The following is a 121,896-nucleotide window of genomic DNA, read 5'->3' as shown; positions in this document are numbered from 1 at the left end:
ATACTTAAGACCTTCACAGCATGAGACAGCTACAGGACTCTACTGCTCTGATTCATGTAAAATAATAAAAGCTTATGATTCAGGTTACTAGCATGGCTTTTGCAGAGCTAGTTTAGAAATCTTTGGATGGCCATTTTTCAGTGTTGAGGGCACCTGGCAGGGTATTTCTTTCTGCTCTTAAAGTATGGTTAAATTTTGCTCCAAGCAGTTCATTGTCTGAAGCACAGTTGCATCACAGCAGCAGGTCGGAGTCAAAACAACATTCATTTCCAGTGTTTACTTTTCCAGATACTATTTCTATATTTTTATATCTATCTAGCATATATTTTTTAAATGTACAACGGAAAAGGTTAGCCTATTATTAGGCTGAGTGGGGCTACTACTCAGCTCTGGTTAATAATGCTTATTATGTAAAGGATACGTAATAATGTAAATCATCAAAATTATTTACAAGTTTTTGTATACTTTTTAGGAGATAAAAAGAAATAAATACAAATGTAAATGTATACACACTTCCGTATGTATCAGTGGCAAAACTTCCAGCAATATTTTCTCCAGGCAGGCTGGACAGTGCATTGAAGCTAATCATTTGCATTCATAAATGAGGAGAAACAATAAATGACATGGTAACAGGACAGTAAGGTTAGTTTAGGTGCCTCGTTTTGTGATGCAATGTTTGCACAGTTACTTCTATCACTTTAAGGTTTATAATTATGCAAATCCAACTCTATAAATGTTTTTGCTAAGAATTGGAGAATGTTACTTGCATTTTGCTACACTACATACAAGCTTCTTTTATGACTATTGGTATTCAGGGACTGTCAGGATTTGTTGACTGCACGTCAGATCTACTGATGACTCCAGTAGAAGAGCTTTGGCAAAAGGTCAAAAATCAAAGATCTTGCTCACCCCAAATTCGACATTTGCAGCCTTGTAACCCAAAGTAATAAAGACACAATGAACCTGATCCGTTAGCATGCTTCAAGCCTTTCTAATCCCTTTGGGAATACCATTTTGATGCAAAGACAGTATCTGCCATTTCTGTAAAATGACTACACTGGTGCTGAAAGCATGGTTGTGTAATATCTGTAAGCGCACTTCAGAGATACCCCTGGCCAGGGAAGCCCTGTCCTACCAGGGTGGCGTCACGGACATCACTGGGGGCTCCTTTCAAACAGGCTCCTCTGGAGGATTCTTATTAACAACTGCTATATGCAGATGTGGAAGACAGATCTCAAAACACCTCTAATTTCAAAACAGATTATTTCTGAGTCCTAGTTAGTTCCTCCAAAGAAAACACTTGAGGCAACAGGGGCTGCTACACCAGTTAAAGGAAGTACCCAAGAGTTTTCTCTCCTGAAATTCCCCCGAGCCAGGGAAACAGCAGATTCCTCAAAAACCTTCTTCTGAAGAAAGGTCTTTTCTCAATGCACAGTAGGTGCAAATAGGGCCCCCGCTTCAGAAACATCTTTCCCTGGGCATCATACCTGTTAGCCCATGCTATTTAACTGAAACACGGCTGGATATTGCTTTTCTGGTTCAGCCAGTGGTTACAGCCCAGCCCAGGAAATGTGGGGGCACCCACAGCATGAGATGTCCTCGTCGCAGGCTGCTCAGATCCATGCTCTCAGCATTACAGGACAGCATCGTCTCCAGTTCAGATTCACAACCACCAGACTATACGCATGAGGGAAAGGGTGTTCATTTTCAAAAAGTCAGTGATTGACAGTCAGACAAGAGATTTTACTTAAACTATATATTTTTACATAAAACAACTTTATGTTACAATAAAATCAGATAAAAATCACAAAGTTATATAATAAGTTCATAAAGAAAAAAATCAAATCTTTCTTTTATACATATATATAAAACCCCAGCATTTACTGCTACTAAGAGTCTAAATGTTAACATTTACTGTCTATGGTCATTAAAAAAAAGAAGAAAGTACTTTTTCACAGCAGACAATGACGAGGTAAGAGATGTTTTTACAATGATTCAACTGTAGTAAACACTTCAGTTTTGATTAACTATATACTAAATATAATAAAACCAAACAAAAATATACATTTAGAGCTCTGTAGTGTTTTCCCACAGTTGTATATCAACAAATTGTCAGTCATCCACTAAACTTTACTTGAAACAGTAAAAACAGGGTGTATGTTTATTTTTAGTACTAAAATTTCATAATAATCTAAATATTTTGGTATAGCAGACCACACTAAAACATTCCCATAATTTTCAACTACAAGGGATATATTTATGTTAAAAACAATATGTGCTCTGTCATTCATGATGAGTTTTGTAGAATATTATGTTTATGATTACTATTAGGCAATTAAATGAAAACATCTAAATGCTGCAAAATACTCTTTAATTGAGCATAACTCCCTTTTGCACACCGAGTCAACGTACTGCAAACTTATAAGCTTTGTTCACAATTCTTACATTATTAGTCTTTTTTAGCTAGTATATGGCTAAAATAATTATTGCTGACCAGTGTTAAAAAAACCCAACCAACCAAAAATACAACAGCAGATAGATTTTTCTCAAGTGCCTTGCTTGTATGTGCCATTTTTATTAGATAACTAAATGACTAGAAAGGAAAATGCAATCTATTTCAAAATGTGCATATAAAAAATTTGGAGGTATAGGCACCTTCATCTGAAGACTGTATGTTTAGGCTACCTGTTAAAAAAAAAATAAAAGTGCTAACACAAAACAGTCAAACTGGTTAGACATTCCAAAATATCCCAAAAGTGAGAGCAAACCGCTCAGCCTGCCAGGACCAGCTCTGTCCCTCAGCCTGCAGGAGAACAGGTTTTTGGGAAGCACATTCATCGCATTTATCAATAGTTTCCTTAAACTTAATGTATCTTATTATTTAACATAGAGAACATATTTAAGACATGCAAACTTCACATTAACTGTCAAATCTGTATTCTAAAAACAAGTATAAAATATTGACAAGATCCTCAAACTGTGAGACGCTACACGAATTCTTCTAGACAGCCTGTGGCTTAGGTGGGACTTTCCTTTTGAAGATGTTTCTGGATTAAGCGTCCTGTGACTAGGTATTGCTTTGCCTCACGCCCAGTTGTTTGTTTAACATAATTCATGGAAAGAAAAATTACTTTCGGGGAGCTCTGTGTCTCGTCTCTGCACCATTCCCATAGCAAGATTCCGTAAGATCAGCAGGAGAGTCCTAACTACCGGGAGCGGAAAGACGAAGTCGCAAAGCGCTCGCCTCTGCAAAACCAAAACCCTGCATTTCTGCAGGACCTCTGGTACTGCAAGATGCAAACAGACAACAACGTTTTCTGGTTTTGGCTGAATACTTCTAACAGCAAAGTAGTATTGCTGCTTGGTATTGTAACGGTCTTCCTCACTAATCAGCTTTGTGTGTGGACAGTAGTATTTCATCCCTCACATTTTCAAGTGTTTGATATGCTGAAGACTTTGATATTTACAGGTCATAGCTTTGCAAGTCAAGAACTGTCGGGACAAAGACAGATGATTCAATAGCTTAGTGGTGGCTGTCGTAGGCTTTTGGCACAGACAAAACAACTGTTACAGACAGTTTGGGATTGTGGACAGATGATATTTTTCACTGAAGCTTCTGCTAGAATGACCATCAAAATTAGCTACTAGTATTCAATTCTCAATTAAACCACTTCCCCTGGGATTCAGCATCAATAACGCACTAAGCTGAACGGGGTGGTTCACCCTGACCGTGGTTTTACTTCTGTTAATCCATGCACTCTGGAAGACGATGCTAGATTCGTTACCAGCTGCTCACACTTGCAAGGATTTTGCCAAAGTTACTGCTAGGAAGAGCCTAATGAAGAGCCTAACGAAGAGCGCTCAATCACAGCCTTGTAGGCACGAAACTCCCACTGCTACGAGCCCACGGCATTAACAGGGAACTTTCCCTTCAGCGGTTTACGAAGCAGCCAAAGGTGACAAGAAATTAACAGGCAGGGTTGTGAAGACGATGAACGCTCCTCAGAGGAGGGAAGAAAGATAAAAACAGGGGTGACCGAGGAGCTGCGCACAGAGTAGGAGCGGGCGGGCACGTCCTCCCTCGCCGCGGGGAGCGCCGCGGGAGGCGGCCGGCGGGAGCGAGCGAAGGCGGCTCGAGCGCGCGGCCGGCTGAGCGCTGCCGAGCAGCAGCGGCTCGTGCTTTGCGGCGCTCCGCTCACAGGCCGCGTGGCGAGGGACTGCGGAAACCCTTCGCCTCGTCCCTAATTCGCGGAGCAGCTTGGAAAAAATTCGCCCTCTCTTACATAAAAATAAAAATAGGTGTTTGTCTATAAAAAGGCCTTATCTAAACAGCATTTGTTTTCTGGGCACAGAGGCACCTAGCGTAAAGCTGTTTTTAAAAAAGAGAATTCCTAAAAAAGAGATTCTTTTCCATCACTGAACATTTGCTAACGCAAAGTGAACCTGCTTATTTTATTTCTCAGGATGGTCACTGAACAAAAAGGGGGGTGGGAAGGGGAGGAAAAAAGCATTATTCAGCAGCTCTAACACCAGCTCACAGGCCTATCTCACCGGAAAACGCCAAGGAAAGCCGGACGCTCTTGCCAGGTTTCTGAGGCCAGCACTGACTTTTGCCCACCGAGCCGCCATCTTACAGACGCTTTTTGTCCGCCATCTTACACACGCCAGCGGGGAAGGGGGCGATTCCCAGGCCTCCCCGCTGGATCCCAGGAAGTGCGAACGGCAGGTGTGTGCACCAGAGGTGCCGAGCACAGGGCCTTTATTAGCAAAAGGCCGTGCAGCTGAGGTAGGACATATCCTGCCATTAAACACTTCGAGGGAGAAACCCGTGTCCACCCCATGATGGCCCAAGATGAACCACTGCTGTGTCTAAACAGAGCCCGTGAGGCTCAGTGGAAATGGCGGGGTAACCTGCTCTGAACGCGGGCAGGGCGGCACCGAGCAGCGACAACCGAGGCAACGAGCCCGGCTGGCTCTGGGCAAGGGGTGGCAAGCAGCTCCTGGCCATGCCACCGCGAGGATGTCCCAGAGAGGCTGCTCCCCCTCAGGGATGTCCCGGAGAGGCTGCTCCTGCTCAGGTGCCTGCCTCAGGTCAGCCTCCATGACCCAGGGGCTGCCCAGGGGCCAGCCGCCAGCCCTGTGTCAGGCAACACAGCCCTGATGCAGCATCCTGGGGATGTTCAAGGGTAGGGGAACACTTTCTGTGGAGCTGAAGCCCATTCAGGGCAATGGAGAAAAATGCATGCAAAAATCTCTTGGAGAGGGGGCGGTCCCCACCTGGGGCATCCTTCTCTCTAAAGGAGAAAAACCTGCCCTGTGGCAGGGGAGGAAGAGGCCTGGTGCCAGGACAACTCCTGAGGAGCTGTGTGGGGCTCGCAGGCTGGCACAACAAGGCAGCTGTGGGGCCACCCCAGAGCTTCGGAATACAAGTAACGTCTCACACTTACAATCCTCTGCCCAGTGGACTCTGTGCTCTGGAGCCTGGTGGCAGGCACGAAGGGGAGCCACCACTGTGAGGGCCAAGACTGAGGAGAAGAGCTGGAGCTGGTGTCCGGAGTTTCCTGTGTGGCATTTCCTCCTAGAGTACTCTCTGATTTTGAACAGGAAAAAAATACAATGAAACAGTGGGGAAGGTTATAAAAGATGGAGTTTGGGGGGATGTTTTGAGTGATTATATAGGGAGGTTCTCAGATTTAAGACCCTCATACTCACTTCTGTTTGGAAGGAAATAGAAAGAAAGGGGGTCATTCCAGCAAGGACCTAGAAGGATGGAAACAGCCAGTTTCCCGAAAACTGAACCTTAGATGCAATATTGGATGAGGAAAACTATCTGGGACAAAGCCAGAGGACACAGAACAGGAACCCCTTGAAGGACATCGCTGTTGTATCTCTGGTGCACGAGGCACCCACAAATAACCACTGTGGCAGAAGAACAAAGTGGTTTAACTCAGCAGCTTTAAACTTCATCTGTTAGATCGATGCAATCATGTGGAAACACTTTTCCTGCATCTTAAGAGTGGCTTAAAATATTCTTAGCAAACTGGATCTGAAATAAGCTGACTAAACCTCAAAAGAATTGGATTCACACCAATAAAAGAATTTGTTTGTGGAGTCTTTTGCAATCCCCTAACCAGAATTACATTAAAATCACATTTGCATATTAAAACCAGTGAAACAAGCCCTAAGGTTGCTCTACAGGAAAATAAAAAAAAAAAGGCAGCAGAAGTTGGAGCAAGGTCCTCAGAGTGAAAGCCATAAAACATTGTGATGAGGGCCCTGACTGCCTGTATTGCTTGCAACTCTGAATTACGTTGTCCCCTGATGCCCAGCAGATGCAGTTAACAGGCCTGCAGTCTCAGGGAGCTCTAAAGCGTCATGGGAGTAGAGGAGAAGCAGAGCAAGCTGCCTGTTAAATGACTGTATCTATCAGACTTGCTATCAAATAAAGATACTAAAAATGGAGATCACTTATTCACAACCACACATGGCTTCTGACGTCATTTTCAGTTTTGAGGAGTCTGATCTAACCCCACATTATGCAACTATTGAATATCCCACACTGGCAAAATCTAATTTTCACACGCCTACATGCTATGTACCTGATTTTTATTTTTATTTTTAAATATCAACAGCCTACAGCAATCTTTTGTTGAGATTTAAATGGTCATAATGGTTATAAAAGGTCTCAACTTCAAAACAGCAGTTGTTCAAAAGGAGGAAAAGCAAAAGTACAAAAAGTCAAGTCTAAACAGATAATGCACAGTAACAGATGAAATCAAAACTCAAGGGACAACTGCAGATAGAACCTATCTCCACAGAGTTCCAGCATGTGGATCATATATACATGTGCAAAAAGTATTTAATGCATTTTTTAAATCTATAAACCACAGTTCTTTTAAAGGTCACTTTTATAATAGAGATGTGCCAAAAAAAAAAAAAAAATCTTTAGTTGTAATAAGTGAACATCATGACATGGCCCTTTTTTGTCTGTCACTGCTGGAATGCGTTAACTCATTGCCTAAGCAGGCCTGATCTAAGCAAGTAATCCTATCACATAAAAAAGTTTTTTCCTGAATTAACTTAGATCCTGTGTAAATAGAATCACAAACCAGCTTACAAAGAAAGAAATTGAAGGCAGTCTTAGAGATAAAACAAGACTTGGGCTGAAATCTTCTCTCTTTTCCTTTTAATGTCATTGCCTGTAATGGATCAAGCTTCCTTCTTGCTGGAATCCAATGTATGACCTTGCATCACTCAAAATGTATTTAGAGCTGCTGAATAACCAGGTATAGAACACAACAGCATTTTTGCCTTTAGGTTTTTTTCCTTGTAAGTGTGATTTGGTATTTAATTCCCATCCACTATTCCACAAGGTGAGAACATACAAATCATGTGAAAAGAATTTGATTTCATGCAGTCATTACCATGCAAGGCTCCTCAAAAACCTGAGCTGAGCAACACACTTCCTAGTAGCTTTATAATATGCTTTTCAGATCAGTGTCTCCCAAGTCACTACAGTGGCAGTGAAACAACAGTGATCAAGTTACACAGAGGTGCATGTGCTCTGCCTACAAAATAGTAACCCAACTTAAAAAAAAATGGTCCCAAGAATCAGGTGTGCATTTTTCAGAGATATACGTACCAACTAAACAATATGGGTTCAAAATTGCGAGCCAAAGAAAGATAATCTAGTTAAGCAAGGGAAGCTGTCATAACCTACTGAGTAAGATGCACGACTGACTTGAAATATAAGAGACAAAATTAATTTCAACACCACTGAATTTGTGCTCTATGAGCACAAGCAAGCACATGCAGCCTGTATCAGAGATTATATGAAAACCACTGGATTTTTTTCTGTGAATCAGGCCTGACTGACATGGTCCCTAAGGATACTGGCATCTGTGTAAAGTGATTCACTTGACTGCAGCTCATCACAGGCACATTTTACTAGGTTGATTTACAAACTGCAGGAGCTCCATCTCATCTTCTCTCTGCTCCACCAAGGAATAAAAGCATATGTTGCTAGGAGTCCTGATAGTCCAGACTAGAAAAAGACTTGTTTTCTGTTTCTATGGTTGCAACAGCCCTTAAGAAAGATATAAATTTCCCTGCAACAACTAACTGCATATTCATTTTAAGGTAGATCTAGTTCCAGATTCCTGAGACAGAACCCTCTACCTGTTCTCCACCCCACACAGTCAGAGCAGCAATATAGAAAGTTTCTATTCTCAACAGAATTCAGTGAGCAGCACAATTGGTTTGGAAAACAAACAAACAAACAAACAAAAAACCCAAATCCACAGCAAGTTTTCAGCCTCTATGTACAAAAACAATGCAAACAAGTGGAACATTCTAATTATATTTTGTAAAACACACATTTGGGATCAAGAAAACATCAAACATCCAGACTCTAGATTACAAAAATCTATTGCCATCTAGTTGTCAACCCCAAGTTTAGACAGTCCTTGTCGGAAATCATGTAATTCATCTATCTTCCCATCTAGTACATCTAAAAAATTCTTTAATTCAGTTTTAAGGTTGGTCTGCCTATGTTTGCTCTCTTCAACTTCTGTCCTTAGTGTTACGACTTTCTCTTCAAGATCTTTGTTCTTTTTCTCAGCAGCCTTTAAGACAAAAAAGACAATAACATGAATCATAGAGGAGACTGATGAGTAACGTTTAATAGAGTAAAGCAACAAATGCCAGTCAGATTGTCAAAGTTTGCTTTGACTTCTGCAATCTGATAATACAAGCACCTCTGAAAGTAACCGATACGTGGTTTTTTTTTTTTTTTCCTTTTTAATCAGACTAGCACAAGAAAAGGGCACAGATTAACTGGAAAAGATGCTTTGCATCAGATTTTGTCATTTGGTTGATACCTTAAAATTCAGCTGGATTTAAATCATGCATTGTGCATATATTTCTGTCATTGCTACAGTTTCGAATGAGACACTATGCCACCAACTATACATAAAATTATCTATGGTGGTTTAGCCTTGAAAGACAAGCTTAACAAAATATTGCCTTAGAAATAATGTCACTTTATTCAGTACTTCTGGATTTTTTTAATATTGTTATTATGTCTAATTTGACTCTATGCATGAACATTCAGACAAAGTATGGGTCAGCAATGTAAAACTTTGTTCGCTGCAGTTTGCCCTATTATTTTCTCCTCTCATCATCTCTTCTGCCTATTTTTCTCCATTTCATGAGCGCAAGCATGCATGTACTCTCACCAAAAAAAAAAAAGAGATAACATATTTTACCATGCTGAATCAAGCCAAACTTGTATGTTAACCATTTGCAGTAGCTGCCACTCCTCAGCAGCCTTCCATCTGTTTTAGAGCATGCAGATTATGAGACCGATGGCTGGTTTGATTGATCGGATGTGATTTCATTGATTAGATTGCTTACATTGTTCTCCTTTCATGTATTAATTTACTGCATTTAAACAAGCCCTGACTTTAACAAGCTATTGATCTGAGAAGTCCAAAGATCAACCCCAAGCTGGGCAGGGCTCTTGGCACATCAGCTGCCTGAGGGATCCCAGAGCCGCGTGCTCATTTCCCAGCTGAGGAGCTGTAGGTGAAAAATCAAGTTACACTAAGCAATACTGTGCTGAAAAGGAATGAGGCAGCACATAAACAAGGCAGCAAGGGAGCTGTTTGAGGGCCACACAGAGAGGGGCTGCCAGCTCCAGCACACAGAGCGGCTGTGATGGTACAGCTACACGAGCCCACAGCACCAGAAGGACGGGATACAGAATATCCTCGAATCTGTCGGGGGGAGAGGCAACATGGTCCCAGGCGAGTCATTTTTTTGTGAATAGCAAGACAAAGAAGCAGAGCTATTTAATTACTCCTATGTTGGGAAGGGCACAGCGCATTTTGCATGCAATTAGCATTTCTTGTTTTTACAAACAGGAGCTCTTTTGCCTTCAAACCCTGAAGACTGAACAGATAGAAGTATATAGTTAGGAGAAAGAAAATAAGCGTATCAACTATTTTTAAATTAATTTGATAAAGTGTACCTGTAATTTTTGAGATACAGATTCACATTCTGACATTAGCTGTGGTATAATTTCACCCTGTTTTCGGAGCTCCTCCAGTTCCTTTGAAAACAAAATAAAACAAAACAAAAAATTACAGTAAACTTCAATTTAAAACATAAGGAAAATTTGAGAATCTGAAATGACTTTGCATATTTTATTGCAATCTGCACAGTATTTGGATTTAAAATAATCAAAATAGCATGTTAGCATTCCAAAACACATGCTATTTTATATTAGAATAGACTATGTATTTTCAAAAAAGACAGTGTAATCCAATATCTAGTATGACTGCTGTTAATTATATTAATGAACTCTTAATCCAAAACATACCTATGCAAAAAGATATATTCAATAAGAAAGAAATCTGAAGTGCTGTAATGCTACTAGCAATTTATAGATGGTAGCAAAGAGCAAATTGGATGTGAATTTGCAATGATATACAGCAGCAAAAAAGACTGATGGAATTATGAGCTGAATATACAGAAGCATCATTACAGAGTTCAGTAGTAATAGCCTCTCCTCTACCATACAGCCCTGAACATCACCTCCCAAAATTTGCATTCAGTTCTGACATCGCTATAAAAATTCAGAGAAACTAGTTGAAAGGAGTTCACAAAAAGAGCTACATGACTTCACAGCAGACTGTATTTCTGATGGAAATTTAAGAGCATTAAATGTATTAAAACTGCAAACACACACCACCAATAAGGGTGGTATGTAAAGACTCTAAGATGGCTGGTATATTTTAAAGAAGTATTGTCAGAGGATCTAAAATGAATGTTTGTAGATCCAAGAGAAATTCTGTCTCTTGAAGAGAGTGCAAGATCCTCCTTCAGAGACTACCCATGTAGCCCACATTCTCAAGAATAAACATGGTTAAATCCTCTCTGACCCGTATTGACACAGGACAGCAAAACCACTCCATTTTGAAAAGTAGACTTCCTAGCTAGGAAAACGTGACTCCTTCCCTAACAAGTGATCTTACAGCACAGCAGGTCTGTAATAGAATATATGTCAAGCTCTTCCACAGAACCAGACAACAAATTATTTTTTTTCCTCAGAACTTCCAGATTCTTTTGCTCTAAGTGGACCAATATTCAGCAACTCCAGACTTGCTCAAATTTCACAAGAATCTAGTGTACTGTGAAGTGCACTTATTCCTCCTTCTGAGGTTTGCCAAAGTACCATTTCATCAATAAATTATATTTTTTGAGAAATTCCATAATTCCTAGACAATTCTGTTTCTGTTGCTTCCTTCCAGTTTTTCGGCATTTGTCTACACTAACGTAAGAGGACAAATCATGTATTAATATAGCTTTTTTTTCTGAACTGCACTGTAGAATCTGTTTAATTGATAAAAGAGCAACTATGTCCAGGCAATGTCCTAGCTACTGAAGGGGTTAAAAGGTACATGAGATATACCCATGTACCAAGGTATACGTACATGGGAGCTCACATCTCAAAATACGTATTTTACTCCAGTGCGCTTGGTATGGTTCTGTGATTCATATTGCTTTTCCCAAATAGCTCTGTCCTGACTTCTATGTTTTAAACTTTTCTCTCCTTGTTTCCCATGTGAACAGAATATCAACCTTTCTTCACACATGGCAACATTCATGAGCAGGCTCCATGCTGGTTTGAATTGCAAACCATGAAAAGGTTACTTACAGGTGGTTTAGACCTAATCAAGAACTTGCTAATTTAAGTATGCAGTTTGAAAACAAGTTAGTATATTGTCAATGTAAGTGGAAGTTAGGCCTGTAATATTCACAAGTAAATCAATTTTCCATTTGATTTGGTAACCGTAAAAATGTGAATCTCAAGGAAAATGCTAGTAGAGAATAAGGGTTATTATACATGTTATTACCAAAGAGAGGCTGGGAAGAAAGCATGACATTTTCCTTTGAAATACGGTGCTGAACACCATATTATATTTATAACACTGCATCAAAATCCATCTCCTTAAACTATTTCCTTGTGCCATCTTAAAACCCCTTAACAGCACTGCTTTTAAGAGCACCAACTGAGACGCTGTAATGACACCAGGCAAACTCTACTGCCCTGCTGACAGCTTTTGCTCTCCAGCCAGCGTAGAGCATTGGTCACTGTAATGAAGGAAAAATATCCAAGGATTCCATTATTTTCCCCATTGTTCAGGGACTTTAAGCCAACAACATCATTCTCCTTGGAAATAATAAACACCCTGTCTGTCAAAAATGACAGCCTGAGGTACTCTAAATGAACGTGAATTTCTTGCTCTTGGCATTACTCTCAAGATCAGAGGGAGAGCAGTAAAATGACAAAGCTGAAGACTGTGAAACATCTGGAAAAAAAAAGGCATTGCTTCACAAATACCAAGTTATTTCGTAAATGATGTCTTTTTAATGACAAGTCTTCTTGCTCCCGACGGCTAAAGGAATACAAGATAGATATAATTCTGCTCTCAGGACGCATCTGTCTCACTTTGGGCAACTTGTTTAACCTCTCCAATCCCTCTATTAGGAGGAAGGTGCTAAGTACGTAAAACTATCATGTTTGCTAACTCCTGCAAAAGTACAGTGTGTGGTCACACAACACAGCACATCATGAAATTGAGACATGAAGAACTCCATCAGACTACTGATAAAGAATTTTACACAGACAATCTAGAAAAGGGCAATGCCTGAGACACTGGTCTTTGACTGTAGGTGAGCCATTCCATAAATGGAATACACACAAAATTAGAAGCGGAGAGACCAAACCAAACTTGAAAATGCATGCGACTTCCGTATTTATTTCACTTACCAGCTCTTTGTCTTGAAGTTCTGTTTCCAGTTCCTGGAGACGTCTGCTCAGCTGTGCATTTCTTTCCTTCTCTTTATTTATTTCATTGCACTGTTCCTCCAGTTCTTCAATCTTTAAGAAATGTCAGACACCAGTTGAAAATTACAATTTTCTGAAAACTTTGGGGCAGACCACATGTGATATAAATGAGCATTGTTCCACTGAACACAGGGAAGCAAGGACAATTTTAATTTGTTAAGCATCTGTTTCCTAGAATGCATTGCTCTGTTCAGTGCATGAAGATTATCACTTCTGTACTTAAAAAGAATCAATTTACACATCCACTAGGAAGCCAGTGTTTACTATCTATCTTTCACATAGTATCTCATATAATTACCTGAGAATGTGCAAAACACCAAGGTGCTAAAACGAGTAACAAACAGAGGCTGGAGATAAAATCTGCACTTCATTTCTATGAAACCGACACAAGATTATAATGGATGGGTTTTCTTCACGCAAGGAGAAGAAGTCCCTCTAGCATTCCCAGCTTTGCCTCCTCAGGGTTTGCTTATTATTTTAGCTGGAATAAGAGGGACACAGCATCAAAACTTTGCTAGAAGAACCAGCTCAGAGTAACAGATGTTGCTTTGTTCTCTGGCCCAGGGAATTGTTTTGCTGATCCCATACCTCCTCTAGCCATCTCCAGACTTAGCCCCCATGAGCTGCACTTTCCATAGGCCAATAGGCCAGCTCATTAAAGTATGTATTTTAAATCTCAGCTTCTTGTTGCTTTGGGATTATAACTTCACTCATTTGAAGGTAGAGCAATATGCAAAAAAAAACCTGACTCAATTAATAAAGGAGAAGGAGCTTCCCAGAGCACTGCAGTGGTGCATTGCAAGTGCCTAGCAGCAACTTGCTTGGGGAAAAGGCTCACAAAAATCTCTACATATGAAAAAGCACATTATGCAGACAGTTTTGCTGCTTGGCTCCAAACAGCCCAAGTTTGGCTAGTCACTGCCACAGTAACCTTGCAGGCAGTTCTAGTAAGGCCATGTTTTGACAATCTCTTCATCTCTAGGCCACAGACTTTGAGAAGTGACATATTTCATCAGTTAACGTCAATGAGAACAACTTCTCTGTAAAAACACAGAAAAGGAAACAAATACACAGCAAAACATGTTATTTTCTTATTCGGTTCTTGGCTTTCCCTTCTCCCCCATCCAAAAACAAGACTGGATACAGAAGCCCACATAATCTAACAACTAATATTAATTTGTTAATGTCAAAGTAATATCAGTTAGGCAGTGATCTATATTAACCTGTATTACAGCTCTGATTTGATCTCTGAATTATCATCACACCTAAAATACATGTAAATAGATAGAGAATTATCTGTTTAAGGAAAGGTTGTTCCATTTGGCATTTGAGTAAATAGACAAATTGGATCACTTCCAACACTGAAACACCTCATTTGCAGCCTACTGACATACAAAAGGTATGAAATTCTTTCCTGTCTTTGAAAGCAAAATAAGCATTAAATAAACAAAAAACTCCACCAGACTCAGACAATTTGATCTCTATATCGAATGTCTCAGTGATCCATATAAATGAACAGGGAAAGGATCCAGCTTCTTCAAAGAAATTTAAGATGAGACTGAGATTATCACTGCTAGCTGTGCTCATGGAAACCACATTCCACTGTATTCAGGTTGGTGCTAACACTGTGTGGGGTGGTTACCAGCTTTGATAGCACTGTATTATTTTAGTGGCAGTACCAGTGAATATTCTGAACTGAGATTTTGAAAATCTAAAATTGTACTTCTTGGTTGTTCTCTCTCGTGGCCCATGCTCATTCCTGATATTACATTACTGAAAAGCATCATGCTCAGCAACAGAGGGGGAAAGGCTTTCGACAATGATCTTTTGCAGATTTCGGGACATGACACTCCCTGCGTGAGAGCTGGAGGACTGGGTTCTCAGCCCAGCCCTTTGGTCCCTCCTGCTGTTTGTGCTTGCAGGGTTGAGAACATAACTCACATTCTCATTCATTCTACCTATGGAATTTATTCCTGCTACTGAGTGGCTCCCAGCTTTATTTTATATGAGTAACCATGCCATAACCATTCCTTCTGCTCATTCATCAACTGGCAATATTTTAATAGGCTTTGAATGGAGTATGTAAAAGTATTTTTTCTTTTAAAACTCCTCTGTTTTATCAGCCTTGCCAGCAGCCCCTACAGACAGACAACAAGAGTCCCAGATCAAGAGGCTAGGAGCTTCACGTGATAGCGCAGCACCAGTCCTCCTGCTAATCTCCAGCCCTTTGAACTTCCCCGCATGCTGGGAGCACAGGGAAACAACTCTCCCTGTCGACTTCCCTTTCAAAGACAAAGTCTCCTAACATAGAAAAAAAGATAAAGAAGCAGAAATCCAAGAGAAAGAATAATGGAAGGAATAAGGAACTTAAAATAGATGCCTTTCCTGTGTGTACACTCTGCCTCATATGAGACGGTGAGCACATAACAGGAGTGTTCAAAGTGCTCTGGGGACAATTTTTCCAAGTTCATTTAACACTCTCACTACAGACACATTATTTCAAGTACATACATTTATATCTATATGTCAAAAAAACATGGAAAATGGAACTTTGTGGCTGCATCTCAGGATTGGTGCTATCTTTGACTACCATCCTAAAATCACTGTGTTTTGACTTTTTAGTGCTTATTAAGAGGAGAACAGGCCCCTGGCATGAGGGTCCTCTTGGCATTCATCCGATTATAGCCAGCACGTCGGGGCTACCTTGTTCCTGAGTTGATCATTTTCCTCCTTGCACGCCAAGAACTGTTTCTTCCAGTGCTCGATGCTGGCAGCGGAATCCTGGAGGGCCGAGGTCAGCCTGGCGTTGCTCTCCCTCAGCGTCTGCAGCTCCGTCTCCCACTTCTTTACATTGGATGAGCTGAGAACAACAGGATGCCATTAGGTGGCTTAACCTTTAATCCTATGTATTATTATTCTTTACTTGGCTACAAACTCAACCACCTGTGGTCTACGTCCCAATAATCTGCATACTCAGAAGTATATAATTGTCTCTAGGCCCTAGCCACTTAAGGAGAACATAAGCCTTACTTCGACTGTCTCTGGCAAGACAAAGGGATCTGTCAACTCCAGCAACACAGACCTGTGCTCTGGAACAAAAAGTCCAGCTGTCTAAGCAGGGTGTAGAGTTAACCTGGTAAGTGGGACCTCCACCTTTTGCAGACCTGTGTTTTACTCCAGCATTCCTCACTTCTCCCCTCCAGAGCTGCATTGTGCCTTGTTAGACACCACCTTGTTAGACACTTACCAGCTAAGTAGTGCCCATACAAAAATGCCTCTCTGTACATTTGTAGATGATGCTGAGACCAATCAGAATGAAAGATGCCAGAGTGCTTGACATGACATCTATTTTTTTCATATAATACATGTATTTTTTTCTATAGTTTATTTTTTATTTCTTTATGTTCATTTTTAAACTATGAAAGTGTTACGCAGTTCTAAAGAACTGATCAGCTCAATCTACAAATCCTCAAGCTACAGTATAAAGAAAGAGATTAGAAAGTGAACGAGAGGCTTTGAAACTCCTAACTGGTTTCTACTTGCCCGTGGAGGTGTCTTCAGCAGTAAGAATGAGCAAAAATGATTTGAAATAGGTTATGCTATTGAAATTTCAGTGAAGATGATGTACTTCAAACATAACATATACAACCTTAGAATTGCTCACTGTATAATGCTACTTATGTTGCTGCTGCCTTAATTTTTAAATAGCTTTTTAAGAGTAGCTTAATGCTGATACTTTTTTTTTTCTTTTTTTTTCTATTCACAGATATATTCACACACAAGAGGCAGACAAGGTAAGTAAGGTCCTGGGAATGGAATTATGGTATTTTAATATAATGACTTCACACATTCCAATTGTTGTATTTTCACTATGGCTACAAATTATTCCTCTCAGCATTTTCAAATAATTTATTAAAGCAAATAGAACAAAACACAACTTCAAGGGACACTGTCTGCAGCTTTAGAAATAACCCCCAAAGACTTAAAATAGATAGTAAAGATATATTTTTCACTTCGATTTTTAACAGTTGAGTACATTCTCTTCTATAATTTTAAATCTCCCTATCTCTTTTCATAGAAGAAGTAAACCTAGCAAGCTCAAAGAGGGAGAGAAGATTGATTTCACACATTATCAGAAGCAATTGCTCCCCCATGGCCTGGATGTTATTTCCGTAGCTCTACGCCCTCCCATATGAAGGAGGCTATATGAGCTGGTGCCACCAGAGTAAAAGAGATCTTATCTCATCATGGACTAAATCAGGAAAAACTAATTGGTAAATATCTCCCAACTGGATACCAAGAGGTACTTACTAAAATTGCTCATTCACTCATTCTGCTGCATCGTTTTAAATTTATGCAATTACATTTGAATAATTTCTGTTAATACCATTAGCCATCAGGTAATTACAGCAAACTTTTTTAATGCAATTTCGGTATTAAAAGAACTTCACCTTTGGGCTAGAGCAATTTTTAATTTATCATTCTCAGACTTCAGATGTGCATCAGCAGGACCGCCATGTGACGCTTTCTCATCATCTGTCCCGTTCACACTGGATGCACGAGTGGAAGATGGTGTTTCTCGCCCAGATTCCTGTTGCATAACACACAAGTCAACGCAAGCCTTCTTTCAGCCTCCCACATCTCCCTCAAAACAGCCTGGATTGCTTTGAACCAAATGCAACACAACTGCTAGGAAAATTATGTAACTTGTAATGGCTACATAAAACAGGATCAAAGTAGGCTTTTCTTCTTTTCAGCCAAAATGTGCTTCTATTTGTACCTTCAGATCAATTTGCTGGTGAAAATACGTACAAACCTGCAGGGTAGATAGAACTTAGTTGGACACTCATACTTTATAAGAACATGATGATTATGCACCTTGTGATAGCTTCACAAAGCCCAGGGTCATCGCTTGACTTTTTGTGGCTACAATCCCACATAGACCCCCAAAGCTAATTCCTTTCAGAAAATAAAGGCCATATGGCCATGTGCTCTCTTGGATACAGTAGTGGTTACAAATACACAACCTTTATGTCTTGAGCGCAAAGCCAGTCTCTTTAAAAAGAATGACAAAAATAGCAATGACATGCAGAACAGAAGTTTAAAATGTTCAAGACATTAAAAAATATTTTTAATTGAAAAGGCTCGTGTTTCTAAAGGGTTTTTTTGTTTGTCTGTTTTTTAAGATAATGAAACAATAAAGCACACCTGGAAGCATACAAATTCCAAACAAATAAAAACAAAAGATACCACTACTCCAAGGTGTTATATTCATGCATTGCCTAGTGCTGAATACTAACACAAAACAAAGAAAATCATAAAAGCCACCAAAGGAAAAAAAAGGATCCAAAGTCAGCCTCTCAGACCTATATTTGTGGACCTCCTGAAGCAGGTTATTTGCAAGGCTAAGCATTCAGCAACTTTTATTGCATTCTTCTGATCATGTAACTGCCTTTCTCCTGAACAAAATCTAACTTTCCTCTAAATACTAGCAGAAGCCAAGAACTACCACTAAACAAGGTTCGTTCTTAGCTAATGCAGTGCTTATGAAATCACAGTAAAACCATTATAGAGGGACTGTGACAACACTAAAGTTTCCTCAATTTGTAACAAAACAGTTCTCACTGGACACAGAGGCACATCGCTATACTATGATGTGCTGTCTAGAAAGGTGTATTACACAAATATGCAACATAAGCTTCTTCTAACCGTTCACTAAAGCACTGCCTCTGTTTCTACATCACAACTTTCATTTCATCACACTTAGGCAATGAACAACACTATGACCACGAAATAAGACTATGTATTCGCAAACTGAACTCCTACAAAAATAGTTTAGACAAGTGAAAAAATGAAATACTTCAATATATCTTATTGATTGTCTGCTGAAGCACTGTACTGTGACTTACTTTGTGATCTGGACTACATGTAACAGTACAAATCAAAGGATATATAGCTTTCCTTGTTATTAAAAAAGTTATAATAGCTCAGTAAGTGTTTAAAAAATTATGTTGAAATGAAGGCAAAGAGCATGGTTGGATAAAAAAATATTCCTTTGACAATGTTAATGCCCAGCAGCTGACAATTACCTTTGGTAATCTTCATCTTATACCTTTTAAGTTTGCTGCCAGAAGCTGGTACGGTCCATTAGAAAATTTTGCTTTAAATTTCTCCTTTACTTTAAATTTCTCCTTTATGCATATAGGTACTAAGATCAATTACAAACCTGGGAATGATTGCTTGAGGTTTCAATTTTCTCTTGAGATCTGTCTCTTGCTAGTTTCGCAGCTTCTTTTACTTCTTGGAATTTCTCCGCAAACTGCAAAATGCATGAAAGATATTTATTAAAATGATATATGACCTATTAATTCTATTCAGATTACTATCTTTGTATGGCACATAGAAGTCTAAAAGTGCACAACTGATTTTGATCATTTTAAATTGTTGGCAAGAAAAAGTATTTTAATTTTTTCTTCAATTTTGCATTAAATGTAGGGCAGGTGCCTCCAAAAGGAACGGCAGTACTGCTTCCCGAAGAGGGATGGCATCTCCATAGTTCTAGGTGATCTTAGTAAAAAGGAGCTATTAGTGCATCTTGGCTTGATTTCTTCTTGTTTATTTTCTCCTCCTTCTCTCTTTCACTTAGTATTGATAGTCTATTAAAATTCAAAGTATAAAAGAAGTAGGTTTAGATAAAAAATGATCAAATGGCTCTTGTTCTTAAGAATAAGTCAAATTAAAGAACGCAAATGAATTCATGAGATACCTGCAGGACTGCAAGCAAGGCATTGCTGAGAAGAAAAAAGCTAGGCCTGAACAAGCCAAGGGCCCATATGTAAATCTGGCACTTTTGGGTCTAATTTTCTAATCACTGTCAAAAATAAAGGCAGAAGACTTCATGAAGAGAGAAGGCTTGAATGCTTCCTGCAAGGCAGGGGAAAGTAAAGATAAAGCTGAAAATTAATTATCTGATTTGTACAAATCACTGTAGGACATCTGCTCCTGAGCCAGTTTGGCACTTTTGAAACGCCAGTATTATTTAAGCCATTGGGTGTTGCAGGGCTTGCACCGTAAGCGAAGTTTTAAAAGGAGGATTGCAAAGATGAAAGAAAAGTCTGAAAAAAAAATAAAATAAAAGTAAGAAGTGTCCAGTATAAGAATGGGTAACTACTTCTTCCTGCCAAAGCAGCTTAGACTTACTTGCCTATATTTTGAGAAACTTGAAACACTAGAAAGGAAAGACACATCAGAATTTCATATAAATAGATCTTTTTCATTGCACACTTCCTGAATAAAAAGGATTTCCATTATATGCTCCAATAATTCAGAACACTTATAAGAAAGTTGTAAATAAGAGTAGGGAGAAGGCCAGGGGAAGGGATGCAGGGCGGGGGGTTGGGGGGGAATAAAATCACACTTTATAGTTACAGAAAGGGAAGAGTCATTATCCAGTTGCTGATCTTACTTTCTATCTTTTAGATTTATGGCTAAAATGCAGCGTGCTTACTCTCAGTAAAATACTAGGACTATAAAGACTGGTAAAACTTAACATTCTGCACAGTTCTAAGAGAACTTTGCATACGTATGTGGAGGTACCTGTATTCTTTACAAACACACAGAACAGAGATCACCAACAAATATCTATATATCATTCTTAAATTCCATGGGGCACACACACACATTCACAAAGCCAAGTGAAATTTCAAGTGTTCCTTAAGGACAGCTGTGGATTCCAGGCTGTTGCAATGCTTAAGAACAAGGATTGCGCTCTTGAATCCAGCTGCCTTCTACACAACCACTGAAATTGCATATGCAAAGTATTTGCTATCTATCTGGATGCGCAGTCAGCACACCAGTGATTTGCTTATCTTTGTAGCACCATAAAGATCATTAGGAACAACTTCATTACCTTCTGGCCTTGAGTGACTTAACTCAACTTTTATGTAAAATACATCTCCTGCTGTATCACAATATCTATAATAAACTGATCATTTCTAAAATAATGTGTCAACAGCAAGTTCTACACTTGGATTTTTTGGAAATGGTTAAAGGGCTATTTTGAGTCATTCTTTTACAATAAATCTTTATGGGCAAGCATGAAAAATTTATGAGGGTTCTTCATGGGCTATATGAAATATGAAAAGACAAAAAGAATTGGAAGTCATCTATCAAATTTTATTTTTGCAACTATGTTCATAAAACACACAGGACTGTTCTGAAAAATAACGTGAGTTCAGAAGAAAAGGACATTTTTCATCATAAAAATGGTATACAACTAAACAAATCTTATCTTTAATACAAAAATGATAATTTCATTTCGCATCAGATTTTATTCATGCCTACAGTTTACCAATACATTCATTTAATACATTTGCTTTTAGAAATAAGTACCAGTAAGTGATTTTTTCACCAACTTAGAGACAGATAAGATATTCTGCTTTAAAAGACAGAATTAATTCTTACTATGGTTACAAATGTAAAGACTCCTGTAATAAAAACTGCAGTGAAAGATTGTCTCTATTTGTTGTTTACTCCATACATTTGGAAATACTCAGTTCATAAAGAGTTCTGCTGTTTCTTCTCTTATTATTAGCTAATTAATACCTGCTAGCTTTTACCAACAGTCTATTTCTCAAAGTTACAGAGGTTAACTTGGCTTGTTATGAAATTAAAGCCTTTCACTTGATTATTTTTCTGAGTGCAGAAGCCTGATGGTGACAGCCTAAACTTCATAGCGTCACCCATGCTAATTGCTACAGCAACAGGCGAGGCGTTTCCGACGGCACTGAGATCCTACTGCGGCCAGTGGCGGAGACGGCACAGCCACAGTGTCTAACCACCAGCAGAAAGCAGAGAGGCACTTTCTTGCCACTAACTGACTCTATTATGCCCTGAACACAAGCGAACTACAAATAATTAATATGGAAAAAAATCAGGTGCCATCTTCAAGATCTGAGCTGGGCTGTGCACTATCAAACCATTACAACAATAGTGAGTGCTTTTTAAATGTGAAATTCCTAGTTAGAAGTGAAGCAGTCTTCATTTAGCAAAGGAAAACATGGTAAATGTGATTTCAAGGGGTGTGAGTGTGTGTAAACGTCTGAAACCAACTAAAAAAACCCATCATGTTCTTTCTGCTTATCTGTTTTACTCCCTTCATCTTCCCTTTCCTCACCCTTGTCCTTGGGCAGACAAGGATGCCCAAAATTAGCAGACTAAACACTGCTGCCACATGAGCCCCAGCTTCAACAGCCAGTCATGGACTATGTAGTGCACTCTCCAGCGCTCTGGGAAGCAAGAGACCAAGTGTCAATATGGAAAAAAATGTGTTGCTCCCAAGGCTTGTGAAGCTCTTTCAGTCTGAGGATGCTGTGGCACATGAACACTGCATTTAGTTATGAATTTTAGTCAGTGAAATTTAATGGGGACTCAAAGACGCTACTGTATATTGCACAAATTATTTAAAGGCTGTTCAGATCTGAAGACAGCTTGTCACCCAGATAAATATATACATTTAAGCAGACCTTCTGAACACTTTATACATTAAGAAGTATTATTTTCTATGTGTAAGTTTTAAGCCCCTGATCTGGCATTATACATTATTTCTCCTACTGACAAATCGTGCCAGCGTCAGACACATGAAGCAGCTGCTCCCACCGAAAGCAGGCTCATAAATATTTCATCGCCCTCTCCCTTTGCAGGAAGGCCAAAGCCAGGCGACACACCAGTCACAGCCTGTGAGTGCCGCAGTCCCCTGGCTCACGGCTCACGTGTGGCTGCTGCAGGGTCCCCTCAGGCCTGCAGTCCTGGGCAGGCGGGGCTGGACAAGTCTACCGACTCCGAAAAGCGGCTGGTAATTTGCATTAGCATAACCACACTGCTGACAGAGAAGTCCATCAGACAGATGGGCCAGGCTTCTTATGTTTAATTCTGGGCAGGTAGTGCACACGTAATATGCACATGCACAAATCAAAATTAAAGGTCCAGCACTTCCCAGATGTAGGATGCAGTTTAGGATGTGCAAAGCCTGTTGAAAGAAGCTGAGAAACCTGCAGGAAGCTACATTTCCTGAGTTTCTCACTTGTATAAATCGACATCCCTATGCCCTCGCCTACCTGCTGCTCCTGAGATTGCCCTGTCTGTGTCAAAGCATCCTGAATGACAACAGAAATTTTAGTTAATGGCTTCCTGTGCAAAACACATCACTACTTTCACAGCATCAGCCCAGACACACCAGTAACTCTGTTTTGATTTGCCTGCAGCAGTGCGTGAATAATGTCTGGAGACCTTTCTGACATAAGGGTGGGAAGGAGGGAACAGCAAGTCCTGGGAAAAGGAAAAGGGACCCTGATGAGGACATCATTTTAAACACTGGGATATTCCCAATAAATGTGAATGGTAATTAGGTTACTAGGTCACTGCATGCAGATTTCATTAATGGCTCATGTTTAATTTGAACTGCTTGTCCCTATAGGTATGGATTAATGCCTAAATATCTCGAGAGAAGCAAAGTATTAGAAAGAGATAATATATTTTACTAGGCCAACCAATATTCCTAAAAACACACAGGTTTTTAGGCATGCTAACCTCTTCTCATGTCTCATTATTATCTATTGTTTCCCACAGACATTTTTCAGATTTTTTTCTAAGCCAAGACCGTTGATCTCTGCTTTAGAGGAGTTTTAGTGTGTCCTCCCAATTCCAGATTAAAAGCTTCCATTATTTCCAGTAAATCTGGCAAGTTTTTATTTATATCTCTTATAAAAGCATAATGACTTCAGCATAAATTGAAACTTGATTTTACTATTCCCAGTAGACTCATACTTCTGTAATCTCTTCATCATCCCTGATCTTTTGTATTAATGGTTAAATAATTAAACTAAGAAGCATGGATGATAAGGGATATCTTTGTCCCATCCCTTTGAATACCCAGGTTTTCTAAGATTTTCTAGATAGACAACTGTTAGATTTTTTTATTATTATTATCTCGATCTATTTCTCCAAAGTATCCCTTAAATCACATTTCTCTAGCATTTGGACTAGAACATTTGGACTAGAAACAGGCTTTCTGCTGACTTTGAAAGCTTTTTTGCATTCACAGGTAAGAAGTCTGTATGAGGCAATAGGCTCCATCCACATTTGGCAGATAGTGCAGTGCAAACATATCTGCAAACAGGTCTGGTGGAGGACCCTGCACCCACACGATGTGGGTTTCACTATGGATTTACCTCAGACTGGCACCGATATGACCACATGAACATTAAAGAGCTGCTGCAGGGCTTCCCCAAACCAACATTAAGTTTATTTTAAGTATGCGTTTGGACAGTTTTGGAGACAATGGTAAAATCTCTCTGATTAGGAGGCAAGGAGCTCCAAATGGACATTGTGCCTGGCTGCCCTGTGCTTGGCTTAGCACCACACGACTCTGCACAGTGCACATTTAGTCCCCTCCAGGACCCAGATACATGGAGTCACCTCTCATACTGAAGAGGAGTGATTTCTGTGATTTTAAAAAAATACTATTCTAAGCTGCTAATTCTTTCATTTGGTGTCCAAATGTTACATTGTAGCATTCTTATCTATTACTCAGAACAAACTATATACCCTGTAGGTCCCATATTCCCACAGAAAATATTTAGTTGTTATAAACACCTCTCTCTCATGGGAGTGAAGAATGTGCACACGCGAAATGAGCAGTCCTCTAAGTTTGATTAAGTCTAAGTATCATAAAGTGCTACCATCACCAAGACCTCATTTTTAAAATAACAATTTTGCATGTGTTTGATTGGGTGACCTTAACATCCCAGGATACCAGATTATTGCCATGGCACCCCTAAGGATGTTCCAAGTCCAAAAATAACCCTACATGAAAAGTGAAATATGCTTTGCATTAAGAAATATCTGTAAAAATGCAGCTTTTCAGAAAACGCAGTTCATAAAACGTGTAATTCAATTGATGGAAAGGTCTTCCTTTAATTGCAATGGTCTGCCTTTGCTAAATTAGACACTACAAGAAACTTCTTGTTCTCTTGATTCCTTTCAAATCAAAGCATGCAAGAAGAGAGCAACACAAGAGATTGTGTACCATGTCCAAGGACACAATGTTTAGTTACTGATAAAACCTGGTGCCAAGTAGCCATGCTTAAAGTGTCAACTATGTGTTAGAGAAGCAGTAATTTTTACTGCATGAACAAACATCTCAGCTGCTTGATGAGCATTTGGCAAGACTACTACTCTAACGACAGTGAATGTATTTTGAACTGCTGGTTATTCATTATGTGAGTTAGCTCTAGACTTCACAAGCCTGACACCATAGCAAGTCCCTGCTGAAAGGGAAGAGTTGCATTAATACCAAAAGCATATTTGGGGTGTAGTTCAAAAGGATGCTGGCTTTGAGAGTCAACTTGGCTTTTCCTGGTTCCTCTTTCCCACTTCCCTGTCATGAATCATCATCATCTGTTCAGTTCAGTGACAAAACAGCTTTGGTCTGCGCTGCAAATGAGGTTACTGAACTGAAGTGCCAAAGTAGTAGTAGTAGTATTTTAACCCTGATCAGTTTATTGATGCTACGGAGGGACTGGCCCTATGAACAGTTTTATTGGCAGCTGAGGAAGACAGCAAACTGCAAAATGAAGGCAAAAACTAAGCAACTAGGGCTGAATACTCATTACCAGGTTTAGCCATCAATAGCAGCAGCTCATCAAAATACAAATTTTTGAAGCTGGGACAGCAATGCTCTTCTAATCTCAAAATGGCAGGTCTATGTTCCTTGAGCTTTTACGATTCTTTAGAGCGGACACCACCTTAATACTTGAATACTGGAAACTATGGGTTCAGTCCATACTAACCCCACACTCTCACACATGACACTAAGTCAAAGCCTTGTGTAATCCACAATAATTCGATTCTATTTGATGGCAGAACTCTATTCAATACAAATTACTACCCAAACAAAGATATTGCATAGAACTTAAGCTAGGCCCAGGCAGCCTTAACGCTGACAGCTCCTGGCATATTAGGGATTCACTCTGCTTTGCTTTTAGTGCCACCTTCATCTGAAATTACCACATAGGCTAGGGGGAATAGTGAAAAATACTATAAAGTTGAGATTTTTTCTGGAAACATTTGAAAATACAAACGCTTTCATCCAGCCTGGGTAAGATACTATCAAGATCATTTCACATCATCACTGATCAAATTTGATTTATAGTTTTGATCATAAAGTTTGCAATATTGTCTGCTTCTATATGTAAAGACACTAGATGATAGTTATAGAAAGTGGTCAATTTGCACTGACTAAAATGAAAAAGACTTGCATAAATATTTAATTTACAAGAGATTCCTATCAGATGGGTATGTACAGTTCCTAATTCTTAAGAAACAAGACAGCCTTTTCAGAGGTAAAGTGAGCTCAGTTACCTTTGTCAGCTGCTGTTCAGAAGAAAAGCCCAAACCAAATACAGTGTTTGCTCTGCTGTCCGCCCACTGGCCAAATTTCTGCGATGTTTTAGTAAAGGTCATATTAGGTGTGATTGTGCTGTTTATGATCACCTGTTTAAAAACAAATCAAAAAAGAATTAAAAAGTAGAAGTAACACTGGAAATGCATATCCTAGCAACAATATAATTCAGAGTAATTAGTGATCTAAATTTGGAAATTACTGTATTTATGAAGAACTCTTCCCCTTTATGAAACAGTTTCATAGTTTTTAGAGATTTTTAAACTTTATCTTCTTTTTCCAAAGTACTGTTGTGGTCCTGCAGTTAAGCTTGCTGCAGGAACTTCCCTGAAATGCCAATTCAAAGAAATAGCAGGGACAAAAGCCATATCTGGCTTCAGCCTGCCACAGAGTTGGATGCCTGACATGCATCAGATGGAAAAAAAAAATCACAATGTAAGAAGAATTGGATAGCTTATTTAATACTGAGATTAACTTGGAAGGGTGGTAAAGGACATCACTAGCACAAAGTAGTATCAAATGTGGGCCTCTTCAGGATAAAAATTCTGCCACTTTCACACAGGTTCGCTAATACCTATTTCAATACTAGTAGCCTCGAAAGCAACAGTGATTTGTCTAATTAAAGAAATAGCCAACAAGAGGGAGGCTGTTAGGAGGAGGTCCCTGAGGAACTTAGTGGAACAAGCATAAGCTGTAATCCTACAAAAAGGAGTGAGACGTCTCAGTTCATTATCAAAAATCTTAGCTTTCTTTTCAAGATACATGATCTTCTGAGTCTAGAGGCTCTTTCCCTTGGAAATGAAGCCCTGTGCAATGTTCTTTCTGCCAACAGAATAGGAGCTTTCTTTAGTAACGTGTACCATCATTTCCAATATGCAAATTATGCAGTAATTAAGCCAAATCTGTGGGACAGTTTAATTAACATGATCAGGAAGTATCCTGGCAACATCATTTACTATGTATTCCAAGCAGTTTTTTCTTAAGCTATCATTTACATTTAGCAAAAAGTGTGAATTAAATTTATCAGAGAAAGATCCGTATTTGCCTCCTTCCACCTCACTGACTTCTAGCTTTTGTGCCGCTACTTTTATTTGCTTTCTTACGAATTGTTCAGCTTCAGCGGGTCTCTCTTTTTACATCACCACTTTCAAATAAACATACAATTTCCCGCAATTTGCATTGGCATGGTTTCTGCGTCACTGTACAGTATACAAAATTAATTGATTCTGAAGGAGTCTGAAAACATTCCCTCTGAATGATTTACCAACAGGATCAAAATAGACCAGGTAGGTGATAGTCATAGAGTTGTTTTCTGTATGGAAAGAATCAAGATAGTAAAGGGTGAGAGGTGATATCTCAACCAGAGCAGCCAACACTGGGGGTATATAAATGAGCTTCCGGAGTGGAAACGTTTTTGCTAGGCTGCCTCACAGGTAGAGGTGTAAATAGAGCTGCCCAGATACGCTCTCCTGTAGGCAAGCCACATAACAAAAATGCAGCCCATGTAAAATCTTTCATCTAAAAGCAATCAAAACCTAAGTGCAATTCGAGATATTTAAACCACAGGAAAATTAAAACCTTCACAGATTTTATGTATAGTTTGACAATTCAAAGGGAGCATGATGATATGAGGATTATAGGATACAACTGAGTCACAAGAAAGAGAGCAAAAGCTACTCATAATAATTGGGATGTTTTCCAAAAACTTTAAAGGAAGTGCTGTATGTATATTCCTTCTTTAAAAATCTTACATCAGACACAGGAGCTACTTAAAAATGTTTAACTTGTCAAGTCATAGAATTTATTTTAGAAGTTCCAAAATACCCTAAAATTTCAACTGCTGAAAGTGTTACTTCGATCCCACTGTGCCTATCAAATTAGATATCTGTAGAGTAAAACCAATAAAATGACCCCTGTTGCTGAAAGGCAAAAGGCTTATTCACTGGAAGCAGACAATGAGAACAATAATTTTTTCCATACCTCCTACAGTAATCATTTACTAAACATGTATATATTACATGCACACACACCATACATATATACATATATAAAATACACCAAAAAGATTTTTTTACATCACAGACCAATAACATGAAACAAGGGATAAAGGAATAATAAAATCTACAAATTGTAAACCAAGAAACATTTTATTTAGCAATGAAAGTAAAAGGTTATCTTAGCACCTTAGAGAATAATTTTTTTTTCTCCAGTCAGAGCCACATTTCAGAAAAGGTTGTGGTGATCAGACACCTTCAAGAAATTGACAGTTCATCTGTTAAATTTATAATAAGCTGCAATTAGTGAAACTGCCTGGAAAGCGGCTCTGTCTTTTTTTAAACTCCCTCCTCTGCCAGTCAAGCACTTGAGAAATCCGGCGTTCCCGTGGACAAGTGGAAATCTCAGCGAAAGCCAAAGAGATTAAACCAGAGCTGCATGGAAATGGTTCAGAGCAGTTGGCCCCTGGCAGGGATATTGTGCTGTCCCATGTCTCCCCTCCTCGTCCTCACCCTGTCAGCTCCTCAGATGAGCAGCAAGACACTGCTGCATTAAATTTCAGGAGTATTTAGCTTGCAGGTTCAACTAACCTGTAAATTCAGTAACCTCTTATGAACAGAGATGCTACTTTCTCCAGGGAATGATTGTGTCTGTTGTATTTAGGAAGGGAACACAAGCACTGTTAAAAAACATTGAAAAAAAAAAAGAAAGGAGACAACTGGCATTATTCTTTCAAGAATCATAAAAAGCAGCGCTTGGAAGGAGACTTAAAGGGACTCAAGTCCATCCCCTGGTCCAAAGTGGGATCAACCATGCCTACGTTAACCTGAATGAAAGTGCTCCTGGTAATATCTTCATCTCCCTGCCTCAACACCTCTTGCCTGGGGAGAAAGCACAGGATCCATTTGTGACCACTGCAACAGGAATGTTCAACCAAACTGGGAAAATTCTCTTTTTTTTGGTGACAGAAAGAAACAGAATTTTCAAGTTTCAAAGGAAGGACAAAGCTGAGAGAAACAGCGCAGAAGGGGAAAGTGACTGATTTAAAAGCTGTTCCTGACACAGTGAACTGGTGGGCTCTTCTCCATCCTTAACTTCAACCTATTAGTCTAACCCTGTAAGAAAAGACAACCCACCAATTCAAATGTTCTCTTGCAAAATAACTTTGCATTTGGTCCTCACTTATATAATGTACATATGACGGAATTCCAGCTGCCTCAGAAAACTGAATAAACTCATGGACTTTTATCCAGGATTAATGGATTCAAAAGCCAAACAACTCTCTAATCAAATGTGATCAATCCCTGAAGTGGTTAAAGAGTTCTCCCTAAAGACAAAGGCAAAGATGAGCCATAATATAATAAGCCCCTTACAGAATAATAAACCCATTCATCAGAGTTGTCTACATGCAGTTAAAAAAAACAAATCTGCCTTTGCTCTCATCTACATGCAAGTGTATCAGATGGTGAACATTCCCAATACATCTGCATAAGCCAAACAAAACCTCATACTAATATTACTTCATTTGGTGGAAAAAAAACCCTCATAGATACAAACTTTCATTTAAAGAGGGCAGAGAAGAATTTTCACAGCACAAGGTAAGGCTACGTCAACCAGAAATGACATTAGACATTTAAAAAAACCACACCAGGTATATTCATCAGATAAAAATGAATGCGAATGGCATACAATATTTATACAGTATAGCACATGCATCTTGCTGCCTTCCCATGGAGAGAAATTGCCAAATAAATCAAGCAGAGAGAGGTCACAAGGAAGCCTAAGTGTGTAGAAGAAAAAAATGTATTAGCAGCTCATGCTGCTCATAATATATGAGCAGTGTACATATATACAGCCAGCTTTTATTTTAGGGGATGCTAGTGTCGAAGGACTGCCAGTATTTACAGGGTTCGCCTTCCCAATTTCTCACATTGCATTACAATTGTATTACATTATATTACAACAGCACACTAAGGGAGAAAAAGTCAGCTTGTTTCCTGAAAATACATTTTCTCAAGTCACTATTTTATTAATTGAAGGCGGATATGAATGTTAGCTAGCTGGCAGGACAGACGGACTGGAGCTGGAGGAGCCTGCTGGGGTTTTGCCAGCTTGGCTGGGAGCAGATGCCCTGGCAGCATTGGCCACAGCTTGCCAGAGCGACAGGAGGGACAAGCAGAGATGAGAACAAGCTCGGCTCCAAGAGGAGGAGAAAAATAGTCACGGCAGGCGCTTGGCAGACCCAGCGGCACGCTCAAGAGGAGGGTGAAGGAGCGAGCGGGAATGGGACAGCATTTCCTCTAATGAAATAGCCAAATGGAGGATGAGTCAATTCACCCAGACCTTTTCTTATTCCAGGACGAGTGTGCCAAATTAGGAATTATTCTGGAATTTCCCCTTTAAATCACCTATTATTCTGGAGTAATTTCAGCTCTAGAAAAGCCCTAAAGCATGAAGCCATAGCATCTACTCATTAAGGAGTCACTGTATCAGCTAGAGAGCAAAAACCTCCCCATTTCATTTTCACAGCTCTGAATATGTGCTTTCCACTTTGCAGCCCCTTGTGAAATGTCGTTTCTCCAACCCACCAGGCTGCTAATCTTCAGCAAAGATGTATCTCAGTCTAAAAACAGAACTGAAAAAGGAAGAAGCTGCCAATCCTCTGGCCACAGCTATCACAGGCTCAGCAGGTTCTTCCAGCTCATCAAGTAAACGCAAACCAGAAATGCTTGCAGCACCGGATATGAAGATGAGGAGGCAGGGGTGGATTTGCACAAAACTTCTCCCTCTGTCCCAAATGTTCAGCAGCTCCGTCATGGAACATACCTAGCCATGTTTCCATGGTTTGTGCTATCCTCTGCTATCTACCATCCTTTGCACTTCTGCTGAGAGCTTCAAGACCGGTATGTAACGTCTGCTCACCAATAAATTACTGGTGTAAGGAAAAAGAGGCTGGACATTACATAGGAGATATTACAAAATAAATCTATGCACAAAGCACAGCAAATTGTTTCATGATGAAGGTGCTAAACTCTACATGTTGTCTCTTTTGAATTAAAAGCAGAAAGCCACTGCTACCTGCAGTCTTTTCTGGCACCTGAATATTGGATTGCATCAACACTTTACCCACAACCCTGTGATGCTAGATTATCTCCTTTCAAATCTTACACAGCCAGCATGCACACACACTGTTAATCAAGACAATGCTACTTAAAAGAGGAGAAAAAGAAAGAGAGAGTGTGTGTGTGTGTGTGTGTGCGCGCGTGCGCGTATGTGACCTTTTCTGCAGCCACCTATCAAAGTGAATCAGGAGTAGCACAAAGACAAGCTCACAGCAATGTAAGAACTTACACATGAAAGAAGTAGCAGCCTTTGGCCAAAATAGTGAACCTGTAATACAGGAGGATTAAAGATAGCTGTTTTGCAAATCAGTGCCAACAGATGGGATCAAAACTTTCTCCTCACCATTCCCCTCTCCCCACCCCCAAAAAAACACAGTCACAAAATTCCCTGTAGCCTGGGAAAAAGAAAGCAGCAACTGCACTTGTTCTAGTCTTGGTTCATCAGCAACACCTGACACAAGTAGTACTCTACTTTGGATAGGCTGAGGGTATGGATTAATCCGAGTAGAAGCATAGTAACCGCATGTTAAAAAAGGGCATTTCATTTCTCAGTTTTGGTGTTCCCTCTTCCTCTTCTCCATCACTTGTGCACAACTGGGGGGGCTCAAAAGACAAAAAAAGACAGGTGGTGACCAGACAACATCTGCCACCAGACTCCTGCTCCAGGTACTGATCATTTCAGCCCTATGTAGCTAGCAAGCCTGGTCAGCCACTTATTTTCAAGAATTTCTGTTCTCCACAGTTAATCAGGAGGTTAGCTATTTCACCCATCCATGAATTTCAAAAGCTTCCGTAACCACATAATTTATTTCTGCTACATGAAGGAGTTGAAGGAAGGGGAACTATAATGACTCATATGCACCGACACTAGGACTCCATGGAAGCCAGAAAGGATTTGCTGCAATTCAAACCATTTATTTCTCAGCCTGAGCTCACCCTACAAAGATGCGACCATCTTTCATGGATGGACTATCTTGTATGATGATGCTGCTTGCTTTATGGGAAAAGGGCCAGTTGTACAATTGTATACACTTTTTCTTCCTGGAGATCCACCTTGCATTCACCTAGCATAATTCAATGAATGATGTTATTCATTTTTAACCTATTTCAATAAATCAAACAAAAACCTTTATGCCTTACATTTGAAAGTGACTGTTAACCTCTTTAATAAGAGACATGTAAAAATAGACACCCCCCCAATGAAAAGATTAATAACAGTTTTTCCCCTGGTAAAATATTGCTGTTAGAAAGTCCTCATTGAGAACCTGTCTAAAGCAACAGAAGTGAGTTCATGATTATGTGAATTCTATTAAGTTAAACTCTAGGTACACCTACTCCATTGTACTCTTTTTCTTCCCAAGGTAATTAACATCTCTGCAGAGCTAGTTTCCCACCTCCTCTAACCAGTCTAAATCTCTAAAATCTCCTATTTTTGCTTTGACATCTGACTAGATTTTTTTTCCTTTTAGGCACAGCACACACATCCAACCACCCACACGATTCAAAGCACCAGCAGCTGTTTCATGAAGGAAATCTACAGTGAGAAATTTCAAGCCCTCTATACTGGAAAAAAATTATTGCCTGGAATTTCATGCAACATTTCATAAAATATATAAACCAATATATTTGTAGATTATTTAAAATTAGAAATCTTTTTTTCTCATGTTTTCAGAGGCAGGGAGAAGAATACAGTAAAGCCATTTTTTTCCTGGTGACTAAAAATAAGCTGAGGGAAAAAGTTGCATTTTCTTGCAATGAGATGCAATACAAACAACACATAGCTACATCACATTCACGCTTTGGAGTATTTAATAAAAGTATACTGTCTTTTCTGTAGTCTTATAATTTAACTGAGCCCCTATAAGAAGCATTTAACCACTGATCATTTCTGCATCCCTAAAGCTCTATCTCAACAGCTTCATGCACCTACTTCACTTCAGCATGAAGGCCTCTAGGCGGAGGTCAGAAGTGACTTGTCCCAAGATCCCAGCTGGTTCCAGCACATGCACATCAAAACGAGAATGAGCCAAACTAGGAATGGATGAACCATACTACCTAAAGATAAGACTAAGATAACGTCTGTGAAGAAGGAACCAGCAGACTGAAGCAGAGTCGTAGGAAACGAGCATTTCTCTGGGGACAGGATGACAAGACTATGGCAGTGTTGCCCACTGCCCTGCTTAGAAACCTTACACTTGACATGGACAGTGTGGGAGGACAGTGAGCCCACAGCAGTGGACTTCATCCTTTTGGCTTTCTTCACAAACACTTGTTAGGACTTGGGGCCCACTTAGGCACCCTAAAACACTTTTTCTGACATTGAAAGATGATTTGGCTTGAGAAGGACCAGGTTGGGCTGAGTCCTGAATGCTGCACGAAGAACAAGATTGGTCTTTGAACTAACCTTTCATTCCTCCCTTTCCTTCTGCCTTATGCATCTCTAAAGATCCCCCTACCTCAGTAAAGCAATGTACCCTCATATTGCTGACAACACATGCCTTCTCCCTGGTCTTACCCCCAGTTGTTGTGATGGGGGTAATATTGGGCATGACCTGATCTCCCTTCTTGCTCATCAGGCCCAGATGGGAGAAGGAATGATGAAGACATTTTGTGTTAACACCTTGAGTGAACAGTCAGCAATGAGACAGCTTATTCCTTCCTCTCTAAAATCTAGAAAACTTGTTCCTTGGGGTGAAATTGTCCAAGGAAAGCAGACACACTATTTTTAGGAGACAATAATATCTATCTGGCATCTTCTAAAGCATCTAATAGCGGTCACTGTTAGATGACAGTCTGAAAAGTACAATCTGGTCTAATAATACCTAGGAGCAATACACTAACAACTGAAGATAGGCTGTATCTATGAGATAACATAAAATGATATTCCTTCTGCCTCTGCAGAAATGCCTCATTCTTATTTTGCCATTAGAAAATGGCTAGATGGAGGCTATCTAAGGCTCATATGATCATCCTGTTCACTCCTCAGGGAGAATCAGCTTTGAACTTCATCTAGTTTTTAATAGTTGACAGTTATCTACACTATTTACCATTTTCCATCTAACAACTATTGTGCCACTGCACATGACTCTCAATCCAGAACCAAGGAGGAAGTAGTGTGTGTCTTTTCTTTTCTTTTCTTTTCTTCTCTCTTTTCTTTTTTCCTTTCCTTTCCTTTCCTTTCCTTTCCTTTCCTTTCCTTTCCTTTCCTTTCCTTTCCTTTCCTTTCCTTTCCTTTCCTTTCCTTTCCTTTCCTTTCCTTTCCTTTCCTTTCCTTTCCTTTCTTTCTCTCTCTTTTTTTTTGGGGGGGGCAAAATTGGGAAAACACTGCATCAAATCGTTTGATGCTCATATTTTAAGAATATACAATTCAGTGTAGTTTATTTATAAAATCCATTCGGCATGACTTGATTCGCATATCTGATATATTAACTTTCTGAGTAGGGATTTCCAAGTATTACACTGGCATTGCAGCAGGGCAAAAAAAAAGAAACAAACAATTGATATAGATCTTTTGCTAAGTGATCCTTAGGGCTTCATAAAGCACAGCTTATAGAAGCTGTTCTGTATTACTTTCAGTGGCTGAACTTAAAAAAGAGAAAGTAAAAATCTCAAATTAGGTGACAAACAACTAACTAGTGCTGCATTTATTGCAATTCTTGACAGAAGTTCCTACTATAACGGAGAGGAGGTTGTGCTTCTCCGAACAAAGCAAGCTGAGTCCTCCTGGGAGGAAGTTCTTGGGCTTTCCAGCTCAAGAAGATAGAACAGGTGCACAATGCACCCTTGGGAATAAGGTTTCCATTCCTCAGCCCCCTTATCATTTCTTTTGGAGGAAAAAGGTAGCACAATGCAAAACCTGTAACAAAACCAAGCACCACCATGATCATGGAAGTCTGATGAGCTGATACGAAAGTGTTTACCATATGGAAAATTTGCCTATTTTAATTCCATCCCATAGATTTTGTATTGAACATTATTGAAATGAAACAGATAAGGAAAAGCATCTGCAAACTCTACCATATTGTATCTGTTTTGATGATGCTATGAAAACCTTGATTTTTTCCTCAGCTTTCAATTAATAGCAGACACAGGTTATTTTCACCGAAGATTTGTTAGAGACTCTTCAAAACCTTTGCTAAGTTCAGTGTTCATAACCTGAAACAGGCATGTTTTGCTTGATTCCAGGTTTCATTAAAATAACATCATACAGCATAATTAACCTTTTTGGCATATCCTGATACCAACATTAATACTTGACTGTAGTGATGAGAAAAACAATTCTGTGAGAGGCAATTATGTACTGAAACAATTCCTTAAACAGGGCTTTTCCAAGATTATAGAGAGGTCTTAAAAACAGAAAATCTATCTGGGCCAAAGTTTCTCTATTTGCTGGTATATGATACCATTAGAAATTGCCTGGTATGGATTTTTAACATCTTCTTCTTAAAGAGTAGCAAACTGGGCCTACGACAAGGTTTCTGTAACACCAGTCTCCTGGATTCAGTTGTGTGTCCTCTTTGTACAGATCCAGTGACATATAGATGCACTGCATATCTGAGTAGAAAAACTAGTCAGATAGGATCAAACCAAGAGGCAGATGTGGTTCTGTTCTTCTCTCAGATACAGCTGTTGCCAGCACTTTGTTATCTGATCCTCTAAGCTTACCAATTGGCTTCTGAAGGATTTACTTCCAGAAATAGTCTAGACAATGAACTGAGATTTTTTCACATTTAGAAGTTAGTAACTTGGAAAGAGATTAATATAGAAGCATTTAATTGATATGAGTTCTATAGTCCCCCCCCCCTTTTTTTTAACCAAAACACATCGTCAGCAGATGATCAGCACTTGTGTTTGATTCAGTCTCAGGGGACATTCTCAAGGGACTTGCCAAATTTCCTGGTATTTACTCATTCTATTTCCCAGATTGTGGCAAGCTCTCTTTCACTTACAGCCTTAGATCTTGTTTATGCAAACATTTTTATTTTTTTCATCTATTTACAGCTCATCTCTCCTGATTCTGGCAATTCTGGAATTACCATTGCTGTTAAGCTGTAACACTACTTTTCTTTTGAACGCTCAAGGACCTGTCTTCACAACCACTCCCAACATCACTAGCTCTGCATATCTAAACCAGTCTTAGTAACTGCTGAAAACTCTTTTGCGGACAGAACTTCAGGTAATATACTGTCTTCCAAAGTATTAAATCCTGTAGCTCCTCTTAGATTGAATTTCTAAATATTTGATATTTTCTTAAGAAATAAAGGATGATGCAGCTGGGTAGTCTCATCATTGGCTAAGAGCTCTATTTTGTGTTTAGTGCTCCATTTCTTCATCACCAAATTCCAGACAAAATGTTCTCAAGTTATTTTAATATCTGGAGAGAACAAAATCTCAAACTACTTTATCAGCTGAGTACACCACAAACACAGACAACACAAAATATTTTAAGATCACTGGGGACTGTTATTTTCATTAATTTTATCCACTCTTATTTCAAAGATGTCATTGAGAAAAAGACTAAGTCTTGGGTTTTATAACAGAAGGACCCACTGCATACCTTTGTGTGTTGACCCCACAGTTAATTATGTGGATTTATTTCCTAGTTGCATCTATCCTGCTTCAGCTTCCAGTCACTAGCTTGTTGATTTGTTAGCTATTAGATGATTAGAAGTTTTTCTCTAATCTGGTCATTGTAACCCCAATTTCTCTTTGATGCTGTACAGACTGACCTATTTGTGTCTCCTCAGAGCCAAATGTGGCTCTCAGACACACAGAGCATGTCAGGAGCATCCACCCAGGCCAGCAATCTGTGCCTACAATGGCACCGAGATCACTCATCCAATGGCAAGTTTTGCCAAAATTGAGAGTCTCATCTGAATCCTTTAAATTGATACTAAAAATCTATAAGTTGCATTCACAACTCCTCTAACATCCTTAAGTGAAATCAGAAAGTAGATACTAAATCCAGCACAGTAAAATTATTAATTATTCCCTATAATTTGTTTTACTGTCTCAGAGAAAGAACAATTTCTAGTTTAGGTTAAACTAGAATGCTGGGACTCAGCACAGGACAGATGTGCTCCTGCTGTTCATTTGCTCATCATACAAAATGAAGGAGAAGTTCGCTACAAAACCAGCATCTGCTGCTCAAAGCAGCCCAATCCACTTTCATTATTTACAGCAACAGCGAACCCAAAAAGGACTGTGAAAAGCAACTACAGACTCCTCAGGGATCTTTTAGAAAGTACTTGGTTCAGCACAAATGGTGCTAGAACATGCATCTCCTACACTAACATCTTCCCTTTGCATGTGCTAGGAAATCTCAAGCTGTACCAGTCTCCGCTGCAGCTGCCTTATGAAGCAAACTGTTCTGGTGAGAGCGGGCTAGAATAGCATCAAATTACTTCAGAGAAGTTTAATATATACATGCAGGCATTATAATAAGTACTCTATCACTGAGACAGAGCAGCTATCCGTATTATATTTTTGTATATATAAAGATCATAAAGCCACAACTAACATGTTTTCACTTACTAGCCATCTTGCCAACATAAAAGCTACCACATGTTTATTACAACATACACACAAATTATGCACTCTGGGAGACAGGATTATGCTTTAAATTTGTATTTTATACTGTGTTTTTATAGTTCAAAAAATGTTCTTCTCTTTCATGTGTGGGGTTAATTAGTTCCATTGGCTGGAATTACCCTTTTATGGTTCAAGTATCATCTTCAGTGCTAATAATCATGTTGAAATTTGTTCCAACAGTTCATGAAATACTTAGCATACTATGATAGGGGTGAAGAGAAGATGAAGGTCATCAAATACATTCAATTTTCTATATTACAGTACTCAGCTAGTCCAGGAGTGGAAATCTTTTCTTATAGTGTATGAAGGTTTCTGTTGTGGACAAATATGGACAAAAACCCAGGAATATTCAATCAGTCAACTTGGACATGGCCAAGAACCTGGGAATACTGGATTAGTCAACCTGGAGCTCCAGAAGTTAAAACTTGTTCACTTTTCTACTGGATTATCCTAATGCAGATTCACTTCGGAGCTGGGATATGCCTTTCGGTTCTTCACACAGCAAGTGTCACACACTGTCTTTCTGATGAAAGAACCTTTTCACGCTGACATTCAGTGTTAGAATAGGTAATATTGAGCCAGTGCTCCCCTCCTCTCATGTTATGGTTGATGTTCTTTTTAGGACAAACAAAAATGAAGCTGGCAGCAATTTCCCATCCAATCTAGAAGAAACAGCATGAAGGGTAAAAAAAATGTAGCAGAAAGTTTTGAAAAAGGGGATATCCATCTCAGTTACTCATCAGAGGAAAAAGCTTTGAGAAGGTGGAATAAAAAGTATTTTCTGCTAATTTAATCAGAGTGTACCAGAAAGGCTTCTTTGGAAATCATAGACCTGCCAGTACTCCAGTCAACAAAATAATCTTCAGCACAAGGAGTAGGGCCTCCTTACACTTCCACACGCCCAGGGCTGTGAGCTCTAGCCCACATCAGCACAGGGCTCTCCCACAAAGCAAACAGCAGGCAATAGTGCTGATAAGCAATGAAAATAAATAAAGCAAGGGTAATACAGAAAACTAGGGCAGGTAAAACTGGAAATAAAAGAATCTCTGTCCCTTTGACAAAACACACACATATACTCACCCACACCTTTCAAAAGCATAAAGTTTAATTCAGGATTTCTCTGTGCACGTTAAAAGAAAAAGCAGCTCATCACATTCTAAAGTCATTTTTAAAGTTCTTCCACATTTTTTTTATCTCTTGCAATGTAAGGCTATAAAACATCCTCCAACAATTTCACTACGAAATTATTAAACCTGAAAATGTAGGTCTTAAGTGTGACTCTTGTATCGCCAGCTAAGAGTATGTCTGGCTTTAGCCAAGTCAGATAACCCAAAACTCAACTGAAAAAAAAAAAAAAAAAAAAAAAAAAAAAGAAGAAGGAACCCACAGGGAACCTACAACATATAGCTGCAACAAATTAGTTACAACAGTAGCAGCGCTGGGAAGTCCTTTGCCTTTTACTAATCTGTTTACAATGGAGAAAAATGCTGTGAAGCCTGTAAAAGTCACAGAAAGTTGAGGCTTCACATGGTAGACCTGCTGCAGTCACATCAGCTGGAGGACTACATTCACTAAGCATGACTGTGGAAACCCGCTCGTCAGACATACCTCCATCTAACTCAGCTAGGAGAGGACCAAGTGAACTCACAGGGATATTCTAAATGTAAAGACAGAAAGAGGCATCGTGATTGTTTCCATTACATGTTATTATGTTATCGTGAATGAGATCCACCAGGTCTTAGAGGCACGGTTAAATGCTCGAATGATGATACAGACACCGTGCAAGGTTCACATTGCCAGAAGCTTTTTTTAAGTCAGCACCAAAAGCTTTCTAATATCTAAATCACCTGATAAGATTTTTCCTGAGAAAGTTCAGATATTGGTTGATAGAGTTGATACTGATACTGATAAGGGCTGATTTTAGGTCAATTAAAAAAAATCTTGAAAAAACAATTTCATCCATGTTATCACACTCTGCAATTTATTTCTCTTATGAAAGGAAAGCTCCTTAAATCTAAGACCTATCTTTCAGCAAAATATCCTAGAATATTTTTAACAGCTATGTCTTAAAATAATTTCAGTTTCATGGACAAAGAAAATTTTTTGTTTTGAATCGCTGAATATAGTAATGCTGGAACTCAGAATTTTCTATAAATGTACCCAGGAAGCCAGCCTCCATTCATGAGAACAAAAAAAAAGCGTGGTGATTAAGTGATACAGAACTATTAAATTAGGTAGCAATTAGGACTGGTACAAGAACTGAGAAAGCTGGAAATACATCAAGTATTAGCAGAGTTACACATCACCTGTTCTTACCTCCCCAAATACCTGCTACAGGCTGCTGCTGGGGCTGAACTGTGGGTACCCCAGACTGCTGGGTGCTGCCCCGCATAGCAGCTCTGCCCCTGTAAGCTTCATCCTGTTCTCAAAATCACGTTGTCCCTTCTTTACGATGCTCTCTGACATGTCCTAGTATATGAGTACATACTCCACTTAGCAATCAAGCAGCGTCATCATACTGTGTACTGTATTCACTTTGGGGAACATTATGTGAATACTGGCAAAATCTGGCCCACACTCTTATTCTTACTGATTGCAATTACTTCAGAAATAGACCCACTGAATTTGCTTTCCCAGCACAACAATTTTTCTGGTTATCTCACCTTAACACAATTATGCTCAACTTAGCTGCTGATTGTCAATATTCAAGGTAATTGTTAGGTGATAAACTGTTTTAAATGATATAACAACTGTGAATAGGTGTCAGCCACCAACAATTTTTCCCTGAAACACGAAGTCCTTGTCTCTATATCATGCATTTATCAAAGTTAGTCTTGCCATCTATTCATCTTTCTAACCTCTGATTTTAATTTTTTCTACTCATCTGTCTAAGCAGCTCAAAGAAGTTACTTAAGACTGGCATCTGAGATGACTCTTGCTGTGCCACTTTTCTTTGTGGCATAGATCTCAAATGTCCTATGGTTTATTGCTAGATATTAATTTTAAGCTCGTTTTATGTTCCATATTAATAAATTATTTCTCAAAAGATAAAAATGATGCTGTGGAAATCTGGAGTTCTGTAGACATATGACATTTGGAGAAAATGAGGGCTGAAACTTGGTTTTGAGATGGACTAGGAATTATACTCCTTTCCCAAATTCTATATGGAAACAATAGTTTCTTACCCTTTCCCCTTCATCTCTATACAGCTTGGAAAATACTTATTTCCAATTTCTTAAAAAATAAAAACAAACCCCCCAATCGAGACACTATCATGTATTATTTTAGAGGAAGATGGTAACTATCAATCTGAATAATATTCATGCTCTCAAATTTTCTTTCCCACTCTAAACAACAGAATAACGCAGGTCAGTTTTAATGAGGAGCCTTGTGTGTGGCTTTCCTCGCACACTGCACAACAACCTGGCACTTATGAGTACATGTTCTCCCTGCACTATCACCATACTTTGTCATTTTTCAACAAGCTGACTTTTGCCCACAACGCTGAGGACTTTCATATGGTGAAGTCTCTCAGCTGCCTCATTAACTCTGAATCAGTGTGTGCCCTTGCATTTCACAGGATTGTTGCCTCTAGCATCTATTATGCTGCAGTTTAGACAGCCTCTGGCTAAAAACTTCGTAAAACATTATGATGAAATTACTTTCTTGACAACATACAAGTCAATTATAATGTAATTAAAAGGTATTCTAATCTATTCCCTTGCTTGGCAATGGTTTCTTGGTTAAGATCATCCTGTGCATACTTTTATGGTATCTGTGATTTTTTTTTTGCTATAAATTGCAATCTACTGTTCAAAGCATCTGTTTTTCTGTGAAAGAGGTAGCAATTATAGTATCTGTAGAATTAAAGCGGTACAAGCTATTTTGACTCCAGGGTCTCCACTTTTCAGTGCTTGATTCCCTGAGCATTTTGCTATGTGTTTCTGTTGTTGTTGGACTGGGAGGTTCTGGGAGAAAACTGGAGGGCTACACTCTCCCCTGGCTGCTTTCCATCCCAGCAGACTCCTGGCTTTCAGCATGTGCTTCTCATAATCCCTCTGCCAAGGGAAGAGTGAAATTCCCCTGAATTCACTCTATACCTTATTACTTTCCCATCCCACTTTCGTCTTTGCTGCAGCCTCTGCACATCCCAGCCAGGCCCTTCTGTTCTTTTCCACAACTTGCCAAAACAATCAGAAACTGAAGTCAATGCCCCACTGCGTGGGGCAGCAGAGCTCAGCAAACTTCGGGCCCCTCTGCCAGCCACGCTTGCAAAATGATTTCCCCAAATTAATGCTTTTAAAGACAGGTGCTTAGTGGTTCCTCTTCATCTCCACCTTCAGCCCATCACTCCTGAAACCTCCAACATCCTCCTGCCCTGAGGCAGCACCTGTGCCACCACGCCTGGAAAAAAGGGCAAGCAACCTCCCTGGAAAGAGAGCAGCTGCCTTGTGAAGAGTGGATAGGGCTGTGGGACAGGAACTGCGGCCCTCCCCAAACCTGGACCTTCCCACACCTTCGAGGACAGCAGCAACAGCCTGAACAAGCCAGTCATGCAACAAGCACAGCTCATTATATTGCTGCTACATCAGAAGGATGCTAAATATTCATTAAATTCTCACTGCACGGCCTGCCCCTATCGTCCAGATGACAGCAGCACTAATGGGTTTGAGCAGCCCTATGTTCTTCTCCATATTTGCAATTCAACACACTGCCCAGAGCAACATGTTGAATCCTAAAAGTAAAATAAAGCTTACGTAACTGAGTAACAATCAATGTTCAAGTGAACTGCCTGTGCTCCTGATCATTTCAAAATATTGGTATTGTTGCTATGTAGTGTTGATTTGATGAGTAAAAAACCCGCCCACCCACCTACACACCCAAACAGAAAAGATCCAAACACAAAAAGGCACCTCTGCCAAAACAGTTGCCTATGCATGGTATTTAAATGTGATTTCTATGCAAGCCATTGCAATGTGCCCCATATATGTATGTCTAAAAAAGTCTGTTAGAACAGCCACCTTAGAGGTAAAAAGAGGATGGAGAGTTGTAAGATACAAACTCTTCATCACCACCTTCCTTCTGTGACCAAGTGCCTTAACTTACTTGAGCTTCAGCTATTTTATCTTTAAAACTGGGATAACTTTTGCCCACAATGATGCTGCGAAGCTAATCTGTCTGATATTTGCCAACACGTGAAGGAGACCCTTGGATGGAACACTATTCTAATAAGTGAGATGGAGGGAAACCAAGACCAAACCAACAAATGCTATCTGTACTCTTGCTCACAACTCGATCAGGTTTCATTTTGGGCTAGAAAAGTAGGTCAAAATGCTAAACAATAGTTGTTTGTGGGAGAAAAATCAACTCTTCTCATTAGCTGGGTACACACATCCTCCTTGTTCAAATCAGCACCTTTAGGACTCTTAAAATGGACAGGCAGGGTAACTAGGGAGCTAGGGAGCAAGCCTGAAGGCAGCATTTCTTCTTAACCTGCTCCTTAACTAGTGAAAAGGAATAATTCATTTGGCAAGTAATTCACTCCTTGCTCAGGAAGCCCGAGGGAAAATTTTTAATTGCAGGGAGGCTCACCTTCTTCTGGGACATGGTACAGCAGGGGGCAGTCGCCTTTTGAATGTCTTTTGGGCAGATTAAGATGCAAATCTTGGATGCTTTCTTCTGGGACATGCTACAGCAGGGGGCAGTCGCCTTTTGAATGTCTTTTGGGCAGATTAAGATGCAAATCCTGGATGCTTATCTTGTTCTCAGCATCTGCTTTGCACTGCGAGACAGAGCTCTGGCTGTAGGCATGTACTCCCCCTGCATCCTCCCCACACACAGAATAATTACTTTCTTTTCATTAATTAGTCGCAATGCATGCATGCACATACATAAGTCAAACAATCCACTGCTGAAAGTTCAGTAGTTTTGGCTTGGAAGTAATGCTAGCCTGGGTTTTCAAAGCCAACAGCCCACTACTATCATGAGTAGGAGAATTAGCTAGGCATAAGCAAGAGCTCTTGGTAAGCAGATCTAAGGGCTAAGCTTTCCCTGCAAGCTATATAGGTGCGTGCGTGCCAGCTGCAAACCAAGGCACTTTGCTGCTGGTTTTAGAAACGAACACATCAGCAGAAACAACGTAATGATGGTAATATATTAATGCTGTACCAATGTTAATGAAGCATTACTATCAATTTAAATAGGCAGTATGGCTGATTTATAAGCCAATAAGTAACCAAGTATAGCACAGTAGATGCTTAGAAAAACAAGCACGTGAAATAGGCATGACACATAAAAGGTTTATTAAGGGATGATTTCTGGAAGATCTCTCTCCCAGGATAGCGATATTTTAACATTCTCCCCTGAACATGAACATGGATAACAAACTGTAAACTTGTCTCGTTATCCTGTGTTCTGTGCTTTGGCAGAAATGACCAATGAATTTTGTACAAGAATGAAATGTTTTAACTCATACCTCTGACTGCAGTCCTCTAGGGAAAATGGTCACTTAGAAGTAACTTCAGAGGAACTAATCAGAAGGATGAATCTAGTATATAATAAAAATGGTTGTCTAATCCATTATTCAGTCCAAGTACTCAAAATTCTTAAAAGAAATACACCAGCACACTATCTGGCAATGCATGACAAAGTAAGAAAAAAAGAAGCTGGTGGGGGGAAACCTTCATGCCTAATTTGTCACCTAAGGCTGATGAACTCCAGTGTGAAAACTGAAGAAAATTAAATGCTAACCTATAAACATTTCAACCAGGCAAGTGAATACATAGTTGGCATTTAAATTACAAGCTCTAGTCTGTACACATCTGTCTCTTCATTCCCTTTAAAAAGGACATTTTGCCACCAAAAAAGCCTCAGCATTATCTACTTAGTACAGGTGGTGGTTTTAGATACTGTACTATAGACTCAGTTTTGACACTTAAACCTATTGGCATATTAAGATAGTAAAGAAGTCAAACTCATCAGAGATGAAATTCTGTCTGGGTCAATTAAGTTGGGCAAAATCACTTCCAATGTGCTCCATATTTTTCAATTAGAAGCTTTTCACTACAAGTGTCTATAACAGGTTATATGAAAAACTGAGAGTTTATAAAGTTAGGTGTTTGATGTAACCTGTCCATGGCTAGCTGTGATAGCCATGGCTCTTGCCACCTACAAACATGCTGGGGTCCCGCCGGTTTCCTACCTTGGCTCCATCCACGCTGATAATCCGGTAGCTGTTTCTCGTGCTGTCATAGAAGTAGGAAACAGTTACGGCCTGCTTGCTCGCGGGGACCCAGTTCTTCTTTGTGCTTGGGTCGATTTGGAAGACGTGGGCTCTGGTGGTGAAGATGGGCTGCTCTCTAGAATAGGGAGGGACAGGAGAAACGTAGGCGTGAGTCCCTGGGAGATGAAGTGTCCCAGAGGCCCTGGCTTGCCCAGCATGGCGAAGCGCGTCATCTGGCCTCATGAGGCAGAGGATGCCAGTGACTGTGGCCTCGTCTTGGCCATGCAATGTGACTCAGTGTCCCAAGTCATTGCCAGAGCCCAGGAGATGATCAGCAGTATAAGGCCAGATTCTCTCCCCATGTGATATTAATTGGGTACCCCACTTTTTTTTCAAAACTGCTAAGACTTATTTCAAGGAAAGGACAGTCACATGCATCCTTTCCCAGCACACAAATTTTGCTAAAACAGACTCCATATGGATGCCTTTGCTCCTATCACTCATTCATGTGAGTCACCACTTAGAGCCTGAAGCTCCCTGCGGATTCCCAATCTCTAGCAGAGTAAAGGCATGGTATAATTATTGAAATATTAAAATCTCTCTTCTCAGAATCAGACTATTCTATGCGTGTGCATGAAAACTTCACCAGATACAAAAAAATTAATCATCTTGGAAAAGGAGGGGAAAAAACACTGCCAAACCCCTGTACTGCATTTTCATGCAACAAGAGGTATCTGTGGGTAAAATACTGCCTCTGACACTCCTTAACTTTATCAACCTGCAGGTGTTTTTACACAACAAGAGGATTTCACCCATGATCAAGGGGCTTGGTTTTACCTTATACAGGTGGCAATGCAAAACACACGTAAGACCAGAGAAGACACGGGATCAAACGAACAAAATGCGATACAAAGTCATCTAGGTTCAAGATCAGAATGAAGACTTATTTAAAGGCCCCCAAATTAAATCCACTGCAAATTACATCTTTATTCCAAGTTTAGAAGTGGAAGTGACCTATAAGTCAAGGCTATGGTGTTTTTAACATATATATATGTGTATCTTGTGCTTTTAGTTCTTGGAAAGCTACAGTAAATAATGGTATATGTTAAGTGTTTCATTCAGCGTATTTTTACCATGTACAAAATATTACATCATGAATAGTTCAACTTGACAGAATTATGACAGGATTCAAAAATAGTTGTATTACAATAGAGTACATCATTGTAAACTCTCCAAAATATTTACCACATGCAAACTGAAAAGGTTGCCATACAGAATTGTGCACAAAACAAATGAAGACAGTCAGATGAAAGGCCAAAAATCTCTCTTTTATCTATTATTCTTTTCTATTCATATAAATAATCCTTTTCTACTGCTCTTAGGTTTTGAATTATGTTTTTATTAATGCTTCTATAATCTTCAACTTCTTTTATAGCCACTTCTGTTTTTAGAATATAACAACTTCAGGGACTATACGTAGGAACTGTATACAACATCAAGCAGAACCTTAACTGTTAAATGCTGCTATATTACAAGTAATTAAAAAGCAATGACACTAAAAATCAATATTAAAATCAAGGAGACTAAATTTACTAATATTAAACAGATGAAGCAATCTAACTGTAGGATTAGCTCAGGAGAGATGGTGGGATCTTGCAAAGCCCAATAAGGCCTAAGAAAGGAGAAAATGAAACCTTTTTTTTCTTTTTCTTCTTTTCAAGGCATATGCAAAGTTTTAAATTTTCCAGGGGCTGACAAGTGTGTTTCTGGATAGACAGCTGTGCTGAACTCAGTAAAACACTCAAATGAAATAAATTAAAAATATAATAGGACTGTCATGTTACAGCTGTGGAAGGATATCGTTTATTCCATGTCTTCCTTATCAGTAGCTCACTGAATCTGACTCTCATTTCATATACTAAAATCATAGAATCATAGAACAGTTGAGGTTGGAAAGGATCTCTGGAGATCATCTAGTCCAATCCCCCTGCTCAAGCAGGTTCATCTAGAGCACACTGCCCCAATACAGTCCTCAGCTAGGAAAAGCGGGTAGGTCTTTGTACATTTTTAAAATATTTCAATCATATATTATACAGGATTAGCAGTGTAAAGCCCAAGGTCACATTTTTATGAAGCAAATAAAAGCAACTGAACTTTCTGCTTCTCTTCCCATACAATGCATGAAGTGTCAGCTGAGTGACCAGTGGTTTATATGTGACAAGGAACGCAGGGGAGTTTCCCCCAAGCTACTTACCTTTTTTTTTTTTTTTTTTTTCTCCTAAAAATATATACGTTCTCTGAGTGGAGCTAAGTAAAAGGAGAAATTCTCCTTTAACATAGCACTGAGTTTTTAGTCGATTCTATTAATAATTGTTTTTTGCTAATGATAATATGATCTATATATTTCAGGCCAAACTTTCAGAAGTTTCAGATTTTTCCTTCCTGAAAATTCATCCCACAACAATTGCATTTCTGTTAAGTCATCTTAGCAATACCAGAAAACAATGTTTTGAAATTTTGCCTGGCCTCTCTACAACAGTGGCAGTAATCATATAAAGCAAATCCAGATATAATGAAAGCAGAATGAGGTGAAAACCAAAAAAACCTCCATTTTTACGTAAGTCTTACAGCAACTACTACTGTCAACAGGAGCTGTATACCTGCATCCAAGTAGCTAAACTAATGGAAAATAAAGTTCAGGTCTTGAAATAGCCATCTAACCATTCATTTGTGGCTTTTGTTAAAAACTAAAGGCAAACCTTGACTGTGTTTCTAACCTTTATGATTATGAAAACAAACAAGAAAAGCACACTTGGTCTTCCCAGGTGCAAACAGAAGCTCTACCAGTCATGCTGTTAGCTAGTTGATATATTATTTTTTAAAAATAGTAATAATAAAAAAGTTGTTAAGTGTTTTAACACATTCAAAATAACTCATCTATTGACCTATAATTGAGTCTCCGGTGCAGACAGTCAGTTGGTTGCTCTTCATCTACCCCTTTGGCCTTTCCGTCAGAGGCAGCTCTAGAGGAAATCAAAGCCCGGAACAGATTTTTGACTTGCAAGAACAGACAAAGCCTCCCATGAGATGCACCCTCCCATAAGAATGGTCCAGCTTTGGCCTGTAGTAATTAAGACAAGAAGAAGCATTTTGCTGTGACAGTTGTCCGGCTGTGTCCCCCTTGCTCGCAGCCCACTCCTGCTCTGCCGCACCGTTCCTGCCGAATTCACTCGCAGGTCTGTGCCTGGCATCTCCCCGAGAAGTGCAAATCCTTGAGCACAGCTGGTGAGCCCAACAGGCCAGAGACGAGACTGAAGTTCGCCTTCTGTACTGCCAGTCTGGATTTGCAAATCCAGCAGTTTCCCTACTAACAAGCTCCAGTGGCACAACTTCTAATATGAGGGATAAATGTCTGTACTCAGGGGCTCCCAAACTCTTCTGACCAGTGATGCACATATATGCAACTATAAAACCGTAGCATTCAATCTTTAATTTAAACTCTATCGATTATATACTTTTACAACACTTAGCATGGCCTGATAGACCTCCAAAAGGAGTTTATTACTCACTTGCAACTTTTGGTATTAAAGAAAGCATTTCATTGACACAGGGATCATTTTCCAAGATTTCTCTCCTTTTTGTTTTACAAGAAATTTATTAAATTTTACATTTAAAAAACCCCACCATTACTAACTTGAAATTTTTGCAGCACATCCTGTGCTATTTGATGTCTGACCTGTAATCTGGTCATTATGTGAAATTGTCAGTTTTACTGGGAACGCAGGGAATAATACCATTTCTAGCTACCAGAGTTGTGGAAACTGTAAATCAGAAGACAAAGAAAATTTATGAATGTTTAAAATCTCATGAATTTTAACCAAAGTTGTTAATGATTGATTACATACATTTTTCTTTTTTAAAAAAATCTGTTTTAAAATCAAAGTGACAGTAACATCCAATGTTTAAAGTAAAACTACTGAAAATCTACCAAATGGAAACCTAAACTATAGTTAACAGTTATAGTTCTTTGTTTAATAATGCAGGTTAAGACAGAAAATACGCTTTGATGAGCTTTGGTGGTGAGAGGCATTTCTGTGACCAGCATGTTTTATAAATAATATGATTTTCAAGCCATGGTTTTGTGCATCTTTGTTGATTTTTAAAATGCATTCTCATGTCATTTGAGACAAATCTCAAGTAAAAAGAAATCATTCTCTATTAATTAAGTATGTCATTAACCTTTTCTTAAATATTAAAAAAGAAAACTAAGACTCTAAAGCTAATGAACTACATCCACAGCTGTGAGATACATTATTGCTTTCTGATTAATATATAATCACGCAAAATTTTACAAGTGTATAACTAGCTGCACTGCAAACCACATTTTATATTGCTATTCCTAGTCAACAGGAACACGCTTTCTCTTGTGAAAAGTTCAAATTATTTAATTCAAAGTTCCTTGTTTAGTATCTGAACCACGAATGTAACCAGTGATTTAAATCACTTCAGCTGTAAACAGTCTTTCCGGATTTTAAGTCAGCATGGTAACATGTGTCTGATGGAGCCATGGCTTGGAAAGCTCCAGCCCGGCTGGTGTCTGGGATCCCGTTGTCGGGTGAGATCCTGCCTCGGGGGCTGAGCAACACATAAGGGCTGCGTGCAGCTGCCTGCTGCTCTGGAACAAGGCCTTGATTATGGGATACTCACAGTTTTGAGCAACTTTTTGGTAATAAGTGCAATATCATGACTCGAGGACTTGCCTACAGGTAAGGATCTGGGTTCATTTCAATATGCAAAGTGCTAAATGCATGTTGGGTGGCCGCGCTGTTGGCTGAACAATATGTAAAAAGAACTGAGCAGCTCTTTTATTTCTTGTAGTATCTGGAATGGCGAAGATATTTGTGATAGAAATTTAGCCTGGTATTATGGTGGAGACAAAAATATTATTTGCACAGTTTGTGAAAAGTTTCTAATGTATCACATGCAATGTTACATTAAAAGAATCCTCAGTTTTCTGAGGATTACTTGTGCTATTCCTACGCTGACAATAGAGAGCTTTGTATTAACAGTCTAATTTGTCTGTCTGAATAATGTTTTTTTTTTCAAAATATGTCCTCATGTAACTGACATTTGTACAGGATGCACATGCCTCTAAACAGCACATCAGGGTAATTTTTGGAATGCAGCACTCCCTGCTACCGGCCATATTCATGTGCACATTGATATTTATCCTACCTGACAGCTCCAAAGATCTGCAGTAATTTGCTATAATAAGTGTTAGATAATGAGGATCTCCCAAGAAAGAAAAAGAGTACTAGCACAAGACCCTAGACTGATGTAGCCACCCCCGTCATTGCAGCCACTCGTCAGGATACAAAGACTTGTACTTCCTAAATGCAACGTGATAAACATGGTGTCAATAGTTATTTGGATCAAGCACTGCTGTACTGGCAGCACAATAAACAAAAAGAACAAACCTCCGATGCGTACGTTAGACTAATTCTGAGTGCCAAATGTATTTATGGTAGCTTAAAAATAAGCAACACTGCTAGAAAGCAAAGTGTTGTTTCCATTTTACCCCTCCCCAGATTAAACTAGCAGCATGTGCAGATCTCTCCCCCCAGTGCCCTGATGGCCGCGTTGCTCCCTGAATGTGACCAAGGTCCTGACACTGGCCCAAAAGCTGCTGGGACCTTCTCATGCCTCTGACTTCCAACAAATGCATGCACAGCTCCAAAAGTTAGCGGCACGTTAGTGAGCCGAACGTGCAGCTTCACTCCCAAATAAATCAGAACAGCTATGTCTTATAGCTTGAAGGCTGCAAAGCTCTGCAGTTACCTCTGCTCAGCTCTCAGAGGAGAGGATTCAGATGCCACCCCACTAGCAAGGACCCTCACAGGCAGTGGGAGTTTTCTTGTATTTGAAATACTCATCTGGGTGAAAGTCCAGACAAATAATAATTCCTAAAAAATGACTTGTAAAAAAAAATACCACTTTGTCTGTCCAAGCAAAACTCATCTGTTCCTATGCGCCTGTCTCAAACTTAACAAACAACCCAGCCCACTCTCCAAACCCACCCAAAACACCAGAATCAAAGGCACACCTCTAGTGAAGTATACAGCCCCGCCTTAGGGAAAAATTGCACTTTGTGTTATCCCACGCAGTAATTAGCACCCTCGCTGAAGTTTATCCACAAAAATGGATCTTCACTCAGAACAAAAGAGATGATCAGCTATCCCTCGGCCTGCTGAGGACACATATCAAAGGTTCTTGGTTTGTATCCAATCTTTTCAAAATGCATGAATTGCCCTCTTACTGGTGAAAACGGACATCGATTAGAGGACTTGCTCCTAATCTCACTCCCAGAGAAGCCAAGACGTGCGACTTGCCCTTGCGCTGGTCGCAAAGGAGGCAAACCCAGGTGTCTCAGGCGCTGCCTCCGCGGCCCTGGGCTCCCCGCGCGTGCCGCAGGCGGGCACGTGGCTCGGTGCCGGAGCGAGGCGGGCAGCGCGGGCACGCAGGGACGGGCACCGGGGCGCCTCGAGGGCTCTCGGGGCAGGGCCGCGAGAGCTCACGCGTGGAGTCAGCGCGTGGTCAAGGTAACGGCCGTCTACCGTAAGTTAAATATTTAAGTAGCAAGCTAGGGAATTGTTTTTTGTTGTTGTTTTTCACAAAGCTGATCTTGCACCTTTCTGAGACTCAGGTGTCCAAAATCTAAACACTCTTGTGTGTACTATCTACGCAAAAGCAGCTAGGTTTTCTAGGCACTCATTCTCGCTGTCACGCAGAGCAGCATGGGGCTGCGGCGTGGCAAACGTAAACCTCACGTGTTCTACAGCTGGGATGGCTGCAAACCGGCCTTACGGAAGGAGGCAGCTTGCTACCTTCCCAAACCGGCATTTGCTAATTGACTTGGGTCAGTCGGGTCGCATCAGATCCAACAGGCGAGGCAGAGCGCCTGCCGCCAGCTTACGCGGCCGTCGAAAGGGAAGCGCTTGCGCCAGCTCGCGACGCTGCGAGATGAGGGAAGCAGGTGGGTAATGGCTTCGTTTTGCACCCGAGGCAACTGCCGCGAAGAGCAGGACGGCATCCTGCGTAACAGAGCCAGCAGCAAACCTGGAATAAAAATCAGACCACCTCACTTCTGCTGCTCCACAGCCTTGCTATCGCTGCCTTGGCAGGACAGCTTGATATCAGATCTTCCATTCTGGGATGTTCTGAACCATGCTAACTTAAAAGGCTACGTCAATGTTTGAATATTCACCACGCAATAAAAGAGGCTACTGTAAAAAATTAACAGCCTTCACAGACAAGGGATAAGCTATCAGCAATTTTAGCAGTTTCCCCCTGTGAGTTGGGGGGCAGGCAGGTGCCAGTCCCGGGGGAACACCCTGCCCGCGAGTGGGAGGCGCAGACCCAGCAGCGGCACCGCGCTGCCTAGACGCAGCTCGGCCTCCCCACTTCTCGCCCACCCCAGCATCCCGGCCGGGCTGTGAGGTCGTCCAGCGCCTCTCAGCCAGGCCCAATTAGCTCCTGTTTGTCCTCAGAGGTCAGCAGCCCTTTTCACATGAGTATTTCCAAAGCAGAAATTATGTGGAAGGACAGAGAAGGAACCCCTGAGCAAAGCAGGACAGGAGACGCAAGCACCGGAGGTCAGAGGCAGAGAAGGAGGCCCCAAGAGCTGTCCCACGGCGGGGCAACGGGCCCACAGCGACACGCCGGGCTACAGGGGGCAACCGCAGCTGATTTTTGCATTTTTCTCTCTATTAAAAAAATGCAGGAACCCCTTAAACTGCATTCGTTAGTACTCCAATATCCAAATACTGCATTCGCAGGTATGTTTTTGCTGCAGGATGGAATCACAGTTACTTCTGGTTGTAAAAACAGGAGGGTAAGTGGGACAACTTTTGAGAAACCTAGACTATCTGGACAGAGATTACACCATACCTAAAAAGCTAAAAACAAACAAGAGATAAAGCTATTTTAAAGAAGATTTTACTCAAAGTCCCTGTTTGTGATTTTTCAGTTGCTGAAATTCACGTGTTTTGTACCCACACGTACATCCTCGTTAGCGGCTGCGAGAACGTTGCCCGTTTGAAAAGAAGCTCTGGATTCAGCAGCAGGGCTAATTAAGGGCAAGGTCATGCAACTTGTTCAAATAAGCACAATCACGATTCTCCAGTGCCTGCTTTATACTACATTTGATATCAACTCACCTGCAGAAATACATTAAATTCTTGCTATCTTTCTATCTCTTCTTTTAAAGGAATTATTATTTCAACAGACAATGTAATTAGCAAAAGTGTTTCTTGCATTTGTAGGAAATGTAATAGTTCCAGTTACTTAGGCACAAAAAAAAAACAAGGAAAAAAAAAGCTAGCTAAAGAGGAACTGACTGTTAAAAGCACAGATGTTAATTAAATTCATTTATTCATTTTAGATTTGTTAGATTTGCAGCTGAGTCCAAAACAATAGATTTTTAGAACAAAAGCTCTCGGAATGAAAATCATCGTGACATCTGTGAGATCTCACAATACCATTGTGCCTTTATGAAGTCAATATATGAATTAAAAGGCTTAACTTGGGCAGTGAAAAAGCTTGCACTTTATGTATTGGGCTACCTCTAGAGGCTTACTAACTTTTCAAGTTATTCAATGAGTAAGACATACACAGGTGATAGGAACTGAAAGGATCCTGAACTAATACTTTTTGGGTAAGACTGTCTATTAAAGAAAATAAATTCTGGCTGCCAATATCACAGATCATGAAGCAAAGATGATGAAACTTTATTTTGGAGCATATGTACGTGAAACTGGTTGTGTAACTTCGATTACTTTAGAGACTCTCCTTTAGAAGACTTTCAAAGAGGATCCATACATTTGCAACCAAGAAATGTTTATGTGGCTTCTCTTTTACACAGGGATAAACGCAAGTCCAACAAAACTTAAGAAAATAGACTATTGTACTCCAGTTTCCCCCTTTGCTACACTCTCCTGCCCTTGCTGACAAATGAGGCTGTATCAATGTGTAAACAGACTCCCCAAAGCCTTCATGGTTCTCTGGATAGCTTAAAAAAATATCTTCTGCTTTTGCCTCAGTTGCAGTAGAGTTAATGCTTTTAGCATGTCTCCTCTGGCACAGAAAAAGATACAGCTTGCACTGTAATATTTCACTGACAGATTTTCATTGTAAATTGAAAGTATAAATCTTGAACTAGATAGTGCAAGTTTGTAAGAAAGCCTGAAACCAGTCTTTTTTTTTTTTTTTTTTTTTTTTTTTTGCTCCGATGCCCACACTTTCCTATCCCAACACAAACCCAGAGCCCACTCTCTCTGTTATAGCTCACTTTTCTTTTTCCCTTCTTCTCAGCAAAGGAGAAATAAGGAGGCAGCTTGCAGACATGGGGTACACCATGTTCCCCAAGCACCATCCTCTGACTCGTCCTCAGGGATGGTGTTTGCACAAGCAAGGTAGATAGGCCCATGGGCATGCTGAGGTCTTCATCTGCAGCTTTAAGATGCAAGACCCACCCCAGATTTTATTCAGGGAAATATGCGTCCATGCAGCCTAGCAGCCAACTCCACAGAGAGTCCGAAGAAAAGAGTTTTTTGGAGTTTCTTCCAAAAAGGAGAAGCAGCGTTCCCACAGAAAGAGTCCTGGCCTGGCAGTGCTGAGGAGCAGGACGGCCAGCGCAGATGGTGCCAGCAGCTGGAGCAGGTCCATGCAGCTCCTCAGGCAAAATGTACACATTGAGGCCTCTCCATTCTCCTCCTTGATGGAGGATGTGCTCTTCTAGTGCTCATTTCAGGGAGAAATGGTCAAAAAGGGGGAAAAAAAAAGGTAAACACAACCTTGGAGGAAGAATGTCATGTATTTTGCACTTGTAAAACATCAGGCAGATTCTTTAACATGTTAGTTGAGTCCTAGTTGCTAGTTGAGTCCTTTTTATTATTATTAATAATCCTTTGCACTGTGTCCTTCATAGTGCAGAAGGCAGGGGATAATCTGAGGTTGTGTGTGTCATTTGGTGTTTATTTAATAGATAGAGAGGTTATATTTTGAAGAAAAGCTTCTAAATACGATTTAAATACATCTTGCCTACAAACATAAGATTAAAGATCATCTGTGTGTGTTTGTGCATGTAAAACACACTGACACCACCAGGGCAACATGTTTAGGATTTTCTTCCCCTCCCATGTGACAGGAATTTGAATGCCAGATGAGCTTAGCTGTGCACAATCTGAAAAGTTGATTTTAATCAGTAACATAATCAAAGCATCACTATTGCAAAATAATATGATTAAAATCTCCCTTATTTCCGACACCACAGAGCGAAGCAGACCCTTGGAGGGGAGTACTTCTGTGCATTAATCCAGGCATGTAATTATTGATATGCTTGCCCATACACTATTCAAATGCTCTCCCCTGAGGCTTTTCTTCCACTTATACTAAAACAAAACAAAAAAGGCAATCAGTTCAGTTTAAAGAACAAGTTGTATAACTCTTTTTGATCTGCTGCCTGCAGGATCTGAGACGTCAGGAGGAAGCACTCCGGCGTCCCTCGTGCCATGGCCCCGATGCACCGTGCATGCGGGGTGCTGCATGCGGTCACTCGAAACACTGCCAAAACACCCAGGAGGTCTGAAAAACACTCGCATTTCTGAGTGGACACAAACAAGGGCGTTGGCAGATGGTTTAGCACGATGACACGCACCTTCAGTGAAACTTGAGCATGTAAAAATTAAAGGCAATTAACAAACAAACAATTTCCCCCATTGGGATTAGGCAGATGCGAGGAAGGCGATGCCCACACTGGATTTTCACGTGCATGCTGCAGCTTGCCCATGCTGAGGACAAGCCAGCTAGCAACACCACAGCCAAAGTGAACACATCCCCAGCCAACGGCCTTCTCCTGGGGCAGGCCATCCAGGAGACGAGAAGCACCAAACGCAGAGCCAGGAGTGCCACGGACGGGGCATCACCAACCTACGGCCCAGCCTGGGGTGCAAGAGCATCCATGCCTGAAGCCAGAAATCGCCAACTGCTGCCTGGAGAAGGAGAGATGCTAGCACACAGCTAAGCACTCCCAAAGCCAGTCTCATTCCACACTCAATATAGTGTAAATTAGACTACCTGGAGAAAAGCTGATTTCTATGCTCTGAGAACTTTAGTAGAATAATAGCATCAACAACAACATTTTTGTTGCTGCTAGCACAGTCATGCAGCAATTCTCTAAGGAACTTAAAGACTCAGTTCTTATACCCAGTATATTTACTAGCAGCCAATAAGGTTATTGTAAGACAGATAAATTTTTTTCTGCTTCAAGTTAAAAATACAAAGGAAATTTCAAACATTTAGGAGCTAACGTTATTCAGTGATAATTTTAATCTTTAAAAATATAACACCATCTGTTGCCATCAGATCTATAGTAGGGATCTCAGGAGTGTATATTTATTTGTTAGCATAATAAGCTGTCAGCTATGCCAGCACACAAGTCAGATCCTCCGGTAAGCTTCTGAGCTTCATGGAAAGATTATTAAGCCCAAGAAACTTAGCCCATAGGTAATAAGTGAGAAACATAGTATTAAATAAATATATTTATATACATATGTGGGTGGGTAGGTGTGTATACACCACACACCAGCAATGACACAAAACCAAATCCTGAAAACCATTCAATTCTACAGTAAACCTGTACATATTTGCAGGTAAAAGAGGCAGACTCATCCCAGAAATTCCTGAATCCCAACAGCCACCTATTTCTGATCCCCTAGTCCTGTTCCCTGACCTTCAAAGCTCTCAACACCTCTGACTGCTAAATGCCATCACTTCCAATGCTTTTGTGGGCTATCTGAGGATACAGGCTATGTGAGGACTTAACTTGAAGTTTCATCATTTTTCATGTAATGCAGGCTACTTAACTATGGTTTATAGTGCAAATAATATTAAAAAATGACATTCGTATGTTAGCAGAATCTCAAAAATTTGTGTGGGCTGTCTGAAAACTGATAAAACAAACAAAAGACTACACATTTTGATTACAAACTCGTAAGTTTAAGTGTGATCCACGTAATATGTTAACCCAAATATAAAGCCTAAGTTACTTTTTTGGATATGTATTATCCATTATGACTCTAACCCAAGTTTTAAAGAGGCTAATGATTCTAAGCAGCCAAGCTAAGACACCCTCAAGGGACTACATTTTCAGTAGCTTTCAAAAATCAGACCCCTTAGAGTGTCAGATCATCAGTAATTTAAAAATAAAAAAGCCCTGACCTTATTTCAAAACATGATTCACTACGCCAAAAAGTCATCTTCTCACTCTTTTGAAACCATATTTCTTATGGAGATCACATTTCTTACATTTCTAACATTTAGCTTTGTGTGCCTCATATGTTAATACAACAGGGCAGCATTATAATTTTTTTTTTCCCTGTAATGAACCCTGTCCTACTGGTATTTCTTGATTGAAAGACTGCAAGTAAATCTGGCTTTGTCTTATAAAATTAAGGTCTACTAGATCTAAAAATCCAATTAGTGCTTACAAAAATTAAGATGTAGCATTTCCTCAATCTCATTTACATCAGTGTAGACTTTTTTCCCTTTCTGTCAAGGACGAAGGACCCAGCTGCATGATGGGGGCTTGGGGTTTGCCTTTTTTTTTTTTTCTCCCATCTCATTTATATATTGATTGTAATAAGGCCAGACAGGTAGGCCTATAAAAGTTCTGATTCTGTCAGCAACTGAAGTCGCCAGGACTGTGAACATTGTCACTTACAGATTGATAAATGGACTACATGGACTAATTGTATTTCAGGGTCTCTGGACAGATGGCAAATCTTACAGCCATATGGTAATTATTTCCACTGCACTGAAAGTATATTAACACTTACCAAAATGTTTAAAGCGTTGAGATGATCTAAAATAATTTTCCTGTGAACTCAGATAAAAACGACGAGATGGGCTATGCCTGCACTCTGGAGCTAGACTTTCTTTCCCAGGATTCCCGGTCGGAGCAGGCTCGAGGGCCCCAGGGTGTCACACTGCTATTGATTAAACCGGCTGTGCGCGCTGGGTCCTCAGCTGGAGTACCACAATGTTGTCATAGCCAGAGGATAACATGCCTCATTTTAGTTATTCTGTCTCGCCCGTATTTAGTTGCCACTATTTGCTGCTCGATACTCTGGTTGCCCTGTGAGTTGGCATCACTGACACATTTATTTTCTTTTTTCTGATTTCCCTCCCTCCCCAAATCCTTCTCCAGTCTTTGGTTTAAAAAACACGGAAATAATCATCCTTTTATTTTTAAAGGAAGCCACATACCAAGCCCTGACTCGGACAAAAGCAGCAGAGGACAGCCCAAACCAGGAAGAGTGAAGACCCCTCTGGAGCAGGGCCGCCCTGGCATGCATTGAGCTGGCCCCACTTCTGTCCCCAAAAGCATGATCGGGCACAAGGGGGACAGAGCTGTGCCCCAGCAATCGTGGGAAGTGTAACACGTAAGTAAAGTAAATGCAAACAAAGCATTCAATGGATAATATGTCAAGCTGACACACATCCCAGTAACACAAGCTGCTTATGGCTTTGTTCTTTATTAATACTTTTACTGTGGAGCTTTGAACCTTTTATGAGATTTATGCAGCTGTGAATTCACCCTTCAAAAACAGCAGGAGAGTACATGCAGGAGATCTGATTCTCCTCCGAGTTACTACTTACTTGTACAAAACAAATGTGAGCAAAATTGGCACAATAAATTCAAACTGCACTTTTTATGCTGGAACAATTATTACACAATTCACGTGACTTTCAGTTTATTTCAGAAAAAAATCTGAACATCTGTGTGTTTTAAAATAGTATTTAAGTGTTTGTCTTGTATCATACTGCAATTTGTTTTGAGTGCACTCTCATAGTATGAGATTCCTTCCTAGTGAAGGCAGATGTCTGGCTCACTGGGGGAGAGGTTTACGCACCAGTTTACCCTATTTGCCATAAGAAAATTGTAGCAAGCAAAGAGCTAGAATCTGCACTCCTCATAGTCCCTGTGATCTAAAATTAGAGCCTGGTGTTAGTATGCAGAATGGATAAACTACTCACTCAGCTATGGAGGATAAGGTGCCAAGTGGTGAGAAATTCTTACTATGCTTTTTGCAAGTTCACACTTTAGCACCCTAAGAATCAAATCGACTTGACTTGTAAGGCCTCTGCTACAGATCTCTCTAAACAGAGCTCTTTTAGGTAGCTTCACTACCCTTGCAAGGCAGGGAAAAAAAAAAAAAAAAAAAAAACAACACACACACACATTCTATTGCCCATTTCCCTCTCCGCAGCCCTCAACAGACAACTTGGATGCAGCAGTGTCCCTGTGCCATTGCCGCCCCCAAAGCTGTCAGCATGGGGCAGAAAGGGGCCAAAAGGAGACAGAAAAAGAAAAAAGAAAGGGAAAGCAAGAAACTTCAATCCAAGATACCAAGCCACCAAGTCTGGACCATTCCTGTTTCATGGAAATCAGTTGTTATTTCAAGGGAGAACAGGCAACACAGAGCCATCCCAAATTGCTCCCAGCAGTCACGTCTATTTTCACTTCTGGCAAATAATTTAGAGGCCATTCAGTAAAAGAGTTGATGAGCATAACCTCTTTCCAGTACAGCCCCCTGTCATTTGTACTGATTTAATAGTTATTGGAAAACATTGCAAATTATTGCAATGTTACTTTTATATTTCATGGGAGAAGCCTAAGTCACACAATATTGCTCTACCTCCTAAGGACAATGATTCTAGTTCAAAAGGCCAGAATGAAAGACCAAACGGAGTACAAAGTGGATTAAATATTTTGATTCAGCTCCTAACTCTAATACTCTAATTTGCTGTTTAAAATATAAAACCTTTGGCAATTTCTCCCCCGTAGAATTTGAAATGTTACTTTCTAAATCAGTGGGGGAAAAATTCTTGCAAATATATCTAAACAGTATGTATGCAGGATTACTGCTCTGAGACAGACAAATTCAAAGCAGACTTTCTCTGTAGAGGAAAAAGGAGGTAATCACAACTGCAGGAAAGGTGTTTGCAGCAAGCTTTCTGAAGGAGCTCAGCCAGCTCTGGGGCGAGTGAAGGAAGCCCCCAAGAAAACCAGAGCCTTTGCAATCTAGAGAGGCCAGGCAGGGTGATAAAGGCTGCTGGGAGCATCAAACTGAGTATGACCAAGGAAGTCCTTGAGAGCTGATATATCTGCCACATTATGCAATTTTGAAGGTCTCAAAAAACAGTTGCTCAGAAGCATCTGTCTCTAGGGAACATGGTTAAGGATCACAACATGAAGAAGCTTGTGCAAAAAACTTTAAAGACATTATTTGTCCTTCAGATCTCTCAAAGGAGAAACCGGAATTTCACATTATGCATAAAAACCCATTCATCTGCTCCAAAACACAGAGAACTGGAAGAAGCACAGGGGAAAAGGGGGAAAAAATCATGGAGAAAGCATGGATTCATGCACACTTCTAGGCCTGACTGGAAGGTAGCAAACAGCCTGCCCATCTATCCTCAAACATTTTTTCCAAACCAGCAACTCACTTTCTGGAACATAAAGTCTGACCCTTGTTCCACAGATACTGTGTTTATTTGTAACTATGAGATTCAAGCTTCGAATTGGACTTTCTTGAATTTGAGTGCATGTAATACAGTGTCAAATCTCAGGTTTTAGTCAAGCCGGTTTCTGTTTGTCTATAAAAAAAGATCATAAACCAAATCAGACCCTTCTTTATGTACCAGCATTTTTAGAAGATCCCTTAAAATACAAGTTTATAAAGGCCACCTTTATAAACAACAGGCAACAGAAAAACAGCTATCTCCTGTAATAGACTACATATAAATGACAGACACACAAAATCAAATAATTGTGAAAGGAGAACTGTCATTTAGATATATGCTGTAAAGTTTTAAGCAACTAAATCCTGTATTGATTCACGGAAGAATAAATTTCTTCCCCTTCCAGCTGAAGGAGAGGAGATTATTATGACAAGCATTAGATTATACGTGTACATAAATAGTGTCCAGAGATGCCCTCATCTCCTCACAGTATACCCAAGGGCAACACTTATCCTCCCCCGCAAACACCCGGGGTCACTGTGTCTGTACAGCAATGTCCCGGCTGGCCGGGGAGGAGCGTTTCCGCTTCGAGCTCCCAGCGGTTTGGAGCGTGTGGAGGTGAAGGACGTAGGGGTGGCAGTACGCCGCACTGCTCCACCCTTCCCCAGAGGGCCCGTGCATGGGTAAATCCCAGCAGGAAGCGGGGTGATGTCAAGTCAGAGACGTGGGTACAAATAAACCAGAAAATCTTAAACTCCTGAGGCATAAAAGCAAGGCTCCTATGCTGCAGTCATCCTCACATTTCTCTCCGTGATCCTCCTAGCAGGACAGAGGAAGACCTCATCTTTAGGCTTTACCATCAGTGAAAGAAATAATAAGGCATCAGTTTTCCTTGTGTTTCCCCCCACAGCTGGTGAAGAGCCTGAAGCCCCGCAGCAGGCACCAGCCCTGGGCCTGGGGAAGGGATCAGGCCGCTGATACCACACTCAGCCCCTCTCCAAGCATTTCCTCCCTTCTCCAAACACTTCCACTGACAGTTCTCTGCATCACAAAACAGAGCACATGCTCCCACTTAAACAACCGCAGGGAGACATTTTAGACCTGTGCGACACATTTATAGTGGGAAGCCTGAACACAAAAGCACAATAAAACAGAGGAATGAAACAAAGACAACACCAAGGTGCTGCTGTTACAGATTACAGAGCAACCCTCCAAAAGCGAAGAACTTGAGTTAGTCGCTGCAACATAATTAATATGAAGGGCGGAGAGCACGCATCTTGCTGGAGAACCGTTTTCCAAAGAGAAAGCCAGCTCTAGCTACACTATCTGTCCTTTTTCCAAGGATGAAGCAATCAATAATGAACACTGAAAATAAGACACTCATACCTCCACATAATAAAAAGAATGTTTCCTTTCAGAGTCCATGCAAGCCTTCAATTTACTGATATAATTTTTTTCAAGAGTGCAGTACTTCATATCTGATGAGCATCTACTGCAAAGTGTTAAGCAGAGGCAAACAACAAGTATTTACACAGTAAATGTTTGTACACGCCATTTCACAGTCCACCAGGAAGGATCCTCAGCACAGCTAGAAGTTGCTTTAAGAAAATATATTGTACAAGAGGGCTTTATGTTTTTAAGCATATTCCAAGGAGGCCTTTGCTGTCTCGCTGCATTGATACTAAGCCTTGCCTGCCACAGATGCAACTGCAGGGCTTCTATTATTTTAATGCAAATGATGACAGAAAACAACACCTAGTAGCTCCAGAGATCTTCAGACACCTCAATGTGTAGGCAGGAGGGTGCAACTTCTACCAAACATTTCTTTTTGAATTGTAGCAGTATTCGAGTCTCTAAATCCTGTAGGCTGCAGTGAAAATTCCAGACAGAAATAAAAGTTTATCACTTCAGAAATGCTTACAATCTTGCATTTTGATAAGCCACGTCAAACAAATCAAATCAGACTAGTATCTGGGGGAGGTAGCAAAGGAGGCTGAACTACCACTGAAGTGCACACACTCTGCACAGTAAGCAGCAGTCATTTCTGCTCACACCTTCACTGCCATACCCCCTCTTTCCTGTGTCAAATCTGCTCTCTCTTCTCCATGATAAAGCCACAGTTGTTTTGCAGCTAAAGCTCCAGTCTTGCCAGCCTTCAACATGAAACCCACAAATCCAAAAACACCTACACGGCAGAGCCTACTGCTCCCAGATGAGTCATTAAGCAGGCTGTCCCGCTTAGTGATGTCATCCAGCAATATCAATTAAAAAAAAAATCCTGAAACGCTCAGAGCATCCACTATTTAAAATATTATCTTCATTTTAATCCTGACCCCAGTGGCAAAATTACCATTATGAAGCATTTCCAAGTGATGTAAGAGGGCCCAATAGCCTCTAATAGTTGCGACGTCAGTGACGAGCAAGCAGGCAGCGACTCGTGTCATACGCGAGCTCAGCACAGAGCAGCCAAGCCAGCAGCACTGGGCAGCTTTCTCTCTCGCAAACAGGCTGCGAGCAGCTAGTATGTGTCATCAAAAATATAATCAAAGACCAACTGCATCATCCAATCTGATGTTGTGCATGTTGCATGAGTTCACATTACGCAATTCCTGCTCCTGCCATCTCCAGCCCAATCTGGGGGATACGTACTTACGGCTCCTCCGTAACCTCCCTTGATACCCTGCCTAATTGCTCTTGCCCTTAAGAGCGCTTCTTTAATGCTCAAGCTTAAATGCTTCCTAGCTTACTTTGAAGGCAGTGCCCTTGTCTTGGCACTTTCCGAGATTTAATAACAGGATTGCCAGCTATTTACAGTGTACAGTTGAATTATTGGAAAAACACAGTTGAAGTATGTTCCCCTCACCACATTTACATCCCAAAGAGCCACCACAAAAACACAGGATAAATAAGTCACAAACTGTATTGGCAATGCACAAAGTGCACAAACATGACTAATAGCATTCAAGGTGAAAACAGGCACAGATTTGTGCAGCAACCTTCGGGACTGAAGACCTTCCCACTCAGCACACTCCCTATCAAAAAGTCAACATGAAAACCAGCAGCTGATTCAAAAATGCCAACACTTTCTTAAATGTATTTTAATGTATGAAGCTATTTATCCTAGGTACTGCATGAATACAGCCAAACAAATGAACAAAAAGCAATGCAGAAAATCTAAATACAAAATCAGACCCATACCCTCTGCTCTGTGGTTCTGGGAAAACTCCTTGCTCCTCTCTGCCTGCTTTAGCTATACTGGGAATATGCTCAAATAGTTTGAGACATTCTGTCAGAGCTTCAACCAGTTAAAAATATTTTCAGTTAAAAGAAATGAAACATCAAATAATTCTTTTAACATTTCAAATGATGCTTTTGTTATCAGGAGACCTACTAACCATATTTTCAAGTGGAAGGAGGGGCTTGAGGGACATTCCAACTTTGGGGAAAATAATTTGATTATCACTTGAAAAAAAGTTTAAGAATAAAATAACAGTGGTAATTAATTAGGCTGGTAGTTAAAAGAAACCTGACCATGAAGACATTCTTAGAATTAAGTTCTTCCTTTCATCACTGTTTTCCAATAGCACTGTCTACGTGAGCAAATTCTGCTGAAATTTTCAACCAGAGCACTCAAACTAGTTATGGCACTGAATGGTTTTTCCTATGGCACTTTGCCGAAATTATCTCTAGCAGACCCTGCCTCAGACTTTTTCCTTATGTCACCTTCTGTCTCTAATGGCAGTCACTCATTCATCATTCCTTTCTGCCACTATTTGCTTGTCTTATCATAGTTTCCCCCTAACTCCGTATTTTCCTTACGGCTCATTCACACATGGGATTTTTGGCCCAATTCAGTTACATACATTTATCTGCAATGCTATGAACTCCTCACATAATCGTGCAAGAGGCAGCAAGGGTAATAATGGCACTTGATGGCAGGCTCAGGTGAAGCAACATTAAAGCTTTGCTCACTCACCATGATGAGACCACACCAAAATCTGGAGCATACATAAATCCCCACGACAGTTTATCTGTTTTCTCTCCTTTCAAAGTTCCCTCTCTAACCTTATTAAAACTGTTTTAACAAATGAAAGGAACTATGTATATGTATAACATAGGTTTTATACATACTGCTGAGGTCAACTGAATTTTCCCATCCATTTCAATGGACCCAGCCCATTGCTTCAGAAATTAGAATTCTGTATACTTGACTTTTCCACGGGATATTTCACTGCCACTTAAACCTGTGCATGAAGATATTGAACTCTCCAAGCCAGAGCAGCAGCCGTTTAGACCCACTCTGTAAAAAATAGGAATAGCTACATAAGGAACGAAAGATAAGGAACCAAGGCAGTAAAGAACTAAGGATACCCAGCCAACTGCCTTAAAACATGATGGAATTAACAGCTTTAGTGCCTACTCAGATCATCTCTTTCTTCGAACACCAGCACCTTCACCACTGGGATGATGCCTGGTGCAATCTGGCCCCTGAGCTCTGTCAGGAACTGAACCAAAGCTTGCAGCCTCCCAAAAGGGTCCCGACGTCACCGCATCCCCCAGCCGCGCACTTGCCACAGCCCTGCGCGGGGCGCTCGGCAGCAAAGATGGGTGCTCTTCCTTCGGGTGTGCTGCACGGCAGCTTTCCATTCGTCTGGAGCAGCGTGAGGAGGGAGCTGCAAGCTGCCCACTGGCCCCCTGCCCTCTCCCCAGCGGACAGATGGCTTGGATGGACTTCGGAGGAAGCCAGCGCGAGGTTCCCATCGATTTCCACAGGAGCTGGATGACAGCCAAGGTGAATTTCCTCTGCAACACACTATTCCCTGCTATGGGGCTTCTTAAGCAAAGCTTATCACCATGGTATCTGAAGTGCTGCTGATACAGGAAAGGCCAATTTGAACATCATCCAAAATTAAGGGTTTCCTATAACACTAACTTTTTTGCATCTCTGCCTCCTTCACAATTTTCCTTTGTCCTCGCATTTGTTTGCTTTTTACTCCCCAGATGGCTAAAGCGGTACATTGGCCAATGGACGTTACTATTGCTAACAGCAAAAGGGAAAAGTGCAAAGTAGGCTTTCCTCGTGTTCTTAAATGTCACTGTGTAATAAAAACCATATCACTACTCTCAGAAATAAAGGCCTCCAACTATACCTTCTCATGAGAACACTAGAGAAACAGAATTTTAAAAAGGAAAAAAAATAAATTGTTGAGTCCAGTCTCCTTGAAATGAGGTTGCCTCTTTGCTTGATGCAGGCTTGGAAATTCTCCTTTTCTGACCTTCTCTGAGGATGGTGCAGGCCCACATCCCTCTTGGATGAGGCAGAGGTGCCTGTGCAAGCACCCCCGGTGCTCCGTCCCTGCAGCCCCTGGACAGGGGGTTCCAGGCTCTCTGGGGCACAGGGGCAGCCAAGCATCTCCTGCCAAGGCCTGGGGCAAATTTACCACAGCAGCCCCCATCGACATGGTGCAGAATCATATCAGTCAAGAGAAACACATACTGTAAGTTAGTTCATCACTAACTGATATGGCATGCACACACACACACACACATATAAACACACATTACTTACATTGGTATATGGCCTTCTCCAATACTTTCTAATATTTAAGTGGTTGATCTTCATTTTTTATAAAATGAAGATCATTTTCATGATTTATAAAAATTGATTTCAAGCTCAATTTTATTGCTATTTAAGTTAGTTGAATTTTAATCCAGCAGATAATACATACATAACACCTTCAGCAGTAGTGAAGTGATTTACACATCTAATCCAGACAAGATACTTGTCACATGCCTAGTAACAAGAAATATTTTGTAACAGATATGGAAATGCAAAGATACTAAAGAAATAAAAGTAATAAAAGAATGCAAGCATACAGAAAGAGGAATAAGAACATAGCTATTACCTTCTTAAATCATTCTAATAACTAAAATTGAAGCATCTTTATAACTGGAAAGTTAGCTTATATTGTTTAAATTGAGGTCAAATTGAATCAGATCATGATTATTAGATTATCAGATACAAGTCATAAAATCCAAGCAGCAGACAAGCTAGTTGTTCTCTTGGTTTTGTTAGGTCTGCTGCAGCAAGAAAAGACAAATCAAGTGATATTTTCAGGCAAAGAAGTCTCCACAACTGGAAATGTGCTACATTATGTTTTCAAAATAGCTGAAGTTTAAGCCTTAGACTACTAAAGTAACAACAGGGGTGTACAGTAGAGGAAAGTGGTGATTTAGAAAACGATCCCCCCACTCCCCCGAAACGTTTCTGTAGTGAGATGTCAAACAATGTCTAGACCCAAAGACAGTTGTTCTCAGCCAGCAGGAACCTTTGTATGGTCTTTAGTGGTCACTGAAGCAGACTTCTTTTGGCCTGGAAACTTTTTTTAACATTGTTTTCACATCTACAGAATTACAAGCATTATTGCCTCTAATATGACTTTTGTAAAACTTGACAATATCTCACTGTCCAGTAAACCGAACTAAACAGCTTAAATAGCTCACAGCTACTGAGCAATTTAAATAGTTTTGCCAAGGTCAAGCAGCTGTATTAGGTTTCACAGGACCATTCGTCAATGCCAAATCCATAGGCAGCATTTAAAGGAATCATTAGTAAGGATCATTCCCAGAAAAAATAAACAAACAAATAAAATCTATCTTAAACGCTAAAAGTCAAGCTATTCTCACAATTTCTGCGAGTGTGTCGAAGAGCTGGCACCAAAACCTGCCCAGGAAGCAAACCCGTAATTCCTGGGACGAAATCTGTGCCTCCAGCTACACGAGGATTGAGCTCCAGTCTCCTATCATAAAACATTTTACAAAAAGGCAAATGAGTACTCAGGTGCCCATTTCACAGACAAAAAGGTGTGTGGGTGAGTTCATAGTTTTTTGTTTGTTTGTTTGTTTTAACTCCTGTCTCATGTTCTAAGCTCCTGCTGCACTAACACTCTTACAGAGGTATTTTAAAGTTCTTTATATCTGAAAGGTAAATAGCAGTATAATGACACAAGACATCTGCAAAATGCATATTCAAAAAACACTATCTGTCCACTGTACAAAGTGTACAACGCACAAGGAAGCCCCGGCACAAAATGATACTGGGAGCTTGGTTTTCCTCTCATGAACACTGCTGTAAGTCTGAAATAACTGAAATTAAAAAAAGTCAAGTCAGGGTATTGAGTTACGTAGGTTCCCACACCTTCTGCCCGCACAACCTCCCTAAGGCAGCAGAGGCAGGAGCTGCGTGGTGCGCAGGTGCAGGCACTGCGCTCCAAAGGCTTCCAGCCCTTCGCAGCTGGGCAGGACAGGTCTCCACGCAGCATCTGACTGCTCCAGACTGAGAGCCCTGAGCTACAACAGATTTCCGGGCAGAGGGACACCATGATCTTCCACCCCATCCTGCCCAAGGCCCAGCTGAACTTTTCAGCTAAGCTGTTCTGCCAGTACAGAAACAGTTAAAAATGACGACAACAAAAATATTTGCATCTAGAGACACCCAAGTAAGATGATCCGGGCAAGTTTCCCTTGCATGGGTTTTCCTGTCCATCTACAGACCCAGCGAGGCAAGCCTACCTCAGCCAGAGTTTGATGTTTCTTTTCACAATTACAAGGACAATTTCTGTTTTAATTTTTTAAATGCAAGCTTACATAATTTTGAAACAGATGAGCCCCTGGTAATTACAAAATGAAACACTTATTTCTCCCCCTGCTACCCCTTTACTTCTGTTTGGTACTGCTGGATATCAAAATCAGACACATCCATTGCATTTTAATTCATTATTTATCCATACAGTCTCAAATTATGTCACTTTGACAATAACATACACAAACACATAGTGGGAGCTTGCACAGTTAGACATGGCATGAGTAAGCTCAGAAATTAGAGAATGATTCTTTGCCACAGTGGGGTGAAGAGAGGCAAAGAACAGAAAAGGTGTAAGACAACATAATAGGATAAAAATAAAGCAAATTAAATGTGTGGGTTTGGAATCCCCCAAGACATCGCCTTCCACTCTGGTCGAGAGGATCTCAAATCTGTACATAGCTCAGGCTGAAAGTGCAGTATTCTATTTGCTCTCCTAATATTCACAAATGGCTCTAACGCCAGCATTTGGGGTTTGTCCCCTTTGCTAAAGTTAGATACAAAACCCACGTAAGCGATGTTCGGAAGGATCAAGATGAGTTCTCCGACAGGCCAACTGGGATCGAAGATCTCTTACATGTGAAAATTAAAGGGGGGCAACGGGGAGGCGTTTACACGCCCCGGCGCCCAGGTGAGTCGCGGCGCGCTTCGCTCAGCTCCAGGCTGCCGCGGAGCCGCGCAGCGCCGAGCGGCCGCCGCGCTCAGCCCGCGCTGCCCCGCGGCTCGGCTCGGCGCGGCTCGGCTCTCCCGGGCCGGGCCGGGCCGGGCAGCCCCGCGACCCCGCGAACGCAGGACGCGCATTTTTCCGCCGCCGCCACGCGGGAAGCAGCGCCGGAGCACGGTGCACCGCGCCGGGACCAGGAGCGCGCAGCGGGCGGCCGGGGCACCTGCAGCGGGGCCGGGGCGGCGCCCACGCGGGGCCGGGGCGCGGGGCAGGAGGCGGCGCCCACGCGGGACGGGAGGCGGCGCCGGGGCGCGGCGCCCGCGCGGGGCCGGGGCAGGAGGCGGCGCCCACGCGGGGCCGGGGCGCGGGCGGACTCACCCCATGTCTCGGCACCTCTCGGCGGCGGCGGCCGCGGGCGGCTCGGCGGCCGGCGGCGGCCGCGTCCCCACTTCGCACATGCGGCCGCGCTGGCCCCGGCGGCGGCGCGGAGCGGCGGCGGGTCTCGGCGCGGCGGCTGCCGGCGGCGGCGAGGCGTCCTGCTCCTCCTCCCGCTGCCGCCTCCCCCCTTACATAACCTCCCTGCCGGGCGGCGGCGGCACGGAGCAGCCTCCCCGCGGCACCCGCCGCCCTGCCGGGCGGGGGCGGCGCGGCGGGGCGGGGCGCGGGGCCGGGGCCCCCGGCGGCGGCGGCGGCGGCGGCAGGAGTCACCCGGCGCCCCGCAGCGCCGAGCCGGAGGGCCCCGCTGGGGCGACCGGCGCGGAGGAAACTTCGGGTGAACTTCGAGGGCCCGGGGCTGTGCGCCGGCCGCCGAGCCCGAGCCCGAGCCCGAGCCCGGCCGGGAGGGCAGCGCAGCGCAGCGCTCCCCGCGGCTCCTCGTGCTTTTACCGCTTTTCCGAGGGAAATGAGGACAGCGCAAGGCCGCTCGTGCGCGTCTCCCCCCGCCACGCCACGCAGCTTTTGAGGCGATTCCGGCCTCAGCTGGGCAATGGGGCTCAGCCCCGCAGCCTGGAGCTGGCGGTGGGCCCCGCACAGGGCAGTGACCCAGCCGCGGGAGTTGCACCAGCGGCACGAAGAGGGGGACTGAGCCTCCTTCCCCCCGCTCCCCTGCAAGTCTGCACTGGCATAGTCTCAAAGGTATGAAACCTTCCCTGTAGGTTTCATGACCATAAACGGCAGGGTGCTCCCTGAAGGAAACCTCGCACTGATGTGGAAGAGCCATGTTACGGACACCCAACCACAGGAGTTTCAGCAGGCACTGAAATTTCCCTGAGATGCAATTACAGGACACAAATCCTGAAGCAAGCCTTGGAGCCACTGGCTCTGGGCAGGCAGGACTCTGGTGCAGAGACACGGTTATTCTCTTGTTGAGGAAAGACGCCTACCCCACACACAAGAGAGGATTTTTACTTCACCCACACGGAGTTGTAATTAATATACTGCCCTCAAGAGTGGTAATTTTCATTTTCACGTGTTAATTTATCCTTTCTTTCAATAAAGTTTTTAAGATGTGGGAAATGATTCATGTTTTCTTTCTTCAATTTTGTGTGTAATAACTGGGGTTATCCCCAGTATTACCCGGGGATCTCATGAGAACCAACACAGAAGAAAAACTTACCCAGCAACCTAACGCTTTTCAATTAGGGAAAACAAGGCTGTCATTTTTCTCCCACTCTAACAGCCAGCTATTTCCTGATGTCCAGAAGACCAAAATGGGATCTCAACCCCATACACCCAAATAAAGTCCACGTACTGGGATGAAAAAGCACAACAAATTATATATACATTTTCAGAGGGCTGTGAAGTTAAACAACGACCTTGTTCTGAGCAGGGGAATAACATCTCTCCCACATACTTGCTCTCTTTGCAAGGCTAATTACACTTGTGGTCAAATGGTCTGCCGTGGATTTTGAAGGGGATTTAATTCCTTACCTAATTGCTGACATCTAAAGATTTTCCATGTCCTGTTCTGCCAGCTGAAAGTGAGTTTCTGTTTCTTCCTGGATAGCCATAGCCAGTTAATCTTTGTACACTCATGCTGATCTTAGCCTTCAAAAGTGCTTTGATATAACCTCTTCTTGGGAAAACAATAAGGGCTAACTTTCCCTAAGGGAAAAAAAATAGCAGTCTGACAATCTTGTGGACGAACTCCCAACATAAATTGGATGATCTTATCTCACTTCTTAGATTTACTTCATTTTGCTGAATTACAGACAAATTCCTTTTATGGGAGAGACATCGTCTTAGTCCTCACTGATTAATTAGCTCATTTTTGCGAGTATTAGAAAATGGTGTTTTATGAACCAGTGCTGCATATGACTTAAAACTATATAACAGAAGTGGATCAAAATGGAGTAATGTACTACAAGCTTTGTGATAAGAGTGAAATTGGAAATTGAAATTGCAGTTCTCCTAATGTTTTCATCTTTTCCAAGCTTGCATTATAAAAAAGGTTAGGCTTATGGAAGTGTCTGTAGCAGCAGAATTACCATGATATGTACACAGAAAATGTTTTGTGTATTGCCTTGGTTCATCTGCCCCTTGTAAACTTGACTGAGGCTCTTTTCGAACCAGTCTTTCAGAAGAGACAAAGCTGTGCTTCCACCATCTCAAAGGTCCTGGACATTTTGTTCAAGAGAGAGTACATTAAGCCTAGCTTCCTGGTCAAATTTGGATTTCCCTAAGCACACCCTCTTTGTCCGATATTCCCTCTCACGTTCCAGACGGCTGTCGCTTCCTCCTGGCCATGTGGGTGGCACGCTGTCATTGCCTTCTTCCCTCTGCCAAACTGAGGGTAAGGTCCTCTCTCCCCGTTTAAGTCAACGGCAAAATTCCCAGGGTTTGAACAAGGCCCAGATTTCAGGCGAACTGTTTAACATTATCAATATTGAATGAAGTGATTGTTCTATGGATGATTCAATATTGAACTCCTCCACTGTTATGAAGAGTCCTAATTTGGGTATACATCGTATTGATATACATTATTTTTGTAGAGCTTTTTTTTTAGTATTCTGTTTTCTTAAAGTATTTTGAGATCTCTGTAAATGAGAACTATAAATATGCTGTCAAAATTAATTAGCTCTTAAGCTTTCATATATGTGACATAATATTTCACTTCCGATTTGGTTCCAGTACAGGATGGGGATAATTCAGTCCTCGTTTAGTATTCATGAGTGTGCTTTTATTACTGTGGCAAGGTTCAGGAAAACTCAAAATGCTAAAGGCACAGGATCCCTCGGCATGATTCAAGCTGAACAACAAACATACCCACATTCTGCAAATGGATGTAACTTCTTTAGATGAACAATTTCTCCTATTCTCAGGGGCCTCCTAAAGATGTAATTTTTGATTCCTAGATACAGAGTGGGTATCTTTTTCAGAGAACTGCTCTGGCAACTTAAGTGGATGCATGCAATCTGCATTCTTAAAAGGAAAGCGCTTGTTGGTCTCTTCCTATCTCTCAATATTTTCTTTCCTTTTATTTGGCTTTTATTTTTGCCATCTTTTACCACTCTATTTTATATATAATCTTATTTCAGAAGAACTACTGTTTAGTCTTTTTGGATTATTATACTTCAAGACAGTCTTCTCCCTGTTTCCCATGGCAGATAGTTTTAAATAAAATATTCAATACTGTGGTTTTCTTTTTTCAATTAGAATGATGAAATTTGCATTTTTTTTACAACAGCGGAACTATGCCATTTTCCACTTTTTGTTTTGACAAATAACCAACTGTTTGCATGCTTTAAATGTTATCCAGAAGTTTAACCAAAAAAAAACTCTGGGGAATTCTTGATTTTTACATCTGAAATGAAGAATTAGTTTTCAAAATCCCTTGACAGCTGCAGAATTCACGTAATTATAATATCACAAAATATAAACTTTTAAAGATGAGCAAATGAGAAAAAGAAAGGATTTAAAATTAGATTGTTTAGAACTCTCTGATTTATTATTTCTGTTGTTAAAACCTACTTAATCCAATAACTAATAAACACTTCGGACAAAAGATCTATTTGTTTAAAAAAATCAACACTCTTGTCCTTTCAATTAAAATGTCAGAGCTCACAATAAACATCTGAGACCTTCAACAAGTCCTCCAGCAAGACAGAAAAAAAATCAAAGTTGACATTCATGTGATTTTTACGGTAAAAACAATTCTCCTCTCTCCAATCGCCAGAAATAAACCAAACATCCCATAACATCCATTTCCAACTACCTTTTGTGTCTGCAAAAGTGAAAAGGACAAGCCCATTTTTACGCATCTTTTGTCAATCATCTTTAAAAGGCTAAGTTGAACCTTCTCTTATTATTCTTTGTATTTTATTCTTATAGTCAGGAAACAAATAGTTTCTATTTCATTTTCAAAAGGCTGTCCTGTAAAATATGCAACTATCAGTTCAAAGCAGTTTTAATGTAAATGCAAGGAACTGTTGTCATCACACCATGGTACACACACTGCCTTCTCAATGAAGACAAAAGTAGAGCTAACAAAAAGTAATACAAAGTAAGATTCTGGGGAGAAAAGACATACACATATAAACAAAGCTAGCAAAGCCAAAATATGCCAAACCAGCCAACGCGGGTCTCCAACTCCTGACCTCCAGGTACAGAGTACATTATAAGAGGCTGCAAACTTGTAACATGCTGATGAATTTCTAATAATACTATTATAATCAGACAGCATCTGTTAGCATTAATGAAGAAGTTCTATGGATCCTTTAGGCATCCTCCATACTTTGGTCTACTCAAAATCCAAATGGGAACACATCCTGGAATGAATACCGAATCTCAGTATCTGTAAAGGAGGTCCCCTACTTGGAGAAAAGCTTGCCTCTTTAACTGAACTACCTCTTTGTATTTATAAAGCAGAGAAAATAGATACTCCCAATTCTCCTTCTTAATACATTACTACACTGATCGATGTAGACACTTTATGTCCCCTCCATTGTAAAGCAAGAAAGTAAGTTCAATCACTCTTCATATGATAGCTTTTCTTTGCACTCAGTGGGTCTTGCAATGAGTCTTGCAACTCTTCTCTGAAATCATGCCAATTTGAATTGTTTTTGCAATGCACAGGCTGGCACTCCTCATTGTGGTGAGGAGCGCTGCATGTAAAACATTCTTACATCTTGCAGTCAAGTCTGTTATTGTTTCATATACATTCTAATACTTCTTTTTTGAGCACATGTGTATGAGTAGTGATCTTCATAAAATTGTTCTCAGTAATGCGGAGGTCCCAGCTGATGAGATGTATCCTGAATTGCTCTTTGGACCTATAAAAAATATGTTCGTTTTTCTCTTCCAATATGTAGCACTTCGTATTTCATATGTCACAAGTTGTTAGCTTTTTCATTCAAAGTTCATTTTGGTCATTTTCTTTTTAAATTCATAGAAGAGGGAAAAAAATAAAATGCCAACTCTTTTGCAAGTACAAATGATGATTCTGATTTCATTCTGGTCTCATATCACACAATTCTATTTGTGATTTATAAAATGCAAGTTAGAAGCACCAGTTCTGTAGATGGGTTAGATTGTTTTTCTTTTAAAGCTAATTCAGATCAAAAATTTTGGTCCTAGAAGCCAGATTGTATGAGAGAGAGGAAAAGTAAAAAACTATATGCCTTGTCTGTTAGAAACAGGACCCTCATATTGCAAATTGGCTGTGATGGTGGCAGCAAAAGCTACTAGTAGAGAAGCAGATAATATAGAAGGGAAAAGATCTTCACATTCTTGGTGAAAGTAGCTTAATTTTCAAACAGACAGAACTGCAGGACCATTCATTTTAGCAAACCATTTTGCTCACATGTAAATTTTCTTGTAGCTCAGGAGTTTTTAATTCCCAGACTCTTTTTACCATCTGTAACTCAATCTCTATTTTTTAAAGAAACTACAGACATCTGTTTAAATACCCATCTCTTCCGTCACATGGAATTTTGGATTCAAAAAATCTCAGCTCGAAAATAATACCAAAGTTGGATCACATTTCCAAGTAACTGCAGACTGGCACTTCGATGCTGCCTGTTTAATTAGCCCTTTCCATTATACTGGCTGTGACGGGCTACAGAGTGCATGACAGTGCCTGCTGCTGAGGTGGGGGCCTGGGCCACAGAGTGGGGTGAGGAGTCAGGGCTGTGGCGGAGAACGTGGGGAAAAGCCCCGGCAGTGTTTGCGGCCTGCTCCGCTCCCTGGGCAGGGCAAGGGTCCACCCTTGCTGAGGGAAGAAGGGTTGAAGCCCTGATGCTGAGCCTGGTACTCTGCTGTGATCCTGCATTGCATGTAAAACTGCTACTGCCCGTGAGAGCAGAGACAGCAGCCTGCTTGCATCTCTGTCCTCTCACCCTTCTACCAGGGTTCCTGACAGGCCAGCCAGCAGCTCCCCTTCTCACCGTGTTCCCTGTGAGGGGTCACTGTAGTCCCATCTTCCTCACTCTCTAAAGAAAACAGCATTCTCACCTCCTCTTCTGTATAGGAAAGGAGAGAGGAAGACAGGCTGGGGCTAGAACAGTCCTTTCAGGGCATTTTTAGATCTCCAGAAGTGTTTACTTTGGCTGCATATATGTACTCATACTCCTGACTCGTACAAAATACCTCATTCTTTGTGTTTCTTTAGAACTTACTCATCAACAGACTTTGCCCCTTAAATCAGCTCCTTGCTTGCCTTACTGGAAAAAGCAGACATTTACATGGATACACTGGAGGTCTGATTCACTTACATGATGCCCTATGGCTTGATAAAAGCCTGTATGTTTCCTTGTGGGCAGTTATCTGGATCCCTTTCCTGTATGAATTTCTTCCCTAGATAAAACTAGCTCAAAGGGAGGTTTTCCATTCCTAATTCTACCTAATCTAGCTTTGTTCTGCAACAATACTCAGATGGCAAAATAAACAAATGCTACATACCAGTTAAACAAATGCAATTGTATTTTATTCAGCCTCAAATTTTGTTTCTCATAAAATATTTACTATTGACATTTTAAACCAATCTTCTATAATGCTAGTTAACAAACGTTATAAAAGTGGTAATACCTAATGGGAAACCTAGATTCCACTTTTCTGGAGAAATTTCATAGTTCTTGGGGGATGTATAAAATCCAGAATATGGAAAAATCAGAGGGAAACTTCTATTCATTTGCAAATTTGTTTTTAAAAAAACACTTTAGGGATATGTTTGCAGCTGAAGCAGCAAAATCTGAGCAGTGTTGCTCTAGATCCATAGTAGCTGGAGGTTTTGAGGAAGTAGTGAAAATATGGCAGGTAGCAGCACCCATGTATTAATATCAAATTAAGTTTCTCTACCAATGTTCAGTTAGGGCTTTGGAGTCAGAGGAGGGATCACAAGGCAACACCATAGGAGGTTACACCAAACACTCCATTACAGAATTCACTCTAATTCAACGAGACTTGATGGAGGGTAGATATGGACCCTCATTACTTACAGAAAAGCTCTGAGCTGTGCATTTCGAATGTTTTAAATTAATCCATGGCCAATGGAAAAGTATTTGTAAACACATATCAAAACCTTTTCCACATACCCGAGAGAATGAAATTAACTCAATATTATACAATATGGATGATACATACCCTCTATTTTTCATTTACTGTTCACTAGCAGAACAGCACATGATTTATGTTGTGTATGTATCAATATTTTTCTAAATTTAATTTGATAGTTTTCCTACAGGAATAGGCTAACCTTCATCCATACCCACCTTTAATAATATTTATTCTGCCTGTTCCTGTATTACAGCTCTTTTGTTCCTCAGTGGCTCACTGGATATTCCCTCTTATTGCTATGTCCATCTGCTGAGTACACTTTTCCCAAAATAGTCCATGACCATTCTTTCCTATATTTGCACAAGAGATGTACTATTATTATATTTGCACGGAAGAAGTTAGACAATCCTGCAAAAATGTTTTTCAGTGATATCATTTGTCTACCTTGAAAGTTGATTTACAGTTTGAAATGTGACATCATAAGTGGCAAGTGACATAAGAAATAAGTGGAAAATACTTTGCAGTCTTTTAGAAATCTAGCCAGAGTTGCTCTTTGTTAGAGCCTCTGTTTATTTGCCCAGAAGAATTAATATTTGGTCAAAGAGAATGACCAGCAGGTATTGTTACTTACTACTCAACTTGCTTCCAACATTTAAAGCTGAACTCTTGGTGCCTTTGAGAACATGGCTTCTGATACCACAATTCCACACCATTAGTTGCATTGGGAAAAGAGCGGGAGCCAGCCCTGAAAGAGTAACAAGGCATTTTTCGAATGTGCAGGACATGCAAAGCCACAAATGCCAGGCAATGAAAACCAGGTGCTTAAAGCCACATTCAAAGATCTGGAATTTCCTCATGCACAATAATGCCTGTTGTGATAAGCAGTTACACACTTGTGGAAGTAGCCTTTCAAATGCACTTCTATCTCTGGCTAAAGGAATTCTTACTATACAGACATCTTCAGCAAAATAATACCTTGCATTTTAATTTGTTTTTACATGCAGGAATCTCAAAACAGTAACAGGTACACAGAAGCAAACGCTGGTCTCAGTGATGTCTATGGGAAGACACTTCTTTTGACTTCACTGGGATCACAATCCAGCCACAACTGATTAATATTCATTCCACTCCTGTGAGACAAGTGAGGGATATATAGAGATCACTTCACATACCACTGCAGTGTAGCAGTCTCTGGAAAATATCAACTGTTCCAAAACACAGAGGAGCACAGCACAGTTTGGAACAGGATGTGAAGGCCAATACTATATCCAATTGGAACAATACAGGAAAGGCTGATAGCCAGAGTGGAATTACCTAAAATAGATTTTGGCCAGCATACTCGGATTAAGAGCTCTACTTTTCAAAAGGTGAGCTGTGACCTCTAATAACCATAAATAGTCAGGACTTTCTTTTTGTGGCTCAATGGAAAGATGGCACCATTAGCAATATGGCATTTGCTCACACCATACTGATCTATTGCTTCATTACTGGATCATTTGCACAGCTTTCAACAGGACTGAAGTGGCTTCAAAATTAAATGAAGAGCTGTGGCGAAGTCCTGACCCCACTGAAGAGATTATCACAATCCCACTTGGAACCAGTGGAACCAGAATTTATCTTCCAGCAAACAGCCTGCGAGATCTAGCAGCAACATTTCCCACCAGATAGCAATTGTGAGATCTTTCATATCTTATGTAACTGCGAACCTTAAATAAAACATATACCTAGCTCATCACATTTTCCTAATTTAATTAGAACTTTGCATAGTTCTCTAGGTTGGCAAAGTCTTATCTTGCAATATGCTGCAGATGATACTGCTCAGAGATTAACGTTTGCATTTTAATTAAAGTTTTTATTCAGGAAGTTTGTGATACCCCCCACAGCAGCATTTAAGACCACTAAAATAGTTAACTGTTATTATTCTTAGAATGAGCAGCCATAGCCTGATATAAAAATATCACACTCAAAGTATCACCAAAACTTAGTGTGTGCTTTTCATAAATGCATGTACTTTTCTGGGCTTGTTTTTAATAGGCTTTTATCAGAACCTTGCATTTTCCAGGGTAACAACTATACATATTTTTAAATTTGTACTCTGTTCAGTAGTGAACATGCTCTCCTGTACTGGTTCCCAAACAACACTTGAAAGTTGCATTCTGCTGAGCGCTAGCAAGCTATCAGATGGATGGGTTGCAACCACAGCACTGCCTCTACTGACAGTGAGGGGATGGGGAAAGAAACAGCCACAGCTCAAGGAAGTGTTGAAAAAGAGAGGGAGCTGAAATTGCAAGAGTGAAGAGAGCAGGAACACGAAAACAGCAGCACCATGGAAAAGCTCCAGAAGATATTGCAGCAGGAATCTAAGGGCAAAGATGAAGAAAGAATTACAGCAGCCAAGGATTAGGCAAGGATGATGTGCTCTGACTCCTCAGCAGAGGTCTCAGGGAGGGAGGAAGGGGAAGCAGAGGGGAGGCAGCCACAACAGCCTCCTGAAAGATTGGGAACTGTTGTCTGCCGGAAAGAATGATCTCCAGTCCTAATTTAGTAACAGGAGAGAGAGTTATTACCATGAGTAGTGGTAGTGAAATAGAACTTCAGTCAGGGAGCAGCCCCGCCACAGCACAAACATAAAATGAAAAGACAGTGTCTGCCCAAGGAGTTTCCAAATTATGTACAAAGGAAGGGCAGAGGAGTACACAGCAGCAGCAGCAGCAAGGCAATGCCAGAACAGGGAGCAGACTGTTCAGCCCAACTTTGTAAAATCCTGCAGGCTTCTCTTCAGCTAATACATGTATACTGTGCCCAGCTTTAGCACAGCATGGTCTTAATGAGGATTGGAGATGGGTCTCAGCTGTTTTACATTTTTTTTAACTGTTTCAGATATAGTCTGAGATTGAAGTATTACAAAGTTGGCTCTTACTTCTTTAATGATCCTTTTGATAAAGATGAACTAGGGGAAACATTCAAGAAGTCTCCCTGACACTGACCTGGGCCTTGAGTACGCACAAATCTTAAATACTGCTGCTATTTCACTGCCTTCAATAGATCTGAAGCATGTACTTACACAGAAAGACATACATGAACAAGACCTATGTGCACATCTATCTACAAACAAAGTCAATTTTCAAACGTGGGTCCCTCAGAAAATGCTTGAATCCCACATTAGGAACCTCAGACCACCTCACTAGTGCCCAGGGAATGTAACTGTCAAGAGAAGCAAGGGACATCTGGGTATCCTGTTTAGATGATGAATATTTGGCTCTGTATCTGAGGCAAATGATTCGCGTGTAACACACTAACTGCATCAACTATCAAAACCAGGGAAAATGCTAAACAATTATTGAAAAGGCATAAGCACTTCCTTCTGCAAAGATCTCAGTTTCTGATTTAAACACAAGAAAAATCTTTACCACATGTGACTGTCAGGACCCTGAGTGCACTAAGAGGCTTTAATTGCCCTGACCAGCCTCACCTCCACCCACACCTCTGCCCATGGGGCCAGGTGATGTTGAGTGTCTGATGAGGGGTGTCTGTCCTCAGACCTGGCTGTGGGACAGCCCTGCTGTGCTCAGCTGTGGGCCCCGCTGATGTGGGATATTTTGAGTATCTCCTTTATATTTTGTGAATACAACAGGCAAATCCACAGTAGCACTGATTCATACATCCCCTCGCATAGAGTTGGTTGAAATCTAATAAGCAGCTGGATTGAAGTTTGGACAGTTTGATAATTACGATGAGTTAACATTTGACTACTTCATTTTCTGACTTTCAAACAGTTCCACTGAAGTATACTTCAAGTATCTGAATATTCCTCTCACTTTGTTTCATTTGTACAGCACCTACGTCTGGGAAAGAACATAACCTGTGCACCAGATGTGCTACGTTAGAATTTCTGCCTGCCCATCAGACAGGGCATGCGTGCCTCCACAGGATCTAATCCACCTCCATCGCAGATGAGGAACATATGGAGCACCATGAATGGCACACAAGACTTCTCTTTGAACTACATTCCTCGTATCAAAGGGCCCTTTGTCTTGCTGCCTTTTTTGCTGTTCCTCTGGGTAATCATGAGGAAAGAACTGAACATTTGGAAAAGCCTCCTGGGGACAAATTCATTTCTAGTGCAACTCTGCTGAAGTTAATGGCTTATTCAGTTTAAAAGGTGAAAATAAAAGAATATACTGATTTTTAATTTGTATATATACGTGTGTGTGTGTGTGCATGCACTCACATACAAACATATGTATGTACACACATACGAATAAAAGGATAACACCACCTCTGCATTAATTTTAAGAACATGCCAGAAATATAATTTATTGTGACTGTATGTTTTAAAAGACATAACATAAAGAGCTCTTTGGAAAATTAAAGGCCTTCTTTCATACTCGCATAAATTAGGAATAAATTCTTTCTAATCAAGAGCTACACTGTTGTAAGGGGGTACTGGGGCCTGCAACACCAAAATGGTTATTCTGTAACATAATCAAACATCATGAATTAGGCTTTGTCCTTCTTAGAAAAAAAGACAATGTTGGATTTTTTTTGGCAGTGAACATTTAAAGATCATTATGGGAAGGAAGGAAACTTTTCTTGTATTATGTTTAGTGAATTTTGTAGGAAGCAGCAGTCTGTTCCGTTAGAGACTTCACTTTACAATACCCCATGGAGGTAAGGAAGAGATACACTGAAGCTCAGTGATGATGTTCAATACAAGATAATGACAGAGGCAAGGCAGAGATCTGACAGAATTATTGCACAGGCTTTGGATGCATTTGTCAGTAACAGCTGCTGTATCTTGGCCTTCCTTCTTAAGTGGGATTCATCCAGGCAATCATCTTTTCCAGCCAAAGGAGTAACACCCAGTGATGAGAACTGCTCTGGTAATAACAGGAGGTCCTAAAGAAAGGGCACAACTCTAAATATTTCTACAGATTGGCTGAAGAGTATCTCTTAGTGCAACAAATGATCTAGCAAACAATTTATGGTCATTAGCTACTCAGATGTCCCCAGGTAATCTTATGGCCTCTTGTACACACAGAAACACAGCTTTCCGTCAGGTAGTAATCAATAACAAGGCTGACATGCATGCCCTTTGTACCTGCCCTTAGCCAGAACACAAAGTCTTGGTCTCCCTGACAGTGCCAGACATCTCCATTTCCTAGAATAAATTATCTGGAGAAGTCAGTTTTTATTTTACAAACAAAACAGGTTTTCAACTACAGTATAACTGAGAAAATGAAAAAAGAGGCTAATCAGCTAACAGGAAATCACTGAATAGCTTCAGGAAGCAATAAAAAAAATCAGAGTTTTGAGGATAAACACATTTTTGCTAAAATGGTATCTCATACAAGATGTATCTTTTTTTGTTCTAAAAAAAACAGTAGGATTCATAAAAATATTTACAGGTTTCTTTGCTTGTTCATATATAAAGCAATATTCTCTTGATCAGAGAGAATACAATTACACGGGAATATTAGTTCCTTAGTTGATTTCTCAAGATAGATATTAACATTTGATTAAAAGGATTCCTCCTGTTTAAAGATACAGAAATGTACAAAAAAAAAAAAAAAAATACAGTTCCTCTTTTTTCCTGGAACCAAGATACACGCTGACTTTTCATTAAAAATGTCACAGCTGCCACTCTCAACTGATATAAAGCAATGAACCTAGTCTCACACACATGAAAAAAGAAAATTGTAAAAAATACAAGATTTTAAAACAGTAAGACTTTAAAAATGTTATTCCATTTGCTTCTCGCTACAGGCAGAGGATCCTGTAGAGATTTACTTCCTTTTCCAAAAAAAAAGTGTCCATAATCACAAGAGCTAGAAATTATTTTTATAAGTGAAAGTCAAATATATTGGAAATGCATGAGTCCAGAAGCTGCAAACCTATATAAAACATCCAACACAAAATCTTGTGACAGAACAGTAATCTGTCAACACTATTTATAAAGGGAACTCTCTTTTTCCACTCTTTTAAGGCAGAAAATATTTTGTTAATTTTTAGCATCTATTCCTTTGTTCAGCCAGGAAGCACCATACTGAAAAAGCGCCATTAATTTCAGATAGGCTAAAAGGAAGGGTTCTTAGTTTAAAATCTGTAAGACAAGTATAGTACTGTTAGATAAAGAATTAACATAAACTTCATAGAAAAAAAAAGCAAACTGAGGCTTTACCGTACTACAGACTTCAGAGGTGCTGATTATGAGATTTTGTTTGTACAAAAACAACACATTAATCACTTGGAGAGGCTTGAGGTGAGGAGAAAGATTACCAGAGCAGGTTATCAAGTCCTTAGTCTTGACAACACTTAGAGCGAGACCTTATAAATACTTGGCCACCTGCAAATGTAGGTAGTTATGTGCTATGTGAGGCACCTAGAGAATGCTGAAAGTCCTAGCTGGTGCCAATATTCATGTCCAAGTGCCTTTATTCCTTTAAAAATCACCTGTCCCTCTAGCTTTTTTACATGCAGTTTGAACTTTAGTACAGTTTCTACAAGAAGTTCTATCAACGTGCAACCTGAATTATTATTGCCTTATTGATGCTATAATCCATAGTTGGCACAAAGATACTGTATGAAAAAAAGATCTAATGCCTGAAACAACACAAGATTTTAAATATACGCGCTATCCTGATTTAGCCATTCTCTGTGTTCTTCTGTATCACAAAACTCTTAGCAATATTATAATCTGTGCAGTATACTACTCACAGTGTTTACAATGAGCCCATGCCTTCAAAGGAGCCATATATATGTTTAGATTACGCATGTGTTTAAATGCATGGATGATTTGGGTCTACAATTAGAAGTTTTACTATTAAGTTTTGTCTTTCAATGAAAAATATTTCATTCTTTAAACAGCAGTCTAGAAGCTCTACAAAGATCTCCTTTTCTATTAAGAAACATCTCATGAATTTTATGCATGAAATCTCCTTTAGACACACCTGAAATTGTAATATCCAGTGGCCAAAATAAAGACACGTGGGGAAGAAATAAAATCCTTATTTATTTCTGCCCATTTTAAAAGGGCAGTCGGTAGAGTGGCGATTGTATTAGGAAAACTTAAGCTGAAATATATTATTCTTTCAACTTCAGTAACAAGTTGTTTGACTTAGAACTAGATACTCCAGGCTGATATTTGCATTGAGCTGTTTGAATTGCTGTTAAGTCATGCTGGAGAGAAAAATCTGATTTATTTCTGTTTATGTAAAATGAAGATCATTTATTTTAGTCTAATAACTTTGGAGAATATGATCCAGCATCGCTGTTGCTGGAGTGTTTTGCTTAAGGCAACGTATTTGGTTATCAGTCTCTATGCTTTGGTAGTGTCTGCAAGCAGTAAGCAGGCTCTGTGGCACAGCACAGCTGGATCCCTGACTCAAAAACACGTTAATTTTACAAGAAATTAATTTGTTATATAGAGCATGAGAAAAGACTTTTTGAAAAAATGGCTTAGGAATTGTGGAAACAGCAACGAAAGAAAAAATGGAAACTTGTAACGTCGGAGATGTGGGAACACGGCAAACGGGGGGCAGGGACACGAACACGGCTTCCTCCGCAGGAAGGTCTCGGCGCCTCCACGCCCGTGGAGGAACCCCATGCCCACGGAGGAACCGTGGGGGCCGAGAGCGCCCCTCTCCTCCAACGCCCCCGCGCAGCGCGCTGCCAGCGCCGGCTCACGCACCCCCGGCAGCCGCCAGCGGCGCAGCTGCCCCCGCGCGAGGGGCAGAGCCTGCGCCCGCCCCGCCGTTACCGGCCGCCGGCGGGCTCGGGATCCTTTCAACGTCTCTTCTGCGGACGGACCGCGGCGGCGGCGGCGGCGGCTCCGGCGCGGCCTTCGGTAGCGCCCGGGCAGCCCCGCGCCCCTCTCAGGGCCGCTTTTGCGCGCCGTCTCCCCCATTTCCCAGAGCGCCGCGCCGCGCGGAACCGCCCCCGGCCGGCCGGAACCGGCGCGAGCCGGCAGCGGCCGCTCGGCGCGGCCCGCCCCCGCCCCAACCCCCGCCGGCGGCGGAAGGGCGGCGCGCCCGGCCCGGAAGAGGAGAGTTCGGCGGCGGCGGCTGGCGGCTGGCGGCGGCGCGGGGTGAGGGCGGCGGCGGCGGGGTGAGGGCGGCGGCAGCGGCGGCGGGGTGGCCGAGCGGGAGGAGGAGGAGGAGGAGGAGGAGGAGGAGGGCGCCGGGAGCGAGCCCCGCTCTCCCCCCCGCTCCGCGCGCGCAGCTCCTGCCGCGGGGGGCAGCGGGCCCGGCGCTGCTGCCCGGCGGCCCCGGGGTGAGAGCGCGGGTCGGGGGCAGGGGAGGAGGGGGCCGGTGTCGTCCGTCCGGCGCGCAGGGGCCGCGCCCGTCCTGCCTGCGGGGCGGAGGGGCAGCCCGGAGCACTGGCCAGGGCTTGTTAAAGCGGGAGCCGCAGAGCTTTTCTCAGCGTTTGCTGTTAGGGCGAAGCTTTTGCTCGTACACAGTACTGGATGGCAGCAGCCTCTGAAGGACAAATGCATACAGGTAGCGAGACAGGGAGACTGTAAGATCCTCAACACCAGCCCCCTATGACACGTGTGTTATGAGATAACGCAGCATTGTCTTAGATGCTAACCTTTCTCTGCATAAAGTCATTAGCACGTAAGTTTTGAATAAATTAATTATTTTGCTTTGTTGGCTATGTATGTCTGTAGGGTTCACGTGAGATTCTGCCTTGCAAACTTTTCAGGCCAGCTGCAGTGTTGTTTTTGCTGTCCAGAAGAGGTTGGGAGTGTACTGGGAGCACATGCTGAAGGATTTTTTTTTCCTAATTCTGTTAGTAATCATAAACACAGAAATGTCCCATTTCTTTTTGCCTCAGTTCACCTCATGTGACTGAGGTCTGTCAAAACTGACTGGGAGGCCCTGCTATGTAATGCCTGATCACATCAGCTATTAGTTGTTTCAGTCTAATTTCTCCAGTGTGGATAGAGTCCCTCAAAAATGCACCCAGTGTTTAGACAGATCAGTGGTATTTTCAATACAGACATCAAAGACTGGACACTCTAAGAATTTGAATTGCTTTCCGTCAGAGATAACCTATTCAGGAAAACTGAGACAGTGAAGGGCGCTTTGTTTGTATTTACAGTCTTAGATCATCAAATTTAAGAGTCAGACATCTATATTGTCAGCTCAAAACTCAACTATTGTGTTAATCAAAGATAACTTTTCATTATTCTTGATTTGCGCTAAGTGGATTTTAGTAACTTCATACACTGTTAAAGCCACTTCCATTGTATTCATGTTTAAAATTTTCAGAATGGCTTCTTCAGTTGACGTGCCCGTGAATTACGAAAAAATGTTTGCTTATCGGTTTACGCTAGATGATAAGGAATACCAAGAGTACCTGAAACGCCCTACAGATCCACCTCCTATAGTTGAAGAATGGAGAAATAGATCGGGTGGTAACCAGAGAAACAGAGACCGGTACTGCTTTATTTATTTATTTATTTATACAAATATTGGTAATTCACAAATATATGTGGACAGCAATGCTGCTATCTATCCATAGTAAAATACACAGTCTAGCCTGAACAAAGACTAAATACCATAAGCGACTCCTTGAGTGTATCATCTGAGTTACATACTCACACTCTCTTGAATATGGTAATCGATAAGAGACCATGAAGCAATGGTAGCATGTATTTTAAGAAATATGCAAATTCAAAGAATTTAAGGCTGTTCAGTAGCTAAAGTTGTACATAGGCCTGCTTTGCCACAGCTTTCAGCCTAGTGCCGTGAAGCTACTAGATTGAAACTGGCTTGGATCTGACTGTCTACAGCTGTACCATCTGACAGCTTTCTAGGTATGGTCTGTTGGAGTCTTTATTCAGAGTTCCAGGAGATCATCTAATATATTCTAAATACCTTGTATTAGCAAACACTCTGCCTTCTGCTGCTCAGTAAATGATGTGTTGGGTAGTAGCAAGAAATAATAAATATCTCAGATGACTGTAGATGTATTTTTATCAGTTCGTTGTAAAGACAATACATAATTGAGTGTATAAATAGTTGCATGACAGTTCTTGTGATAACATTTAAGAGTTCATTATCTCTTCATCTTTTAAAATCTCATGTTTGTGCAAAACTTTGTGACACTTCTCATTACAGATTTCAAGATGGCAGATATTTTAGAGGGGACAGATACAACTGGCAAGGTGACCATAGATCTAATCAGAGGCCAGAAAGAAGTTGGGGTAATAATTACCAGCAACACAGACAAGGACAATCTTACTCTTCCCACTATGGACAATATGGCTACAACTCCTACAACCCAGGGCCTCGTTACCATCCCTACTGATGATACTTGTGGTTTCAAAGTCCAGTAACACTATATTAAAAAAAAAATAGCTGGGCTTTATTTGTCTTCAGTTTTCTAAATTTTTACAGATTTATAGATAACTGAAGAATCGGTGTTGAAGTCCATTCCTGTCCATCTGCAGTGCAAATTGAAAAAGGAAGTACCTTTTATGAACAATAAAACCATACTAAACTGTTTGTTTAGAGACTATAGATTTTAGATTAAATTTCTATCTTTATTTTTCTTTGTCCGAATGCATATTAGTACACTTTTCTGTTACATTTTGGAAAGCAGGTCAGGGGACTAGTCTGCAGCTTATAGCACTAGTCTGAAGACAGTCCTTTTTGAAAATGACATATTATGTCTGTCTTTGGAGAGAAGTTCCAAGTTTGGCTCTTGATAGCAAGAAAAAACTCGGTTTGAGTTACAGTTGTTTTAAAAGGAGAAGAAAGATGCTATTACAGAAATACTTCATGCTGTGCTGGCATTAATGAAAACTCCAGAGAGGAACTTCTTTGGATATTGATGAGGATGTATGGCTTCTCAATATTTAATTCATTGGAACAAAAGGAATTGTAGCAGAGGAACAAGATATCATATACAAAATAAATTCCTGTCTGTTGAACAATCGATGGTTTCAGTTTATATGCAGGCTTAAAGCATGGTAGCAACTGAAATAAATTAAGTGGTTTAAATATGTGTCTTCTTACTGTAGTAGTTCAGTGGTACACAAGTTTTATCTGAGAAGTAGTACCAAACTTGGATTAATTTGTATCACCTTAAAATAAATTTGGTATGTGCATGACACCTTTGTGATTCTTGTTTCTTTAAGTAAAGCTGTACAATTGTGATGACTGTAATCACTTATTATGAAGTGCTTCATGGATATCTTGAAAGGAACCATAATAAGTACTGTTCTGTATTTTTTGCATGAAAAAGTAGCATAAGTAGTGTAGGGTATGTTTTTCAGTTCTTAAATAACTTGTTCTGTATTTTTTTAATATTCACACAAATAAAAGTATTTCAGGCTTAAGGATGTTTCTGAATATTTATGAAATCTACTTTTGAAATGTTTAGAATTGCAAGACAGGCATCTAAGCAGACAGCTGCACAAGAATCATCACTAACTAGTAAGTATTAATATTGGACAGCTGCTGGTTTAAATTAGAAGAGTAGCCCGCTCAGCTAAAATAAAGAGGACGAGACATACTGTGATTAATTACAAGTCTGGAGTGTTAATCCAGTACCTTACGTTCTAGTGTAACAGGGTCAAAGTTCTCTGTTTTGTTGTTTACTTGATAAGCTAATTTGTATCACGAGAACAGTGCATTTTTTTGTACTTGAGGCTTTCTTCAGCTATAGTAGAGTGACACAGAACCCTCCAGGCTGAGTATTGTAAACAATGCATTGTCATTGCATTGCATCACGTTCTGTGATACGGAGTTCAAATTAGTGAATCTTGATTTAAAAACAAAGAATAAATACAGAAGTTAAAAGCGTAGTGTTCCATCTCATGATATACTTTTAAAAGCTAAATAGTATGTTTATGGGTAATAGAAATGTGTGCTGTTTGTAGCTTTTACACAGTCTTGTAATGCAAAAGCTGGGCTGCTTACAAGTGTCTCCACCTACCTCCTAAGTATTTTTGTTTTCTCCTTTTCATATAATACTGTTGAGAGCTCTGATACTTTAGGGAGTAGAATAATAACTGTATTTGTCTTGAATTTGTTTGTGTAACCTGAGAAATTTGGCAGCATATGGGTTGTTTTCTTTGAGGAGTTCTGGATGAAATGCAACCTTTTCAACCCTTGATGCTTCACCTGGATAAATATTGGCAGAGTTGTTACATGGAAGCAGTAAAATTATCCAAAGTTTTTCTACGTGCTGTAGGAAGTCTGAAAGATGGTACTATAGAATTCCTTTTTTAGGTAGGATCACATGCAAGATGCCAGATATACTAGACTCTCACTTCCAAGAAAAGAGTGCATCCCTCTCTGCAAAGACACTGCCAGCTATGCCATGGAAGTCAGTCTGAGCTAGGATATTCTTCCTAGTAACCATCTGGAGTAGCATCTCAGGTTGAAATAAAACCTGAAAAAATAAATGGATCTTGCCTTATCTGCTGCTTTTCTCAAGACCAATAACTATTTTAGTGTTTTTTTCACTTAATAAAGAACAGGGTAGGGAAAATTATCTACAACAGTGTAATCAAGCTGAAGAAGCAGATATATTAGCAGGGCCTGTCTAACTTAAAATCACACATTCCATGATCTCAGCTCTAGTCTTCTGAGATTCTTGACTGAGCCAGCAAGAGAGTCACCTAGATCAATGCAGTGTCTTGCTTTTTTACATTCTTGGCTCATGTTACTCGCTACCTGCCTTAGCATTACAACTCCTGATTCAACTTTTAAGACTTCCATGTTTTACAACACCTTTTTAGAACAATTACAACAACAATTATTTTTTTTTATGAATAATGCATTCAAAACAAATGCATGCCTTGCACTGGAGAGAATTTTAATTAGAATTCAATAATTATTACCTGCAACAAGGTCCACTTAGATACTAGTATTTATAATAAAGTCTAGTTTACTGTTGTCTGTCAAACTACATGTAAATACTACTTGCAGTTTAGGTCTGCTCAAATATTTTTTCTCCCTTGTGAAACACTAGCGTTACATAGTGTAACACTATGATAGTGTTACAGATACTTTTAACATTTGCAACTGCAAAAACTACACAGATTGTTTAAGTATGATGGAGATTGTAGGGTAAACATTAAAATTCAGTGTCTGAAATTTTACTTTAAAAAGCTCTTCCCTCTTGACGTTTGCTCAGACATCATTATTAACATGAATAAAACAAAAGAAGGACAAACTAGTATGCTCAAAATGGCTAAATACCTTCAAATCGGTACCAAGCTGAAAGCTACTGGAAGCCAAGGGAAGCAGTAGAAAAAATTCCTAGTGTGATTTGAGAGATGCAATTTTACAAGTGTTCGCTGCTATTCAGCATCTATTTTATCCTAACTGTACAGCTGGCAGTAGAAATGTGCAGACGTGCTCTGGAAGGTTAGCTGGAAGCTGAAATACTATTAAGAGGCTCTCTGATAGAGATTTCAGACAAGGAAGAGAAGTGTCATTCTCTCAATATGCATATAATCAATGTTCAATTTCTACAATGACAAGTATATTCAAACTCTTACTGTTTAAATATGTTTATACATATTTAAGTTCCCACTATTAATTTGCTAAGAGATACTTTGCTTAACCAAGAAATGTTTGCCTTTGCTTCTTAAACTGAGATGCTGGAGAGGCAGTTCTAGCTGTATCAAATTGAACCTAGGGTTCTTTTCCCTCTATTCCTTACAAAAATCACACAACTCCACGCTGATTGTGTTAGCTGCTGCAGCTTGTGCAGCCGCCCCTTCTCTAGCCCCCCGACAAAAGCGAGGGGGTACGAGCACGCGGTCACGCAAGGGAGAAGAGGACCGTCCCTCGCAGCAGCTACAGCCCATCTTCGCAGCATTTTAATGAAACTGCAACTCCCTTGCCTTTCATTTGGCAATCAGGAAATATTACTGTGATCTGTCCTGTTATCCTCATGTGTTAGAAGAGAGCTATACAACCCCGCTTAAATTATGCATAGCACTGATATTTTAACAACCAAAAAGTAAGAAAGATTATAGGGCAGATCAGGTTTCCCTGACAGTACTGAGGAAATATGCAGCCTGATTCAACACACGTGGACATAAATCCTGGAGTCCAGCAGCTCCAGAACTGTCAGGAGAGTAGATGGCAACTTTAGTATGGTGGTGCATAATGATCTTTCCTCTCAAGAGGATTATTTTTTCATTAGGCCCTGCGGGCCTGGATTTATTTTTGTTTACCATAGCTTATATTCTTCTTCAGTAAAGCACTCGCTGCTCTTAGGAGCTGTCAGTCTTCATTTGCTTATGAGAACAGTGATGCTGAGAAATTACCTCTATACAGCTCGCCCTCTGACTTTTTAAGTACTCTGTCCTATTAAAATGCAAATTTCTTACAAGAGGTGGTAAAAGTTGGTAATAAGTACATTTTCCTGTAAGTCTAATAAAAGCACCAAATGAAATAAATCATATAATCATTCCTACTAGTAACTTTTTTTTTATTTTTTTTCTAACAAGCAGGAATATAAATTAATGTTATCTTGTTCCTAACGTGCACATGCCTCTTTTTCAAATAATATTTCAGCAGCTTGATGACTCTTTTGCACAAATATATTTTTACTCTTTTTTTTGCATATTGTGTGATTCAAACTTCGCCTCACTAATAAAAGATGATACAGTATCCACAGCTACTCCTGCTTGTTATTTGAAGAAAAATTCATCTATTCAAAGAAGAGTTAAAATTAAGAAAACAATTTAATTATTTGTTATTGAACTACAATAAGCCAAATCTTATCCTAGAAAAAAAAACCAGTAACATGAGGGAAGACAGAATTTTCAAACTGAAACATATTGCTTGTTAAAAGATTCCTTAAGGATCTTAAGCTCTTCAAAGTTCTTTTTCAGTGTGAGGAAAAACAATTTGGTATTTATATATCCACATAAATTAAATATTTAAGATTATAATTAGTGTTGAGATATAGGTTAAAAAATACCAATAAGCAATAGGCTTTCATACAGCTTTTGGCCACCATACTCCTAGCATTTAAGCGTGCAGCAGGAATTTTACGATAAATCAGATGATGAATTGCTCTTAGTCTGAAATTATGTCTGAAGTTTGTTTTCTATTGGAAATATGCTTAATAAAAATAAATTATTAACAATAATCACTGAATGCAATCAGCCCCACACTATTACATAAGTTTTTCACAAAAAAAGAGAAAAATAACACACAGACCTTTGTCATGGAAAAGCTAAGCTTAACCCTTCTGTAGTTCATCAAGTCAAGTCACCTTGATTTATGAATGCCACTGAGAACTAAAAAAAAGATTATGTTTATGTTTAACATGGTTTAACACCATGTTTTCAGTGGTGTTAGTAACAGTATGAGCCTTTAAATTCAGCAAGCAGAAACCTTTGGAGTTTAGCTCAGTTTAGTGCAAGAGCTCTGTGTACAGATACACGATCTCCTCAGACCGATCTCATTTCACTTGTTTATGTGCCAGCGTCTCAAAACACCCATTTTCAAGTGACCTGATGGAGCATCACGTGTGGGGTGCACCCAGCCTCCTCCACACTGCAGCTCAGCTAAACTGCTCTAAGGCCATACAGGAGCTCAACCTGAAACTGCCACTGGGGCAAATCCCATTTCCCAGCCCTGCAGGATCCCTGCAGGATCCCCGCAGGATCCCTCCATCAGCAGAATTACAGTTTTTGTTGTTCCAAGATAAGAAGGGAGCAGGGAGGGGATGCTGCGCAGCCCAGGCGAAGATGGGAAGGAGCACAGCTGACCTAAAGGCACAACTGTTTCATGCCTTTTACTCTTGTATCCTGAACCCTTCAGGGGAAAATGTTTTGAGATTTGATTATTGGTTATCAAATGACTTTACTGCCACTCCACAGCCTGGGGGGAACAAAAGTGCAACTGCCTCCCCCTCCGCAGCCCCCAGGGACTTCCCCAGCGCACAGTAAGGAGGAGGACTATGGACCTGAGCGGCTGGAGGTGGTAAAGTAGCTGCCTTATGCTGGCAGAGTTTGCAAGTCCTTAAGCCAGGCAGACAGATCCAGGGAATAATAAACAAATGCCAATTGATCACGTACCCTGCAGCCACAGTAAATCCAACTGAAGAACCTCTCTGGACTTCACCAGCAGGATTTTAGCTTTTAGAGACAACATGGATTTAGTACTAGCTAACGAAAGATCAGCCTAATCCTACTTCCTTCCACATCTGCTATAGACATATTCTTACTACTGCTCTAAAAATGTTTTTAAATGCCATATTAAGTATTTCTACTGCTCTGCATCCTATCATTACACAGGCATCAGGCAACTCTGTGTCAGATACTTCTGCTGTAATGGTTCCTCATATTCTTGAATGCTCCTAAAGATAGACTTTTTAAAGCTATTCAAAAATTCTTAAAAGACAATCTTACCACAGTGTGAACCATTCTGCCTGGACTAAAAAAGAAGTCAAATGGAAAGGATGCTGTAGAAGATACCAGATACACGTGTGAATTCCCACCTCAGCTACAGACCACTTCAACACTTCTGTGTCTCAGTTTCCCATCCATAAAACTATGACAACTCTCCCCCTTTTCCTTCCTCTGTACCATTCATTGCAGCCACCAGACAGAGACAGCCCCATTTAAAGCACGGGTTTGGTGTGTAAGCACAACCTCAGCTGGGCTCTCTAAGTTCCAACATGATGCACTACAAACATTCTCATGAAGGAATTGTTTTCTGATTTTTTTTAAAAAATAAAATGAAACACATTACAGTTAATACACTGGCAATTACTTGATTTAAACACTGCCTTTATTTTACTGTGTTGTTATACAGCAGACTAGTCGCAGGCTGCACCCCTGGGATTCTTTGGCCTAGAAAACTCTCCAAGTATTGTGCTACCAGACTTGCACTGAACAATAAATGATTCTAACTCTTACGGACATAATAGAAATATCTTTCAAAAATATAACCCGCATAAAGACAGCTTTATCATCACTAACAGGAACGGGTAGTCCAATCTGATAGTTAATACTGAATTGGAGAGAGGTGGATTAAAAATGTGGGAGCAATCTATGCAAACTAGATAGATTCCACATCAACATAACTTGTCGTGGCTACCGTACTGAATGTACTATTCACTTATACTTAATTGGTTTCAAAAGCACTCACACACTCAACATACAATCATGGTAAGACTATGCAAAAATCCCAGCCTCTGTGAAAGTATTACAGCTTTTTTTTTTCTTTTTTTTTTAATCCAGCAGATGGAAAAAATTTAACGCAATACACTACAATTTCATAGTTAGGCATCCAAGTTTTAGAAATATAAAAGGTAAAGCTGTTCTTTATACCTATGGCAAGAAGGGAGGAAAGAAACATAGTGGTAAGGGAAGGACTGGAAAAGTCATGAAAAAGGGAGGAATACACTGGTGCAGGAAAAGGAAAAAGAAGAGTATCAGAGTATACATCACAACAAATGCCTCTGATCAGAAAGAAAAGTCCTGTTTCCAAAAGAGGCTATTGAAAGGTCAAAGAGAGTGTCCTTAGGAGCTGAGAAGATGAAATCATTTGATTAGAGGTAAAATATAGATCTATTTAAAAGGCATTTGTGATTGATGAGGACTGAAAGACAAAGATGGCACCACAATCCTTTGGCATGAAAACCCTTCCAGATGGCATCTATTTTTCATTAATGCTCTGGGGGAGGATCCTAGACATCCCAGCAGGTCCCACCGTGACTTTGGATTCAAATCCAACCACAGACTCAGCTGCTCTTTGGCTCATCTCCACTTCTGCAGCACATGCCCGCAGCAGTGCTGCAGGACGTCGGCTGATAAATGACCTCAACCGTTAATTTTCATCTCTTCGGACCATACCTCCTAACTATGTTTAAAAAGGCAGCAATCTGACTGTAATCACGTCTCCCAAGACACGCACCAGAGAACCTTCTCAGCCTCTTCAGGTTTTCTACTACTTGTACAGCAGCTTTAAGACTTTAAAAACACTGACGCTTGTAAGCTACAAAAGAAAGGAAATTTTAATAAATGAATGTTAGCTCATTTTTTATATTTGTGCCTCCCAAAATAAGCATCACCACAACTTCTATTCTGAACTAAGATCCGTACTGAGTATCTGTATCTTGGTGTCATTTGGCAAATTAGAGCAGGTTTTAAAATAGTGTGCAAATGGACAAGTAGCTACACAAAGAGAAACTCAAAGTCAGCACTGCCTGGTGACTTACAGCCAGGGCAAAGGCACTTTCTTCAGCATAAGCCAAAGTAGTTAAAGCACCTTTGGTGTGTCTGTACAGGAGGCTACGGATGTGCGGTTTTGGTTTAAAAGTTCTTAAAGGTTAGAAGCAAGGTCACACTAAGCTGAAATAAGCCACTTTGTGGGAAATAAGGACCTTAAAATGCAAAAATGTTACGACAGTCTAACTAAAAGGGTTTAATTAAATCTATGCAAAAATACACAGTGGGGGTATAGCTACCTATTCAGAGGCTTTCAAGTCACTCGTCAATAAAATCCATTCCTGTAGTGCCAATGCATACAGCTTTCACAGTTATTTTTTCTTACGGTGTACCCTTTCACGCTCACATAGACAAATATAAAATCGGAAGAACTTTTTTTTGCCAGCACAGTCCGATCTGTTTAGGAAAAGACATTATGGTCGTAAAACTGCAAGAGCTGTGATTTTGCTGCAAAAATGAGTTACCAGTGGAGCTCTATAGGAACACCCCTCAGTATGCGCAAACCCCGACTCGGCGCTGCTCTTAGCATTGCCCAGGTCAGCAGAAGCATTTTCTATTACTTAGGCATCAAGAGCTGCAGTTGCACAGACACAATTTCCAAACTTGCGCTGCTGAAAGGGTTTAGCCCGTCCAGTCTCTCTCATTCCAGCTTTTCCAACTCCACCATGCTGTCATCCCATCTCTAGGCACACACGGAGCAATTCCTGACCAAACAGTAATAATCAGGTTTGGGTTTTTTTGACTACTTTAATTTTAGATGAACTGATTGACAGATTTTCCATACTTCCCACTGGAAACTATTCTCTGAACCTACTGGAGCTCACAGCCAACTCCTTCCTTCTTAACTCTGCCTCACATATGCGACCTCCTTCTCCTCTGCGCCGTTTATCACCAGCTATGAGTTTGTTATGTCGGGACAGACTCACTGTGGACTGGCTTGTCACAGTGGCCTGATGGGGTTTTTTTTGGTCTCATGGGATTCTGTCTGCACCACTCTCAGGATAAAACCAGCCCATTTAGGGATGCCAGCTGAATTCAAGAGAGTCCCAAGTCCTCGCCATGCTAAGCCCTTACTGAAATCTCTACCCTACTCCTTTACTTTGCTTGCAAGAGAGCCAAGGAGAATTTAATATGGCAATCTCATGTTAACTACACAACAGCTCCTAAATTTCAACAGCTGAAAGGAGGTTACTTAACACAGGTAAGCGACTGTAGGCAATCGGAAGGCTCTGACACCTCAGCCGGATCCATCTGCAGGGCTGGAGGGCCCTCTGCGCCTCACTGCCCGGCACGGCGCTGTCGCTCTGGCAGGATTCTGGCCGGCTGATGTTGCCACACACACATCTTCTTCCTGCTCCCTGAAATGAAGTCTCTGTTCTTTTCATCTTTACTGAGATGCAAGTTTCTTTCTGCCTCTAATTTTGTAATATTAAAGGGGTTGAAAGCAATTAATAAATACCGTATCAGTATGACAGGCTACGATATGATATACATAAGTGGGAATTTGGGATAAGTACATAATTCAATGTCACAATTTTAACTGATGTTCTCCATGCAGCCATTTAAGAGGTCACTAGCTGCAGGGAGCTGCAGCACACTGCTGCAGGGGATTTCTCTCCCTGCGACTGGCAGAACGGATGGGGTGCCCGTCCAGAGCTACCTCCAGCGTCTCAGATTCCCCCAGCCTTGGCTGCACAGATTCATAAAGCAGTCAGATGCCATGGTAAGAGGTGTAGTGAAGTACACAGAAGATTTACTTCACAGTTACTTTTATTTCTGTTCACTACTAAACACAGCCGGGCACCCTTGACTTCCAAAAATCACAGAAAACTAAATTTTTGAGACTGTCTCGATTCCTGTTTAACCTCTCACACATAAACCTGTCTTTTATATGGCCCTACATAGGCCTGGATCTACACCCCAGCATTCTGGAAATCATTTTAGTTTGTTCTTTTTGCCATAAAAGAGAGGAACGCAATACCTCTGATACTAAAGAAAACTGAGCAACATTTTCACCTCCTTCCAGAAGTCTCGTGATCTACTTTTAAATCTTTCTCCTTTACTACTTAATGGTATTATAATTGCTGCAAGTCTCTAATGTTCAGAATAACCACAAAACAGATGCAACCTTGATTATGCTCTTATTATTGTTTGTAGTACATGGCAACTAGAGACTCTGAGCCTTTGCTTTACCCAAGGTACAGAGCAACATGCATCTCCAAGAACTTGCACCTGATTTAGAATGAGAATTTGCAACATTTATAAACAGAAAGGACTGGGAGGAAAAGAACAAAACACCAAAACTGCTTTACCCAGTATATAAGCTTTTGTTGTCTTCTTTTTTTGGCATCCTTCTTTGGAAAAGAGTCTATCCTTCACAAAACTGGCCACAAAGATAATCAGCAGGCCTTAGGCCCTAAGAGTGGTTCACACTATATTTTTTAGGACAAACTCTTCTTTAAAATACTTAAATATAGCTATCTCCCCAGCTGCCAACTCAAAGTTCACAAGTGTCTCAATAGCTCAGCAACTCTGCTGCCAAGCCTGCCAACTACTATCAGCGCAGCTCAGCCACTCACACTTCTGTCCTGTAGCTAAAAAGTCACAGCTTAATTTATCCGCTAAAGCGGTGGGCTCACACATCGAACAAGGCATCTAACGTAGATCAAAGGCTCCTTTGTGGAGAAAGTGTATCATTTTGGAAGAAACATAAATCGGTGTCTTTTCTGCTTAATCGTGTTCACATGGACAATAAAGGGAAAGAAAGTATTTGTTTTACACTCTCACATACTACACTACAGAAAGAATAAGTTAATCAAGAAGGGCTGATTTTACCATTCCTAAATGATTTCATTTAAATCTTAAAGTGTCGTCACCTTTTGGTATTTGTACTTCTTCAACAGCGGAAATTAACACAGCAAAGAGGTTAGGTCTAAAATTCACAGATGGAAGAAGGCAATGATTTGAACTCATTTCTCTGAGTTCACTATTTGTCACCTAATCAGAGTCTTATAAAGCTTTCTTTTCTGATGCAGAAAAAGAAGTGTCTCATATTTTGAAACAATTTTTAATAAAATCCACAGCTGCCTTGCCCTGCAGAGCAAACTCTCACTCCTTCCAACAAACACCGCTGGCAGCAGCTCCTGCCACGGCGATGGCTGGAGGCTCCGCCACTGAGGCTGCCAACGCAGCATCGGGAAACCTGCGGGAGACGTGGCAACGCTCTGGAGGAAGCTCTGCAGAGGAGACGAGACCCCTGGAGCTGCACTTGGCTGACTCGAGTGTCAAGGGGATGTGCCAGCCTCTCACAGCAATTACAAAGTGTTAGTCTTGACTTGCTGTGAAGGATAATAGTTCAGCCACCAAAAGAAAAAAAGAAATCCTGGCAATCTGTAGCTGTCTTTGTAGAAGCAATGTACTTAAATGAGACAGGAAGGTAGAACAGATGAACCAGTTCTGAGCAGTTCACAAACTTTTCCATCTAAATCTGCATTTTAGCTTGCACATTTCTATACAACAACAGCAGCAGTAGATGCTCTTTATATATAACACATGTATATCCATGCAAGGGCCATCCAAGTTCAGAAGATGAATCTTTCTTTCCTGAAAAGCTTCAGATAGGCATTTAATAGGTTCAGGATCCCCCCTGAGAGGGTCATATGTAATACCCTTTTGCCATGTAGATTCACAGATTATAAGTAAAAAATAACTGTGAAAGACTGGGGAAATGACATTGCAAATTATTAGATTTACACACTGTTTGAAAACATGACTAGAAAACTATTATTCTTGTGGCAGATTTTTCCCATTCTGACTTCAGCGCTAAACAGCAGAGCAGGTGCCACCAAACATCTCAAACCCATCATGTCCTCTACTCCGAGCATGCTTTGCTCCAGCAGAGTTCAGGACACAGAGCAAATACTTTTCAACAGACCAAGCAGAATTGTTGTTAGTCCAACAAATGACTTTTGGATAACGTAAATGATTCCCTTTTTCTCCCCCATCATGTTTTAGTATCTTTACTTTTGGACTGGAGGAGAACTTCACCTATTACGCAAGCTCAGGTACCAATCAAACAAGTTCTGGATACCAGTGAGACAAAGCCTAAAACCCAGCCTAGAAATAGCTGAGATCTGAAAACAAACAGAAAATAGTTTCTCAAATTTATAAGCCTAGACATGTAAAACCTTGGGCACCTCAGAAATTTATGCTCCAGATGAAGATTGAAACAGTCCATTAAAGTGAGCACGAATCATATGCAGCTGATCACATGCAGCATATGATGCAACAAGTAAGAATTTTTAACATAGCAGCTAAATGACCAGTGATCATGGGTAGAAACACAGGACAATCACCTCCAGGTCTGAAGATCGAGCTGGCAGGAGCTTCGGCAAGAAGACACACACAGCAACAGATGCATTAGTAAAACAGCATGATCAATTACTAGTGCCACTAGCGGTGCCACTACTGGAACAAATTTAGTATGCAAACATTCGCTAGATGAGCTTGTTGAAGTTGAGCTTGAATCATTTTCTTTCATAACTATATATAGGTTGATAATATGTTAACTAAATCTGCCACAGTACATTAAGAGAAGAAAATCCTCTGCAAAAACTCTTGAACTGAAGCTGAGGTTCTTGATTAACTTCTTTAGAACTGCAAAATGTACAGACACTAATATGAGCACCATGCCAGGACAGCACATCATTTTGGTTTTCTTCTCAATTCTATTTAATTTTGACATCTTACATAGTGGACTGCTTGCAAAAATATCCCTGGAACCTTAAAACCCTAATATTGGGACTACTGGCATCTAAAATCTGCTACTCTTTCCATTTGCACATTTAGTAAATATCACTGTTCTCCTTTTAAAGATGCAGCAAGTGCAGCACAAGAAGAAGGGCATCAGACATTGGTTCTTCCAAGAGCGTGAACTTACATTTACCCTCTCTGAACTTGTTTCCGTATCTTTTAGATCAGTATCCTGGTGTCACCTTTTTCACATGGTCGTCATGAAACCTTACCCCATATGGTGCTATCGCTCTGCAGACCATGAAGTAGCAGGGCAGCTCGCAGGCCTCAGTTGGTTCCGTTCTCCAGTAGCAAAGCAGCTCTTCAGTTCTTCCACTGAATAATAAGGAAAATACTTCTCACGAAATTCAACTCCTGTCTTCCCTAAACAGTTTCCATTTCAAAGATGATCTGTGAACCAGCTGCTTCAAAATAGGACTTCTGTCGGGAAACAGCTGCTTCTTGTATGACAGGACAAGCACTCAGGGTTAGCACAGCCCATCTTTACCATCCTGGTAGCAGTTTCCTTACTGAGATTTCTTCTCTGAGGCACAAGTGGTTATAACATGTTGTCCCTTCCACCCCCAAAAGGACATCAAATAAGTAACTGATGACTGCAATCACGGAAGTTGATTTCATAGCAGTCATAATAAAGCTCTTTTCACTTGTTTTCTCCCTTTAGATTAAGTGCACTGGAAAAGCTGTAACAAATATGGGATCAAAACTCCACAATAAACACAACGTGATCCCATCATATCTCAGCATTGGGTCAACATGGCAGACATCTGATTGAAAGCCTTCTCTCCTCTGCTTTGATTTTAAATAACCCAAAGGTTAAGCAACTTCAAACTCACAATTCTGATCTTTTCTGTCTACCACTGTCACATGTAATGCTCCAGTCATCTAGCTCCAGTCATCTATAATGGAAGCTACACAGAAAAATAATATTTTTTGCAAACTGGATCAGTTTTTCTGCTTCTGCTGCATAGTACAGCTGAATGGAAATGTTCTTTGTTTATAGATTTTTTTTTGCTCTATATGGGGGGAAAAAAGTGTTTTTGTGTTTTTTGTGTGTGTGTTTGACAGAACTCAAAATGGCACAGAAAACACAAGGGTTTTCTACGGAAAAGGCTGATAAACTCCATTTTCCATTAAAAAAATGGCTTGAGCAGAACTCTTCCTACTAGCCCTGTGATACAACCAATGATGCAGAAAAAAATCTATTTCTTGTGGGGTTCATTCTTACAGTGAGATTAGAGAAAAAATACTTTTAAAACAAACATGTAATGGGAACCTCATCAAATCATCAGAATGGCTTTGGGGAATCTCTGGCACTGCATATTCTTGTCTTTGTCTCTTTAAGAGTGTAAATACAGGTATACAAACATCTCCACTAACAAATTCACTTTATTTATTTTCGCTAAGGATTATACACATTCATACTACTGAAAGCTGTGTTTAATTAGATCTTACACCTTCTCTACTCTTACCCACACAGGCATTTGGCTACTGAAAAACTGGCCTTTCTATACATACACAACTTAATGACAACTGTTTTCAAATTAGTGTTTTCAGATGCTCTAATTTCATATTTGTTTTCTTACCATGAATATTGCCTGGCCTGCCTTAAATAAATATATATATTTTTTATTCTCGATGGTATGTCACAGCAAACAGAGGAATCAGTCCAAGAACACCATTATAATCTGCTGCTTATCTTTCAAAAATATTTTACCAAAAGCTTGAGTCTGGTTTTCGGAGCTGAACCTGAATGCAGTAAGGAAGTGACTAAGCACAATCAGACATCCTCATTAAGCAAAACTAGCCAAGTGTAATTTGCCTAGTTGGTCCCTTCTATGTATTAGCACTGATACTGAGCCAGTGATGAGCTTAACAGTAGTCGTCCCCTGTTGTCCCACCCCTCCCCCCCCCCAAAAAAAAAAAAAAAAAAAATCCAAAAGCCTCATAGACCCATCAGGTTTATCAGGAACAGACTGCACTTCCACTGTAAAAAAGCAGCTAAGAATCAGCCAAAATACTGAAGAAAATTCTCTGCTCAGAAGTGCATTCGAGTAGCTAATAGCAATCTTCCCTCATAGCACGAACATGACCTCACATATGTGCTAGCTGACTGCTGTCAGATTTACTGAAGACAAAAGCAGACATTTTATTAAAGGGCAAATGCCAAGAGACTACACAGAGCAGCTACAAGAGCCTCCTAGAAGGGACAGGTTTGCTCTCTGACTGCAAAGATTACATCACAAGAAAATCTTTCTTCCCCTTCCACAATGAATGTATCTCCCAAGTGCTGTTGGGCTTAAGAAACAGAATAAGCAAGAAAATAGAGTAACATCGAAGGAGACGAGCATTAGCAGCACCACTGATGTGACAACTAAAGAGCAGAAACAATCCCAGCAGACGATAAGGCACTAAAGAGCCTTGTCCTGCCGGAGGGCACAGCAGCAGCAAAACCAAATGCGAGAGGGCAGCAAGAGGGCATGTGTGCTCAAGGCCTCGAGATGCCAAAAGGCTGCTTGAGCTGAGCGTGCATGATGCTATTGCTTTCAAATTTACCCCAAGACCTCCCTGAGCATTCAAAAAGAGGTAGAAAGCTTTGTGGATTTTAAGACAAGCTACTGAAAGGGACAACAGTACAAGAAAGTTGCATAGAAAGAGCTTATTTTATAAAATTCAACTTGCCAATGCCCCTTTCAGATATATGATCTCCAGAGGCCCCTTCCAACCTTACCGATTCTATGATTCTATGAAATGGGCACCAAGTATGTCCTAACATGTATTAGGGGCTTAAAAAAACAAAACAAAACAAAAAACCTATGTCTTAACACATCCTATTTCACTACTGTTCTGCAACACTTATTACAGCATGAATACTGTCCAGAGAACACGCTGCAACCCTTCCTATGCCACTCATACTAGGTAAAAGAAAAAAGGAAACCAACTTAAAGGCAATTACCCCAGAATTGCACTTTTTAATCCCAGTTATTCTCTTAATGCAGATGTCTGCTTTTTCTCAGCAGCACAAAATGAGGCTTTGACCCTTTGCTTTTCATTTAAACACTCTTTTCCCCTGAAGTCCCTGGCCAACTGTTCTCTTTACAGCATGTTTCTATAGCGACTGAATGGTAGATACTCAATATATTTCCCTTTCCACTTGTCTTTGAGATTAGAATGACAGTGAAAAAACAAAATGTTATTTAAACAATGTTCCAAAAATTAAGCCTGAAGCTGCAGCAAGATGGCATGGTGTCTCCATATCAAATGAACTCTAACTTTCTCAGCTTCTGAGACAACACAAAAACAAACAAATACCATATTTATAGATGAAAGAAATTCTTTATGGCTCACTAAAAAACCATTGCTTGAGAAGCTGATATACAAAGGACCAGGAAGACATGGATTCCCAGGACCTTAGAGAACTATCAGAGTCTTTCAGGCAAGTATTTCATTTCTTAAGCAGCCTTTTGACTGTTTATTTCATCTTGCTTACATTAACAGCATTTTTTAAAAAGGTGCTGCATTTGAAGCAGAGAATACTAACCAAGATACGCTTCACATGCAGGTAAAGCACTGTTTCCAGAAAGAGACAGAGAAGTACATTTTTACAATAGCTAATATGACAATGATTTATCCTCCTGAGAAAAAGGCTAAAAACATTAAGAAGGGAATATAGCAAGCTAGAATAAAAAAAAAGGGGGGGACTCAGCTGGTTCAGGTTTTACATATGCAAACAAGCAGTATGAGAGGGAAAATATTGAGCATAAGACATGTGAAGTAATGAGGAGAAAGATCAGGTGTATCTATCTTCCTGGAGGCTGAAAGAAGGAAGATATTAAACTGTGCTTTCTGGTAAATTGCCACCGCCAGTTATTGACAAAGTTGTCAATTATACAGGATTATTTTGATTGATGATACAGGAGGAAAGGGGGATTTAGAAACACATGGGACTAAAAGGAGAGATAGGAATGAGCTGCACATGATAAATGGAGTGGATTTGAAACTTAAAGAGCAAATAGGCCAGCTTCAGAGGATATAACTAAATATCCTTAATTAGCATGTTAGAGTACTGCAATGAAACCATGCACCTACTTTTAAAGTTTGATTGTAGAAAATGAATGTAAGAGAAAAGAAGCAAGAATGATCTGTGCCATAACACTGCATGACATAAAACTTACTCAGGTAACTTATATTTTGCTAATGTTTAAACAATTTAATTATATAAAAAAGGAAAGCACATCTGTAACCACTGTCCAGGTTTGTAAGATATTAGTTCACTGCTAGACTTATCTTACTGAGATTTGTCAGACAATGCATTAGGTAAAGAGGGTAGAGCTTGAGTAAATTGTTAGATATCAAATAGTTGATTAATTGTATTGATTGAAAAAAAAAGATATTCTCAGGTAAATAGGCAAATATTGGGAACGAGCAATTAAAAGGAGGGTAACACCTGGCACCACAATGTTTTTAAATTGGTCTAGTACTCTGAGATACGGAATATGAAGAGTGTTTTCAAGTTCTTAGAATCAGTATCACAAAGCACAGTTCTACGAAAAATTTGCTCTGATGAAAGTTTAGGGAATATCTGCTGCTACAAATTGCTCAAGGGAGTGAAAGACGCTTAACTGTGTTCGCGAAGAGACAGTTGAAGGGCTAGGATTTCAACGTCAGATTTGAAAGAGCTAGGCCTAGAAATCACAGTTTTGGCACTGGTGTCTTGTTTGATCATGCAAGTGGCCTAACTCTTGTTTTTTCACTTTTGCTATACAGTGCTTCAGTAATGATCTTCCTGCCTCCCCGGCACATCACCAGCTTAAATGCATCAGCAACTAGAGTATTATAGATATTATGGGAGTGTACCCAAAAATACTGATTTAAGAGGTTCTCAGATGCCAGATATGACACCACCACAATTTCACCTATATTACCTTTCTAAAATACTCGATTTTGTTTACTGATATTAAATACATTCTCTGTTCCCAGTAAATAAGGGTTGAGTTGCCACACTGCAAGCTACTCCATTTACTCAGTCTTGAGTGAGGGAAGCTACTGCTAACAGAACTTTATTTCTAACTCTCTACTTTAATTGCTACTGTGGGTTCCTTTCACCATGGCTTCGTTACGTCGGCATCAAGATCTTAACTAGCTAATGCATTGGGTAACAAAACTTAGATCTTCAACACATGCCACCAATAATATTTTTGTTTCTTAAGAAGCAATGCTAAAAAATAGTTAACTGCAACAAATTTTCCAAACTATGACAATTAAACTGGACATATTAAACCAAGTCTCAGTAGGGAATGGAAAGATGAAGTTGGCTAATGTTATAGTTAATCATCATTGCGAACCATGTACTTTGGTGACTGTACATATCCACCCAGGTCTTCCCTCAAAATGGCTCTGAAATAATGGAAAAATGAAAGACATTATTTCAATATAGTGTATAATATATATGTCATGTAACATGTGGTATCAGTTTCCTAGGAATCTTTATAATGGCTGTTGCAGGATTCATCTCGGCATAATTTATTAATGCAGGATTTATCATTCTCTGGATTGCTGTTTTCCACTCATAGCGCAGGGAAGCCTGGGAACTAACAGAAAAACAAAATGTCACTTATTTTTTGCTTGCTTTGCCTTAATTTTTCTGCAAACTATGGGATCCGTCTAACAGGCAAGAACAGAGGAAGCAGCAGAGCCCTGAGCCAAAGTTCCCAGGACAGCAAAGACAATGGAGCGGCAAGGACAGTTTGTAGGCAAAATCAAAGGAAAGGCATGTGAGGCGAGACAGGGCTGACCACAAGCCTGAGAAAAAAAGGAGCCCTGATACAAAACATTAAACAAATAGCATTTGTGATATACAGAATTATTCTGCCAAACGCTATCGGAATAAGTAAATAACATTTTAATACAATCTGTGAAACTGAGTCACCTTGAAGGACTTGTCACCATGATAAACACCAGTAGGATTAGTTCTCTGACACTAAAAACAACTGCTGCAGTATTAAAAATAAAAATTAAAAATAAAAGCTAAGGCAAAGAATTTCTGACCACAGAAAACTGAATTGTTAGCTATGAAGTCTGCACTATGTGAAGCTAGTAAAGAAAATTAGCTGTATGTTCTGCATTTGTAACGGACTGGTTTCCAGAGAAAGGTATGACCAATCTAAAACAGACCTTTAGAGCATTTTTTCTTTTAGCCATTAAAACTTTTTTTTTTTTTTTTTTTTTTTAAGAAATGACACACACAGTCAAGAGAGGATCATTTCAGACATCAGCAGTTACTGACATAAAAAGCAAACTTTGCACCATTGACTAGTGGAATATCACATCTATTTTGGGAAAATACTGGTTTAATCTTACTCTGACTTGTGAAGCATGATGAAGAGAAAACTTAAGGCTTCTTTACTCCTTAAGGCTTCATTATCCTGGGATACTGGACAGTTACCCATTTTGTTTCGACTTCTTGTTAGTTCTCTTCTATGTAAGACTCTGCTAGACTGGCTAGAATACTACTCATTTTTGAATCAAGAAAAAATTGCAAACAAGTCCTGCTAAAAAACAACATTGTACTAAGTGACATCTAGGAAACATTTTTTTGTCACAGATATAAATACAAAACAAAACTTGAAATATTCTTGTCTTTTTATTATTAAAAACAGTCATCACTTTTGACATTTGGCAAAGAATCCATGACTATCTCTACTTTTCAGGAAATTAATTAGACTATTCCAAAGTGACTCTATGTACACAATTATTATATTCTACATCAGTTTTTCATACTGCAAACTTTTGATTTTGTTTCAGTTACTCAGGAGATGATTCTGCTTTTAGTTTGCTTGTGTGCTCAACAAAGGATTCTGGCTTCAAATAAATTTAATTTAGATTTACAGATGTGCAGGTAACAGGAAAACTGTACCCTATGGCTGCCACAGATATTACAGAGAATGCTGGTTTATGCTCTTTACCGTCTAGGCTGATTCATCCTTTTGCATGACACTTCTTTTGACATCAAACCAATGACTTAGAAGCCTGTCACTCTAAGCCTTTTATTTTGTGAACCAAAGTTTATTTAATTCCAAAACAAGTTCTCAAAACTGTTTGTTAGAGGACAAGTAAAGAGGACAAATCTTACAAATTTTATGGACAGGCAACTCTCCAGAGGGGGAAAAAAAAATCTGTAATAACTGAAGTAGACTTGGAACTTCCATAAAGACAAGTTTTTCTAATTTCACTACACAGTGATAAAGGAGATGGTCCAGACCTACACAAACATTTCAACTATGCAGAAGCTGTACTAACAAAGGGGCAAAAAAAGTATCTTTCCCTAGTTGTTATCCAAATTCTCAACAGGACCAGTTTTACCTAAGAACATCACTCCATTTACCAAGACGCATTGCTCCATTTCCTGCTCTTGTTTTAGGTCAACTGGAAGCTTCTTTTTTCAGTTTTTCTAATATCTCATCTGGTGTCATCGATACCAAAATCTTCACCACTTTGTCACGTGATTTACCACCCTGGTTTAGACACACACACACAAAAAAAAAATCGTTCAGAAAATCACCACCACATACACATTCCAAAAATCTCATTGTAATGCCAATATATCAGATACTTGAAAAAAATCTTAGCGTGTGGGTATGCAGAATTGACAGCAGTGAGAAATGGTTCATCAATGTTCTTTCTAGCTATTTTTAATGTGAAAAGCAGTGTCTTATCTACTATCTTTTTAAAATCAGATACAGCTGTTGGAGCATGCCTTAAATTAATGCTCTTTTTATAGGCTAGAAGGAGAAGCAAGGAGTGATAAATCTCCATAATTCAGTTGTATCATCAAGAAGCAAGACCTCACCTACATTTGCATTTTGTTTTTTAAAAAGTTACTATATATTTTTGATAGATATGGACTTTCAGATCTTCCTTGAACATTACATTCCAAACAGTATTAGTTACTCTTAGGCTGAGTTCTCAGACTGATAATTATCAACAAGAGAAAAAGAAAAGGCATTCTAGAAAAACTATAAGACATTCCAGATTCATACAGCATTTATGAAAAATAATCAATAATATTTCAAGTATTACCAACAAAATCACTATTTAATGTAGGAACTGACAAACCTGCAATCTCATTTCATATTGCCTGTGGTCATCAACCTTGCTGGCATTCAGTAAAAACATTAGAAACAAACAAGCTGTATGTTAATCTGTGGCCTAGCACGTAGGTATTTGAAAGGTTCACAAGAGACATCCTGAAGGAGGAAAAAGTTCTTAACCTTAAAATACAGAAACAAGGCATGAATTAAAAAAAAATAGATTTGGGGGCAATTTAGCCTACTAATGATGAAAATTAAGACCTCTGCATAAAAATCCAGTGATCCTGGTTTTTCCCTGGACCGCTTCCTATTTGGATTGGTTCTGCTAATGTTATCATTTATAAAGCAAGTAGCAGTATGAGAGAACAATCAGTAACAAAAAGCACTTGTTTTGCACACCTAGCAGATCAGAAGAGAAATGTGAGCGACAAGGAAAATACAGACTTTACCACTATGCTTCACTGAGAACAAACAGTGGTTTGTCAAAGACAAACACCACCATGTGATTATTTGGATGCTGTAGGTCAGAACAACTGAATCAAGAAGGTCACACAGCACTGGTCCCTTTTATGCTTGACTCTATTTAGCATTTATGAGAATAATTTAGTTAAAACTCAACATCCCTTTCAGGTAGAAAAGCAGTGTTATCTCTAAAATATTGATAAAGATTAAGTAGTTTGCCTAGGATCGCAGAAAAAAAAAAAAGAAAGAAAAGGAAAAAAAAAAAAAAGAGGACTCAAACCCTGGCATCTCTACCTTTCAGCAAAGCAGCGCTAAATTCACTGATCATGTTGTCGTTACCACTGTTAATAGACTTCTACAACTACTACATTAAACTTACAACTAACACCCAAAAACAAGAAGGACCATTTTTCATTGTGCCCTCATGTTCATAAACTATAAATGAACAGGGTTGGAAAAAACTGACTTTAAGTACAATGAATTAACAGAATAAATTATTTATTCAGTGTAATGAATAAAACAAACAGTTTCCACTTGCCAAAGCCAAAACACGGAAGTTCCACCGCTACAAAGAAATTCTTAAGGCCCAGCTATAATCAAAGTATTTATATATGGTCTTACTGTTACAGAAGAGTTACTTGTCAGAAATTTTTCACTTAAATACAGAAGTATCTTCAAAAACACACTTGTGAAGTTACTAACAAAATACACATTTTATGCAAAGCACCCACATTTTACGAAGTAGATTTGAAATGAAAACAAGTGGATCTTTAAAGGCCACAGAAAACATGAATGACACAAGTTTCAAAAATATATCACAATGAGAACCATTCTGATTAAAGATCTCAAAACTAGCTGCGGTTCCTCCTCTACTAGCTTTCTTCTGAGTCATTCCATTAACTCAGATGAACATAATTCAAGTATCTTGTGAACACTTTTAGACTGAATGCTAGAAACTCGATCTGTAGTACTTAGTGAACAGACTCCCTCTATCAAATGTCCAATGAATAAATTTCAGAAGCTTGAATTTGAACTGCAGCAGGACAAGACTGAAAGAAAAGGGGGAGGAAAAAAAAAGTACCTTCTCTAAAATAACTTCACTCTTCTTCACCTCCAGCACCTTAGAGAGGTAGCGACACAGCTCTGCATTTGCCTCCCCTTCTGACGGAGGTGCAGCAATAGCTACACCTACTGCCTCAGCCGTCACATCTGTAACAAATATTTTAAAGAGTTTATGCTCAAGGTATTCAAAGTGTCTAGTTCTTAGCTCTTAATACTTAATAATACTTTTGGACACATTTTTAATATAAATCCAAATATGCTTCCAGAACAGCGGGTAACTTGCCACTTTTACCCTCCACAAATTACTCCGAGTTAAAACAGTTAGCCAATACAAACCTTACGGACCTGTATTAGACTGTATCTAAGAATTAACCACGGCAGTTGGGGCATTGTGCTAAATCTCTCTATACAATGTCCGTTATGTTGCTGCTGTAGATCCAGCATTGCGGCATGCACCATTACCCGCCCAAAAAAGCTTAATAAAAAAGCTTGCACAGAGATCTATGGCTATCACGAACAGATTCTTGGTAGTCAAGTGTGCCTACATACTGCACTATAATCTATTGCCAGCATTTACATTTTACTGAACACAATTGAATCTCTGCAAATCGTCCAGTGCTTTTTGAGTGTAAATATTGAAATACGTGATTTTAAAATTCATGTCTGCTCTGCTTCAGCTTTTAAATTTATATATTTATTTAAACACTACCAATTATAGCCTTAACTTGCTTTATTGCTGTTATTTTTCATTCCTGTTGGAATATCTAACAGTTGTAAACAGACTTTAGCATCTCTCTGATGAGGGACACTGGATGTAGTAAGTTGTACTACAGATAAAAGGTCCGTATTAGCCTCACACATACATATATAAGACTGGCTTTAATTTGTACACAAGCAAGTACTGATTTGTAGAGAAGGTACATATGTGATTAAACTTTTATAGCTAGAAAAAAAGCATATAAGCTCTTGGGACTCAAGCAGTATGCATGAAATCAAACATACAACTGACATGCTGATCAAATGTGTTTTGTTGTTACTTCTTTCAAAAAAAAATCAGCTCAAGAGCGTTTATATAATGCTCACAGCCCCACTCTGTGCTACGTGCAGATGAGCGTGAAAGAACTAGTCCTGTTTTCTTCTTCTAAGGAAAACGTGAAATTAGTACTCTTCAATTTTCTGTCGAAACTTTTAACAACTTGGGGGTGCAGAAGAGTTGTGGTCTACAGTTAGAAAACTCATTTTATTGTTGTGTCCTGACTTGTTGATAGCTGTCTCTGGAGTGAGAAATATTATCTGCACTGCACTGTCCATCCACAAAAGCTGCGGGCCTAGATTTCCAGTAAAACCAGTTAAAGCCCTCAAACCGCCCTGTCCCTCGAGCTCGGAGCGCCTGGGCCGCGGCGCAGCGGGCGGACGGGCTCCCCCGGCTGCGCCAAGTGCGAACGGACGGACTCGGGGCGGCCAGAAGTCCGCCCGCCGCCCGCCGCGCCTCGCCAGCGCGAGCTTCCCGCCGAGCCGGGCGGCCCCCCCCCGCTCCGCGCCCGCCGCCCGCCGCGCGGAGCAGCCCCCCGCCGCGCTAGCGCAGCCGCAGCTCTTCCGGAGCGAGAGGGGACGCAGCGCCGCGCCCAGGCCGAGCAGGCCGGGGCCCTGCCCGCCGCCCGCCCGCGGCAGCGGCCCGTACCTGTCACGGCGCTGCGCCGGCACCCGGGCTTGGCGCGCACCGCCACCCGCACGGAGCCATCGCCGCCCGCCGCCACGGGCCCCGCGGGGGCGGCGCCGGCGCCCTCCGCGCCGCCCCTTCCCTGCAAGAGAGACACGCGCCGTCAGCGCCGCCGCCGCCCGCGCCGCCGCCGGCCCCGAGCCCGCCGCCCGCCCGCCGCCACCTTGCGGGGCATGGCCGCCCCCGCCCGCGGCGGCCGCCGACGGAGGCCGCCGAGGGCCAGCATGCCGCGGCGCAGCCCTCCCGGCAGCAGCAGCTAGCCCCGCCCCCGGGCAGGGCCCCGCCCCCCGGGCAGGGCCCCGCCCCGCCCCGCCGCGCCTGCGCGCTGCGGCCCCGGGGAGGGGGCGGCCCCGGGGAGGGGGCGGCCCCGGGGAGGGGGCGGCCCCGGGGAGGGGGCGGCCCCGGGGAGGGGGCGGCCCCGGGGAGGGGGCGGCCCCGGGGAGGGGGCGGCCAGCGCAGCGCTCGCTCGGAGACCGGGGGCTCCGCGTGGGTAATTCCGCCTTCCCCGGTGTACGGCTCAGGACATAAACAGGCTGTTAACTTTTTTTTTTAAACCATCACCAGCAATCCGCTACCAGAACACGACTTCATGTTGGTTCGATGCTGAAAGTTCAACTTGCATCTAAAATCCCTCCGACAATAAAATAATGAACAGCGGCTCCCGCATTGCCTTCTTGCCAGAGTCCCCATAGTAAGAGCTCTATTACTATAGTAACGCAGGTCCGTAAGGCCACGCCACAATTACTTTAGAGACAGGCAAACTGGGAACGCGGCAGCATATTCACTGTCTTTCTAAGACAGGCTGGGGAAAACGTACCTTAGAAGTTCAAAATGAGTAATATTTTCCAGTGGAAAAGGTGAATCTTCAGTAACAGAAAATTTGACCAAGTTAGAAGTAGCAAGCTATCAACAGCTGCCTTTTCAAAGGCAGTATTTGCAAGTGAAATGATTTATGCTCTTGCTTCCCTATTTTAAAAAGTAAACTAATTACTGCAACAGTAAAAGCATAAAAGGTGAATGTAAACACTTAATAGCCCCATAGTAGATAAGGTTTTTTTTCTGTGTTCTTAAATCAGTATTGTTCTCAAACTGTTGCCGTAGTTTGTGGGAGTTTGAGAGACCTTTGTACAGGATTGTATACAGGACTACTGTTTTCTGTGAAACTACAACAAATATTGCAAGACACTGAAGACTATATATGTACCTTAACTGCATCGAATTATTGTACACATTCTGTAAAACCAGTTGTACACAAGTAATCCTTATTTCATACTAGGTTTTTAGTATTTAGTATTAGAGCATCCAGTCATAAAATTACATCATTACAAGTCTTGCATTCTCATTTTCACATTATACATTTTCTTACAGGCACATATGTATATACAGTGGCTACCTCCATAACCAGCCTTATGTTCCAAAACAGCCCTTCTGAATTAAGAGATCCTGGATACATCTATATTGCCGATTTTGACTTAGTATTTCTTCATCACAGTTGCTGATGCTGTCTGAAGTGCTAAGTCCATTAATTCTCCATGGTTCACCCGAAGAGTCAAAATGATAGTAGTATGAATCCAGCTTTGCTGATGAACTTTATAAAAAAAAGTAACGCAGGTTCATAGGGTCATCCCGAGGTTATTTTCAAGAAATGTAAGCTGGGAATACAGCAGCAGATTTACTGTCTTTTCAGGACAGGCTGGGGAAAATGTACACTAGACATTCATAATGAATAATGTTTTCCAGTTTAAAAGGTGAATCCACTATGCCAGAAACGAAGGGGTCAAAATACAAAGCCATTAATCACAAGATACTATTTAAAACAATCTTTTCAACATAGAGCGTACTTATTTGACTTGAGGCTTTGTTAAGAGGAAAAGCTAAAGTAATCCCATTCTGCCAGGAATCATGCAGAGAAAACAGCTTTTCTGGTACCTCTCAAACAAGTTAGTTTTGTTTTTACATATTCATGTAATTTCACAGAATTTTGTGACTGCCACCAATAGTGACCAGAAGTCTGTTGATACACTGACACATCCAAGGTGATCATGTGAAATTATGTATAAAATATTATTTCTGGTATCTGTCCATCTTCTATTGATGTACCATTATTGTTACCTGGTGAACTGTAAAAGACAAAGCATGTTTTGCTAGCAGTAGGAGATTCATGAATCACTTTCTTCAATCCTTTTGTTCCATAGTGAGAATCAGGACCCTAGAAATATCAGAAGAGATTGCCAACTGAATGGAAATGTGCTGCAAAACCCATCAAGTGCTTAAGTTCTATTTATTTAGATTATTATACTAGTATAAAATTAATGTATCCACAGCAACTTAAGTTACATACAAAACCATAGACAAAAGAAGCAAAAACCCAGAAGTCTATATAATAAAAAGCTTCTTTGAAAGGTTTACCTTTAAATGAGTTTACCTTACTAGTAATGAATGTTTTATAACATGTCTCCTTGTCATACAGATTGTCCATACCCTAACTTAGTTCTCTGCCTCAGCTTCTTCTTTTAAATGTGCAGTATTTTTTCCAACCTGCTCAACTTTGATATCTGTATAAGGAACTAGATTTAAAAGAATACTAACTTTTAACTATTTTGGATAAAACACTGAATTAATAAATTTGTCTTTTAACATTAGGTGGAGCCATTGCTAAAATAAATCACTCCTTCCTGTATTTCAAGCACTAGTATGTAAAAAATAATAAAGCTTTCTATTTTCTCGGACATAGCTATTGGCCAAATATTCTTGACTAAGTTTTTTGGGGGTTTGTTTTGTTTTTTAATTTTGATACAGACAGCTGCCAAATTAAATATTGTAGGTAGCACTTTTGCACCAAACAGGACGAGTGACTTCCATTAGGATCCATTCCAACTCCCATACAGAGCCAGAGAGTGGGAAAACAAAGGAGAAAAACTGAGGATAAATTATCATCCTCACCTCTTTCACTTCAGTTATGAATTCTGAGCTGTGGCACAGAACAGAGATAGTACAATTTTACAAGTTACCACAGAATGTAACTGCAGCCTTCTTTAGCACTGAACATAAATTACAGACCTAGAAGACATTCCTCCATCAGAAAACACGTACAAGTTAAACAAAATCTTGGGTTAAAACATCTTCTATATTGTTCTTACTTTCAGTGTAGCACAAGCTGTATAGCAAACTGTCGGTAAAATCTCTATAGGTTCTTTGAACATAACTCTGAATGTATTGGCAGTTCCATCACAACTAAATCCAGTATCATTTTGTCCTAGTGTCTGATTCTTCTCATAATCAATTATCTGCATAAAAACACAAAAATGTTATTTTTAGGTTTACAAGCTTGAGAAAGATTCCTGTTACTTGCATATAAGAATATTATAAGTGAACACTTGCCTGCTCCACCCAGTTTTACTAGAAGAATAGTGCAACCTCAGAACTGGAAGGCAGGTATAATTTCATGACAATACCATTAGGATTCACCCAGCAGTGTGCTGAAGCACAATTTTTAAGTTTTTACACAGGCAGTTCATCTGCAGGCTGAATTCAGCCCACAAACTGCACTCCAATCAGGTTATAGTCTTTGCTTGGGAGGAGATGGAAAATAGTTGTTAGATGTTCAGCTTTTGACCTTTATAGACTTACATACAATCCCATACTTCAATTTACTAATCTTTGTTGTACATCTACACTGCCCACATGAGAAGTACAAAACTAGTATGTAGGCTCTGCCTCTTCACTGGCTTTGGCTAATTCAGGGAAACAAATTTTCACAAATAATGTAAACAGACCATGGTACAGTCTCAGAAATAAAAAGGAACGCGTATTTCAGTGTCTCAATGATCAACAACTCCACTCAAGTCTACAATTTTATTTCTATTTTACGTTCAGTCTAAAAATTACACTCATACTGCATATTCTATTTCTTTTCAGTTTTAGTGGAGAATAGAAATCACTAGCTAAGATGCACACTTATCATTTTGGATAGCAATTCCTGCTGCTGAACAGCTCTTGCAGAAGTTGGATAGCAGATTATTAGAGTAACATGAACGAATGCATCTTGTGATTACTGCACTAACAAGAATCCAAACAGCTTTAATATTTTATCATTAAACTACTAAATGATTTTAATTGTGCACAAGTAAGAGTACACCCTGCCTAAAAGAGTGCTTCAAATTGTGGGGTATTTTTTAGCCACAATCAATAGAAATACTAGAGATTATAAGGCTGAAGTCATACACTTCACACAAAAGATGTATTTGTAATATAAATTATCACTATTTTAAAACAAGAATAAAATGATTAACTTTCTCTGTAGCTCTCCCAGTGCTTCATGCAGGTCCAGGAAGAAAGGTGGAGCGGCAGAATTTAAATACCTGGCTGAAAAGATCGTATGACAAAGTTTCAGATTCATTAGGAACTAGAAGTGCTTCCAGAATAAAGGAATCTGTATAGGATGGATGACCTTCACCTGAATGACAGGGGTACACTGGCCTTTCAGGCTGGATCAGGAGTGTTTCTCAAGTCAATCTCTTATCATTCCCACTTAACATGCTTTGGTTTGCTTGAAAGAACTAAATTCTTTTCAGAGGAAATAAATCTGGAAAATACACTGAGGGAGCAGACAAATGCTTTTCATCTGCTATCAGGAATTTAGTTCAGAGGATCAAACTACAGTTAGTACAAAGTAAAAATCCCCAAATATATATAGCATAGTTGCTCAGTCTTCAGTACCGTCTGTTTTGTTCTAAAGATCTATTCCTAGTGCACTATGCTACTTACTTACATAGATATTGTTTGAGAAAAATCAAACTAATGGCATTTCAGACCAAAGCATTTACAAGTGAGCTTTCAAACTGAGGAATGTGGAAAAAGCAACAAATTCCTTTAAAACCTCATCCCAGATACATTCTCTGGAACATCATAAGAGAGAAGACATAATGTTATTTCATGAAAGACTGACACAAAAATTCTTATCCTTAAGTACAGGATGGTCAGAGAATGGAAATAACCTAATAAGAAACAGAACAAAAATAACCTGCCATTTAAAAAGATGCCTAGAAATGAACAAAGGAACAAAATGAACAAAAGAACAAACAACACACCAGTAGCACAAAGCCCTACAGACTCTTTGGTGGGGTTAACACCATTGGGATATAAAATGAGCATCAGCAGGTTAAGGTCTTCACACAGAAGTCAGAAGAATACCACCACAAATGAATCATTTATCAACAGAAGAACCTGAGGGGATTCCCACACAGGAACTAGTAAGTCTAAAACAGTTATGGTAACAGTAATGTGCAACCTTCCACCTAAGACTGAAGGAGTAGCAAACGATGTCAATCCTTCCGAACAGTTGTAGGTCTGGGCAACAACAAGCCTCTGAAGCCAATATGCACACTAGACAAACTGGGAACATAATACACATGCTGCAGGGTCAGACAGCTGGTCTATTAGGTCCAATATGCTCTGGCAGTAATGCTTCTGATGGACAGGATCTTAGCCTGGACTCTGCTGTCCATTTATCCAGCATGCACAACTGTTCTTCTAGGGATGCTACAGTGTGCATTCTCCTGTTCCTGTTGGAATCTGTTAACAGATCTGTTGTTTTTGAATGAATGTGTCCAAATACCACCAGTCTAAATGGATATCTGTCTCCTGTGATAACATGTTTAGCATCCTCTGTATAAAAAAACAACTCCTATTTATTTTGTTTTCCTGCTAGTCTCAGTAAGAGTCTCCTAGCTCTAATATTGTAGGATTTGGTGAATAACAAACAATTCTGCATTTACCTTATCCATTTCCTCTGTGATTATGGATCATACCTCCTCATAGCCTCCTCCTCTTTAAATTGAAGATTCCTAGCATTTCTGGTCTCTTCTCATAAAGAAGCAGTTCCATTCCTATAATCATTTTAATTACTTCTTTCTCTACCTCTCAATACTACTGCATGAGATCGGGCCTGAACATGGGGGCATACCTGCCTTTCATACAGCAACACAGTGTTACCTTCTGTCTTGTTTACACTATCTCTCTGATGACACAGAACCTTTAATGGGTTTTTCTGGCAGTCACTACATGTTGTGTCACTGATTTCAGAGAACTGTTGATGACAAATCTGAGATCTCTTTCCTGAACTGCAACTGCCTGAATTACTAGAAATTTCAATGACAGACGGACTTAGTGCCCAACAAACATATCAGAAATTTGTAAAATTCATTTGCCACAAGTTTACAGGAGTTCAAGGTTAGGCTGAACCAGCATTCTGGAAATAGATTCACCGAGTGCTACTAAACAGAGAAATCAACCCATTCTCAGGAAATTCCCTACACTGAAAATAGTTGGAAAAGTTCCAGAAGAAGAAAGGGAGAAAAACTTCACATTGCTCTTATTTTTCCCAAAGCACCTGCTTATGACCTCTGCTGGGATCAAAACACAGATTAGATTCTTTGCCTAACATACTGCTCCTACTCAATTCAAATATACACTACATGTTTTGCAAATGTTACTTGTCTGGAACAAGCAATAGTTTCTACATATGCTATTTCAACAGAATATACTGTACCTGTATATTAACTTGATAATCTGTGGGTCCATGAATAGATCCATATAACCCAAACCCCACTACGGAAATTCTTCTATTAACTGTGAACCTAACAAGACAAAAGCCAAGAAAGAAATTTAAACAACTGTCACATTACCTTATTCCAAATCATATAGAAAGGCTTCCATTTGAAGAGTTGGAAAGTGAACTTAAAATGACATTACATTAATATTTTTTCAGTAATGTTTTCTATTAGATTTCAACAGCAATATGCTGAAGGTATTGGTTTTGCAGGTTTAAGCTTTGCTAATATACAAAGATATTCTTTCAAATCTCACCGAAATAAAAACAGATCAAGGCTTGGTATTTTAAAATGAGATATGCACCAAATAATCATCAGAATCCTGCGCTCTAGAATGCATTCAGCCTTCCAAAAGTTTGTTCTTTGCTCCTTTGTATTTTGCTATGTGTGGAACAGTTTAAGTTTCCTAATGAAAGGAAAAGATCAAATCTGCCCAAACAGAACCCTCATGTTTGTTACTGTATCTTAGGCCAAAAAAGCAGCAGCTGAGTAATATGTTCCCTTTCTTTCCACAGTTCTCTGCCTCTCCTCCAAATAGTTTCAAAAGTCATACCTAATCCGATCACTTGTTCCACTGTAGCCCCAGCGACTTTCCACTTGCTGGAACCTGTTAATGCTGCATTCTTTTCCTCTAAGACAACATCTCGGTCGGTCAATATAATCTACTTTGGGCTTAGGATTGACAGTAAAATGAAGAAAGAGATTTACTACTTCCCGATCTGACAAGATTCCAGATTGAGCAGGACCTGTGAAAAGAAAAACTTCTATGCTGATTCTAAGAATTACTTCAACTGTTGCATTTAAACCACATATATATGCAAACTGATAATGACTAACATTTTCCAAAGGCCAGAACATCTTCTGCAGGATGATCTGCTTTGATTAAGAGTGCATCACATCTTTCCTTAGTAGGATATTAACAACGTAATAGAGTATTAAGCAAGTAAATACCTGCAGATGAACAGTACAGTTGCCAGTGTGGTCTAACACCAAGACAAAGAACCCAAATACTAACCTGCTGCAAACTCTTCGATAGTCATTAGTGGAAAACGGATTAAGGAAAGAGCTCTTCCAAGCACTTTCTGTTTGTTTCCAAATGTCACAGGCAGTTGTTGTCTTTGACATTCTGCTTCTGCCCAACGAACAACAGCTCCAAAGAGTCTACTTTCTCGAATACTAAGGGTGTCTCTTTCCAGTACTGCACATAATGTGTCTAAAGAAGACGTTAACAGATTTGGATCAGTATTCATTCAAACTAATAGCAATTCTACACATCTCAAGTAAGCTTAAAAACTAAACAAATAAAAGACATTTATAACAATACAAAGAAAAGACAATTTGTCTTATGTCTAAAATAAATCTCTTGTTCTTCATTCTTTTATACGAATGAGAACATATTTCATTTCCTAAGTAAAACAGTTCCTATGGAGCTGCACAACTTTGTTATTAGTAAAGTATAAGAAACTACTTAGTGAATACCAATTCAAATAAATAATACTGGGAACAACTTCAAGAAATAAACACTCCTTGCAAGCATAGGTGCAAGCTAATTCAGCAAGAATTGAAGTAACTTCTTCAGAAAAGGCTCTCATTTATCATCTAAAACTTGAAGGTGGAACACAGGATGTAAGGAAAGGCATTCACAGTTTCACAAAAGCAAATTTTCCTGTATAACTCACTCATTCTGGCATTTTACGAACAACAGAGAGATAAAAATTTTGTAATGAATATTTAAGTCTGTTCTACTTTTCCTCTCATACAAGCCTGAAAAACAGTGTTTTCACATTCTCAATATTCTGTCTTCTTCAGAAGTTATTACACGCCCCAAATTTCAGCAAGGCACGTCTGGTATCATAGAAAATATCACATCTGAAAGTTCCCACAGATTGAGACATCAAGAACAGATATGAACAGTCACAGATGGTACCATAAACCCCCTGAATACAAGAGTTAATAATGACTTCACAATTTCTTTAAGCAGCTGGAATACCTGCCCTCAGCCTTAATTTTTGACACATCTTAACTGAACTGGAGTAAGATCTTAGACATATATAAGAATGGAATTTGCAAAAAATTGAAGTAACTAAATTTACAACTACTAGTTTTTCCAAAAAAGTGAAACAGAAATCAGCAGTTTAGATTTTTTTTTTAATGGATTCCACAATTTTTACCTGATCTGTGCAACTCTGAATAAAGAAGAACCATGCAGCAACAAAACAATATGGTTCCTTTCAGAACTGTAATACTTAGGCCACAAAAAGTAACTTACCAATATCAATATCAGTAAAGCCTTCTGCACTTATTGCATCCATGGTGCTTTTGTCTATCGTGTCAAGACAAAGACTAGCAAGCTGAGGTTCATCGAATAAACGAGCCTAGGAAAATAAAGAAATACCACTTTGGTTACTCTGGTATTGCAAGCATCAAGTTGTCAAATCACTAATCTTAACGAGCAAACATTTTTACTCCAGAATAGATTTTAATTGGCTGATTTGTCTAAGTACACCTTGTGTTTATACCTTAAAGGGCACTTCAGTTATTTACTACTTTGAGGATTTAAGAGAATTCACTGCATGCAAGTTTTCCTCCCCACATATGTTTTCAGTTCTGGCAACATGATAAGTAAAGAAAGTACAAATCAAAACTACTATAGTGAACTGAAATATAGTACTAACAAAAGTTACAATATTCATGTAAATACACTGGAGAGTAAACTGGTCCTGTCCAAGTCCACTGCATATTATTTAAAAAAAAAAAACAAAATCCTTTCCTTCCACATTAACGCCACCAGGCAAAAAAGCAGGACAAGTCTATACAAATGCTAGCACAGAGCAATGACGCGTTTTCATACATAAGCTAAACTATGTCATGGCTAAATCTACTGTGAAATATTATTTAGTTATTTATCTCCAAATATTGATTTTCATAGTAAATCAAAACTAAGTTTAAATGAAACCTACCTGAGTAAGTAACATAAAAGCATTATCTGCTCTGAGGTGCTTAGTTAGAAAATCCACACAATGTGCTTCCAGGGCTGGAACTGCATACTTCTTAGCAGTGTAAAGAGTAGTCATAACAGTTTCTGGACCAATTTGAACTTCGTCTGAGTAAAGAAATCTGGAAAACAATATACAAATATAGATGATGAAAATGTATCTTGATGTGCAGTCAAGTACAATGTAAGAATCTCTTTACATTTGGAAAACATATTACACTGTGAATATGTAACAACTGACCACATGACATTTTTACAAACTAATAAAACAGTTGAAGAAAGAGTATTATATTAATCTAAAAGCATACATTTGTTTTAAATGTGTATTACTCCCTAAGACTGATCTAGCTGTACTAGTTATACATAGCTACTAAATTGTAAACAACAGCTGAGCTGCAGAATTACTTAACATACTAATGCAATCTCTTTTGATGCACTAGGAAGACCTGTATTTCTAAATATGTATATGAACCCTCAATGGCTGTATTACTGATTTTAACTTACTGAAAGCACATGCTAGCTTCCCAGTCATGAGCAGAACAATGTCAAGGACTTCTACTGTGATAACACCTTATGTCAAAGTCACCATTCTCCAGGGTACAGAAGAGAGAAAAGCAAGCAATATTCTAGTAGATGACCTTGAGTCTCCTATTCCTGCTGCAGGCTGCCACAGCAAAACCTCTGGCTTGTCTCCACTGTTGGAGACTACACGATTGGTGGAGGTTTTAGCATTAGCAGTGAGCCAGAAGATAGAAATCTTCACCAAAAGCAGCAAAAATCTTTCCTGAGCAGCTGTCACTTGAGACCAGACAAGACAGCATTTATTTTGAGGTTTGGTATAGACAGGAGGACTTTAAAATAATTATTCTTACTCATGGCATTGAAGGTAACAATCTTATCAATATTTCATCAGCTTTCAAGATAACAACCAAAAAAATCAGGCAGGTAGAGATGGAAGACAGGTTTAGAAGTTTTAAAGTAATGATAAGCAGTTTGTATTCAACAGAAGCCACCTGTGGAAGCAACAACGGGAGATCTATGTAATAGAAACCTATAGTTAAAAGTTTCAGTTAACATTCTTCATTATTATTATTATTTGCTTTCTTAAAAAAGAACTAATTTTCAGTCACATCTAACTGCTCATTCACGCTAATCCACAACCAAATATAGCCTTGAATGTTAAACTTGGTGTCACTTACCAAGCGGTACACATTTATCATTACAATACTCAAATTCATTTAAATTTCGT

The 121,896-nt window shown here is 40.2% G+C and overlaps 4 protein-coding genes and 1 long non-coding RNA gene across 10 annotated transcripts in view; 1 reads left to right on the top strand and 4 right to left on the bottom strand.

Annotated features, from left to right (window-relative positions):
• Positions 1-8,343: 8,343 nt before the first annotated feature.
• HOMER2 (homer scaffold protein 2) lies at positions 8,344-69,654 on the bottom strand. Of its 2 annotated transcripts, XM_062583396.1 has the most exons (9): positions 69,569-69,654; positions 45,282-45,438; positions 26,333-26,464; positions 19,140-19,232; positions 17,365-17,504; positions 15,617-15,773; positions 12,836-12,946; positions 10,031-10,111; positions 8,344-8,624 (listed from the first exon to the last, which is right to left on the bottom strand). In XM_062583396.1, the coding sequence occupies exons 1-9, from the start codon at positions 69,646-69,648 to the stop codon at positions 8,436-8,438; spliced, it is 1,140 nt and encodes a 379-aa protein (XP_062439380.1). In that variant the 5' UTR covers positions 69,649-69,654; the 3' UTR covers positions 8,344-8,435. The 2 variants fall into 2 exon arrangements, with proteins under 2 accessions (XP_062439380.1, XP_062439381.1); XM_062583397.1 differs by lacking the exons at positions 45,282-45,438; positions 69,569-69,654 and adding an exon at positions 43,673-43,721.
• Positions 69,655-80,971: 11,317 nt separating this feature from the next.
• On the bottom strand, positions 80,972-84,661 carry LOC134144706 (uncharacterized). Of its 2 annotated transcripts, none has more exons than XR_009959458.1 (2): positions 84,372-84,661; positions 80,972-81,580 (listed from the first exon to the last, which is right to left on the bottom strand). It is a non-coding gene; the product is annotated as an uncharacterized LOC134144706 (long non-coding RNA). The 2 variants fall into 2 exon arrangements; XR_009959457.1 differs by having other exon boundaries at positions 84,441-84,661.
• Position 84,662: 1 nt separating this feature from the next.
• On the top strand, positions 84,663-87,800 carry RAMAC (RNA guanine-7 methyltransferase activating subunit). 4 transcript variants are annotated; one of them, XM_062583849.1, is made up of 3 exons: positions 84,663-84,767; positions 85,954-86,121; positions 86,806-87,800. In XM_062583849.1, exons 2-3 carry the CDS (start codon positions 85,955-85,957, stop codon positions 86,993-86,995), a joined length of 357 nt encoding a protein of 118 aa, XP_062439833.1. In that variant the 5' UTR covers positions 84,663-84,767; position 85,954; the 3' UTR covers positions 86,996-87,800. The 4 variants fall into 4 exon arrangements, with proteins under 4 accessions (XP_062439833.1, XP_062439834.1, XP_062439835.1 ...); XM_062583850.1 differs by having other exon boundaries at positions 84,740-84,787; XM_062583851.1 differs by lacking the exon at positions 84,663-84,767 and adding an exon at positions 85,060-85,296.
• Positions 87,801-106,331: 18,531 nt separating this feature from the next.
• Positions 106,332-111,264, bottom strand: C10H15orf40 (chromosome 10 C15orf40 homolog). Its single transcript, XM_062584120.1, has 4 exons — positions 111,205-111,264; positions 111,003-111,123; positions 109,341-109,468; positions 106,332-107,221 (listed from the first exon to the last, which is right to left on the bottom strand). The coding sequence occupies exons 1-4, from the start codon at positions 111,214-111,216 to the stop codon at positions 107,129-107,131; spliced, it is 354 nt and encodes a 117-aa protein (XP_062440104.1). The 5' UTR covers positions 111,217-111,264; the 3' UTR covers positions 106,332-107,128.
• A 974-nt stretch (positions 111,265-112,238) lies between these two features.
• The window catches only part of BTBD1 (BTB domain containing 1), a 15,385-nt gene continuing 5,727 nt past the window's right edge, over positions 112,239-121,896 (bottom strand). The window contains exons 2-8 of the mRNA XM_062583928.1: positions 120,613-120,769; positions 119,922-120,027; positions 118,668-118,865; positions 118,206-118,398; positions 117,592-117,679; positions 114,182-114,328; positions 112,239-113,250 (exon numbers count right to left, since the gene is read on the bottom strand). Coding sequence (XP_062439912.1) covers positions 113,092-113,250; positions 114,182-114,328; positions 117,592-117,679; positions 118,206-118,398; positions 118,668-118,865; positions 119,922-120,027; positions 120,613-120,769 — 1,048 coding nt within the window. The 3' untranslated portion in view covers positions 112,239-113,091. The remainder of the gene's footprint in view (positions 113,251-114,181; positions 114,329-117,591; positions 117,680-118,205; positions 118,399-118,667; positions 118,866-119,921; positions 120,028-120,612; positions 120,770-121,896) is intronic.

The sequence above is a fragment of the Rhea pennata genome, chromosome 10 (genome assembly GCF_028389875.1).
Source record: "Rhea pennata isolate bPtePen1 chromosome 10, bPtePen1.pri, whole genome shotgun sequence".
Taxonomy (NCBI): Eukaryota; Metazoa; Chordata; class Aves; order Rheiformes; family Rheidae; genus Rhea; species Rhea pennata.
This window is presented reverse-complemented; position numbering and strand designations above follow the sequence as displayed.

What these genes read in the sequence shown, in the direction of transcription:
- C10H15orf40 (XM_062584120.1), bottom strand. An exon ending in CCGGCGCAGCGCCGTGACAG is followed by an intron (nt 109,469 to 111,002) that starts GTACGGGCCGCT and finishes TATTTGTTACAG; the next exon opens with ATGTGACGGCTGAGGCAGTA. An exon ending in GTGAAGTTATTTTAGAGAAG is followed by an intron (nt 107,222 to 109,340) that starts GTACTTTTTTTT and finishes TGTCTAAACCAG; the next exon opens with GGTGGTAAATCACGTGACAA.
- HOMER2 (XM_062583396.1), bottom strand. Translation starts at nt 69,648, where the DNA reads ATGTGCGAAGTGGGGACGCGGCCGCCGCCGGCCGCCGAGCCGCCCGCG. An exon ending in TCAGCGTGGATGGAGCCAAG is followed by an intron (nt 26,465 to 45,281) that starts GTAGGAAACCGG and finishes GTTTTTAAACAG; the next exon opens with GTGATCATAAACAGCACAAT. An exon ending in ATGATCAACTCAGGAACAAG is followed by an intron (nt 12,947 to 15,616) that starts GTAGCCCCGACG and finishes CATTTCTTAAAG; the next exon opens with ATTGAAGAACTGGAGGAACA.
- RAMAC (XM_062583847.1), top strand. Translation starts at nt 85,937, where the DNA reads ATGTTTAAAATTTTCAGAATGGCTTCTTCAGTTGACGTGCCCGTGAAT. An exon ending in AACCAGAGAAACAGAGACCG is followed by an intron (nt 86,122 to 86,805) that starts GTACTGCTTTAT and finishes TTCTCATTACAG; the next exon opens with ATTTCAAGATGGCAGATATT.